Genomic DNA, 144179 nt, shown 5'->3' with positions numbered 1-144179 from the left:
AACAAATTGAAGAGAAAGAAATATTAAAAACTTATTTCATGAAGCCAGCATTACTCCAATATCAAAAGCATACAAGGATGCAGGAAAATATAAATGAAAATTATAAGTCAATATCCTTGATGAATACAAATACAAAAATCCTCAACAAAATGTTAGCAAATAGAAGAGCACACTAAAAAAATTAGTCAACACACTCAAGTGTGATTCAGCTCAAGGATGCAAAGATGGTTCAACATATGCAAACCAATAAACATGATGCATTAGCAGAATAAAGGACAAAACCTATATACATATATATATATATATATGATCACTTCAGTAAATGCAGAAAAATCATTTAATAAAATTCAACATGGCTTCATGATTTAAAAAAATCAACAACTTAGGTACCGTGTACCTGAACACAATAAAGGAAATCCACAGCTAATATAATGGATATAGAAAAGCTGAAAGATTTTTAAGATGTAAAAAAAGACAATGATGCTTCTTTTGCTACTTCTGATTTACCTGATACCAGAAGTCCTAGCAAGAGCAATTGGGCAAGATAAAGAAACAAAAGTCATACAAATTGAAAAGAAAAACATTAAATTTCCCTATTTGCAGATAATATGCTCTTACATATATAGGAAACCTAAAAGACTATACCATAAGCCTGTTGTTAGATTCAATTAATAAATTCAGTGAAATTGCAAAATAGATAACCAACATACAAAAATCAGTAAATGTTTCCATATATTAATAATGAACAACCTGAAAAAGAAATTTAAAAGTGCTATTTATAATAGTTATAGAAACATTTAGGGATAAACGTAACAAGGAAGTGAAAGATCTCAACACTGAAAACTATAAAATATTTATGAAATAAATTGGAGAAGGCACAAATAAAATATAAGATACCCATGATCATAAAGAAAAAAAATTGATATTGTTTAAATGTTTACATGTTTATAACACACAAACTGACCTATGGATTCAGTACAATCCTGACCAAAATAGCAATTGCATTCTTCCCAGAAACTGTAAAAAAGCGGTAAATTTCATGTAAAATAACAAAATAAACAAAGCAATATTGGACATAAAAGAACAAATCAAAAGGTAGCACAGCACCTGATTAAAAATACTTCACTAAGATAGAGTAAGAAAAGCATAACAGTACTTGCACAAAACAGATACTCATACAAATTGAACAGAATAAAGTGGTCAGAAAGAAATCCACCATTTATAGTCATTTGGCCTTTGGCAAAAAGGCTGAGAATATATAATGAGGAAAGAACAGTCTTTTTAATTAATTATGGTAGGAAAACTGAATTTTCACACACAGAATAATGAAATCAGGCTTTTATCTCTCACCATATGAAAGTGTAAACTCAAAAATGGGTTAGAGATGACTGTAAGATGAGGGACTTGGAACCCACTGAAGGAATACATTGTAAAAGCTCCATGATATGGATCTGAGCAATGATTTTGAATATGATCTCAAAAGCACAAGCAACAAAAACCACAAATGGACAAATGGGATTATATCAAACTATAAAGTTCTGCACAGCATTGCAAATAATCCAATAATCCAATAATCAAAGACAACCTACAGAAAGGGAGAAAATATTTGCATACTATATATCTGATAAAAATAAACACCTACAATATGGGAGCAATTCAAATAACTCAACAGCAAGAAAACAAATCACATGATTAGAAATGATTCAAAAAGTTTTAATAGACATTTCTCCAAAGAAAACATACAAGTGACTGGCTGATAAAATATACTCAAGATTACTAATCATGAGGAAATGCAAATGAAAACAACAATCAGATATTATTTCATTCTTCTTAGAATGGAGGGAAAACTCGAAAAAAAAAAGATAAGTGTTTGTGAAGGTGTGGTAACCAGGGAACCTTACACACTTGTTGGTGTGAATGCAAATCTTGAAAAGCATTGTGGAGAATGATACAGAGGTTCCTCAAAAGTTCTCAAAATTAGGACTATGATATGACCCAGAAATCCCAATACTGAGTAAATATTTGAAGGAATAAAATCAATCAATAAGTAAGTCAATAAGTCAATAACTTCCATGTTTATTGCAGGAATATTTACAATAACCTAGAAATGGAATGAACCTGACTCTCTATCTGCAGAGTAATGGATGAAGAAAATGGTCTGAGGTGTTACCCTACTTGTGAGCTCACATTTAGCCTACTACAGTTCCATGAATTCTGGCAGGAGACATGAGACCACAGGATCAGATAGAAGCTACTTTCATACTGCAATACCAATAGACAGATTATCACTCTCTACACCACTTCCTCGACTCTCATTTAAAACAGAAAGGAATAGGGTCACATGATGCCCCTTCCACACAGTGAACCGGGTAATGGGACAAGAACCATGAACTTAGAGAAATCAAACCTTTTATAATCAGTAGTAAGACCTTTGCCCTGGAATTTAATAGTCTTTATTCTACTGGTCAACAAACAAACCTTCCATATACTCAAGAAGGAGACACTCTCTCTAACTTCCAAGATTGTTTACCACTTAAAATATTGGAAAGGGAGGAAGACAAAGATTCTAGTCATTGTCTCTGCATTCAAACCCATAAACTTGAGACACCCTCAAAGAATGATCTCCCTCGTATCATTTCACCAAACTTCTCCAACCTTGAAAGTATGTTCTTTCTCTCTCCTTTCTATTCATATAGCATCCTATACATATCATAGTCAATGAAATGTAACACATTTTGTTAGAATTTTTTGTTTATATGGTTATAAACAATTATCATTATAACTATCACTCATATCTGTATTTTTGCAAAAATCTGGACATAAAGTAGCTCATAAATATTTTTGAGTAGTTAATAAAAGAATAATAATAGCTTAATATTTGACAGAAAAACAAAACAATTCCACATAGACTTGCATTACGCACAGGGAAATTAGAATACTTTTTATAAAGAAATCCATATTACATGAGAAATTTAAGCTGTAAATTGTGCATACCCTCAATAAATGTACTTTTCAATAGATAGTCTTCAGTGATGAAAGACAACCAACACTTTCAACCTCTTTTGATTACAAATATATTAGCAAGGGCTGTGTTCAAAGTTGCAATACTCTTCAAAGGAAATATTCACTTCAAAGAAGCATACAATACATGCATAGAGGGCGCTTTCTTCAAGGGTCTTCAAGAGTTGGAAGTTTTTGTAGTATAAATCAGTCTTTTAAAGTTAGTGAATAAAAAAGAAAAGGTCCCAGAAAAGAATATAAGCTTTGAACTACCCCACAGGCAGATCATAATGCAATAGTAGCATAAAATAAGACATTCTTGCAAGACTTATTCAATAAAAAATAATATCAAAAATTTGATGAAGGTCAGGAACATATTTTTTCTTCCCTTTATTGCCTTAAATATCTCTGCAGAAATAACAAGGCTACTTAAAACATAAAGTTTCTACACTACACTGTAAGATTTTTCTGAGTAGCAATGAATGTACTGGAAAATAATCCTATAAGGATTGTCAATATCTGCTACATTTTTCAAGCTTTAGAAAAATCTCACTCTGAGTGTTGGCAGCGGGCACATGCTATAGGCTTGCTTTCTGTTAAGGTACAAATGCGTGTATGCATGTGTTATTTTTTTCACAGTTCAGCTATCTTTTGAGGTGACCAGCAACTCAATGATGAAGAATAAAATATAAATATGTGAAAAGAGTTCATGAATGTGTTTCCGATATTTGAGTTCATGGATTAAAGTCTTGGCCTTGTCAATTTCTTTCTGTAAAGCCTGTTATGCAGTTGAAAGCTTGTATCCCACCTAGATTCATTATAATTATCATTATTCTCATATAGGCAGGGCCAAAAGACACATGGCTCCCCAAGGCAACTGACTCAGTAGGTACTTTATCAAAATTAACTTGACAGTTTTTAATTTTGCTGCCAACACTTTCCAGAGATTACCAACTTATCATTTCCAGTTAGTGAACACTGTGTTTAAGTACAAAGGTGAAACCAAATCAATCCCAGAATCTCATATTTTAGGATTGAGTATTTCTGGAGAATTCCAAATACTTAGCACTCAGTCAAGAAAGCAAAAGCTGAATCAGTTATTTAAGTGTGTGTGGGGTGTATGTTGGGGGCACTTAATATGTGTATATGGAATCACTTGAACACAAATTGGGACACTTGAAAAAGAATAGTAAAAATAAAAATAACAGTAATTATGGGAAACAGTATGGGAATCAGGCTAAGGTAAGACTACTATCATCCAGAAGCTCTGAGCATAAAGCAACTCAACGTGTTAGGGCTCAGATCTCTAAGGAGGAGATGTTAGCCCACTTGCTTCTGGAATCTCAGAATTCAGAGGAGACACTAGGTGAATTTGACAAGCAAACCCAGAAAAAGAGGGAGCTACCCATTTGTTGTTAGTGTCATAGAGAGGAAAATACGTGGAAAATTCTGGGTCTGCAAGTGAAATCTAGAAACAAGAACCACTTGTGCTTGTAATCAACCAGGGTTCCGTGAAAGGGGTTAAGAGAAGGTGCTACTAGAAGAAATCTGCTGAGAACATTAAGCAAACCAGAAAGGAACAGGCCCATCTCCAACACTGTGCCCTCCTGTCTCTCTCTAGCATCCCTCAATGGAAGATTCCAACAGGACATCTCCCTGGTCATGTGGGGTCCCAACATTAACACCATAATATAAACTTATAGGATCTAGATAAGTGGGTATATTAAAGGTAGGCATCATTTAAAACTAAAATGATCTATGGTCTTGATGGAAGAAGAAACATTTAATCATATAGCCAGTAAACACGTTTTTTTCTCATCTTAATTTTCTACAATTTTATGTTTCATGGTTAGCTTTGAGTATTGTCATGAGCAAAGCACACAAAAGAAATTTGCTAAAATGAGACTTGTGAATGCGGAAACAACACTTTGAATAACCTACTGTTTCTAAAGAGGATGGGATGTCTTCATGGAAAGGTGATTCCGTATGACTTAAAAGCCAAAAGGATGTGAGACACAGAAATGATTGGGATTTCCTTAATGGGATTTCCAATAAGTATGCAGAATATGTATTCTCAGTGCTTCATAATTTTAAAATGTTGTTATTCAAAAATGGTGTCGTTGTTTTATTGAACAGAGAACTTTGATGCTTGAAAACAAAGAAATCTGAGTTTGATAACACAGAATAAAAATGCTAAGAAACTTTATCATATCACAAACCTGTTTTATAAACCTCATGTGCTTACCCCAGTGAAAAACTTGGGTATGATAAAAACCGGTTGTAACTGGCTTCATCTTCATCACTCTGATTTTCCTTTCTGACTGCTTATATTTTGGAATACTATGTGATTTTCATGTGTATTTTTCATTTTAATATATCAATATGCATAAGTTATTATGTAAATTAGCTACTTTTGTATGCACAGGTCAGGATATTTTAAATATTTCGATTAATTTGAGACTCTCAGTGAGACTGGTTTAAATGTACTAAATAGAAAAGACAGCCAAAAAAATTGAACAAGTTTTAACTAGTGAACTCTGTTCCTCCAACTCTCTCCAAGAGATTCCGGATACTAAGGAGGAAAAGAGCACAAGGAAAGTGGAGAGAATTGAGAGAAGATTGGAGTTGTTTCAAGCAGCAATAACAAGCAGTACATTATATGCTCCTTAGACCTGAATTGTAACTATGTTAATTCCTTTCTGAGTTAATCTCATCTGCTTATTTGAGAGAAGTATTTCATTTCTAATGAGTATAACAAACTAAAATTCTGAAGAACAGGATTATTTCCCTATTTCTTCTACTAATGTTCCTATCTGCAGACATTAACCAAATATCTCAGGCTGAGAAAGCTGGGAAGGGTGAGAGGTAGCAATAAATGTGAATGTGACTTCGAATCGCATATGATAGGAGCTGATAACATAGGTCAATTCATATAATATAAAAAGCACTATCCTAGGAGTTTAAAGGGATACAAATGTATATAGGAAGTCCTTTATCAATTGGAAAAAATGAAACAGACCTATTAAAAAGAAGACAACAATGACACAGACCTTGATTTGTTAAACATTTGCCCCTTCCTGTGCTGCTCAAATTTGGTATCTCATTCAGTTGTAATAAGCATGACTCGATCTAGGCTTCCAAACATACTATTTAATGTAAAATTAAACACAGACTAGCAACATCTTTCAGGAGTCTGTGTGAGCTGTTATCTGTACATTAAATTCTAAGTTCAAAGAAAGTCAAAGAGACAGAGAGCAACAGTATCATCTGCCACTTCATGTCAAGTCGTGAACTTTGAATGAGGACCTCACACATGCATAAATTCAAATCCAAAACTACATCTCAGAACCTGGAATACACACCTGTGGCAGACAACGCTCTTCTTTAGAGAGACATGGTAAGTGCCAAACAGCTACAACAGTTAACAAAAATCACCAGGAAACTACAGTGTTACTATCTTTTAAGCCAGGGAAGAAATTATAACCTAGCAAAGTTCCAATAGTTTAGCAAATCATCTTCCTCTGGGCCAAATCTCCTCATCTGAAAAATCATATATATGGCATTCAATGGATTATGGGATTAAAGTATAAAATTTACACTGAGCCTAAGCACCTAGGATATACTCAAGATGTTATTTATAAAATTACTATGAAACGATTAGTAATTTTGTGAAATGCTTCAGACATTCAATGTCAAAAAATGTTCCTGGCATTAAGTGCTGTTGTTGTGTATCCATAAAAAAATACACATCATGTTCATGATGAGAAAAATACAGGCCAACACCAAAGAAGACATGGCTATGTATCATTCAAGAACTTCTCATGAAAAAAACTAAACAAACAAAAAATCTCACTGATTTACATAGTATGTATGTCATGCCCAGGAAAAGCCAGGATTTTACATGAATTGCTTTCTGTACACTTTCTAAAGATTGCATAGATATCCCAATTCCTAATTAGCCGTGCCTCACTTGGTTAATCTTCTGCTTGCGGCACTGGCATCCCATATGGGCACCATGTTGTAGTCCCGGTTGCTTTTCTTAGAAGTGGAGGATGGCCCAAGTGCTTGGGCCCCTGCACCCGCATGAGGGACCAGGAAAAGACTGGCTCTTGGCTTCGGATCGGCACAGCCACGGCTGTCACGGCCATTTGGAGAGTGAACCAACGGAAGGCAGACATTTCCCTCTGTCTCTCTCTCTCTTACTGTCTATAAACTCTACCTGTCAAATAAATACAAAAAAAAAAAAAAAAGAAATCAGTTGATTTACATCATTTTATTAATCAAAATATTTTTTGTATGTTTTCCAGAAATACACAGAGGTTTCAACTTTTTTTTTTTTTTTTTTTTTTTTTTTTTTTTTTTTTTTTTTTTTTTTTTTTATGGAGAACCTGGAAAGCAATTGAAATAAGAGGTACATGGGGAAAGTTTTCTTTTGTCTTCAGAACATGTCTGCTGTAGTGGAAGCAAAAGTACATTCACAGACACTGCATCACCAGAAGGCTCTTGGAATCAATGTCAGAAACCAAGCTTAATGCTCTCTCAGAGCTGTGAATAACCTGTGATTACCAGATCACATATCTTCCAGTTGATTGGGATAGTATTTTTTCTTTTATCTGAGGATTTCTGGCTGCTCCAGAATGAAAATTCTGTGATATAAACTGAGGAGCTATGATAAATCAAGCTAGATCACAAGTATTCATTACGTGTTGCAGTCGAGTGATTATTGGCTTCACATAGGGACTCAGATGGTAGTGAAGAATCTGGTGGTAGTTATAAATGCTTTTATTGGAAATACTGTCTTATGTAACAATAAAAACAATGCTTTATTTCCTTTTGTTTCTTTCCATCCCTGTACATTTAAACTATAGAATGTATAATTCTAACATCCTTTTTTTATGGAGAATTTTGTTGGAAGACAGCTTTGATAAAAATTACATTGTGCTTGATTTTAACAAAAAGTATAATGAGATTATTCCAGAAGAAAGAATACACTTACATTTTTAGGAGCAATAACTAAAAACTAGAAACTAGTAAACAATTAATGTCATTGTGTAGAACTGTAAATTTCTCTTGAAATTGGATTTCAATATAATTAAATCAAACACAGTAAATGTTTTAATAAAAGACACCTCTGCCAGCTAATTTGTGAATATATTGTATTAAATAAGTGATTTTTTTTTCATTTACAGAAAAGCATGTTTTTCCAGAAGAGAACAGAAAAACAAATAAGTACAAAAACAAACACTCAAAGATAAATTCACTCTCACAAACAAGCAAACTAGAACCAAAAGCCATGTTATTCTCCCTCCCCATCTGACTTTCACAACATTATTTTAAAATAGTATGTAAGTATACATACAAATTCATCTATATGTAAATAAATTTTATGTTCAAATAAATACATAGAAAAATGTATTTGCATACACAGAGAAGAGTTAAGTCATGAAAAAGAAATAAATTGACTTTAATTCTTACTGTCCTATAAAAATTTATCATTCTAAATCATTAGTGTAAGTTAAGTAGGCCAGAATCAGAAGAAAAATATCACATTTTCTCTTATTTGTGAAAGCTAATATATAAAGAGTAAAAAAATTTCTGTGGATGTCATATCATTTGGTATTTACTTATAAATATTTATTCACTGAGTCATACCATACAAATGACAATTCACTGTTCTTTCCCCACATTAAAACAAAAAAGAAATAGAGAGGGGAATAGTGAGGAATCTTGGGGTGCTGGTAACGTTTTGTTCTTAATTTGAGTGTTGGTTATGAGAGTGTTCAGAATATAAAACTCATTTATCCGTACAATTGTGCATTTCTTGCTATGTACATTTTATTTCAACTAAATGTTTTTAAAAAATTATCATGCTAACATACACACACACATACACACACACCAGAGGAACAGATACACAAGGCATATTAGCAGCATAGGACTAGAGTCATAATTGGGACACATTTGTGAAAATGGAGTAGCACAATGACAGAAGCCAGGTTTCAAACAACATTTTATTACTGATTGGCTACAATGAGCCAGACTCAGTGATACAACTTGTAGAACAGAGGGCAGTCTGATATCCTGAAGTCGACTACTGCCATTTGAACTCCTTCCAAAGTTGTCACCTCAAAGTATGCATGAGTCTTAAGACCGAGGCACTCGGCCCTCTGCCTCTCTGCTGAGCCGCCCGCCTGGTCTGGCCAGGCGTAATCTCTCCACTCAACCATGTAACCTCCACCACCCGCCCCCCCAGTCTCTCAGGCTCCATCTGGAGAGGTGCCCATCTGTCCTTACAGATGTCCCTTCCCTAATAAACCTTGATATTTTACCTCCCACTACTCTCTGTCTCACGCCTGAATTCTTTCTTGCGCGAAGACAAGAACCCTGCAATTTCTCCAGTAACATTTTTGGTGACCACGAAGGGACTTTGAGAAGACATCGGAGACTAAAAGCTGTCGAACTCCAAATGGTCGTCAGACAAGGCTTCCAGCCCATTCCATTGGATGACCTGAGCAGCCCTCTGGACAGAGCAGCACAGTCTTTCCAAGGCCACTGTTGCACACCATAAGACAGATATCAAGAGGAAATACCCAAATCCCCCTCGACGCCCATATGCCAGCTTTGAAGAAGTTACAGAAAACGGAACTCCATCCATAATCCCAAAGAAGAATTTTGGGTATTATCTCTTGAGGGGGGAATGTTAGGTAGGAAGTCAGTTATAAGCTTATGTGTGTGCAACATAAAGGCCTAAAGAGAAGACATCTATGTCCAGCATATGCTGCATCTCAAAGTCATCCTGATGGTGTTTCAGGGGCAGCCCGGTATTCACATCCTGCCCTGCCCTGACCCCTTCTACCTGATATCTCCCAGGTGCAGCCCAGTATCTGCATCTCAAACACCCTGCTCCCTTTCTCCTGTTTGATAACATTTGCATCCATAAAGTCCTTTGTTTCAGACCTTCAAGAGAAAACTCAGGGAGAAGTTTCTTAACATTTGCAGAGGTGGGGAAGCAAGACCCATCTCCTTAACCCCCCACCCCAGCCTCAACCGGACTACGCGCTCAGCTCTTTGCCTCTCTGCTGATCCGCCCACCTGGTCTGGCAAGGCGTAATCTCTGCACTCAACCATGTAACCTCACTCCTTCCCTCCCCACCCCAGTCTCTCAGGTCCTGTCTGGAGAGGTGCCCATCCATCCTTACGGATGTCCTTTCCCTAATAAACCTTGCTATTTTACATCACCCCCCCTCAAAAAAAAAAAAAAGACTGAGACAAAAGAACTGCTTTGCTAAATAGTGTGATGCTACATAGCTCAGTGCCTTTGGAGTGGGACTCATTCAACAGAGAGATGCAGAAGAAAGAGAATCATTCTCCTCTTCCATTTACAGCAGCCCTACACAGTCTGTGGCACTGCAAGGGCAGGGAGTCTTGGGAGGCACAATGACCAGCAGGAGTCTGAAGCTCTACTTGATAGCTTTTGCTCAGAATTGTGGAAACAAACAAGGCTAATATGGGGAATTAAACAGTGACACGCAGCAGCAGGTAATCACCTGCTCTGATTCTAAAGCTCATGTGGGATTCTCAGAGCAGGCAGAGCCTTGAAAATTGCAATGATCCAGACTTAATGATTTCCTCCTAGAGAATAATTATTTAAAAAAAAATGTGAAACTAAAGGACATAATAACAGTACAAACTATGAAATCCTCAAGGTTTTATGGCCTTTGGTGTGTCTATTTATGATAGTCTATTATTTTTAAAAGATGGAGTTAGGAATTTATGTGGGAACCTGCCAATCAAAGGATCATTTATGAAGTGTTCTATTACTGAAGAATGGTTGTGAGGGGTCTCATGGTCTAATAATCCTTTACATATTGAAGAAAAGTACTTCTTTAATTTTTATTTATTTATTTTGACAGGCAGAGTTAGACAGTGAGAGAGAGAGACAGAGAGAAAGGTCTTCTTCCATTGGTTCACCACCCAAATGGCCACTACGGCTGTCCCACTGTGCCCATCCCAAGCCAGGAGCCAAGTGCTTCCTCCTGGTCTCCCACGCGGGTGCAGGGCCCAAGGACTTGGGCCATCCTCCACTGCACTCCCAGGCCACAGCAGAGAGCAGGACTGGAAGAGGAGCAGTCGGGAAAGAATTTGGCGCCCCAACCAGGACTAGAACCTGGTGTGCCGGTGCCGCAGGTGGAGTATTAGTCTACTGAGCCACAGTGCTGGCCGAGGAAAAGCACTTCTTACATCCTAGAACTTTGAGATGAAGAAATCATTAAAGCTTATCATAATAAAGTAATAAAAATATCAATAATATCATTACCTAAATGAATATTAAAAATTCTTAAGAAGTAAATCATTTTCAAAGGATATTTTGCCCTCTTCTTTTCTTTTCAAAGATGTATTTGTTCATTTGAAAGTCAGAGATCTGAGAGGAAGGGAGAGACAGAGAGAGAGCTCTTCCATTCCATGGTTCACACTCAGATGGCCTCTTCCATTCCATGGTTCACACTCAGATGGCCTCAATGGCCAGGGCTGAGCCATACTGAAGTCAGGTGCTTCATCCCGGTCTCCAACATGGGTGGCAGCGACACAAACATTTGGTCCAACTTCCTCTGCTTTTTGCAGGTCATGTGTAGGGAGCTGGATTGTCAGTGAAACAGCCAGGACACGAACTGGTGCTCATAAGGATGCCACTGTCCTAGGCGGCAGCTTCATTCACTATCCCACCATGGTTCTTCTGTCTTCTAAGTTCTCAAATTAAATGCTCCAGAAACTCCATAAAAATATTTATATCTAAAAGTACTTGAATAACTGGTGTGAATAAAAATGCAAAGAAAATACAAAAACTCTCAAATGCATGTCTGCATGGGTTCTTGCACACACATACACATATCAACCCAGTAAATGAGTTGCTTTAAAAAAACATTAAAAATCAACATGGTTGTATTGGAGCTGTAAAAAACCCAATTGTGTAAATTTTAAAGTTATTTTTTGCCTTGCAAGGAAAAAGATCACTACATAATACAATTTTAGATGTTTGTCATTTTAAGAAAGACTAAAGACTCAAAAATGCAAGCTAAATGAAAGAAAGAAATGGATTTTAAATAGACTGAAACTTCATGTAGATTCAATAGTTTAAATAAATGACACTAGATTCAATAGTTTAAGTAAATGACACCAAGTACTTTCTTTTCATAAATAGATTCAAGTCTGGATCAGAAATCTGGTCAAAAATATAAGCCAAAACTTGAAGTTTACAAGCTTATAATCAAATTTCAACAATCTTTATGAAGAAGTAAAGGACTTTCAAGTCCAGAGAAAGCAACATAGGAACAAACAAAGCAGGAGAGAAAGAAAGAAGGGGAAAAAGGAAGAAAGGGAGGTAGGGAGGGAAGGAGAGAGGAAGCGAGGGCACCTACCTGTGAACTTATTGCAAGCAAAAACATCAGAAGATCCAGTTTATCACATTTATAGGAAACATAGGAATAACTACCAAAAAGTCTTCTATTACATCACAGTGAGGGAGAAAATATTACCAAATGGTCATTTTCCTTAACTCCTAGATGATACTGCCTACAAAATGAGATATTTGGGGGCCAGCGCCGTGGCTCACTTGGTTAATCCTATACCTGCGGCATGGTCGCTCCTCTTCCAGTCCAGCTATCTGTTGTGGCCCAGTAGGGCAGTGGAGGATGGCCCAAGTGATTGGGCCCTGCACCCACATGGGAGACCAAGAGGAAGCAATTGGCTCCTGGCTTCGGATCGGTGCAGCACTGGCCGTAGCGGCCATTTGGGGAGTGAACCAATGGAAGGAAGACCTTTCTCTCTGTCTCTCTCACTGTCTATAACTCTACCTGTCAAATAAATAAAAAAGAAAAAAATAAAAAAAGAAATATTTGATGATGTGCTCTTATAAACATGGGTCTGTTTTATCCACCTTCATAGAACATTCTGGGCCAGCGCCATGGCTCAATAGGCTAATCCTCCGCCTGTGGCACCGGTACCCCAGGTTTTAGTTCCGGTCGGGGCACCAGATTCTGTTCCGGTTGCTCCTCTTCCAGTCCAGCTTTCTGCTGTGGCCCAGGAAGCCAGTGGAGGACAGCCCAAGTGCTTGAGCCCTGCACCCACATGGGAGACCAGGAGAAGCACCTTGCTCCTGGTTTTGGATCAGCGCAGTGCACTGGCCGCAGCGTGCTGGCTACAGCGGCCATTGGGGGGTGAACCGCAGCGGCCATTGGGGCGTGAACCAATGGAAAAGGAAGAAGACCTTTCTCTCTGTCTCTTTCTCTCACTGTCCAGTCTGCCTGCTAAAAAAAAAAAAAAAAAAAACAACAACAACAACAAAAAAAACACATTCTGTTATCTCTTTTTTTTTAATTTTTTTTTTATTTGGTAGAGCAACAGAAACAGAGGGAGCAACAATGAGAGAGAGAGAGAAAGTGAAGAGAGGGAGACCAACTTTCCAACTGCTGGTTCAGTCCCCTAGTGCCTGCAGCTTTCAGTGCTGGCCCAAGTCATAGCCAGGAGCCTTGTACTCTATCTTGGCCTCCCAGAGGGTGAACATTAGCAGGAAACTGGATAGGAAGCAGAGAGCCTGTGGCACAGCAGGTTAAAGCCCTGGCCTGAAGCGCTCGTTCTATCCTGGTTGCTCCTCTTCCAATCCAGCTCTCTGCTATGGCCTGAGATAGCAGTAGGGGATGGCCCAGGTCCTTGGGCCCCTGCATGGGAGACTCGTAAGAAGCTCCTGGCTCCTGGCTTCAGATCAGCACAGCTCCAGCCGTTGCGGCCATCTGGGAAGTGAACCAGCAGATAGAAGACCACTCTCTATAATTCTGTCTTTCAAATCAATAAAATAAATCTTAAAAAAAAAAAAAACTCACCTCCAAACAGTGCATTATTTTAAGAAAATAGTTGAAAAAAAATGAAGAGTGTGGGCAAATTATACTAAAAATAAGGAAGACAGAGTAATTTTAGGTTAAAAAACAAACTTCTGTATATAGTTGTTTGTAGGAAACTTAAGAGGAAAGTAAATTTATTTTCTCTGAACTATTCAAATAATAGAAATCTCTAATAATCACAAATACATTTCAATTTCTAGCAAGGACCTTCAATTCAGGGACTGTTATCAAAAAATATTCTTTTCTTCTTTGTGACACAGTGTGTAAAATTTTAATAAGCATGGTCTACTCTGCAAATAGAACTGCCAGATAAAATATATAAGAAATTCTTCTCATTTATCTGCACATAATCAGATTATGGCTGATCCAGAAATTAGAATACTTACATTATTATTGAGATAAGAAATTAACAAAGGAAAAGACAAATGGAGATGATCAGATAATTGAAGAAAGAAAAATCTATAAGAATTCAGACAGATTATTCTTAGATTTCTTTTTGTATGAATATTACTTATAGATTTGGCTGTGAGGGTGTTAATTCAGGGCCCACATCAAAGACTCATTGTCGATGGTGTTTGATCCCCGATCAGTAGCCACAGCTCCTGCTTCAGAGCAATTAGAGTTCTTACATAAAATAGTGACAGTATCTACACCACTTATACTAAGATCATTTCTAAATTCAATGCTTTTATACCTAGTGAGCCCATCTGGGTAATGAAAGACATTCTTTTTCTTATTATATAATAAATTATAAATCAATATTAGTTTTATCTTCCTACATTGTCATACACTTTTGTAATACTCATAATAAAGTAATTCTATAAAGCCTGATGCAATGAAGAATCTCAAGATTGCATTTTCTGTAGAGAATTATCTGTACCTAACAAAGATTTTTCTTCTTTCCCATACTACAAGAAAACATAATTTTCTTCACAGCAATTATCTTTAAAAAAATAAATGCCAGGCTGGGCCCTATGCATACTTAATGTCTTATAGAGTTCCAGTTCTTATTAAAAGCAAAATGGTAACATGCTGGCACTTTATAGGGAATCTCATATTGTCAGAAATAAAATTACACTGAAAGTAAACATATTTGGAGTGATAAGTATGTAATGCCTTTTATCATTAATGAGAAGGTCAATAATAAAAATGATATAGAATCTATAGAAAATGTTTTAATTATTGTATTAAACAAGTGGCTCTAGCTCAATTCTATGCAAAGGGAATTTGAAAAGTGAACACTGGGTTGTGAAAGCCATGGTGATAAGAACTGAAAAAATCTTGATGGCCTCTTGGTCACCACAGACAAAACCTTCAACAACCACTCCAGAACGTCTGCCTTGAAACAGCACAGCAGAGTGATTTGTATGCCACGCTCAGTAAATATTGTAAGAAAAAGTTTCCAAGACAGTAGAGTATGAGGAATTCGTGACTTTCTGAGACCCCCATAATTTAAGAAAAAGTAAAGGAGTGATCGAATGGTAGCCATGAATAAAAATGTCCTTTCAATCTCCCCTAATAGATTTTACATAATTTATTTTCTTAATGGTTATGGGGATCTCCTAACAATAGACTGTTTTTTATTATGTATTGGTTTGACCATTTTCCTGTAAGAAAAATATGCCCATCACAGTGGGCAAAACAAAACTAGGTTTTGTATTTTCTAGCTCAGACATTCAACTTTATCTATACAGCTACAGAGAAACACATTTTATTAGTGCCATTGTTTATGAATTATGCAAACACTTCTCAATTACACAAAATGGCATTGTCTTTTTCAACTTTGATACTAAAAAAGAGGAAAAATTGTCATCATATTAAAATTGGCTAAACTGTCAGTTGGATTCCCATGGGTTAAATTATTACTCCTGGCTCAAATGACCCTTTGGCCTTGCCTCTCAGATGTTTATAGGTTATCTCTTTATAAGTCTATCATAAGCAGATCCCTACAGCTAGAATTACTGCCAGAGGGTATCCTGAGCCATTGATATTATTTCAAGAAATATGTAACACAACGTCAATGTAACCCAGGTGAGGTGAAATAATTTTTGTCTAAAAGAAGAAACAACCTGGGAAGTCCTTTTGACTTGTTTTCTCAGTCACATGTGGGACGTACTGAATCGTATGCAGTGTCTTTCTTTTGATAGCAATCTTAGTTGAACTTACTACCTCAGAGTCTTTTAATGTATGTTGTCTTAAATTTGAGATGTACTATGCATTGATTTTATTAATAGGATTCAACAGATTATTCTAATAGAAAACAAACAGGGTGAAGTGTTTACTACTGCTCAAAATAACATATTTCTGCAAACACAACCATGCCTTCATAAAAATCATATGAGGAAGCTATGAACTATTTTTGATGATGTTTTTGCGATGCAGGCTAAGCCAGGACTAAAAGAATGACACAGGAATTTTTGAAGCTCATACTCTAGGATAATTTTGATTATACTACAGTCAACAGAAATGGTTTTAAACTGAACTACCAGTGGAAAACGAGACAAACACAAACTTGCCTTGGTGAACATTTTTGTAAATTCACCCATCTGACCTGTCCTTAGATACAAAGCCAGCCAAGGGGCACACATTGGAGTGCTTGCGATTCAGTCCTGGTTTCACTTCCAATCCAGTTTCCTGTTATTGTGCACCCTAGGAGACATCAGATGATGTCTAAAGTACTTGGGTGATCCCTGTTAACCATATGGGAGACCTGGACTGGGTTCCCCTCTCTTGGTTTTGGCCAGGCCAAGCCTGGCTGTTGTGGGAATTTAGGGAGTCACTAGCATATGGAAGATCGATCTACCTATCTATCATTTTATCTATCTATTTATTATCTATGATTTCCTTCTATCATTATCTTCGTCTGTATCTATCTCAATTTCTTTCACTCACTCTGCCTTCCAAATAAGGAAATAAATATAATTAATCCGTTAATTTTTAAAAGAAAAAAAGAAGGGAAGTAAAATCAGCCAGGCAAGAAAGCACTTCTACTAGAGAACTCATCTCAAAATGACAATCATCAAAGCTGGAGTGCTTTCTCAAGTCCCAGATACTCTGTTCCTGACCCAAAGTCCTGCGAATGTGCCCAGGAAGACAGCAGATGATGCCCCAAGTATATGGCTCCTAGCCACCCTGGTGGGAGACCAGAATGGAGTTCATGGCTCTAGTTTTTAGCCTGGCCAACATCTGGTTATTGCAGCCATTTGAGGAGTGAACCAACAGATGTGAATGATCTCACTCTTTCTCCTTTTCCCTCCTTTTTCCCTGTCATTCTGACTTTCGAATAAATAAATAAATAAATAAATAAATAAATAAATATTTTAAAAAGAACAATCTCTAAAAGGTCTCCCATGAGAAATCATGCCTTCACAAATTTGAAAATACAGTCAGTTTCCACCCCACAATGTTTCAGTCACTGGAATAGCATATGCAATGGTGGTCCCTGAAGATTAAAATACAACTGAAAAATTCCTATTGCTGGGTGATGTTTTAACAGCTGTGACATTGTAGCACAATGTATTTATTCATGGTCATGTGGGGATGCTGATGTAAATGATAATATTGTGCTAAGTATATATAAAAATATAACACACAATTTGTACAGTACCTATTAGCTGAAAATGACACTAAAATTATCAGCTTGTAATATACTATACTACTTATTATGTTAGATTATACTCATTCTACTTATAAAAAAGTTACTGTAAAACAGTACACATGCTAGATTGGCAGCAGCTTCACGCATCTTGCATTTAAAGAGTCCACATTTTAGGGCAGATTTTGTGGTAAGGTGGGCAGAGCTGCAGCCTGTAATACTGGCATCCTATAGGGTGCCAGTTCATGTCCTGGCTGCTCCACTTCTGATAGGGCTCAATGCTAATGTCCTGTGAAAAGCAGCAGAAGATGGTCCAAGTGTTTGGGTCCCTACCACACATGTGAGAGACCTGCAGGAAGTTCCTGCCTCCTGGTTTCAGTGTAGCAGAGCACTGGACATTGTGGCCAACTGGGAAGGGAACCAGCAGATGGAAGATCTGACTGTCTCTCCTCTTTTTTTGTAACTTTGACTTTCAAAACAAATAAATAAAAATCATTTCTTAAAAAATAAAGACTCCACGTTGAATGACTGACTTACACTATCTGGGTATGTATAAGTATACTCTGTAATGTTTGCCCTATGACAAAGTCACCTAACTGCATTTTTCACAACAAATCCTCATCACTGAGTGATGTATGACTGTTCACCAATCTCAATCTTCACATTTCCTAAAACCCCACATAAGACCAGCAGTCGCAGATACTGAGTGAGATGGTGCCTGACTAGAATAAATATCATTAATACAAAGTAGAAAATTAGATTTTCTATTTTCTTATTTGATATTGAGTGATGGTTGCATCATCTATTGGTACAAGTAAGACTCTGAGGTTTTTGGTTTAGGCAAGCACATAAAAAATAGTTAGAATGGCATGTTCTCCCAGTTTCTCAGGAGAGTCTCAACTCATGTGTAGTCAGCACATCAAACTAACTCCTCTTTTTTCACTTCAAATCTTCCAGTTTAGTTAAATATTCATCCCAGAGTTAATGAAATAATTACTTTATATTGGTCATATTGTGTAAAAGTTCCTTGTGGAATAATCAAGTAGAAATTTCCAGTAAGTCAGCCCAACTTTACAACCATTAAGATCCATAATCGAAATGGTTCATAATTGAAATCTTTCAAGTGATGAAATCACATAAAAGGAAGAAAGTACAAAGTGAAACAGGAAAAAATAATAATATGAAACAAAAGAAAAACTGATAGTATGAGTAGGGGTTATCATCACTGAAGAAAAAAAAAGCAAGAGGAGCACCCAAAGATGCAATTGAAAAGTCAGACAACAATATTATCAAAATCATGAGAAGATAGTTTCTAAAGAGGCTGTATATGATCATCACACATCATAGAAATATCAGGTAAAACTCTCAGAACTGTCTACACTGATGCTTTCAGAAAGAAACAATTCAGCAAAGTTATTAATGAGGAAATAACACAAATCAATATGCAGTGATATATCAAAGGAACTATGAAAAATCAGACATTGTGAATATAAATGGTATTTTCAGAAGATTGGCTTTAGAAAGGATAAAGAAGAGGTTAGGCACCAGCTGAACTTAGATTGGTGTTCGATTTAAAAACATAAGTGGATGAACCTGGAAGATAAATTAAGTGAAATAAGCCACTCATAGAAAAGTCAACATTGCATGATCTCATTTGCATGTGGGATCTAAACAATTTGATATTATAGAAATCGAGAGTAGAATAGTGGTTACCAGGGTTCAGGGAGGGCAGAAGATGAGTTGGGAAGCTGTTGGTCAAAGGACAGAAAATTTCTTTTTAATAGGAGAAATCGATTACATAGCTGTTATATATCATGGTGACCATAATTAATGATTATGTTGTAGTCTTGAAAATAGCGAAAAGAGTAGATTTCAAGAGTTTTCACCACATGCAAACTAAAGAAAAGGTGAAGTACAACATAAGTTAATTTGTCCAATTTAACTTAAAATATTTAAATTTAAAATATTTAACTTAACTATATTTTATGTTAATATATCTATTTTATTTTAAAATATTTAACTTAAAATTTTTTAAAAAATTTGTACACAGTAAACATATACAATTTTTTGTGGCTTAAAAAATAAATTTGGGCCAGCACTGTGGCATAGTGAGTAAAGCCACTGCCTACAGTGCTGGCATCCCATCTGGACACCAGTTCGTGTCCCGGCTGCTCCACTTTTTTTTTTTTTTTTTTTTTTTGACAGGCAGAGTGGACAGTGAGAGAGAGAGAGACAGAGAGAAAGGTCTTCCTTTTTGGTTGGTTCATCCCCCAATGGCCGCTGTGGCCGGCGTGCTGCGGCCAGGGCACCGCGCTGATCCGAAGCCAGGAGTCAGGTGCTTCTCCTGGTCTCCCATGCAGGTGCAGAGCCCAAGGACTTGGGTCATCCTCCACTGCCCTCCCGGGCCACAGCAGAGAGCTGGACTGGAAGAGGAGCAACTGGGACAGAATCCGGCGCCCTGACCAGGACTGGAACCCAGTGTGTTGGCGCCATAGGCCTATTGAGCCACGGCGACTGCCAAGCTGCTCCACTTTTGATCCAGCATTTTGCTATGGCCTGGGAAAGCAGTAGAAGATGGCCCAAGCCCTTGGGCCCCTGCATCCACCTGGGCGACCTGGAAGAAGCTCCTAGATCCTGGCTTCAGGGCTCAGCTCTGGCCTTTGAGGCCATCTGGGAAGTGAACCAGCAGATGGAAAACCTGTCTCTCTGCTTCTCCTTCTCTCTGTGTGGGTAACTCTGAGTTTAAAGATTTAATTTAAAGTTTTAAAGATTTAATTAAACTTTAATTTAATAATTAATCTTTAAAACTAAATAAATAAATAAATAAGTTAAAATTAAGGGTAGGTGTTGAGGCACAGGGGTTTAAACTACCGCTTCGGAGGCCTACATCCTATGTCAGAGTCTCTGCTACTCTGCTTCCAATCCAGCTTCCTAGTAGGAATCTTGGGATAAAATCTGACCATAATATGGAGACAGGAATTAACTGAATAAATTTCAAGAGATGGCAGTATAAATGGAATCCAGGCCACAACAGAAGGATTAATCTAAATCAGAGTAAATATAAGTTCTCCACTATAAAATATTGATTGTCAGTAAGGAGGCTCTTAAATGTTATGAATTTCAGCTTTTAAAAATCCTTCTTGGATCTCTGTGAATGAGACCCTAGTGGAAAGAACGGGCCATCGAAGAAGGAGGTACCTTTCTCTGAAGGGAGGAAAGAACCTCACTTATGGCCTTGTCTAAGTATTGATGGAGTTTGTGGTCACAAAAAGCTTCCATTGCCTTGGCAGCTCATGGCAAGAACCTCGGATGATCACTGATGCCATAAATAAGAGTGCCAATTGTTAAATCAACAACAGGAGTCACTGTGCACTTACTCCATGTAGGACCTCTGTCGTTAATGAGTTGTACTATGAGAATTAACTGCAAAACTTGTTCTCAAACAGTACATTTTATGTTGTGTGTGTTTCTGTGTGTTGCGAACTGTTGAAATCTTGACTTAGCATAAAGTTGGTCTTCTGTATATAAAGTTATTTAAAAATGAATCTTAAGAACGGGATGGGAGAGGGAGTAAATGGTGGAATGGAAGTGGAGGTGGGAGGGTGGATATGGGGGGGAAAACCACTGTATTCCTGAAGTTGTACCTATGAAAATTCATTAAATAAAAACTTTAAAAGAAAAAAAAACTGATAAAAAATCCTTCTTTTCTTTATCTGAGTTCTGAAGCAATTAAGAGACACACAGAAAGAAAACAGAGGGGCTGGTGCTGTGGTGTAGTGGGTAAAGCTGCCGCCTGCAGTGTTGGCATCGCATATTGGCACCAGTTCTAGTCCTGGCTGTTCCACTTCTGATCCAGCTCTCTGCTATGGCCTGGGAAAGCAGTGGAAGATGGCCTAGGTCTTTAGGCCCCTGCAACTGCATGGGAGACCCAGAAGAAGCTCCTGGTTCCTGGCTTCAAATCAGCACAGCTCCGGCTGCTGAGGTCAACTGGGGAGTGAACCAGCAGATGGAAGACCTCTCTCTCTCTCTCTCTCTCTCTCTCTCTCTCTCTCTCTGCCTCTCCTCTCTCTGTGTAACTCTGTTTCAAATAAATAAATAAGTCTTTAAAACAGAATAAGAAAGAAAGATAAGAGAGATTTAAAGATCCACTTAATTATGAAAAAATAGCTAGTTAGAAGCAGATTGTTTAGGGATGCAGAAAAGTGGCTAACTTACAATAAATGTTAAAATTTACTCCTCAATTCTGAACTCTCCCTTAGGAATCTGCTTCTCATAACTAACAGCAGAGGAATGTGTTTGGTTCCTGTGGTGAAACTGGGACACTTAAAACGAAACAGCAAGGAATGGAGTTGAGTATGCTCTTTCTTTTAAATCAGGAGAAAGCCAAAGCAAACTATATTTACCAGGGCTGGCGCCGTGGCTCACTTGGTTAATCCTCTGCTTGGGGTGCTGGCATCCCATATGGGCACCAGTTCTGTCCCGGTTGCTCCTCTTCCAGTCCAGCTCTCTGTTGTGGCCCAGGAGTGCAGTGAAGGATGGCCAGGTCCTTGGGCCCTGCACCCGCATGGGAGACCAGGAGAAACACCTGGCTCCTGGCTTCGGATCGGCGCAGCTCCAGCCATAGCGGCCATTTGGGGAGTGAACCAATGGAAGGAAGACCTTTCTCTCTGTCTCTCTCTCTCTCTCACTGTCTAACTCTATCTGTCAAATAAATTAAAAAAAAAGAGAGACTATATTTACCTTTAGAAAGCGCTTCTTATGGAGAAAAGTGTTGGAGACAGAAGAATAGATAGAGAGATAGACAGATAGATGATAGATAGATAGATGCAATAATGTTTGCAGATGTGTTGAGTAGAAATTGCTTAATACGGGTAGGCTTTTGGCCTAGTGGTTAAGAGACTGGTTAAGATGCCCATGTTGCATATACAAGAGCCTTGGGATCATTTCCAGCTCTGGCTCCCAGTCCCAGGTTCCTGCCAATGCAAATCATGGGAGCCAATGGTGTTGGCTCAAGTAACTGAGTTCCTGCCACTCATGCAGGAGACCTGGATTGCTTTCTTGGCCCCATTCTTTAGGCCCTTGGCCCAGCACTTGACAATGCAAACATTTGGAGAGTGAACCAGAGGATGGGAGCTCAAATAAAAATGTTTTAAAAATTAACTAATTCTTTTCTGATGGTTTCTTTGAGGTAAGAATTAAAGATATGTTACCAGCTCAGAAGATTTCAGCTTGAGTGGTACAGAAAGAATTCCAAATTGCTGCTGTTGACAGTGAATGTCAGCCCACCATAGAGGCACATTCAGATTGAAAAAGTGTTTTTATATTGCATTTTTAAAAACAGCTAAGAGAATAGATGTAAAAGAAATATGAAATAATGCTTTTGTTAATTTGTTCAATTCAACCATTCCACAATGCATAAATATTTGAAACTATCATGTTGCACAGAATAAAATGAATATAGACAATTTTTATTTATCAGTTAAAAATGTATAAATATGGATAGGAGAATTTACATTGTAGAGCCAGTAAGTTACTGCCTTTATAAAGCCTTGGAAAGCTCCTGATAAATGATAAAACATGATCTAAAAAACAAAAATAGGTTCTTAGAGAACCACTCGTACTTCCAAAGTTTTAATTTATAATGGCACTAAACTACCTAGTTAGATGATTATTTTTATACCAAAGCAAAAAAAGGAAAACATTACATTGATCTATGGATGTAGTTTTTTCAAGAACATGTAGCAGGGATACAAAAGGATGTAGATGTTCTATCAAGAGAGTATGGAAATTTTGAGCCTCAAGAATAAGGGATGGCTTAGAACTGTATATATGGGGGTAGACAATGTGGTATAGAGGGTGGAGCCGCCACCTGTGGTTCCAGCATCCGATTTTTGCACAGGTTGGAGTCCCAGATGCTCTGCTTCCAATCCAGCTCTCTTCTGTGGCTTGGGAAAGTGGTAGAGAGAGGCCCAGGTCCTTAGGCCCTTGCACCTGCGTGGGAGACCTGGAGGAGGCTCCTGCCTCCTGGCTTTGGATAGTGCATCTCTGGCCATTTCAGCCACCTGGGGAGTGAATCATCGGATGGAAGACCCCTCTATCTGTCTCTCTGTAATTCTACCTTTCAAATAAATGGATAAAAAGAAAGAACGAACGAAAGAAAGGAGGAAGGAAAGAAGGAAGGGAGAAACTGTATATATGAAATAAAAGGTGGGTCATGAGAAACCTACAGGAAGAGAAGAAAGGCAGAAAACTAAAGTGGTAGGGAAAAGTGAAAGACATCAGGGCTTTGGAGTTCTTGTGTGAATAAAAATAATTGCACTTAGGGGCCAGTGTTGTGGCATCGGGGGTAAAGTCACAGCCTGCAACACTGGCATCACATATGGGTTCTGGTTCATGTCCCGGCTACTCGACTTCTGATCCAGCTCTCTGCTAACGGCCTGTGAAAAGCAGCAGAAGACAGCCCAGGTATTTGGATCCCTGCCACCCAAATGGGAGACCGGGATAAAGCTCCTGACTCCTAGCTTGGGCCTGGCCCAGCAATGGCCATTGCATACATCTAGGGAGTGAACCAGCTTATAGAAGATAACTTTCCTTGTCATTCCCTCTCTCTCTGTAACTCAACTTTTAATCAAATGATAAAATCTATAAAAATAAATAAATAAGATGAAAGGTGTGGGAGGTCAAGCCGTTGTGCTCAGACTGTTATTGGAAGCATGGACAGGTTCTGGGGGTTTAAAATCTCACCTTTCAAAATTCCAATACCTGTACAGTATTTTTAAAAGCCAGGTTAATACTAACAAGGTATCTTTGTTTTGTTTTGTTTTTGTTCAGCTGATTTAGCTTCTGCCACTTTGAAAAAATCAATTACATCCAGTTTATATCTGCTTTCAGGAAAGCTATTTGCAAGAATTCAAATTTAGGAAAATAAAATCCTACCATTTTGTTATGTAAAATTGTAACCGAATATTGTAAAAAAATAAATTACGATAAAGTATCATTAGAGCATTTAGAATTAGCATTGTCTTTTTTTAAATCTGATCTAGCAAATTTTAATGGGCAAGTAATTTTATGTTAAGTGTTTGAAATTTGTTCAGACTTGAATTGATTTAGAATAGTCAAGACAATTAGGCAGAAAACTCCTGCTTATTTCACATGCACTTGATATTCCAAAAATATTTTTGCTCCTGGGGCCTGCGCTGTGGCGTAGCAGGTAAAGCCGCCGCCCACAGTGCTGGCATCCCATATGGGGGCCTGTTCCTGCCTGGCTGCTCCATTCTCAATCCAGCTCTCTGCTATGGCCTGGGAAAGCAGTAGAAGATGGCCTAGGTCCTTGTGCCCCTGCACCCTCATGGGAGACTCGGAAGAAACTCCTGGCTCCTGGCTTTGGATTGCACAGTTCCGACCGTTGTGGTCATCTGGGGAGTGAACCAGAGGATAGAAGACCTCTCTCTCTCTCTCTCTCTCTCTCTCTCTCTCTCTGTAACTCTGAGTTTCAAATAAGTAAATAAATAAATCTTTTAAAAATATACTTTTGCTCCTTCTTTCCGGTCTATGGCACAAGGCATAAATAAGGGTACGCATTTGTAACCTAAGTCAGTAGTTACCACTGGAGGGCGATAGAGTAAGCATCAGAACGCTGTAAACATCTGAAACATTTATTTGAATGTTCCATCCCGTGCTCCACTCACTTCTGTCTCATACAACTCCGTCCCCAACAGAAGACCTCAGAACCCATGTAAAAGGGTATAGATAATTTGGTCTATTTTTTTTTTTTTTTTTTTTGACAGGCAGAGTTAGACAGTGAGAGAGAGAGAGAGACAGAGAGAAAGGTCTTCCTTCCGTTCCTTCCATTGGTTCACCCCACAAATGGCTGCTACGGCCAGCACGTTATGCCCATCCGAATCCAGGAGCCAGGTGCTTCCTCCTGGTCTCCCATGCGGGTGCAGGGCCCAAGCACTTGGGCCATCCTCCACTGCACTCCCGGGGCACAGCAGAGAGCTGGACTGGAAGAGGAGCAAACGGGACTAGAACCCAGGGTACCGGCACCGCGGGTGGAGGATTAGCCTAGTGAGCCACAGCGCCAGTCAGGGTGTAGATAATTTGATTATTTTATTTCTGTATTTTATGAAAACATCTCCAGGTGATTTGATATGGCACCTCAGATTAAGAATAAAAATGTCTTCAGATCCCAACAGCAGAAGATATTATCAATTGAAAGATTTCTTCCACTATAACAGTCCTGATGTTAGCCACACTGCCCGGAAAGCTGCCTCATGACAAAATCTCCACCTGAGCCATATTCTATCCTGCATTCTGTGCCCAAGCAGAACACTAAGACAAAGGAGATGATTCATTTGTCTTTTAAATTAAACATTTTGATATTCTTATTTAACTAAAGTATAAATTTGATAAGTCTGAGCACTGTTTAATCCAAACGCACCCTTTCAGGGGAGTTGATCAAAATGTGATTCCAGATAATATTTGAGTCTCCTTATTATATAAAACGTATCTAGCCACATCCCGATGGTCATGGATAATTAGAATAGCATCTAAATTTCAAAATTCTATTACTGAGTTTCATCAAAGGACAAGATAAATTGTAAATCATATCAAAGTTTTTTTTTTTAATCTAGAAACCTTTTATTTAAGGTATACAAACTTCATGCATCTCATATATATATATATATAAATTTAGGAAGATAGCAATTTTTAAAAGCATTTTCTGTAAAATAAAAATGGAAAATTTCTGTAACATTCTTTACCCTCTAGCTGATAGGCAATCATGATGTAGTCAGAGCTTTTTAAACGCATATATTGAAGCTGCTTTTATATCCATGAAATCCTATGGTCAATGTCACCACTCAACTTCTAAAACTCATTGATAGTCATAAATGTGTAACTTATACCACCAAAATATAAATCATTCTCTTCTTCCAAATCTCTTTTCTGTTATAAAACGTATAGAAGGATATTAGTTTAGTTTATTAGCAACAACTTCCACTTAGCTTAGCACTGCCTAGAGGAGACTTTGCATTAAACTAGCACCAATGATATCCTTCCAGAAGGGTAACTAAATTCCCTTTAATTATAATTCCTCTTTTCTACACATAAAAAATAATGATCAGCAAGCTATACCAGGAGGAAACTTTTGCATGCTTTCCCACAGCATTTGCTATTTAGTATTTAAACTATCAAATTTAATAGGAAGTAATTAACACCATTTTTCTTTACACTGTGACATTCTGACATCACATAAAAGTGAACTCTTACTTGCAACCAACTTTATCTTATTTTCACAAAAACAAATTTTAAAAGCCTAGGCCTGAGGCAAGATTTCACTCGGTAAGTAAGGAGCAACTTGGATAGCTCCTTATATGGGAAATAATAAGAAATTATATTTTGGGGATTAATTTCTTCGAAGCATCTTTGTCAATGTAATATGCTATAAGACACAGTCATTTGCTCTGATGGGCAAAAAAATTGGGAAGTAATTAGGTGTCAAGGGGATACTCATTTACAAGACACAATCTCTGATTAGTGATGCAGGATTTCTACAACATGAGGTCTGAGAGTCAGATCACTAGGAGCGCTAATGCACTAATCACTAATATACCAAAAAAAAATTCTTCCTCTCAACTTCTAAGGTGGTTCTAGAAAACAAAAGAGGATCTGTTTCCTATTCATTCCCATATCCTTTTTTCTTTTAAATTCTTGAGATTAGGCTGTGCCAAAACACTTCTGATTACTGTAGTGTGTTACAACCAGTGGATCCCATGGCCATGTGCATCTCCTTTGCTATGCATGTCCTGTGGGTCTGAGAGAGTATTGTACAGGATCCCAAGCATGGGAATAAGTGATGCTGTGAGCACTCAGATAGTGGAGCAGAATAAGCTCTCACACAGGAAGCTAAGGCAAGCTATGCCTAAAATGTGCATCTGACTCACTATCCCTTCCAAGATAGGAAGGGTCCAGGAAAAGCAATCTGCCATGGAGTTGCTGTTGGGTTCCCAGACATGCTGTGCTGTACTGAGAATGCAGTAGGCCCTTGTGTAAGCTCAACCTGTAACCCCACCCGTACCATTGCATTCATGCTTACTGTGAGAGTACTGGAGTGGCCAGTGTTAGGGAATGACTGTCATTTTAGTCTATTTGGTTGTCTAGTGCTTCCTCCATGCCAGATTGTGTGTGTGTGTGTGTGATTAGATATGAAGGTCTCATACTTCAGAGTCATTCTCATGTGTCTAAACATGACTCGACCTCAGATCTCTGAGACTCCAATCTGAGTGTTTTAGATAGTAGTTGAATATTTGTTTATCCTGTAAGTCCAGTTCATACTTGTTTCTGTCTTAAAAAAAAGAATTGTTGGGACTGGCCTTGTGACATGGCAGGTTAAGCCATCACTTGCAATGCCAGCATCCCATGTGGGCGCTGGTTAGTATCCTGGTTGCTGCACTTTCTATCCAGCTCCCTGCTAATGGAACGGGAAAGGCAGGGGGGATGGTCCACATGCTTGGGCCTCTGCTACCCATGTGGGAGATCTGGAGGAAGCTCCTGGCTCCTGGCTTTGGCCTGGTCCAGACCCCACTATTGAGTATGGAAGATCTCTCACTCTGACTCTCCTTTCTCTCTAGCTTGGCTTTCAAATAAATAAATATTTAAAAAAAAAGAATTGTTGCCAGGCCCATGAAATCTGTGACTTAGTGGATCTGAGAAAACTCAGTGTATGATTGGTGTTTCCGACTGCATGGTCACTTGATATCCCATGTTCAAAAATCCCTATCTCTTTAAGGACCCGATAGACATGCCAAGAGCCACTTTTCAAAGGTGTGTAATTCTTTATTGTAGAAGGCATATTCTGAATAAAAAATTCACATGGTTACGCTGAAATTGTTCAGTTAAGTCTTGTCATTACAATATTTAGCATCCCTTCCCATCACTGATAACTTTGATGACAGCCACATGGCCCAAACAACTGTCTAGACCTTTTGTCTCTCTGACTTTCAAATAAAAAAGTAAAATCATAAATATGTATTAAGTGTACATATATATACATTTATAAATATATATAAACTTATGCAAACTTATAATGGTTCCTCCATAAAATTGTAGGGATATGTTCCTGCCTTCAGTTAAATTCTTTTCTTTTTCTGAGATTTATTTATTTGAGAAGCAGAGTTACAAAGAGAAAGAGAGGTCTTCTACCACTGGTTCACTTCCCAAATGGCTGTGATGGCTGCAGCTGGGCTGATCCAAAGTCGGGAGCCAGGTGCTTCTTCCAGGTCTCTCTCATGGGTGCAGGGGCCCAAGCTCTTGGGCCATCTTCCACTGCTTTCTGAGGCCATTAGCAGGGAGCTTCTAGGAAATGGCGTAGGCAGGACAGGAGCTGGCACCCATATGGACGCTGGTGTCATAAGCAGAGGCTCAACCTACAATACCACAGTGCTGGCTCCCAGTTAAATCTGTAAGAGCAACAACTTGCATTGTCTTTATGTCAGTGTAAAACTGTTAGGTTTGATGTGTATTGGGTCTTCTCTGTGACATGATAAAAGAGAAGTGCTGATCAAAAATATTTACAATGAAAACCAAAATCTTGAGAGATATTAAAATATTTCTATTGTAACATTAAACAATGAAAAATAGAGTCTACAATCGAAAAGCCTTCTTAAATCTCTTGCTAAATGACCTGAAACAGCATGGGAGATATTTTTCCAACTTGTGCCTTCTTTACTTTAAGGTGAACTTGATTGTTTAATATAGCTTTTGAAAATGATCACCAAGATATAAAATATTTGAATAATATGGAATAAATGTATTTATAAGTGAAATTCGTTCATGGTTAATGTAAATGCAAGCATTTTGAGTTAAAAAAAAAAAAAGGAAAACAACTAAGACTTATTCAGTCCAGTCCAGCCCACTGGACTCATGCCACAATTAAGCAGAAATGGCTTCCTGAAATCAGAGTTGTTTTCTGACACTGGGAAAAATATGAATCATTTCTTTGACAGAATGATTTGTTCCATACTGCAGTTAAGAAAGAGTGATTAAAGCCCTTTGATTCAGTTGACAAAGAGATTTTGAAAGCTTTCCAAATTTATTCAACTGCTTTCTGATGTCCCATAGCTACTTCCTATCATTGTGCCCTGGATTTGCATACCGACATGAGACAACAACTCGTGAGTTAAATCATCTGAGTTTCCTTAGGTCTACCCTTGCTGAATGTCCCACTGAACTTCAAAATTTTTATTGATCAGCCAATATCAGTAATAACATTGCTACCTTCTTTTTTGAAAACTAAAATTGTTGTTGTATTTCAAAAGATCTTTCTCCTCCTTCTTCTAAATTCCCCCTAAATTAGTGATAATACTGATTGCATGCACAATGTCAATCCTCCTCCTTATCTCCTTTCCTTCCCTCTTTCCTTCACCTAAGTTCTATCATGGACTTTTCAGCCAGCAGGCACTAGGACATAAATACTAACTTACCTCTGGTTTCTTCCCTTTTATACTTTCCATTTTTAAGCAATCATTAGAGAAGAGGTAAATATAAAACACTAAAAAAATGTATCCAGAGGTAGGCATTTGCATTCTCATAACATGGGACACTTGTATTCTCATAACACAGTGCCTGGTTTTCAGTCCCAGCTCTGCTCGCAGGTCCAGCTTCCTGTTAATGTGTATTCTGGGAGGCGGCAAGTAGTGACTCAAGTAGTTGGGACCCTGTCACCCACGTGGGAAACCCAGATTGAGTTCCAGAGTCCTGGCATGAGCCTGGTCTAGCCTAGGCTGCAGCATGCATTGGGGAAGTGAACCACTGCAGGGAAGATATCTCTCCCTCTCATAATCAAAAGTTTTAGAAAGAAAATCAGAAGAGAGGAGAGCATTGACAAAGCAAAGGATAAGGATGAGGTGGGGAGTAAAGAGGAAGAAATGACGTAGAATCAAAATATAAAAAAACTGATGGACAGAAGAAATGCAATAAGGCAGATAAAAGCATGTCTCTTTTCCCAACACTCAATAGTTCACTCTCAGGAAGAATTCATTAGAGAATGTGAGGATGAGAAGTCTTATCTGACAAGCCACTTAAGCCCCATGACAAGATCTGGTCATTTTTAAGATGTCCTCCAGCAGTGATAACATGACACTTATTTTTTCTAAATTTTTACACCTCATGGCAGGCATTATTTGGCTTTGTGTCACCAGCTGATATGAATATATTAACAAAAGAAAACAGCATAAAGCAAATTCCCTTGAATGTCAATTTTATATTTACTTTGTTAACTCAGCAATGGTGATTTTTTTTAAAGTTGTTCCTAACTTCAACTTTTTGGTGCAAAATTCATTCATAAAGTAACACCTTGTAGTACACAACTCATTTAGAGATAATTTAAGTTTAAAATAATTTCTTCTTTATCCATCAATATTGAACAAAGTGGAAAATTTGGGGGTGCCTTGTTTTCTTAATTATTCCTTAATAGCAATTGTAATGTGTGTGTGTGAAACCCATTAATTGGCACTATCATTGAATGACACTGGTACTGTATGGTATTGACATTCTTTTTATGAGCTCAAGGCAAATTGCATACCTTCATTTTGGAATAATCTTAGCCTGTTCTTTGTAGTTTTCTAACATGCAATGGAATTTGCTTAGTTCACTGCTTATTTACCACTCACATGGAATGAAGACAGGAATAATGTTTGATTATTGATAAATGCCTAGCACCTTTAACTTTGTTTCACATATACTTGCTGCTCCCTGTTTCTGTAGAATAAGTGAACACACTGCATTTAGAAATTATACATTTTTACTTGAAACCTAATAATATTTTAATAAAATAATTTCTTTTATGTTCATCATGTAAGGAATACTTTTCTAAGCTTTGTTTGAGCCAGTAAATTGTTCCAATGTTTCATTACTCACCATTAATTAATCAATTTTGTATGAAACTTTTTATCAACATAATCCTCAATATAAAAATGTGATTACATAAATACCACTGAAGAGCTTTATCAGCCAGTGCACTTCTCAGCTTTAGTAAAGGAATCAATGAAAAATTTAAAACCATATACTAAATAAAAATATGTAGGGAAAGTCTTATGCAGCCAACAATAAATTTCTATATAATCCATTATATACATATATACATACACAGAATTCCTATTAAAAGAAGTCAATTAAGCAATCTGAATATCTAAACAAATAATATGTCAGATGGTAACTTACAAAATTAAATATAAAATGTTTCTCTAAATACTTAAAAATTAAAGTGTTTTATGCCTACTACAGTGCTTACACTATTTTCTGGTCTTCTAAACTATGCTTGGATATCAAATTTTCATAACCAAATTTGCCTTGTAATGTAATGTTTGATGATTAATTACTTTCTACTTTGCATAACAAAATCCTTAGAGGGAGGCAGGAGGAAGGGTAGCAGGAGAAGTAGGAAGGGGTGGGAAGACATCAGTGGACAAAAGAGAGTCCTATTAGTAGAATCAGCATTATGAATCTTGTGAAAAATAGAAGCTCACGACCTTTGTGCAAAACCCTTGGAGCCAGATTTATTTCAGATGTGAAAATATTCTACACTGTTGGAAAGTAACCTAGTATATATATTGTATATTTTGTTTCAGCTCTGGGGAAATCAAGGGTAACTCACTATAATCAAGCACATCAATATAGGAAGGATCTTCAAAAAGCTTACAGAAAATAGACATTATTAAAAAAAGCTATGCATTGCAAAATTTTTGCAATAAAACAATTTACCTTTAAAGTCCGTATTTCCATAAACTTTTTGTATTCCTCTAATACCTGCAACAAATTGTGTGTCACCCATTGATTGGGGTGAATGCTTTCTTATATGTAGTAAATACATATTAATGTGTTATATATGCTAATCACAGAAGGCTCTATGCTTAGGATACATAACAAAGATTATTATTTGTTTTCTTGCCTTGGACATTGTTTCATAATATATTGTCTGTGATAAATCGCTCTTCAATTTATTCAGTTAATTGAGACTAAGAATACAAAAAAAGTTGGAGGGTGATCATTTGGTCTCATAGTTAGGAAGCCAAGGATGTCAGTTTCTCATATGAGAGTCCCTTGGGTTTGATTCTAGGTTCCAGCTCCTGATTCCAGCTTCCTGCTAATGTAGACCCAAGAGGTAGCAGTGATGGCTCAAGTAGCTGGCTTCTTGCTGTCCACATGGGGAACCTGGACTGAATTTCTGGCTGCTGGCTTTGGCCTGGACCAAGTTGGCCCTTGCAGGTATTTGGGGAATGAAAAAGCAGATGGGAGCTCTCTTTCTCTCCCTCTTTCCCCTCACACCCCACAAACCCCTACTTCTCAAATAACTTCATTGAAAGAAAATAATTTGCTTTTTTTTACATCTCCTCATATCACAAAAGGGATACACTTTCAGTGTTCATTTTTGATGTTTTACCTTGCTTAATGGTAGCTTTTCACGAAGCAGCAACATTTTAAGCCAGTCACAGGTCAGTAGTTTTTTACAACAGTAAAGACATAAAGTAAATAGATAAAACATACCCAGATTGAGGTGTAATTGCAACTAGGAAAGAAGGTAATTTAAACCAGTCTTTGGGGTGGACAATTAGCTTAGCCACTTCCCACATCAGAGTTCCTGGGTTCAACACCAAGTTCCAACTCCTGACTTCAGCTTTCTGCTAACGCAGACCTTCTGAGGCAGCAATGACAGCTCAGTGGAGTCAGGTTCCCACCACCCATGTTAACAACACTAGAGTGCGTTCCAGCTTCTTGCTTTGCCACCCACCCCTCCCCAATTCACAACCACTATGGATATTAGGGGAGTGAACCAGCCGTGGGTTCTCTCTCTGACTCTCTCTGGCTCACTTTAATAGTTAGAAGCTAGAATTTCCTGAGCCATGCAGACCTACGGAAAAGTGACCCCAGAGATCTTAAAATCTATTTGCAACACACAATATACACATATTAAAAATAAAAGATGGGGCTGGCACTGTGGCGTAGCGGGTAAAGCCGCTGCCTGCAGTGATGGCATCCCATATGGGTGCCTATTCCAGTCCTGGCTGCTCCACTTCCAATCCAGCTCTCTACTATGGCCTGGGATAGCAGTAGAAGATGGACCAAGTCATTGGGCCCCTGCATCCGCATGGAAAACCCGGAAGAACCTGCAGGCTCCTGCCTTTGGATCTGCTCAGCTCCAGCCATTGCAGCCTTCTGAGAACTCAATCAGTGGTTGGAAGGCCTCTTTCTCTCTCTGCCTCTCCTCTCTGTCTCCACCTCTCTGTAACTCTGTTTTTCAAATAAGTAACTAAATCTTAATATAAATAAATAAAAGATATTACAAGATAAATACAAATATTATGGTGCAGGTTAAAAATCATAACATTTTAATACAGGTTGACGGGAGTGCTTATGGTAGGAATAATAAAGAAAATGAACAAACTGAATTGTATATTTTGGAAAATAAATGGAAAAGATTTTAAGACCTGGGCAACAGGATCATCTCTACTAAGTTCAACTGGGTTGACATGTTTCACAGAGAGAACCAGGGAATTTTATCCCAGACAAGTTTATGTGACTATCTGGACTCCGCTAAGCCAAAAACCCTTGCTGCAGTTAAATCATCTGGGATTTTTTTTTTTCATACCATACTGCATGAAAATGACTTTTTGGATTCTTATCCACACTATTTCCTCCTACTACAGCTGAACTCATTTTGAATGTTTTGGTTTTTTGGAGATGTCACTTTTATAATGAAGTTCCATTAAATTATACTACTAATCAAATGTACTATTATTTAATAAATTGTTAGCATAAGGGATTGCAAGATAAAACAATACAGAAAATATCTGTTATTCAAAAAATTCATATTCTCAAAGAATCAGCAGTGACATACTTTCTTCTTTTAGAAAACAGGAAAATCATGATTACATGGGTTTTACCTGACATATTGCCATATCCCAAAACACTTGCAACCCCAATCTCCCTACACATATCTGATAACATGGGTAATACTCAATATACAATTGCTATAGGTTTATAAATTAACATATATCACTTGTAAGTACATATATCAGATATATTTTTAAAATTCATAGTATCTCTATGATTTACCACTTTCAAAGTCAGAAAGTTGCATTAGAATATGTCATTTAGGGGCCAGTGCTATGACATAATGGATTAAACTGCTTCTTGGCAGTCCCATATGGGTGCCAGTCCTGATTGCTCCACTTCTGATCCAACTCCCTGCTAATGCTTGGGAAAGGAGTGGAAGATGGTCCAAGTACTTGGGCCTCTTGCACCCACCTAGGAGACCCAGAAGAAGCTCCTAGCTTGAGATCAGCCCAGCTCCACCGTTGCAGCCATTTGGGAGTGGACCATTAAATGGAAGAGCTCTCTGTCTCTGTCGCTTCCTTTCTCTCTCTCTAACTCTGCCTTTCAAATAAATAAATAAAACTTCTTAAAAAGTTAGTTTTCTTAATTGTAATATTTTAGTTTGCATTTATCTATAGAATTTTAGAAACATTTTGTTTGTTATAGATATGTTTTATGATAAATATGATAAGACATAAATATTTATTATAATTTACATGCTAGGGAAAGTACTTTTACATAATATTCCACAGTCTAATAAGCTTTTTAGACTTTTTTTGCTATTTTTCAAACATAACATTTATTCAACTTCATATCTTCCAACTTGCTTTATGGTTTTCTCTAATTAGCTGCATACATAAATAGTCAGCTACTTGTTAAGTCAAATTGATTTGGTATAATTAAAACATTACTTTTTGTTAAGCAAAATAGATAACCAGCTCTATATTTGAATAACAATTGTTAAAGCTTAATTTCATAGCTAGCTAGCTAGATACATATTCCCCGAAGTTTACTAGTTCGAGTTCACATTTTATTTATAATATAAGGTCAATCAATTTTCAAACTGCTTTTTAATCTCATTACTTTATTCATTTTAAGATACACATAATCTGAAAATTTCATTATTTCAGTTCTCAGCTCTTCAGATTTATTATTTAATACTCTGGTATTTACTGATGTATTATGCAAAACTATATAATTTATCAAGACAAGACTTTATGCAATTTGCTTAATTTATGTTTTTAAGTGACCCATAGCTGAGTATGGTATAAAAGGTAGTAAGAACTAAAAGATGCATTTGTTTTTACTAAAATGTTAGCTAAAAATATTCTCCTGTCATTGCATCAGTCCCATCTATACAAAATCTAATAAGATTTTTGTATTAACACTTATTATTCAAACATCTACTTAAGCACCAACAATACAGTTCTGTACTATTTTCATAGTTTTCTATTTTGGCCATAGAAGTTTTAAAAAATGTGAGATTTTTTCTTTCTGTAAATTCAAAAGTTTTATTTTGATGATACTTTAATGCAATGCTAATCATCTTATACAAACTTCATTGCCTTTTTTCACTGAGAGTTTTTAATATTCTATTAGAGGTCTTGAATTTATAAATATCACAAGAATGCATAAACAGTGCTTATGAATGAATTACCACTGCAGCAGAATGAATAAATTCCAGCCAGTTAGAAGTGGCAGCAACTGGTTTGTAAGTAATAAATCAGTCATGATTCTCTGTAAGCAGTTTCAGTAGATGAAACATCAAAAGTGTCCCTCACAATATGAACATCAGACACTTCTGTGATGTGTCTCTCCTACCTCAGACAAAAATGTTCCTACAAGAAATTACATTGATTTTTCTTTTGTCTAGTTTATTACTACTATTTTTAAGTGTAGGGGTGGATTTATTTCAGCATTTGCACACTTGAAAGCACTGTTCAATGGGATCTGACTGCCCATAAATTATTTCTTCATAAGAGAGTTCAGGAAAGTTTGACAATGGAGTGACAATATCTCTTTTGTTCATTAACAGATAACTAAAAAGGAAAGAAAGGAAGGTAAACATGGCATTTAATGAATCTGGTAAAACCAAATTGACCCCTTATTATAATAGCAATGTCACCATAAACATGCCAAAAGTATGCAGCTTTAAAATAATGGTGTCAAAATATCACATACCCAAAGGAAGTATTAACAGTTAAGATCCAACTGCTAGGTCATACTCAAATAGTGTATGTCCTTAGAGTACAAGAGTCCTGCAATTAGTTCTACAGGATAAAAGTAATTACTTGGATTTTGTTAGGGGAGTGCCATTGTAGAAATGGTGTTTGGGGAAGATTAATCTAATGCATACCAGAATCATTAAGAGTTTGGAGAGTATAAAGCAAAAAGGTCAATTGAAAACCTCTGATCATTATCCTGGATTAAAATAAAATGTCATATATGGCAGAGACAGTGGAAATTAGGAGTTTTTTGAAAGACTGAAAATACAGGAAAGAATAATCATACAATGGAAATGGAGACCAGCAATGTGTATTAAATATTGAATTCAGACTTTCCTTTCTCGTATAATAATAATAAATTCAAACGTGAACAACATTTACTTGATTTTACTGTCAGAGACCTTTGTTCAACTGTCAGAGACAGGACAAGAGAAAGTGGAAGGAGCCGGAACAAGCAGCATGTGTGCCATTTGTCAAGAAATGAAAACAATCACACAACTTTTTTTTTCAGACCACCCCCTTATTTCAACTTATATCATCTGATCACTGATTGCTGGCCCCAGTGGGTGTGTCAGCAAGTGTCCTAGTCTCCTGGTGTCTGTCGAGTGGGGCCAATGACGAGCACCAGAAGAGGAGAAGGAGACACATCAGGATTCTTACTTCCCTGACTCTCCCAGCTGGGCCACAGTCAGGTACTGACAAATTCTCCCTGCAAATGCAGAAAGCTCAGGTTAGGTAGCTTCTGGCCTACAGTTTGAGCTCTCGGGGGGATCTGTGCTCACCAGTGTCTCCTCTTGTTCATTTTGGCTTCCCTATCGGTTCCCCTGAACCCAATCCACACCTCTGTATGAAGGATCCCCTCATTGCTTCAACTTCTCTGTGTGCGCTATTGTTTTCTGCTGAAACCCAGAAAAGAACAGGGAGGAAAAGACAATAATTCTGATTATAAAATCGTCTTAGTATAAAATTGTGGTGAAAGAAAAGAATGCGTACTGAGTAGTAAGTTAAAAAATTTATTTGGTTAATACTAAAACGGAACACATTCTCACATTTGAATTAAAAATCTAACATAAGAAAAAATTTTAAGAGTCAATAAATTATTCTGATGGGATGACGAATGGCCAGTTTTGGAGTTTCAAGGATTTAGATGTAAAACAGATCAGGAAATATGCCATCAATGTGTTCATTCTTTTTAAAGAGTACTTAAATACATAATGTTAGTTTGTAAGCTTTGAAACCAATTAAAAACAGTGTAATTAAGCATAACTTTAAGAAAATGTGATTTCTAAACTGAATAAAATTCAAGATTACTCTGCAAAAAATACTGTTATTCAAATAATATTGCAATAATCAGAGTTTTAAATCTAAAATTACAATAAGCGGGAGAAATGAAATGAGGATTACTTTTGAAGAATGTTTCAGAAGTCATTTCTCCACTTCTGATCCAGCCTCCTGCTAGTTCCTACCCTGGGAAGCAGCAGGCAATGACTTTATGTACTGTCCAAAACACTAGAGAGTAGGGGCAGGGACAGGTTAAGAAAACAAAATATGCACTTGAAAGGATATAAACAGAAAAAAAAAAAAAGAAAGGATATAAACAAAAAAATTAACAAAAATAAATCATAGATGACACAGTGATGAAATATTCAAGTTATAACAAGTTATTAATAGGCTGAAACCTCTTAACCAGACAATAAACAAATAAGCAAACAAGAAGTCTGACTGATGAGGTCAAACAGAAAATCTGAGATCATGCAACCTCCAAGAGACAGGTCCCAAACAAAGCAACATGAATTTGTAGAAATGTTGTTAGATGCAAAGTATATTGCAAATGTAAAGAAAATCCAAGGCAAAAATCAGTAAGTAGTACAAAAATTAATCATCTTACATTAGTAGAAATAATACTATCAAATACTAAAATTCTTTATGGTAAATGAAATGGAAATAGTTAAAAATGAGAGGCAACATTGGTATAAATTTAAAAGTCATAGAAATGAAACTGAATTCTCTCAATGTCTACCAACATGAAAAATATAGAACTCTGAACATCAATTGTATATAACATGGATTATATCTGTAACATATAAATTATTTGTTATTATGGTGTGTGTTAATAAAATGCCTTTTTGAACTTTTCTGAGATTAAAAGGAAGTATTTTCACTAAGTAACCTCTAGTTCCCTTAGAGATAAAGATTGAATCAATTTTTTTTTCCAGCTGAATTCCAACATTGAAGCATCGTACGGTAAGTGACTCCCTGGATACACATGGGTATTTTTCTTTTTTCTCCTTTTTCAAACCTGCATCATGTCTTTCAGGCCACTAGAGTAATATCTAGAAAATTATCGCTTCAGTGACTCTTCACAGAATGCACGTTCAGACTTGCTTCTTATGTTATATTCTGGGCAACTGCCAGAAAATTACAAGATATTTTCCTTGTAGTACTTTATCATCTTAGGCATTCAGTCTTGGCTGAAACTCCAAAGAGGAGATGAGGAAAAGGTCAAATCCTTTAACGCTGCTGAATTTATAAAACTCCAAGGAGAAGTTAGTTCCCAAAACTCACACATGAGAGCAACACAAGACTTAGGTCTGGATACACAGGTTGTTGCCTAAACACATTTGTCTATATTCAGATGAGAGTAATTTCTAATCAGCACACCAAACCTTTTTTACCTAAACTGATCATGAAATAAGAGGGACTGGGAAAATTATTGGAAATCTTAAAAAACAAATGTTTTATATATATAGCATGTTGTCGTTATCACAACACTTTCAGTGCAACTACTTTCTGGGCAGGATTTCCTATTTCTTAGCACTGCAATAGTATGAGAAAAATGCCGCAGACCAGTGTATGTGAATGTGGCAGCTACTGGGATCCACTGCAATAGCATGGATGGTCTTTCTTTCTTTTTTTTTTTAAGATTTATTTTATTTAATTGAAAGGTAGAGTTACAGAGAAAGGTAGCGACAGAAAGAGAGAGAGGTCTTCCATCCACTGGCTCACTCCCCAAGTTGCCACAATGGTTGGAGCTAAGCCAATCTGAAGCCAGGAGCCAGGACCTTCTTTTGGGTCACCCAAGTGGTGCAGGGGCCCAAAGACTTGGACCATCCTCCGCTGCTTTCCCAGGAGCATTAGCAGGGAGCTGGACCGGAACTGGAGCAGCCAGGACTTGAACCAGAACCCATATGGGATGCCGGCGCTGCAGACTGGGGCTTTAGCCCACTGCGCCAAAGCGCTGGCCCCTAGCATACTCTCTTATAAAAATAAAAAAACAATTAAAAGTTTAACCCATTTAGTTATGGCCATTCAAAATATGTTAAATTATATAATTATTTTTATCTTCTCATTCTCTTATCTGTTTACATCTAATTCTAAAATCAAAATACATTTTAATGTACTTTTACCAAATTATAGTATAATGTATAACTAGTGAATGAGGTATATTCCCAAAGTATATCTTCTGTACTGTTATAAATTTACATAGACAGGTTTCAAGTAAGCATAAAGAAGTATACATTATTAGGAATGTGGATGACAGACAATCTAATGCAAGGGCCTGTGTTGTGGTGCAGCTGATAAAGCCCCGTCTTGAGATGCCAGCACCTCATCTTAGAGTGCTGCTTCAAGTCCCTATCTACTCTGCTTCTGTTGCAGCTTCCTGCTAAACCACCTGGGAAGGTTGTGGACGATGGCCCAAGCACATGAGCCCTTGCTATCCATGTGGGAGACCCAGATTGCAGTTCCTGCTCCTGGCTTCAGTGTAGCCCAGCGCTGCCTTTCGTATCCATTTGGTGAGTAAACCAGCAGATGGAAGATCTCTCTCTCCGTCTCTCCCTCTCTCTGTCAGTTTGCCTTTCAAAGAAATAAATAATTAAATAAATCTTTACTAAGCTTAAAAAAAGAAAATCCAGTGTACTTTATAAGGATTTTTTTTCTTTCCTGGAAAGATATGTATAAGTACCAATAATAGGAAAAAGTCAGGTAAAATTAATTGATTCACTATTTTATTTGACACTTCTCATGACATCAAGCTTCACAGGCACTCCAATTCGGACTCCCGAGGAGAGCCTCCAGGCAAATTTTCATGGTGTGTTTTTTTGTTTCTGTACAAGAGTAGGCCTTGGGTGGTGGAATAAGCAGCACAACAATGGTGGACAACCTAATAAAAAATAGGAGAAAATTGGAAAGGAAATAGAAATCCAATATGTTAACAATTTGGAAGACTTAAAATCCCAGGAAGGCAAGACAGAAATAAACAGTAATAGTCACAGTTAAGAAATCCTAAGTACTTACATTATTTATTTGAGAGGAATAGAGACAGGGAAACACACACATACACACACACACACACACACAGAATCACACACACAGACAAAGCAAACTCCCATCCTATAAGTCACTTTCCCAAATGCCCACTATAGCTGGGACTGGTTGTGGCTGAAGCTGAGAGCCAGGAATCCAATCTGAATCTCCCATGCAGGCAGACGCTACCTGATCACTGAACTGAGTCAGCACCCGCTGTCTCCCAGAGTGCACATCAATGGGAATCACGAATAGGGAACAAACTCAGGCACTCCGACATGGAATGCAGACTTTCCAATCAGAGTCTTAACTGCTAGGCTAATGCCTGCCCTGAGTACTTACACTGAACCAAGCATTTCTCTAGGGAGTTTGAATTATGAACTCATCCCATCCTCAGTTCAACCCTACAAGATAAGATGTGTATAATACCACACACAAAAGTCTATCAGAGGAGCTGGTGCTGTGGTGCAGCGGGTAAAGCCACTGCCTACAGTGTCGGCATCCCATCTGGACACGGTTCAAGTCCTGGCTGCTCCACTTCTGATCCAGCTCTCTGCTATGGCCTGGGAAAGCAGTAGAAGATGGCCCAAGTCCTTGGGCCCCAGCACCATCATATGGGAGACCCGGTAGAAGCTCCTGTCTCCTGGCTTCGGAACAGCACATCTCCTGCCATCGCAGCCAATTGGAGAGTAAATTGGCGGATTAAAGACCTCTCCCTCTCTCTCTGCCTCTCCTTCTCTCCGTGTGTAACTCTGACTTTCAAATAAATAAATAAATCTTTTTTAAAAAAAAGTCTATCAGTGATGAAGTACTAAACATTAAAATAAAATTCTGTAAATTTTCAAAACTATATTGGAAAATAGATTATTATTTTCACAGAAAACTCCAAAAGTGCAACACAAATGATAAATCCAGCTCCACTAAAATTAAGAATTTAATATTCATGAACTGTGTCGCTCCCCCTCTTCGTGGAGGAACGACACTAAACCCTGCGCTGTTCTTTTGTCTGCTCGGCCCTCCCTGGGTTTGCTGCTGGTCCTTCCTGGGTTGGCTGCCGTCCTTCCACCTCCGTGGAGGGCGAGCCCCCCTGCCACTTTCCCCACTTCCGTGGGGGAGCGGCACACCACTGGCCGGCTCTCTCGGGGGCTGCTCAGATGTTCCTTCAGATAGATGTTCCTGGTGCATGCTGTCTCTCTCCTCCTTTATAGTCCTCTTCCACCAATCCCAACTCTGCTACCCACACGCCGAGTATGCTGCCCTCCTCTAATCAGGAGCAGGATCAGCTCCTGCAGGTTACTGGTCGAACTGGAGGCAGCTGCGCAGAAGCTGTTTACTCCTCTCCCAGCGCCATATTGTGAGAGAGCAGATGCATAGAATAAGTCTTAATTCCAGTAACTTAGTCTAGTCCGAGTTGCTCCCCACAGTTCCCTCTTTCTTTTTATTTTTTGGCGTTGATACGCACCTGTCTTTGGTGCCCCATGGCACACACTCTGCTCTGCTTGCTAGAGTTGCCCACAGGTGCTTACAAGCCCTACCAATCAGGCAAACTGAATCCGGGTCCTCTCTTCACCATGTTGTGAGGAGGTTTTTAGGCGCTGATGCGTGCCTGTGTTCAGTGCCCTGCAGCGCATGCTCTGCTCTGCTAGAACTGCCTGCAAGTGCTTATCGCCTTAATCAGGCACACCGAATCCAAGCCCTCTCATTGCCGTCTTGTGGGGAGACTCATTGGTGTTGATAACGTGCCTGTCTTCGGTGACCTGCAGCGGATAAGCTGCTAGCCACCCGCAGGTGCTCATCGCCTTACTAATCAGGCAGACCGAATCCAAGCCCTCTCATTGCCATGTTGTGGGGAGGCCTTATTTTTCTCTATTTCTCTATCTCTGGGCATTCCTATCTCTCCTATTTTACTTCTATCTGCCAGCATTCCTATTTCTCTCATTTTACTTCTATACTTCTGTTTCTCTTATCCCTGCGGCTTCCCGGCGCCCGCCCCGAGGCAGCTTCTCAGCGCCTTGCCCCACGGCGGCTTCCCAGCTCTGTGCGGCTTCAGCCCGCGCTTCTCTCATCTGCGCGGCTTCCCGGCTTCGTGCGCGCTCCACGGTCTCCGTGCCTTTCGCGCCCTGCGCGCCTGCACCAGGGCCTCAGCGCCAGCCCTGCATTTCCTATCTACTCGCACCCCATGCGCTCTCTCCGCTCCTGCCCTGCGCGCTCTCTCTGTGCGCGGCGGCTTCCGCGAACCGCAGCCTAGCTCACGTTTCCTCTTCTCGGTTTTCAGTCTAAGTTCCCCGGGCTAACCTGATGAATTCCAACCTAGCTTATGTCTCCGCTCCTGGTTTGGCTTCCCGTCTTTTGCTCCCCAGGCTAATCGGACAGATTCCAACCTAGCTTACGTCTCTGCTTCTGGTTTTAGATTTTCGCCTTTTGTTCCCCGGGCTGACTTGACGAATCCCAACCTAGCTTACATCTCCACTTCGGCCTGCCCCCGCAGCTTCATTTTCCCTAACATATTTTTCTCTACCCGGTATGTTTCCTAACTTTTCTTCCAACAATATTCCCCTCTCAATTCTCCTGCCTTCTCCCCACAGTCCGTATCTAAGTTTCTTCTAGCTTTCACTTTCGCTTTCAATCCTAACTTCTTCCGGCACTTTTTCTGTCCGGCTTTTCCCTAGGCTCTTCCCTAGTCTCTCTCTCTGGTATCTTCCCACTTCTTCCCGTTTCTTCCCTCCTAGGTTTCCTATCCGAGTCATGACACCATTATCCCTCCTAGGCTTCATATCCGAGTCATGGCACCATTATGTTGCTCCCCCTCTTCATGGAGGAACGACACTAAACCCTGCGCTGTTCTTTTGTCTGCTCAGCCCTCCCCGGGTTTGCTGCTGGTCCTTCCCAGGTTGGCTGCCGTCCTTCCACCTCCGTGGAGGGCGGGCCCCCCTGCCACTTTCCCCACTTCCGCAGGGGAGTGGCACACCGCCGGCCGGCTTTCTCGGGGGCTGCTCAGATGTTCCTCAGGTGTTCCTGGTGCATGTTGTCTCTCTCCTCCTTTATAGTCCTCTTCCACCAATCCCAACTCTGCTACCCACACGCCGAGTACGCTGCTCTCCTCCAATCAGGAGCAGGATCAGCTCCTGCAGGTTATTGGTCGAACTGGAGGCAGCTGCGCAGAAGCTGTTTACTCCTCTCCCAGCGCCATATTGTGAGAAACTGTTATCATAGATTATTAAAGAAACTACCCAAAAACTCAGATAAGTTATTTACAGTTCAAACTGACACAATTTATATAAAAATATATAAAGAAAATTCATGCTTCAAAATAACAGGGCAATCAAATTGAAAACTTAGACAAAGTCTCAAAGATGATCTTGGCAATGAACAAACAATAAACATATGGAGAGATATTTAAATATCATCATCAGGAAAGTCTAAATTGCAGACATAATGAAGTACCTTTCAGTTTAAAAAATGTGAAAGAAGCTGGGCAATATCAAGCATTGTGAGGAAATAGAACATGTTATTGTCTCATTTATTGCTGGTGGGAATATAAGTTGCTGCATGTGTCTTGGATAAAAGTTTGGCAATAGTTGGATAGCTGAATATGTTGTCATGCTCTGTTAGTCAGCATTCATTAATGCAATGAAATACCTGAGGCAAGTTACTTATGAAATAAAGGGAGGTTTATTTTGTTTATAGTTTGGGAAGCTAAAAGTCAAATAGTATGATACAGGCTATTGCAAGGACTCCATGGTGAGTTGTAGAGAGCCTGTGGAAGAAGAACCACATGGTGAGGCAGGAAACAGAGAGACAGCCTGGGTGGGGCCACACTCAGGCCATATAATAATCTTTCCTCTGGCAAGAGTGGCTTTAAGAGGCAATGCATCCAGTGGCACAAAGACTTTCGCAAGGCCCCTCCTACTAAAGATTCTGCAACCCAATAGCACCACCCTGGAGACCAAGTCTTTACACATGGGACCTTGGAAAAATTTGAATAACAGCTACTAGATCAGAGTTAGATCAAAGGAGTAAGTTCCTAATGCCACACAGAATAGTGAGGTGACTACAGTTCCCAATAACTATTGTACATTTATGAGCAAACAGAATAAAGGAGCTCCAAATGCAAACCATAAAATGATTTTACAAAAGGGGAAACGTTATATACGCCAGTTTGATCAGAACACGTTGCATATATGCATTGAAAGGCTGGACTGTACTCCACTAATACGTACAACTATTTTTAATTTTAAAAAAGCATAGGAGCCGGCGCCGCAGCTCACTAGGCTAATCCTCCGCCTTGCGGCGCCAGCACACCGGGTTCTAGTCTCGGTCAGGGCACCGGATTCTGTTCCGGTTGCCCCTCTTCCAGGCCAGCTCTCTGCTGTGGCCAGGGAGGGCAGTGGAGGATGGCCCAAGTGCTTGGGCCCTGCACTCCATGGGAGATCAGGATAAGTACCTGGCTCCTGCCATCGGATCAGCGCGGTGAGCTGGCCACAGCGCACCGGCCGTGGCAGCCATTGGAGAGTGAACCAACGGCAAAGGAAGACCCTTCTCTCTGTCTCTCTCTCTCACTGTCCACTCTGCCTGTCAAAAAATAAAAAAATAAAAAAAAAGCATAGGAAAATGCAATATCCAAACCATAGCATAAACCCCATAATCCTGATATTGCATACCTACATACATGCACAAAGACACTCTACACAAGAATTCTTTCAGGTGTTTTAAATAATAGTAATAATAACAGTATCAACAACAAAGTCACAAATAATCCTCGTACAGGGCTTGTATACATAGAGTCTAATTTTCTAAAAGTCATTTTGTTTTCAAACTAATCTTACAAAATAGGAAATGATATATTCCCCATTACTAATAAGTATACATGCATTGGTGGCAATATGCAAAAATAAAATAAATGGAAAATAAACACAAAGCGAGCAAAGGTTCATGTTTTAACTGGCTGACCTAATGAGTTCTGGAGGAGTGCCATAATAAGGCTTCTGATTTGCTGCACAACCCCACTCAATTTCTTATTCTGAAAATTCCCTATTTTATGTTTAAAAGTTTCACACACACACGCTCTTTTCAAACATTTTTGAATATAAACTATATATCAAATTAAAAGCATATAATCTACCTATCAAATTATAGTAGTAATTGCCTCTAAAAATTGTAATTCTTAAAAGTTTATTTTTAAAATTTTATATCTTAAAATAATAAGGAAAAGGTAAAATAAAAACTCTAATTTTTGAGCTTCACCCAGGGAGAATATGATTGTTGGTTTAATGCTTTTATAATTTCCTAAGTTTGACTGTTTTCAAGAAAAATGTTTCTTTTTTTTGAATCTTTACGGAAAAATATGTTTCTTTTCTAAGAAAATGTATACTTGACTCATGGAAAAGTGTCAGTAAAGATAGGTATGTAGGTATAGCAGACAGACAGACAGAATTGTTTTTGTTTCAACTTTGTTTCCTTTAATGTAATCCTGTGTCAGTGTGGACAGACGATCCATACTCTACTTTGGGCCACAAATGAATAGAGCAAAAATAAATTTATCTTTCTGTACTCAAGTTTCCAGTGATACATGGAGACATCGTCTGGATGATAGGCAGGCATAGATCATGTAAGTATTAAGAACTGAAAGGGTGTTTGTAATTTTTTTTAAGAGCATAAAGGAAAGGACAAGTCTACTCAAAGAAAATTAGAAATCAGAAATGCTTTGTGCAGATTTCAGTGGCTCTGAACTTGGAGAATACTTAGGACATCTCCAGTTGGTAAGGAGGGGACAAATACTCTTCCTTTTATCAAAACATTCAAGAAGAAAAAAAGTACAAGCCAGCAACCTGGAAACTCCAACCAAGGATGATTTAAAGGTAATAATCAACATGCCAGAGTTAATTCTGAAATTAGGAATATGACTGTTTGTATATAAATCTTATTTTAATAATATGTAGCCTACAGTGGAAATTCAGCTTTTTTCCCTCTCTCCTACAAACAGACCACACACACACACACACACACACACAGCTTTAACAGTGGGGGGAATGGACTAAGGACATTAGTGGCTCCAGAATTCATACAGATAGACACTGAACACATAAGTAGTATGGAAACAGGTACTAGAGGTTTTGTATTCATTATGTTAATTTAACAAGTGTATTTTTATAAAAAAGATTTTTCTGTCTTTTGGTGGAGGTGGGTAGTAGAGCAAACTTTTTGGTTTGCCAGTCTAATATTTTTTCCTAATTCTTTTCCCCTTGCCTATCTCCCTAAAAGTGTTGGGGCTGGCGCTGTAGTGTAGCGAGTAGAGATGCCTGCCACCTGCAGTGCCAGTATCCCTTATAGGCGTCAACTTGAGACCCAGCTGTTCCACTTCCAGTCCAGCTCTCTGCTATGGCCTGGGAAAGTAGTAACAGAAGATGGCCCAAGTCTTGGGCCCTTGCACGCACGTGGGAGACCCGGAAGAAGCTCCTGGCTCCTGCCTTCAGATTGGCCCAGCTCCAGCTATTGTGGCCCTTGGAGAGTTAACCAGCATATGGAAGACCTCTCTCTCTCTCTCTCTCTCTCTCTCTCTTTGCAACTCTGTCTTTCAAATAAATAAGTAAATCTTAACAAGAAAAAAGAAATAAAGTGTTAAATTCTTATATTTCCACATTTTCTCATATCTAATGGTGTTCACATGATACAATTTTATCCAATGAGATAAAATGATAATACAAGAATTTTCTAGGGAATATTGATGCATATGTTGTCATCAATTCCACTCTTCCTTCTGTCTGGAATGTGGATATAATGTCTTTATACTGTTAGTTGTTTCATTACAATGGCAGTCAGAACTGCCGCCCCTGGCATCATGGGATCACTGAACCAATTCTAGCAACTTTGCTCCTCAAGACATTTTTATTATCTTAGAAAAACTGAACCCATATTTGTTACAGTCACTGCTTGGAATTTCTTTTTCTTGAACTTAGAAGCATTCCTCACCAGAAAGTGCTGGAAAGTTCAGTCCTAGATAAAAGAGCAGAACTCAAGCACTCCATACTGTGTCTTTGGTTCTGCCACTATCTGTGGGAAAAGAGATGACACAAACTTTAGGGTTTTTTGGTTCTTATTAGGCTAACTTCTCTTTTTTTAATTTTTATTACTATAAAGAGAACAGATTTCATGTACTTCACCAATGAACTTGAGGTTTGATCCTGAGAATTTAGGAGAGAATTGGCATGGGATTAAGGACAAAATATTAAACAAAATGAAAAGAAATGGCCTTTTGATTTTCCATTTTCCTCAAAACCAACTGTCAGGATCTGAGCTGTTTTACTATTCTGAAGAATCCTTGGGTGTCCCACAAAGGGAGAGTTGAGAGAAAGACACTTTCCACTGAATCCTAAACTTTTACCTTCCTCCAGGTCTGGGAGATTCTCTCCCCATTAGTCCTATCACCTCTGTGTTTTGTTCTCATCAGTTCATCACTCCATGGGCCAGACCCTTGGGCCAAAACTATTCTGCTGAGTTCAACCCTGTTGTGTTACCTGGTTCCCCTTCAATTTTTAATTCTGTGGTGAATTTGCTTGTTTCACCTCCATTGTCTCTAACCAACATTAATGTTTTTCTCAAACCTTCCAGCCTCCAGACTCCAGGCATTTGATTTCCTTTCCTGTTAACAGGAAACAACTCTCCTTTCTCATATTAAATTTTAAGAAAGAAAAACCAATAAGAAAAAGGAAGAAGCAGTTAATAGCCTCTCTTTTCTTCTCTAAAAAATAAATTTCACTTCAGGCTAAATTATACCCATAACCATCCTTAATTCCTTCTTATGGTGTCTGACATACCAAGACCACATTCATTCCTCATAAGTAGCCCTATTGTCTTTTCTCATAATCCCATCCACAACTTTCTCTTCCCTACTCCAGCCTATGCTCTGGCCTTCAAACATATCTTGTAATTTTGCTACCAGAGTTGGGAAGAGTGTTTAATGCGCTCCTAGAGACCTACTTGAGGTCTATTCCTTATTTAGATTAGATATCAGATTAAATACCACTAAACTGCCTAGAGGTATTTCCGATTCTTAGATCTCACCTATTATGAAGACTCAGTAACTGATTTACCTTTTCACAATTGCAAAAGTGAAAAGATTATTATGTCTGTAGGATAATGAAATTGAAATACATACATGTCAGGTGACTAAGTCAACACTAGATAACCAAATGAGTAGAAAGTTCCATATTGATCCCATTGGCTTGAATCTGTGCTTCATGTTCATTCTCTCTTTTCTCTCCTTCTCTCTCTTCCTCCTCCCTCTCTCACACTCTTCCTACTCCTCTTTTCTCTCCTCCTCCTCCTCTACCCACCTGTCTTTATCTCTGTCCCCTGCTTTCCCTATCCATATAAATTAACTAGCCAAATTGTTACCAATTAGTTCTCAAAATCTCTAGAACATAGGCTGATGAAAGGCTAGGCATCCTTTTAATTCTTACAAATCAATTATCTTAGCTGGCGCCGCGGCTCACTAGGCTAATCCTCCACCTTGCGGCGCTGGCACACCGGGTTCTAGTCCCGTTCGGGGCGCCGGATTCTGTCCCAGTTGCCCCTCTTCCAGGCCAGCTCTCTGCTGTAGCCAAGGAGGGCAGTGGAGAATGGCCTAAATACTTGGGCCCTGCACCCCATGGGAGACCAGGATAAGTACCTGGCTCCTGCCATGGGATCAGTGCGGTGCACCGGCTGCAATGCGCTGGCAACGGCAGCCATTGGAGGGTGAACCAACGGCAAAGGAAGACCTTTCTCTCTGTCTCTCTCTCTCACTGTCCACTCTGCCTGTCAAAAAATAATCAATTATCTTATATTCTCAATAATAAACCTTAATTAAAACTCTAATTCTTTGTCTTTAATAAGTTGCTACTCTTATATTTGATATTATTTATTTTATTCACCCAAAAACATGCAAAAGTGAAAAATTAACCAGACAAAAAATAGTTGAAATTTCAAAAACACAATGATCATTTCAGAAATTATTTGATTTAAGCTAAATAAAGATAATTGCAAAATATTTATTTCATTGTTACAAAAAATACTACATTTAGTTATGGTTACCTACTAGAAAATTGAATATGTATAAAACTACCCGTGCCAATGAGTGTTCTTAATGATAAACAAATCCATTAGCTGAGATACAATTTTTTCAGAATGTGATACAAATAATCCTTAACAAGTAAAAACTTAACCTATTGCTAACAGTAAATGAGAGGCATTTGTTAAGCTATAAAAATATAAACTATATATTTTAATAACTCAGAAATTCAACATCTAAAACAGAATTTTTAACATAAGCAAATACTGATAATACTGTTGATTTGAAATCCTCATTACAGACCTCTTCATCAAACATCAAAATTGCTTAACTTAGTTAAAACTATTACTACATTTCCAAGTTTCCCATTCACAATGTCATTTCAAACATCAGAAGGAAGAAGGTATGCATATGTGGGGGGATAAGGAGAGGGTGGTCTTGCCTGTTTCTGTACACTGGATCTCACTGTTGTGCAACACCAGAGGTCCGCACCTGTTGATAACAGGGCTTTGGGAGGACCAAAGGATACTCCCGACTGATGTGTACAGAATCCTCTACAGCAATTTGCATAAGGACAACCAGCCAGCATGAGAGAAGTTGTTTTCTGTGTCAGTCAAAACCATCCTGCTACACTGCCATCATTGTCCTCCAGGAACATTACCACACCTATAAATATCTGCTTTTAAGAAAAAAAGTTTTAAAAAGAATGCTTTGAAATATAAATATTTTACATGCAACTGATCGAGAATTAGAATATTGGCTATCTCATACAATTTATGGAAGTTCAGAAAATGGCAGGATCATTTTATGTGGACATGGCTTGCTCATAGAATAAATACTAAATATTGAAAATTGAAAGAATTTTGTATGAAAGTGTGAAAATGTTAAATTTAATTTAATATATTTTATATTTTAACTTTCTAAGTAATTTAAACTGGTTTTGTGCCATATTTTCTCAAAATATGGTACAGAAATCTTACCAGTTTTTAAGAAGATTAGTATTGGCAATTTTACTTTTTCACGTGGATGCAACAGCAATTGCTTTATAAACTGCAGAGAAAAAAGAATGTATTGAAATATAAATAATTTACTAAAGAACTTCATTAAAATAAATTGCAAAATCACACTTTTTCAAACACATGGAAATCCACTAATGTGGCCTTTGTATAAGTCAACCTTACAGTAAAACTGAATATTAGGTATCAGTATTTTCATCCATTCCAGTTCCATGAAAGTACCCACAAGAATATTTGTATACCGAAAACTTCAAAAGTAATATATTAATACACAAGGATATTATAGTAAAGTTACTAGAGAACCAACTTGACTACAATGTGTGTGTGTACATTTGCATGTGATGGGAGAAGGAGGAGTACAGAGATTCTCTCAATCATACAGAAAATATAACTTGAAACTGTAAGACATTTAATGGCAGAAATATTTGTGGAAATTTTATAGTATTTTACACCATAAAGTAAAAAGTTTTGTTCACATTTATTTACTAGACAGTTCATTTTGGCTATCTACAACACAAGTCAAATTAATTGTCTGCAGATTCAACATTTTACTCTCAAGTTTCTGACAGATGACTATCTTAAATTTTCTGGAGAAGATGAAACTAATTTCTGTACATGTCTTTTAACTCTGGAAAGATTTAGAATTAAACATAAAGGTACTAAAAAGCTAAGTAACAGATTTAGTTGTTCGATGGTAATATGAGGGATTCAGTTTTAGTCTTTAGAATAACCCATATATTTTTTACATTGAAATGCTTACAGTATTTAATAAAATTTACATACTCTAGAGATTCTGAAAAACTTACCTGGTGATTTCAATTTAAACATGTCTAGTTAAGTGATCCAAAGTTGTGATAGTAAATTGAATGTATCACAGAAATGTGACAGTGTTTCAAAGAATAGTGAATTCACTATATGTAATTTTTTCCTTATTAGATATATATTTTTCTAAATTTTGGAAAAGTTGTTTTTCTATCAGCACTTTATATATTTATATAGTGTATTTGAAAATATATTTTAAAGTCTTTGAAGAAATATAATGCATTGGTTATAAATGAAATGACTAGACTAAATCAGATATGGGGTTGAATTTAAGGTTAAGATGAAGTTTTTTTTTTATGATGTATCATTTTAACAAAACAATAGCAATCTAACTCTCAACTACAGATAATCTTTTTTTTTACACAGAAATTTCACCAAGGGCCAGTGCTGTGGCTTAGAGAGTTAAGCCCCGCCTACAGTTCCAGCAACCCTTATGGGCACCAATTGAGCCCCGACTGCTCCACTTCCAATCCAGATCCCTGTTAATGTACCTGGAAAGCAGTGGAAGATAGCTCAAATGCTTGGGTCCCTGCACTCACGTAGGAGACCTGGAGGAAGCTCCTGCTCCTGGCTTCAGGCTAGCCCAGCAGGCTATTGTGACCATTTGGGGAGTGAATTGGAAGATGGATAATCTCTGTCTGTTTCTCTGTAACTTCTGAATAAATAAAAATATTAGTTTTCTTCCCCATGTCTTCACCATATCACACTATCAAGATTTGACTGTCTCATATGAAAATTGCTTCATGCTATTTTGTAACCAGCCAGATAAATGGAAAACAACTACAAAAATCTATGAAAAGTTAAAGAAAAAAGAAATAGATTGTAAAATTAGTTTTCAATAAAGTAAAGGGTAAGAGGGTTTCTGGAATGAGCTGATGTTTCTTGTATTTGGCAGGCAAAAGAGACTGTGATGCTGAGCTTTCTGGCACACTAGGGAGAGAGGAAAGGGGAAGAAGTTTCCAAAAGGAGACAGCAACTATGGTCAGCACAAGACCCTCATATTCAATTCTAAATTGTTGCACCACACTGAAATTCCTCTTATATATATTCAAAAGGTTAAGAAATATTAGATCACAAGAGGATCTTTTATTGGTGATTCAGCAAAGAATTGAGAGATTTTATGCAATTGTGGGACACATCGTACAGTGAAAAATACCAGGCTGTACAGTACAGATAAGATTAGCACTGCTAGTAAAGAGAAGGCAGGAAAGGAAGATAAATCACAGCCCAAAAACAGGTGGGAATCCCAAAAAAATCCTATGAGAAGCCTGAGAATATCACCAGAAATGTTGAGGTCACAGGTGTTACATGACATCAGAAACCAACTTATATATTTATACTTTAAAAATTAATAACCTCAGAAAACTGGATATGAAAACAACATTTCATTATAGGAACAATTTCACAAGGGTCATGGAATCTAGACTTAAATGTCAAACATTTATATCTTTTAACCAAATATTTAACTGAGAATATATTTTAAAATAGATATACTACATATACATCTTTATATATCTACATCTCTCTCTCATACAGACACAAGAGTCAGAATGAAGACTCAGCATACTCAATTCCTTGAATTTTCAGATTTTTGTTAGCTATTCTGTGTTATAGAACCAGTCTCTGAGCCTCTATTTAATTATGAACACCCAGTAAAATAGCTTACAACATGCCAGCTGTCATTCTAAGAGTTTCATATACCCAACTGAATTGACTTTATGAGAGCCCTGTGGTTGGTTCTGTTATTATGGTCCTTTTGCAACTTGAAAAGATGGAGGCACAAATATATTAAATAACTGATCTGAAGTCATGTAATGCTAGTGAATCATAGAGGCAGGATTTGAAACTAAGAATTTTGGGCTCAACCTAATAGAAATTATTTCCTACCTTTCTTGTGAGAATTCATTTATTCTTTATCTCAACAAGACTTTTCTGAGTTCCTAAGGTGTGCAGGGTGATATATTTTACAATGGTTAGCACAGTCTCATCCCTGATATCAGACTACTCATTTTCAGAAGAAAAAGTCATCTAATACACACGTTATCCATACATATCATGTTTTACTGAAAACAAACTTAGTAATTTAAAATCCTGATGTAAAGGAAAATTAATATTAGTTAACTTATGTATAAATTTGTGATTATGTTTTATTTGCCCCCAACCACATTTTTTTAGTTTTAATCAAAAATCTATTTATTTATTCAAAAACATGTGAAGTACTTGTACCAAAACAAATGGTTTGAACTAAAATTTGAACAAGTGATGTGTGGGGCAGATTATTGGACAAGTGTTTACACTTACAGTTCAATTTACTGGTATACACTTCAGCTAAATAATGTTAGCAAGCTTTATAACTGACTTTAATAGACTTCTCATCATTTATGTTTAAAACCAGACATAATGGTTGGTCTGTCTTCATCCACTACTAGTTTTGGTACCTTAAATTGAATTGACAATTTTATATATTTTTTTATTTAGACATCAGCCTGTTAGGCAGCAGAGAGTATTTCCAACCAGGTCTGTGATTCCACGACAAGCAGATTCCACTGTTTGTCACTTCCTCTACTCTTCTCCCCATAGGGGTGAATTAACTACTGATGAATTTGAGAAGGGAACTTGTATATAATCTATACACTATTACTCTGTCTCTTGAGAATTAGACCACCCCTAAGAGTGATGTTCTAATCTATTCCTCTAGGCCAAGAATTCTGAAAGGGCAGGTTTCCATGTGAGGTGTCCAACATCAAGGAAACTGGGTGGGGAATTCCCTTTGCCTAGGTTGAGTCATAAGTGTTAGGAAGCCCATCTTCACTGCACTTCTCCAACCTGGACATTCTCACTGAACTTACATTTGAATCTCTGTTCCTCTGTTCTTTCTCTCAACGACAACAGAGTTTGGGCCAGGAAGTAGAAAGGCAATATTGCCCTCCCTTAACTTTAACATGGAGTGCGTGCTTGGTGCAATGGTTAACACACAACTCGGGATGCTGGCATTCCGTATTACAGTGCTTGGGTTGGAGTTCCAGCTACACTCCAAGTTCCAGCTTCCTGCTAATGTGCACCCTGGGAGGCAGAAGTGATGGCTCAAGTACCATCCATGCCACCCACATGGGGGACCTGGACTGAATTTCTGACCCCTTGCTTGAGCCTGGCCTACCATGGCTGTTGAGGGAATTTGGAGAATGTGTCAGTGGATTGGAGACCCTTCTCTCTAGCTCCCTGCCCCCCAATAAATAATATCAATAAATAGAAATTTTTGTAAAAATGTCAATACAGTCTAGTCAATAAAGTTGTGTCCACATTTAATAAACTTCAGAATTTTCACTAAACAAATGTATATGCTTATATATAAAGAGAAATGTATCACATACAAATTTATGCTTGTGCATAAAACATGAAATTGTGATGTGGAATGCCAGCAAACATTTTTAAATACTAACTACAAATCATTTCCATCTGTCAGCACAAATGCTGGTGTAAAAGAAATCTTTTTCATCAAGATCTAATCATGTATTAGCAATGACAATTATTTTGCAATAGTATATCATACAAGATGAAACATGCAGCAAAAGGAAGAACAATACCATCCTAAAATATTCACTTCCTATCCTCAGAACTTGTGAATATATAAGGTTACATGGCAACGAGGATTAAGTCTCAGCTAGAATATGATTGCTAAACAGCTGAACTTGAGATGGGAATTTATCTTGGATTATTAGAGTGATCCTAATGTAATTCCAGGGATCCACAGTAGTGTAAGAGAAGGACAAAAAAAGAATCACAGAAGTGGACATGTGAGGACCTGGTCCAGCAGTGATATTTTTGAAGACAGAGTGGGACTTGAGCTTAAAATGTGGGCACCCTCTAAAAGCCGAAAAATAGAGAGACAGATTCTTTCCCAGAGAGTCCAGAAAGAAACAAAACAACTCATTGTTGTGTGATGGGTAAATCCACTGCCTGTGAAACTGGTGTCCCATATGGGCACTGGTTTGAGTCCTGGCTGCTGTACTTGTAATCAAGCTCCTTGCTAATGCAAGTGGGAAAGCAGCAAAAAATGGTCCAAATGCTTGGGCCACTTCACCCGTGTGGGGAACCCAGAAGAAGCTCCTGGCTCTGGGCTTTAGTCGGGTCCCAGCCCTGGCCATTGTGGTCATTTGCAGAGTGAACCAGTGGATGGAAGACCTCTCTCCTCTCTTTGTTTCTCTCTTTCTCTGTGCAACTCTGTCTTTCAAATAAATAAAATAAATCTTAAAAAAAAAAAAAGCACCATTGCTTTAGCCCAGTGGGACTTACTTCTGACTTCAGATTTCATCATAAGGTAATAAATTTGTGTTGTTTTCAGGCACTAAGCTTATGGTGATTTGTTACAGCAGCAATAGTAAATGTATGCATGCTGATATGGTCAGCATTCCAGGGAAGCACAGAAAGAACAGTTCTGCTTTGAAGCTGAATGATCATTGGCCATCATTAAAAGTTCATGAGTAAGAGGCTTTTTAAAATCATTTTTACATTTAGCTTTATAAACATTTCCACAACTGTAAGCATCTTTGTATACCACATAGTAAAGAATTTGAACACAATTGGCAATCACTTATGTATTGGTCATTTGTGTAACTCATGACCTCTCTGATCTTCTGCATGATACGATTTTACAAATAAACTGTAAGAACATAAAAGCAATGTGGGCACATCTTTTAAAAATGTTCAAACAAACATTAGGATTTAGCAAACTCTGCCAAAAAACTGTCAACAGAAGCAAGAAATATGGCCACTTTTTAGTACCAGATGTGAAGCAGTTTCTCCAGCATAAAGTCAAAATGCTTTACTGTCTCTGCTCTGTGACAGCTAGCACCCCAGGGATTATCTCTTTAAAGTACAGCAAAGACTGAGGAAATCAATGGTATGTTTGTGTGAGGTTCTACTGAAATGTCTACATACAAACACTGGACTAATGCTTCTTAGGAGAAAGTCACATTATCAAATTTGGTAAGGTAATGGAGGGAGGAATATTAATTTTTCTTAGATTCCCCCATGCATTATTCCCATCCCGTCAAAGAACCATATATTATTTTTACATGTTATAATTTTGCCAAGAAGCTGGGAGGGAGCAGAAATTCAGTTTAGGGTCCACCTACTAAATTGAGGTCAAGCTCAGGACTGTTCCTGCCCCAGGAGGAGGATGAGGGTCATCTTATCAAGTCCTACAGGTCTTCATCCACCTTTTCCTAATTGGTATCAACTTTTCTGTTATGCTGACAAATCTGTACATAATAGAAGAGACTATTATTCAGAATATATTCAAATATATTTTTGGCCAAAGTGGTGGTTAAATAATAGGGTCACAATCATTCTTTTGTACAATTTGAAATGGTGGTACTAATGGTACATTTTAGATGTACATTGAAGGAGAAGTTTGCCTAAAATACATATGCATTTCTTATTTTTCTCATGTAAGTTCAAAGGTGTGACAACATTGGCAGATAGATACCCACCAGTAAGCAATATTTGCTATTTCTATCATAATATAATGTAGGAATGTTTAAAATGATTCTATGTTTCTTATAATTATTAAACATTATGATTTATTACAATTCTTTTCTGGTCAGCTATGAAATAGAAACTAGGAGGGTAGTGGTTGTTGAATATCAATGGCTTAAAGAATAAAAAGTACTTTTGCATATTTACATGTTGACAATAAAACTGTCGAAATGATTATAAGGTGTGAGCACTTGGTGCAGCAGTTAAGATGCCCCTTTGCATGCCTGCATGCCTTATTAGAGTGTCTGAGTTTGAGCACCAGCTGTGCTTCCAGATCCAGCTCCCTGTTAATGCACACTCTGCCAGGCTGCAGGTGCCAGATAAAGTGCTTAAATTACTATCACCTACTTGGAAAACCCAGATTGTCTTTCAGGCTCCTGTATATGGATTGGCCTTACCCCAACTGTTTCAAGCATTTGGGGTATGAACCAGTGGATGAAAGATCTCTTTTTGTCTCTGTTTATCTTTCTGCTTTTCAAGTAAATAAAAATAAATGAAAAATAACGATGGTTACAAGAATGACATTTCAATGCCATGGAAAGTTCTTTATACACTCAAGTATTTTCTAAATGATTATTTTTAAAGACAGAGTGACAGAGGGGCCAGACACATGGCACAGCAGGTTAATGCCCTCGCCTGAAGTGCCAGCATCCCATATGAGTGCTGGTTCAAGACCAGGTTGCTCTACTTCCTGTCCAGCTCTCTGCCTATGGCCTTGGAAGGCAGTGCAAGATGGCCAAGTCCTTGGGCCCCTGCACCCACATGGGAGACCAGGAGGAAGCTCCTGGCTCCTGGCTTCGGATTGGCGTAGCTCCAGCCGTTGCGGCCATCTGGGGAGTGAACCATTGGATGGAAGACCTCTCTGTCTCTCTCTGTCTCTGTCTCTCTCTGTCTCTCTCTCTCTCTCTTTCTGCCTCTCCTCTCTCTGTGTAACTCTGACTTTCAAATACAATAAATAAATCTTAAAAAAGAGATAGAGTGACAGAAAGAGAGGGAGAGGCAAAAACAGAGATAGATCTCCCATATATTATAAAAGAATATATTTTATTTATGTTAACATATTTATGAGTCAGGATTCAGAACCAACTGGGAGGGGGCACGAGATGAGAGGGAGGGAAAAAGGAAAGAGAAGGAATCTGCTCAAATGATAATGGGAGAGATGAGAATTCCATGATTGACTGGAGACCCAAGATAGCTGATGACGTAGTTGCAGACTGAATCTGAAGGCCTGAAAACAAGAGAGCCAGCAGTCTAAATGCAAGTCAAAAACTGCCAGGCTTGAGATAGGAGAAAAGTCAGCTTTCGGTTTATGTTCAACGGAATGAAAAGTCCAATGACCCAGTTCAAAGCTTTCAGGAAGGAGCCAGTCCCTCCTACTCAGCCTTTGATTTCTGTTTAGGCCTTCAATTGATTAGAAGAGAGCCACTCACTTTATGGAGGGGCATCTGCTTTACTTTATCTACCACTACAAGAAACAACCTCGCAGACATACCAAGAACATTGTTAACCAAATGTCTATGCACCTCATGGCCCTGTCAAATTGACTTATAAAATGAACCATCACAGTCTCCTTGCTTTATATAAGCTGCCATAAAACTTATTCGTTTGAATAATTCTTCACATGTATTTGCCATTCTTAAACACGTAAATAATTCTTATTTTACATAGAATAAAATACAAACACCATAATAGGACAGAAGTAGGGCAGTTTGGTCCTAATATTCTGTACCCACTACAAGTCCTCCATACTGAAAGAATATCTTTCAGGGATATTTCTCAAAAGAATAAGCTTCTTCCTTTGCCTTTCTTTGTGCAACAAATATTGCTTTCTAGGTTTTAGAAAATACTGCTTACTTCGTCCACTGGGCAATAATTTGCTCATCTTTTAAATAAGTTTCTAATAAAGGACTTTTGTCATTTTTTTGGAGTTATTTATTTAAAAGGCATAGCATGTGGGCAAGGAGGAGAGAAAAGAGAGAGGTATCTTCGGTCTGTTGATTCATTCCCCAAATGGCCACAACATCCAGGGTTGGGCCAGGCTGAAACCAGGAAGCAAGAACTCCATCTGGGTCTCCAACATGGTTTGACAGGGTCCAAAGCACTTGGATCATCATCTGTGATCTTTCAAGTCACAGTAGGCAAAAGCTGCATCCAAAGCAGAGCCACTGGAATCCCAACAGGCACTCCAATATAGGATGCTAGTGTTTAAACAGTGGCTTAACTCACAGTTCCACAATACTGGTCCCAGTGATATTTTTCTTTTAATAAAACCCCAATTAGTTTTTTAATCCTAATCTCTAAACTGGGTTCCCACAGCTCTTGTTCATACTACTACTATGACATGCTATGCTATAACATACTATATTATCATATGCAACATATAATTTCATGTTAAATTGAATTGCCCTCAATAAAGAATTTAAAAAATTGGAATCATATAGCATTCACCTTTATTCAGCGCATCAAATTGTGTCTTGAAAATAGTATGGAGAAATTTTTCAAGAATTAAGGAAAAATAAAGACTTTGTGAGAAAAATAACACTTGAGAAGCCATTTCCAACCTACCTACAGTGCAGACATGATGAGAAAACAACATGCATAATACTTGGAATGAAAGAAATAATGTAATCTATTCAGAGATTACATAATTAACTATGTCGAAAATCCCAAAAAATCCATCAAAAAGCTATTTAACTGATATATGAATTTAGCAAGATCAAACATGAAAAAAGTACAAAAATCCCACCTCATTTTTACAAATGGAAAATAACATTCAAAATTCCTATTCAAAATGTCATTCAGAATATCAACAAAACTATTACATTCTTTGATATAAATATTTACGTTTCTGTATGTATGTAGGCATCTGAATGCTGAGAACTTCAAAACACTACTGAAGGATATTAAAGATTATACCTAGTGAAATAAGCCAGTCCCTAGAAGACAAACACCATATATCTTCCCTGATCTGTGATAACTAATAGAGTACCAAAAATATATTGTATAGGAGTGAAATTGACATTTTGAGATTTAATGATTGTTTACAACCCTTGTCTACTGTTGAGGAACAGTGTTTTTTTCTTCTTACTATTTGTTAACTCTTTACTTGGTATAGGGCTAATCTTATGAGTATAAAGTAAGCTGAAAATAGATCAATGTAAAAGTTAAGAGAGGGATAAGAGAGGAAGGAGGAGGAATTGAGACTCTGGGTGGGTAGGAGGGTAGGGTGGGAAGTAACACTATGATCCTAAATCTGTATATATGAAAGACATAAAATTTGTTTACCTCAAATAAAATAAATAAATAAGAATCCAAGATAAGTAAAGAGATGTGTCACGGTCACGTATTACATAAATATATATTTATGGTATGACTTTTCAATAAATCAATGTGAAAATGTAATGCAATCATACCCAAATCACAATAGCATTTTCTAGGAAGAAATAATTTCCATTTTCTATGAAGCAAATTTTAATATTATTTAGTGAGTCAAAAACACTACACAAAATCTGAAAGTTTATTCTACATGAGTTTAAAACTGTAAAACTACCATAATCAAAGCAGTGCTGTATCACTGAAAGTAGATACATAAGTCACAGTATAAAGTGTGTATATGGATACAGTTTTTGAAAAAAAAGTAGACAATTGAATGAAGAGAAACTGTTCCAGCACTTTGTATTGGAACAGCCAGACATTCACAATATTAAAACTGATACACTATTAACTTTTAAAATATGTAAAGTAATAGCCAGTCTCTGGTCAACAACGTTAACATGTGTATGCCTGGAAAGGAACATGTGCACATATACACACATACATGCTTCAGCTAACCTTAATGTTGTACAGCTGTGAAAAACTATCACCATGTAATTACAAATTTAATCGAAATTTTGAATTATTTTCCTGTCAAAGGTCCATGCCAAACATAGAATTCATTTCCTTTAAATCTAAGTAATTTAAAATTTTAATATTGGAAGTATTTTTTAATGACGAATTAAAGACAGACTTAAAAAATCCAAAATTATGGGCAGGTGCTGTCGTGTAGCTGGTAAGGGCACCATCTGCAATGCCAACACCCAATTTGGGCCCCGATTTGATTCCCATATTTGCTACTGCTCTTCCATTCCAGCTCTCTGTTAAGGCCTGAGAAAGCAGTAGAAGTCCCAAGTCCTTGGGCCCCTGAACCTGCATTGTAGACCTAGAAGAAGTTCCTGGCTCCTGGATTTGGATGGGCCAAGCTCCAGCTGTTGTGGCCATTTGGGGAGTGAACCAGCAGATGGAAGACTCTCTGTCTCTCTCTCTCTCGCTCTCGCTCTCCCTCTCTTTCTCTCTGCCTCTGCCTTTCTGTACAAATAAATAAACCTTTAAAAAAATCCAAAGTCACTTGCTCTTTTTTAGAATTTTATTCATGATCTTACTAAGATGACTTCAAATTTTATTCCAGTCTAATGAGAGTAAATCACAGACACTGGCTTGTCATATGATTAGCATTATGAAATCAACATGTTGACAGTTAAGATAGGCATTGCCCCCTGCTAGAATTGTCATTCATCCAACCTAGATTATTTAAGAAGTAGAATGTAAATTTATCAATCACATTATAATTTCATCAATATACAGAGGATTGATTCAAAATGCTCATACTGGAGCTTAGGTTGGGGACTGTTATCTTCTCATAACTGAAGAACCTTAAAAATCAAACCAAGATGGAGTTACCTAAGCCAATACCATTAAAAACAAGAAGTCACCTTCGCCCCAAATAAAAATTAAAGTTTAAAATTACAGCCCTAAACTTTTTCCCCAAAGCTAAAATTAGGAGCAACTATAAGATAAGGGACCCTATGCTTAGCTAGCTGCGACACTTGTGCCTGGCTGTGCTAAGACCTAACCCAGTTTGTATACCTCCTAATACTCAAATAACAGTGTGGAAAGCGGAACGCCGCTCTCCCACAAGGGGAACAAAGGGAGCGAAAAGTCGTCCCCCCTCAGGGTGAACAAGATGGTGCTGGCAGGGAAAGGAACTACTAAAGAAGTAAACAGCAAAATGGTGACGAGGTGCATGCCTCCCGTGTGATCTCATAGCTGATTGGATAGAAGACACATGCCCTTCACATGATCAGCTCGAGGATTGGACTGCTGTGTGCATGGACTCTATAGTGCTTTTGATTGGTCACTGCGGGTATATAAACCGTGTGGCTTGTACTGGGGGCGCTCTCCGGACTCCTGAGTTCAGGAGGCCCGTCTGCGCAGACGCCGAATAAATCCTCTTGCTTTTGCATCAGCTGGTCTGGAGTCTGAGTCTCTGGGGTGTGCCTCTCGACGTGTTAGCATCCTCACTCCGAGGGTCTAACAATAACCTTTGCTTGGTTACGGTTGCAGAACAACAAAAAGCAGCAGCTGTAACACTATTACTCATATTAATTAACTACATGCATAATTTTAATGAATAAAGTGCACAATTCTTTTTTCTTATTCTATGTTTTAACTGAATATTTAAATGTGATTTGCTAAATCAAATAATAAAAATGCCTTGCTCCAGCTCACTTTAAAATTCACTTTATGGTTATTTTATTCATCCATTTCATTGTCTGTTTCACAAAAGCATCTCTGACAACTGAAAATTGAAAAGCAATACTGTCTTTCACAACAGATGGTGTGAGAAATGCTGCTAAATATTCATCCCATATTAAAAATAAAATGATGCCATAAAAAGACTCATAGATTTTCACAGAAAAATCAAGTTATATTGCAGAAAGAAGCCCACAGAAGGCTAATAAATTCAAATGACCAAATTGCATAGTTTCTAGTAAGCCCTATAGAGTATTGGATCTTAGCCAGGTCTTGTTAAAGATTTAATTAATATCTAGGAGGAAGACATATAAAAGACATGATTTTAAGATTTATAGATGGTAGCAAGATGAGGGTGAAACAAATATAACAGAAACAAAATCAAGGGGAAAAATACATAGATTTGATCATCTGATATGCTGTGGTGAAACCTAGAAAAATATTTATGGAATGAAAACAGAAGTCTAGTACTTTCCAAAACTCAGTGGTATAATTTCAAATAGGAAACCTCTTTAGAGTAATTCTTTTTTGGAAAAAAATATCCTGAGATTTTAATTAGGTGTACAAATATGTTAGCAATAGTGAGATGAGGCTCCTAAAATTTCCAACACAGAGAGATACTAGTTTGCAAAACAGAATGTTAACATCAGTGTTACATTCCACAATTCTCCTGGATCACAGGGCTATTTCAAACTAGCTTTTATTTCTGCTTTTTGTTAGGTGTAAAGGGTCTTTCATCGGATTGTGCTGATTCTTGCATTGTCTATATCCTGAATCTGGTGGCCTGTTGGCTTAGTTGTGTCCTGGACTTTCAGTGAAGCCATCAAGAAGGATCAGAGGATTCGAAGTGGAAGTGTCAGAGCTGAGCAGAATGTGTCTGGCACAGGGGTGAGCGCATCTCTGCAAACATGAGCTCAGTGGGTAACAGGCTGGCTCTAGGAAGTTGGCTGCTCTCCAGGAGAAAAGTGAGAATGACAGCCCTGAGACAAAGGAGCTCCCAGTGTCCCCACCCCATACCCTGGTTGAAGTTTGTCTTTACCCACTGAGGAGCTAAGTCCCTCATTCTTTTCTATCCTTTTTTCTTTTTCTTTTGAAGGACTTTTCTTTTTTTTTTTTTAACTGATACACAAAACTTGTACAATTTATGAGGTGTTATTGATGTCTTGATACATGTAGGCATTGTATACTTTTCAAATCAAGATAAACATACTCAGCTCTATCTCTATCCTCAACCACTTAGCATCTCTTTATGGCAAAAATATTCAAATTATTTCTCATATCTTTTTATAAAACATATAGATTATTGTTAGCTATAATAGTAGCTACTGTGTAACAGAACATCAGAACTTATTTCCGTATTAATTAAAACTTAGAACCCTTAATCAACTTTTCCCCAGCTCTTCCTTTCCCCCATACTCCCCTCAACTTCTAGTAACCACCATTATACTGGCAACTTCTATGAGATCAACTTCTTTAGACTCTACATAGTGGAATCAGGAGGTACTCATCTTTCCATGCATGGTTTGACTTACGTAACATAAAGACCTGCAGTTCCACCCATCTTGTTGCAAATGACAAGATCTGATCCTTTTTAAAAATAGTCTTTGCAGGGACTGGCACTGTGGAACAGCAGGTTAAAACCCTGGACTGCAGCAGTGGCATCTCATATGGGCACCAATTCAAGTCCCAGCTGCCCAACTTCCAATCCAGCTCCCTGCTAATGCACCTGGGAAAGCAGTGGAAGATGACCCAAGTGCTTGGGCCCTTGCACCCATGTGGGAGTCCTGGAAGAGGCTCCTGACTCCTGGCTTTGGCTCATTGCAGGCATCTGGGGAGTGAACTAGCAAATGGAAGACTTCTCTCTCTCTTTCTCTACCTCTCTCTGTAACTCTTTCAAATAAATAAAAAATAAATCTTTTAAAAACAATGGCTTTTGCTTTCTCTGAAAACCAAACAAAGCTAAAGAAAAATAACACTGAATGCTTTCCACATGGGTATACAATCACTGAGTGTGTGTTTGGAAAGCAGGAGATAATACAGGCTCATGCAACAAGCATGCCACATCTCTTGGTTTCTCACTGAAAATTTTAAGAAGAAATTGTCTTGTGACTGTTAACATAATTTATATCTGGGGCAGATATTGTGATGGAACAGTTAAAACCACCTCTTGGAACACTCATTTCCTATATCAGAGTGCCAGGTAGTATCCCAGCTACTTTGTTTCCAAAATAACTTCCTGCTAATGCATCTGGGAGGCAACAGATGATGCCTCAAGTTCTAGAGTTCTTGCCACCAATGGGGGATATCCAAATGAAGTTCCTGGCTCCTGGCCCCAGAATGGTCCTGGTTGCTGCAGATATTTTAGGAATGAACTAGTGTCTGGAAACCTCTCTCTTCTCTGCTTCTCCCTCCATATCTGTTACTCTGCCTGTCAAATAAACAAATATTTTAAAATATTGTCTATCTCACTTCAATAGGTTTCCTTTTTGGTGCTTGGTTAGTTGTCACCGATCAGGGAGAACATATGATATTTGTCCCTTTGGGACTGGCTTATTTCACTCAGCATGATGTGTTCCAGATTCCTCCATTTTGTTGCTGCCGGATTTTATTGTTTTTTACTACCGTATAGTATTCTATAGGGTAAATATCCCATAATTTCTCTATCCAGTCTACTGTTTTTTTTTTTTTTTTTTTTTTTTTTTTTTTTTTTTTTTTTTTTTTGACAGGCAGAGTGGACAGTGAGAGAGAGAGACAGAGAGAAAGGTCTTCCTTTTGCCGTTGGTTCACCCTCCAATGGCCGCCGCGGCCGGCGCGCTGCGGCCGGCGCACCGCACCGATCCGATGGCAGGAGCCAGGAGCCAGGTGCTTTTCCTGGTCTCCCATGGGGTGCAGGGCCCAAGCACCTGGGCCATCCTCCACTGCACTCCCGGGCCACAGCAGAGGGCTGGCCTGGAAGAGGGGCAACCGGGACAGAATCCAGCGCCCCGACCGGGACTAGAACCCGGTGTGCCGGCGCCGCTAGGCGGAGGATTAGCCTAGTGAGCCGCGGCGCCGGCCCTCCAGTCTACTGTTGATGGGCATTTAGGTTGATTCCAGGTCTTAGCTATTGTGAATTGAGCTGAAATTAAAGAGTTAAAATTGTATATGTGCGGGTGTAAAAAGTTAAGCTTAAGCTTACAGGTTTAAACCTTCCTGGTACAGCTGTAAAAATAAGACAGAGTGAAGTAGCACCTTGACAGTAGGGACTCCATTTTGGAGCACTTGAGACTCCATTCTGAGAAAGCACCCCCCCACCGTGAGACTCTGGTCTGAAACTATGATCTCAAATAGTCGGACAATAGCAGTGCACTACATCACCCTTGGCAATGCACAAAAACCCCCTAGCATGATTGCTCAAGCTTAAAAGTAAAAAGGTTGCACCTGGGTTACCTGGGCTAATAATAAAGATGTAATTTGTCTGTGTCTTACATTAATGTCAAGTCCTAATTGCTAATTGTAATATTGTAACTGGTATTGTCAAGATTATGATAAATATTAATTTCACTTAGGTTTTAGGTTATGTTGACCCCAGTAACCATATACTCTCTTTTGATTTTATGTACTCTTTTGATCTTAGCAACTGTGTATAGCAACCGTGCATAGCAACCATGTATTCCCCCCTTCCCGGTTTTGCGGTTTTTGCCTTTATAAACCCTAACCTTTGGTTATTCGGGGCTGCTCTGTTCATGTATGATCAGACAGCCCCAGCATGCTGAATAATCAATAAATCTTTCACCCTTTGCTGGTTGCATGAGAGAAAGGTCTCTTGGAGTCATTCCTTTGGCGGTGGGCTTTTTCAGACTCTAACAAAATAAACATTAAGGTGTGGAAAGCCCTTTTGTTTGCCAATTTAATTTCCTTTGGGTAAATTCCAAGGAGTGGGATGGCTGGGTTGTATGGAAATGGACACTATAAGAAACGGTGACTTGATCAGCCCTTGCCTTGACTGTTGATGAACAACTTAATACTTTACTCCTTTTAGTATTTTTTATGTTCTACTTAATATTATTGGTTTAATTCTGCAATTAATACACAGTTATTCTTAAGTGTTGAAACTTAACTGAAAAGTGATTCCTGTTAAACATAAGAGTGGGAATAAGAGAGGGAAGAGATGTACAATTTGGGAAATGCTCAAATGGACTTGCCCCAAATGGTAGAGTTAGAAACGTGCCAGGGGATTCCAATTTAATCCCATCAAGGTGGCATGTACCAATGCCATCTCACTAGTCCAAGTGATCAATTTCTGTTCACAATTGATCATAATGATAGGACTAAGAGTCAAAGGGATCACATAAACAAGACTAGTGTCTGCAAATACTAACTGATAGAATAAAAAAGGGAGAGAATGATCCAACATGGGGAGCGAGATACACAGCAGACTCAGAATCACAGATGTCCTAAACAGAACTCTGGCCTCAGAATCAGCCCTTAAGGCATTCAGATCTGGCTGAAAGCCCATGAGAGTATTTCAGGCATGGAAAGCCAAGACACTGTGGAAAAAAAAAAAAAAAAAAAAAAAAAAAAAAAAAAAAAAAAAAAAAAAAAAACAGAACCTAAATAAAAGAGCTCTGCGAGTGAGATCCCAATGGAAAGAACAGGTCATCAAAGAAGGAGGTACCTTTCGCTGAAGGGAGGAGAGAACTTCCACTTTGACTTCCACCTTGTCTAAATATGAACAGAGTCGGTGAACTCAAAAGGCCTCCATAGCCTTGGAAACTCATGACAAGAGCCTAGGGTGATTACTGACGCCATAAACAAGAGCGTCAATTTGTTAAGTCAACAACAGGAGTCACTGTGCACTTATTCGTCATGTAGGATCTCTGTCCTTAATGTGCTGTGCATCATGATTTAATGCTATAACTAGTACTCAAACAGTATTTTACACTTTGTTTCTGTGTGGGTGCAAACTGTTGAAAGCTTTACTTAATATATGCTAAATTGATCTTCTGTATATAAAGATAATTGAAAATGAATCTTGATGTGAATGGAAGGGGAGAGGGAGCGGGAGAGAAGAGGGTTGCGGGTGGGAAGGAAGTTATGGAGGGGGGAAGCCATTGTAATCCATAGGCTGTACTTTGGAAATTTATCTTCATTTAATAAAAATTAAAAAATATTGTCTGTCTTATGAAATAGTATACATTAGTATACATTTACTTTCCTTTCTTTAGTGCAGTTTTAAAGTATTTGAAATGTGCAGTAAGCAATCTCAAGTAATATCCTCTTCCATGCCATTTCCACATTTCTAAAAATGATAATAATAATAATAGTGCCACTACCACCCTGTTATGTCCATATTATTGGTTTTATTTGGATAGGGTGGCCTAAGTGCCCTACAGAAATCTCTTTAAAATGATTCCCAGCAAATTCCCAGGGTTCCTCATATGGTGTCAGTATGTGTGCCCAATATGCATCCCTTCATGTACCTCTGCCTCAGAGCTGCACCCTCTACTGCCACTGTAATAATCTCACCACTGAGACCAGCACTGAGGCACAGGGGGTTAAGCCACCCTCTTCAGAGCTGGCATCCTGGGCCAGCTCTAGTCCTGGCTGCTCCACTTCCAAGCTAGTTCCTTGCTACTGTGTCGGGGAAAGCAGTGGAATATGGCCCAAGTCCTCGGGCCCCTGCACCCATGTGGGATAACGGGAAGAAGCTCCTGATTCCTGGCTTTTGTGGCCATGGCCATCTGGATAGTGAATCAGTAGATGGAATATCTCTCTCTCTCTCTCTCTCTCTCTCTGTGCCTTCTCTCTCTCTCTCTCTGTACCTCTGACTTTCAAATAAAAAAAAAAAAACCTCACTGTGCTTGGAATATTGTTGCAGTGTTTAACTACTGTGATGCTATTTCCTACAGCTGAGGGCCACACCACCAGGAATATTTCAGGCCCTACTTAGTTCTTCAAATAAGAACCCTGGAGAGAAATTTTATAGACTGTGCTGAGGATACACACTGGCAATGGTTTGGAGATGGTTTCAATCCATCCTCCAATGTTTAATGTGTTGACACTTAACCCCCATGGTGAGCAGAGAAAAGCAGCAAAACTTGATCTGATTATGGTGTTTAGAAGTGGCACCTTTGGGAGGAAATGAGATTAAACAAGACCATTGGGGGTGAGCCTTGGATTGAACCCTGGTGGCTTTATGAGAAGATAGAGACCAGAGTGACACGTATCAGCTCCTGCTACTCCTGCCATTGTGATGCACCTGCCAAGGGCCTTCACCAGAGTCAAATTGATGTTGCTGCCCAATCATGGATTTTTGGCCTCCAAAATCTTTTCTAGATAACATTAGTCTGTCTCAGGTATTTAATTATATTAAAAAAAACTTGAGTAATACAATGGGGAAAACAAGAGGAATCAGCCTGAGAATCTAAGATCTGAGAACTTCTTTAGAGCCAGCTGTCTCTAGGTGATGTGTTCTTGTTTCTCCTGGGGGAATGTGTAGACACTTATGGCCAGATGAAATTAGGAAGTATTTCTACAGCCCATTGAGATGTAGGATTAATCTCGTTTTACAATTATTAGAATGAAAACAATCCTTCCCTCAAGAAGAGAGCTTCATCATGACACTCTGAATAATGGAGAAAGTTTGTGTTTCTATATAGTTTTGATAGCACAATGTATTATCAGCATCTTAATTTTTGCTGTTATGACAATATAATGCTTTTTATGTGTAGTTTTTTATTATGAGGGATGTTGAACACCTTCACAGATGCTAAAATTAGTTTAAATGATTTTAGTAAATTGTGTTTTGTTGCCCATTGTTATGAACTTTTTAAAAAAGAGTAATCTATTTATTTATTTGAAGTGTAGTTAGAGGGGGAGAGACAGAGAGAGATATCTTACCTGCTGGTTCATTCCCCAGATGGCCAGAATGGCCAAGGCTAGGCCAGCGTGAATCCAGGAGCCTGCAACTCCATTCTGATCTCCCACGTGGGAGGCAGGGACCAGATATTTGGGCCATCTTCCACTGCTTTTCCAAGCACATTAGCAAGGGGCTGGATTGGAAGTGCAGAAGTTAGATAACTGGCAACCTTATGGCATGATGGCGTCACAAACAGCAACTTCAGTCACTATACCACAAGGCTGGCCCCCTGTTAGGAAAATTTTTTGATGGTTTCTCATATGAGTTCCCTATTATTAACTCTATTAGTTTTTTATCATTGATACAGTGGTATACGCTCTTCCATTTTCTATTTACTTGTTTTTTATGTTCTTATTAAAATGACTTTTTTTTTAGTTCTATGCAGTCAGATTTCAAATTTGTCTTTTTTTTAATTGAATTTTTCTCAAATTGCAAATGTTGTCTTTTGAGTGGCAGGCCAAACTGTAGTTCACTTATGTTATCAATATGTAGGCTGCCGAGTCTTAGCATTTGCCATTAGCATTTGGCCAACCAGCCAGCATAAACAGAGATAATGTAAAGAATCTGTGTCCCCATCTCTGGCACCTGTGTTTGTCTTGTTTCCTCTTACACTTTCCAGTGAAGTTTCCTGTTACTGTTTCAGTAGCCATGAGTGTAACTGAAAGCAGCGGAATCATAAAACCACTGGTGCCATTCCTTTTGCCTACAGTGAACTTCATTCCAGTTTCTGCTATCTTTTGGCCACTCAACAGTGTCTGTCATTGTTAGTGTTGTATTTTCTCTAGAATTTATAACAGTAAGGTGCTCATTTAATCAGCCTGGCCTAACTCAAGCATGCAAATTTTGAGCCATGATTAGAAATCTTTATGTTACACCTAGGTTGAAATCAAGTAATCACATAAATTTATCTAGAAGAGGTTCACCCTTTTGCTTACTCAAATATTTATTTTCTCCAAAATCTTAATGAAATTTTAATGCAAAATAAATTTTATTTCATTTATATAAAATGCATTTGTGCCATTAGTTTTAAAAGGTCAATCTGGTCTCAATAATAGCCTCTTATGTCACCATAGAAATAGTAAATTGCATAAAGACCATGTCTTATAAAGATGTTATAATTGAAAAGGGGGAACTTTACTCAAAATTTTGAGGGTTCTTGCCATATATTTCGATAAGAATTCTAAATATTGGCTGCTTGTAAATAGAACAGGCAACATGGGAGAGTTTTTAGCATTTATTCAGTGAGAGAAATACACAGGAAAGTGAGAGCTTTATTTAGGGGAGAAAGAAGTCTAGAAACTAAGTTGGATACATATCAGGCAGAGGGCAGGCCAGGAGCTACATGCAACAAGTGTGAAGTTAGGAGCAGCCACAGGTACTGCAGTGCAGGCAGAAAAGCAGAGAGCAGAGCAGGACAACAAGGGCAGGCCCACCATGCCCCAGGCCTTTTATTCTCTTCCGAAGGGGAGTGGTTACATAGTCTGATTGGCAAGTGGGTGTACAGGTGAGGTCAGGTAGGGGCATCAGATAACGAAAGGGGGCAGGGTGTGCTCTCCAACTCACAAATCTAATTGATTTAATCCTAACTGCCTGTCTAAATCATAATGACTCTAAGGAATATCATAATCACAAATAATGAGTAACCAAGGCTTATCTTTATTGAGAATTTGGACAGAATGCTTTTTGATCACCAATAACTTAGGCACAGAAGGAAATACGTTCATTATGAAGCTCTTAAGTTATTCAGTTTGGAGGGGTGCTTTTATATCTCTATGAGAGATGAAAAAGGACCCTGAAACAAAAGTGACAAACTTAATAAAGAGACCTGGAATCCATCCTTTTCTTTTGCAACAAGTGTCCCAGTTCTTTACTGAAAGTAAAAGTACCTTCAAGGATGCTTGTTTAACTGGAGCCTATTTGAATGGATATAAGTCTCCAAGCTGAAGGCCTCTAAAAGCTGTGAATAGTTATCATTAGCATATCAAAAACCCTCCCAAGTGTCTTTGGGAGTATTTCTTTTTTCCTTTTATCTGCAGGTTCTCTCTGTTTGGAAAAGGCTGGTAAGGAGTGTATCCTGGGATCTGAGTTTTATTTCAAGGTTATTGAAGTATCTCATGAGTGCAGTCAAATGGAAAACTGATGAATAATATCCAGAGGGCACTGCTAGCAAGATAACTTGCAGTTTCAAAAAACTAGAGAAATATTGATAAAGAAACATTTTAAAATCTCAATTGTTGCTAGTGAAAATACCAACTCTTTTATCCAAACTTAACATGAAACTGTAGATGTCTAAGTCTTACAATTAATAGTGATACTATCCTTTTGCAGAACTAATCTCTCATATTTAATAAATATTTAGACTTTATAACAGCATCATTTATAGGGGGAGGCAGGTGTTATGGCACAGCAGCTTAAGCTACTGCCTGCAATGCCAGTATCCCATATGCACAAGCCCTTTCCACTCCCTGCCATGCCACTTCAATTCTGCTCCCTGCTAATGCTCCTAGGAAAGCAGCAGACGAAGACACTAGTGCTTTGACCCCTGTCACCCATGTGGGAGATGCAGATGGAGTTCTGGTCTCCTACATTCATTCAGTTAGCCCCATCTCGGCATGTGTGACCATTTGGGGAATAAATCAGTAGATGGAAGATTCTCTCTCTCTCTCCTTCACTCTGTAAGTCTGCATTTCAAAATAACAAAAACATTTTTAAAACATCATCACTTTTGTTGAGCTAGATTTACAACAAATACCACTATGAGAAAGAATGTCCCTGTTGCAGTTAACTATTCAAGGACTGGACATGTGGGCTTTGCCTCAGTTCCTGAAGGGGAGACAGAAAATCAGAGCCTAAGAGCACATAATCCTGGGTATGTGGAAGTCAGCTGTGGTGCCTCTCAAAAGCAATGACACAAGCACCCACAAGTAAGATGTACTTGAGGAGAACTCGTTATCATCACAGTCATCGGCATTGACATCCACCTTAATTGGGAAGCCCAGACAGATAGCAAAATAGAAATTAGCCTATGTAGGGGCCAGTGCTTTGGCATAGTGGGTTAAACTGCCACCAGCAATGCCAGTATCCCACATTTGTCCCAATTTGAGTCCCAGATGCTCCACATCCAATGCTGGGAAACCAGTGCAGAATGGGGGCCCTGCACTCATGTGGGAGACCCAGAATGAGCTCTTTGTTCCTAGCTTTGGCCTGCCCCAGCCTTGGCTGTTGCGGCCATTTGGGCAGTAAACCAGTGGTTGGAAGATCTGTCTCTCCATTTTTCTCTTTGTAACTCTGCTTTTCAAATAAATAAAATAAATTAAAAAAAAAAAAAAAAAAGGAAAGAAATTAGCCTATGTGAGCAAGAGGGACCTGAGGAAAATAAAGCAGCCATGGAAAGGAATGAATCAGTCTCTAGCAGCCAGGGATGCACACCTTAGAGGAAGCCCAGTATTTTACACTAGAGAGTCCTGTCCATACCTCAGAAACTATATAAAGATGTTCCCAGTCTTTCCCCGAATCCCTGCCCAGTACCAAGTGGGCCACACAGTTTGATAACAATGGGTAATAAAATGTTGGGATGAATTTCATGTACTTCACACCCAGGAAAAACCTTTGTCCAGGAGAAGAGGGTGAAGGGAAGAAGAATCATGGGAAGAACTGGACCCCATTCCCTTATAAGCCGCAGTCTGAATACAGACTACCCACTCAGTCTCTCCTGAGATGCCTGCTTGGTCTCTCAGGTGTAATTCTCTCAGCTCCTCTTAGTTCTCTGCCGAGATGCCCACCTGGTGTGTTAGGTGTGTTCTCCCCATTAAACTATGTAACCTTGTTTTACCAGAGTCTGAACAGTTAGGCACTCTATCAAATTCGATCTGGAGAGCTGCCCATCTGCTGCACTCTCTCAAATTCCATCTGGAGAGCTGCCCATCCATTTTGCTGAATGCCTTACTCCATTAAACCTTGATATCTTGCTTACCACTACTCTATTTCATGTCTGAATTCTTTCTTGTGCAGATAAGAACCTCCATTCCATCCATTTCTGGTAATGACAACATTCTTTCTTTAGAAAATATTAAATAGAAAACAAAGGGACAATAGTGGACAACTACATTTTTGATACTTTACTTTTTTCCATTCACAGTATCTTTAAAAATCAATATTTTTTTTAAGTTTGACAGTTAAAAAAAAAAAGAGTCCTTACTTTTGTCTTTTGGTTTAAGTAGGGACTGGGTGAAGTTCTTCTCTGGCCATTTTACTTCTCGAGCTATTTTTTGATATAATCTGAATTAATTTCCTTTTGAATATAGCCATAAATTCTAATTTTTTAAATGTTCATGGAAGAAAGAGAAAAAATAAAATAAAGGGAGAAAAAGAAGGAAAGAAAAAGCTAAATGTTGTTCTTTCCATAATTTATAAAAATAACACTTAATAAAGTATAATTAAGCCCTAAATAACTTCATCTGAAATGCTATTAAAATAAATAAATGTAAACTTAAATATTTCTACTTTTAATATTATTATTTATGATTCAAGCTGAATAGGCCTTCTTTGATGGCCTGTTCTTTCTACTGGGATCTCACTCACAGAGATCTTTCATTTAGGTCATTTTTTTTGGCCAGTGTCTTGGCTTTCCATGCCTGAGAAACTCTCATGGGCTTTTTAGACAGATCCGAATGCCATAAGGGCTGATTCTGAGGCCAGAGTGCTGTTTAGGGTATTTGCCATTCCATGAGTTTGCTGTGTATCCCACTTCCCATGTTGGATCGTTCTCTCCTTTTTAATCCATTATTCTTTTAACAATTATTCTAATAATGGAAAACACAGATAATCATAAGGTGGAAAACAAGCATCTGAAATTTCATTTTCAAAAATAACCACTATTCACATCTGACATATAATATTCCAGAACTATGTGTATGCGTATGAGTATGTTTATATACAATATAAATCTATAAATATTTCATGTATAAATTGATATAAACTTTAGGTGGAACCACTTGAAATTACTTACATTTAGCCATTGTTGACTTTTGACAATACTATCTGACATCATTCAAAATGACATTCTGATTTTACTCAAATAAAAATAAATTTGTATTACTTTATAATTAATTAGCAAAAAATAAACCAAACTGTTACAGATTTTTTCTAATAAATATGATACCTCTCCATTTTTTTTGCACTTTTAGAAGCTTTACATGTTTTGTTGTATAATGTTGCCATGATGGATATCCACTTTTTTTTAGGATTTATTTATTTTGAAAGAGTTACACAGAGAGGAGAGGCAGAGAGAGAGAGAGAGTCAGTCTTCCATCTGCTGGTTCACTCCCCAGTTGGCCACAACAGCCAGAGCTGCACCGATCCAAAGCCAGGAGCCAGGTGCTTCTTCCTGGTCTCCCATGCAGGTGCAGGGGCCCAAGAACTTGGACCACCTTCTACTGCTTTCCCAGGCCATAACAGAGAGCTGGATTGGAGGAGGGGCAGGTGGGACTAGAACCGGCATCCATATGGGATGCCAATGCCACAAGTGGAGGATTAGCCTACTGTGCCATGGCACCAGCCCCTGAATATCCATTTCTATATTGATACATATCCATATGACTCTATATAGATATGTGTATCTTTTTACATGTCTTTTCTTATAGGTTACAATCCTATTGATGGAAATTCTGGGCCAAAGGCAAACTCGGGTCTGGGGTGGAGGAAGAGTAACTTCAACATCTGGCAAATAGACAACTAGTTTTTTAAAATTTTTTTTAAAGATTTATTTATTCAAAAGTCAGAGTTACACACAGAGAGGAGAGGCAGAGAGAGTGCGAGAGAGAAAGGTCTTTCATCGACTTGTTCACTCCCCAGTTGGCCAAAATGGCCTGAGCTGTGCTGATCTGAAGCCAGGAGCCAGGATCTTCTTCCAGGTATCCCATGCATGTGCAGGGGCCCTAGGACTTGGGCCATCCTCCACTGCTTTCCCAGGCCACAGCAGAGCTGGATTGGAAGTGGAGCAGCCAGGACTCGAAGCGTCACCCACATGGGATGCTGGCACTGTAGGCGGAGGCTTTATCTGCTCCACCACAGTGCTGGCCAAATAGCTTTTAATGAAGGACATACACACTTAGATTTACCAAAGCAGTAACTAACGTTTGACCTTTTTCTATATCCACCAAAATGTTTTCAGTTTGTAAACGAAGATGAAATAACACATCTTAATTTGAATTTACATAATTAACATTGACAGTGTTTATATTTATTCATCAGTTGTATATATTAATTTTCCGAATTACTCTCTATCCAGTCAGAAACTCTATTCTTCTCAGCTCTATCCATAGTAGAGGAAAAACCAAAGAACTGCTTTTTAAATAACTTTAGCTTTAAGTTGAGTTTATGCCTGTTGGCTTGAAAGAAAGAATCTTTTGTGGTTGAGAAAAATGAGTCCCTCACCAATGCCTTGGAATACCAAGCTGATCACAGTAATGACCTGTGATCTCTTCACTGAAGGGGCCCAGGGTATTTTTGAGAGTGAACTGAACCTGTCACCAATCCCTCTTTTTCAAAATCTGAAAGTAGAGAAGCCTGGAAAGTTGGTTTAACCTGACCTCAAAACAATTATGTGGGGAGAAAAGCACAAGAAACCCCTGAAAGAAAACAACCTTGAGATGGGATTTTAGGTTGTCAAATCCAGTACGACAGAAGTGCCAAGTGTTTAGAGTGAGGTTGAAGGTAGAAAGAATCGGCTAATTCATGCATAACATCTACTAAATGTAGGCAGTTATTCAATACATAACAATGGCACAGTGAGTTATGATGTTGAGAAAACAAACAAAAAAGGTGACTTAAAATGAACTGGCCTTTATGGATAGGTAACCAATGTGAACTGCACGTAAGTTGTATAAACATGAGATTCTGGACCCCTCAAACAAGTGTCACTTGTGTAGTTGAGCAGGCTTAGTTCTCTATAATGACACTTTATACCAGTGAGAAGCAGTGAAAGTTCCGATCACATGAAATCATAGCTCTTTCTTCATTTTATGTTCAGAAGCATCCTGAAAACTTTGATTAGATTCCAAGGAATTTTAGACTTTTTGTTTTTTCTCATATTCCTTTTTTCTTCTATTTATTTAGGAATAAAAGGAGAGACTTTAATGGAAAATAATTTGGAATTTACATTACCAATTGTAAAGCACAAGAAAAGTAACAGTATTTTTATTTGAATTGGCAGAAAGATTATTTTGTACATGTGTGATCAGTTTGATTTCTTTTTAAAATATTTATTCATTTATTTTCATTTTATTTAAAATGTAAAGAGACAGAGACAGACAGAAAAATCTATCCAACAGTTCACTCTCCAAACACCTGCAATGGCTGTGGCTGAGCCAGGTTAAAGTCAGGAGCCAGAAGCTCAATCCCAGCTTGTCTGGGTGGCAGGAACCCAAGTACTTGAGCTATCATCTCCTGCCTCCCTGGGAATGCTTTACCTCTAGCTGGAATTGGAAGTGGAGCCAGGACTGGAACCCAGAAACACCAATATGGAATGTGGGTGTTCGAACCACTGATATTTGCCCCAAGGATAAACATTTTAAAAACACAAATACCAGGGATAACTCAAGATCCAGGAACTATGAATCTGTGTAAGTTAGGTGTTTTCCTCTGGTTTTATCTCAAGTAACTCTAGAAATGTTTCTTTTATGCTGAAATTACACTTCCTAAAACTAGAAGATAATAGATGGAAGGCTCTTTTCAGATGAGGACATCAGCTGGTGGTTCTGTCCTCCTCCCAGATTCCTGGTAAGTAGGGACAGTGCACTGAGCTCTTGCAGTTTCTTAGCCAATGAGGCCATCTAAGAAATGACAGGAGCTAAACAGCTTATTTATCTGATCAGTACTTCTATGTCAAAAAATTTTGATGCCACTGCAGATAGGCCTGATGTTCTCTTATTGAAGGTAAATAATTTCACAGAACTAAGGCAGTCTATCTTCATGATATATCAAGACAAAAATAAGACTATTCCATTATCATATCCGGATATAGGAAAAATAAAAATTTTCTAAACCATTTCTCCTGGTCAATATAACTAACAATTGCTTCTTTACTAATTATAGCTCTAGCTTTTCCATTCTTCTTTCATTCTAGACAAGATTTATTTAGATCCCATGACAACATTACTCTAAAGCAAAGACATATTTTTTAAATCCTTCTTCTTGCATGAGCAATAAATCCAGCATGTACCTAATGGGTTTGGGATGAACAAAAAATAGTGAATTACAGAAGCAAAAACTGAAAGCTAAAAACAAATCATCTTTTAAAAGACAACCATTAAAAGGCAAACTCTACTAGAATAATAAAATAAGACATATGTATGCTCATAACAGAGATGGAAAATTATGTGTGTGTGTATGTGCATGTGTGTGGGTATGTATTTAGGCAACAGAATGCACTTTGAGCAAAAGAAAAGGAAACATTCTTAAAACTACAATTTACCAAAGCAGACTAAAAAATAAATGAATTAGCTAAATAAAATAAGCCTATGAAAAAAATCTTCCCACAAAGAAAACATAATGCTCAGATGGTTTTACAGATGAGTTCTGCCAAATATTGTAGTATTAGGTTATTTCAATCTTATGCAGACTCTTATAGAGAACATAAAAATATAACATGCCCAAATTATTTTGTCATAATTATAATAATGACTTCAGAATTTGGCATGTACAATATGAAAAAAAGATGTTACAGGCTATCCATAGTTATAAATGTTGATGTACACATTTTCTTAATTAACAAAAACAATCCAGCAACATATACAAATATTACTTAAATGAACCATGCCCAAAGCTACTTTTATCATAGCAAACTAAGTTGAATGTGATCTCATAAGAAAAAGTAATCATATAATGGTGCATCCTGAACAGATAAAGACAAAATATACAAGTATCTCAAGGAGTAAAGCAAAAATATTCAATAAATATCATCATGCATTCATGATAAAAGTCACTTAACAAATTAGGATTAGAAGAGAATACTCATCCTGATAAGGTAAACCTATGAAATACACAAAGCATCCATTTTAATCAATGGTAAAATGTTAGAATAATTTCATTCCTATCAGGAATATACAAGAACATCCACTGTAACTATATCCACATAGTGTTTCACAGGAGAACCTAACAAATGCAGAAGATTATAAAGTAGTTATAAAATTAGAAAGAAGGAAATATATTCCTCATTACACAATACAAAACTGTATGTATAAATATCTCAGAAGAATTTCCAGGTAAATTATTTAATTAGTAATAGGATTTAATAAGGCTTTTGAAACAATATAAATGCACAAAAGTCAGTGCATTTTCTATATACCAATAAAAAACACACAGTTAAAACAAATATCATCCACTGTAATAACAATATATAGTGTTCTGACTCAATTCTATCACAGGATTAAAAAGTATTAAACAGGTGGACTATAAAATGACACACAATATTCCCATTGCTTTGTATTCTTGCTTCACCTGGTTATAGGTGCGACCTATACTTGCTTTGAACCAAAGAACACAAGAAATGTGAAGGTGAGTCACTTTCATGATTATACTACATTGTTAGGTTTCTCTATTGACTCTCTCTTCCTGGCTTTTATGAAGCAGACATAAGAAGAGGCCCACGTGGTAAGACAATTGAGGTTGATCTCCAGCCAACATCCAGGAAGAAACTGAGGCTTTGGACCCAATGACCCATAAAGAATTGAATCTTGCCAACGAGCATGTGAGCTTAGAAGCAGATGTTTCCCCAGTTGAATCTCAGATGAGAATTCAGCCCTAGCCCACAAATTGATCACAACCTTGTCAAAGATATTAAACACAGAACTCAATTAAACCATGGCCGACTCCTGATCCACAGAAACCATGAGAAAATAAACATATGTTGCTTTAAGCCACAAAGTTTGTTGTGGAACAACAACTAATAAAAAATAAAATAGTTAGAAAATATGAGAATCATTTTAGGGCCAAATCTTGGGAAAGCTTACTAGTTAAGACACCAAAAAACATAAATAATAAAGGAAAATAAAATATAAAGGAAAAATTTTATTACATTCAAATTAAAGACACCTGCATATCTAAAGACACTATAAATGTCATACTACCAATATTAAATAAACCAGAAAGTCATCTATAACACATATAAAAGACAGGCTCAGCATACCTAATACATGGTAAACTTCAAAGAACCAGTAAGAAAATAATAGAACTCAATAAATAAAAGGATGAAAGACATAACAATAAATTTCATTTCATAATACAAACACAAATGGTAAAAATAAGGATCACTGTGGGGGAAGGGGGATTCTTGTATATACATATTTGTGCTTATGGACTATATAAGAATGCAAAGGAAAATCAAAATGAGATATCCCTGTTTTCCACCAATCAGGAAATTTTAAAAAGTAGGAAACACTTCTATATTAGCTGTTAACCTGTACAATATGGAAAACAGTTTTGGCATCATCTAGAATAGTTGAGAATGCACAAATCATGTTAACTCAGAACTTTTCAGCCTTAGATATATGTGCTATGAAGGAAGGTCAGCTGGGTCTGGATGGGAAGGTTGTGGGTACAAACAAGAAAACAGCAAAATTCTTGCATCCATCACTAAAGAAACTATTTAATAACTTTTTTAGAATATTAGTTGAATTTGCAGGAACTAGAAATATCCCTAATCATTTACAAGCTAAAAAATAAATAAGGTATTGTGTGTTCATATAAAGGCATATTCATATAATGAAACACTACCATAGTAAAAATGTGATCTTCACAAACATCATGTACATTAGACAATAAAAATTGAATAAGGAAAAGCAAGTTGCATAAAAATATATATTAGTGTTACTATCTGACATGAAGTTTGAAGATATGTAAATTCATACACACACACACACACACACACACACACATATATGAGTGGGAGAGAGGAAGGGGAAGAGAGAGAGAAAAAGGGAGAAGGAGGAGAGAGAGTGAGTTATCAAGAAAAGCAAACAAATGGCCAATATAAAAAGCAGGATAGACGTTACTTCTGGGATGGTTGGTGGCAGCAGAGTATTTGATAATAGAAGGTCAGATACAGGACGGCCTTATAACTGGCATTCATTGTGTACTTCTTACAGTGGATGGGGGGCACACACATGTTCATTTTATTTCTATCTTTTATCATATATGTTCTGTCTCTCATTATAGAAAACGTGAGTCTGACTTTAACTCAATGGCCAAAGCAATTTACCTCAGAGGAGGGCTTCCAAGTTCCCATCCAGGATAAACATATTTTTCCTATTGTCATCATATCAGTGTAGCATATTTTCATATCCCAAAACCTACAGTTTAATATGGAGGAGCCAGAGAACTAACATACGCACATATCAACACTAGAATGGTTTCCAATTCTTTAGAGTTAACCAACACAAAGGTGTGAACACTAACACCCAAAAAAATCAGAGAAAAGGTATTCCTCCCTACTGAGGATAGGAGGGAATGAGTTCCACTATCATATCATTATGATACTTGGGCCATTGCAGAAGTACACACTCTAATACACTCCTAACTGATAAGTTGACAGTCTGAAAGAGATTCTTAATAGAGGCTATGGAATTTGGGGCCCAACTGGAAGACAAAACACACTCAAACTTCAAATGCAATCAGAGCCGGCACTACGGCTCAGTAGGCTAATCCTCTGCCTTGTGGCGCCAGCACACCAGGTTCTAGTCCCGGTCGGGGCACTGGATTCTGTCCCGGTTGCCCCTCTTCCAGGCCAGCTCTCTGCTGTGGCCCAGGAGTGCAGTGGAGGATGGACCAAGTGCTTGGGCCCTGCACCCCATGGGAGACCAGGAGAAGCACCTGGCTCCTGCCTTCAGATCAGCGCGGTGCGCCGGCCGCAGCGCACCAGCCGCGGCGGCCATTGGAGGGTGAACTAACGGCAAAAGACCTTTCTGTCTGTCACTCTCTCTCACTGTCCACTCTGCCTGTCCAAAAAAAAAAAAAAAAAAATGCAATCAAAAGATAAAGTAATATAGAATTTGATCCCAACCCAAAAGATATATGTGAATGGCATGTAAATTAAAAGAAAATGTAATTCTCAATTAGATAATTTTTGTTATAAGTGGTATTAAGGTGAATAATACTATATACATACACATGCATATGCACTTTGAAAACATTACCTCCATTTCTATTTATACCATAATTGCCTGTGGACTAAGTGTGATGTTCATTTACAGTATTAGACAATATTAACTTTATGCATACCTAGTGGAAAAATTAAAATAGAACAAATATAAGAATTTACAAGGTAGATCATACATATGTACATACCAAATAAAGATTTAAAAAATTGTTATGCCTAATATTATTAAAATTGTGATATGGAATAAAAGTAGTATCATCACACTTGAATTCAGAAAGCTCTATATCTCAGTAAGTTTAAGAAATGAACATGAGATACTCTGGAAAAACTCAAAACATGGCATTATCAGAACAGAATTGTCTCTCCAGATCAATGCAGATGTTTAAACCTCAAAGTCTCATGTTAATGGTTAATAAATTAACACTGATGGTTTATGATGATTTAGTTTTGTTATTTGAAGGTAGGTCTTTGGGGAAGTGATTGGATTGTCTTCAGTTGCTAGAATGTAATCCCGTGATCAAATTATGATGGAAACAAGAGACCGCAGAGAGAGGCTGGGTTATATAAGCTCTGTTCAGCTCAATCATTCTCTCTGCTTCTTGGCTTGCCATACGATCATCCTTCTGTCATCCTCATCTCATTGGACAGCTGAATCAATAGATCCTCCTGATTTTGGACTGTGAACTTCCAAACTGTAAAATGAAAAATAAGCCTGCTTTCTTCTTAAGTAGCTTCTCTCAGGTATTTTAGTTAAAGTAATGAAAAGATTACTAATATACACACATCTAGAAATGATAAAAAATTGACATTGTACTGAAAGTTTAACTAAAATTTGTTGAAATGTGAACATAAGAAGCAGTACTTCTCAATTAATATATTAATCATGTAATGGTGACTTTACATATTTATGCCACTCAAAAACATTACATACTAAAATAGATTTATAATTGGCCTGTATCTTAAAAATATGTGTTGAAATTATCAGAAATAATCTTAACTATTTTCTGAGAAAATAGTACATTGCATTATGGGACTGCCTTCTCTTTGGAAACCTACAGTAGCAGAACCAAAGTAAACATATGTCTGCTGCTCTTTCTTTTCCTATAATCAATGGGACTAGAGGATTGAAGGTGGCTATAAAGAGAAAATAAGGACAGCTATATTAACTTTCATACTTAATTTTAAAGAAAATCATTCGATTTACTCTTATTTAAAATTAAGATTTAAAATTAAGAAATTTGCTTAAGACCTCAGAGCTAGTCGATACTGACCCAGGGATTTATATTCATTTTTAACCTCAAAGCTCACATAATACAGAAATGTTCCTCTTCAAATTAAAGCAAGGAAATGGTGAAAAGGCAAATGTCAAGCCTATGAGAAAGTTACTAAGCATGCTCTGTTCTAGTCAGCATTGAAACAGTCAAGTGCTCAGCTAATGTTTTAAAATGAACAATAAAGTCCATTTGTTTTATCTGTGTGGGGTTTTCATTTACTGTATTCCTTATATTCATTAATCTTAAAAGGTATCTCATAAAAACAATGTCATTGCTTCACTGAACTATGTATTTTTATACAAAAAAATCCCCTTTCAAAACTGTGTGAAATATTGCATTAAGACATCAAATAAAAATGTCTCAATGAAGATAAAATAGCTATATTTTGAAGTTCCACATAATTTAAATATACAAAATTAATCTTCTATAACAAGGTGGAGGAATAAATAAGTTAGCATATAATTTAAACAATAAATAAACAGCAATAAAATTAGGCAGTAATCTTTCAGCACAGTATAACACAGGTTTGGAGCACTATTTGCACTATGGAATAATTAGGAAAAAATTGTTTGTAAAAGAGTGCCAGATTTTAATTCAGGGGTAAGAGTTCATATTGTTCATTTGGAACATGAGGAAACTGACAGTAATGGAAGCGAACTGACCCCCAAAAGAAGAACGAAAAGCATCAAGGATGCCATATGTGCACGAATGTTTCTCTCCTTACTCCATTAAGATCAATACATATGGGAGAACATTGCATAGCTAAGGCATTTAAAAACCTCAGACATGCAGTCGAAATTCCACATTAGTGCTAATATACTTGCAAGCAAAATGACATTCATCTCAAGACAGCAATATAAACATAGTTTAAAGAAATAATTAGGGGTCAGAGTTGCAGTACAGTGTGTTAAGCTGCCACCTACAACTCCAGCATCCCATATCGGTGCAGGTTCATGTCCCAGCTGCTTGACTTTGGATCCAGCTCCCTGGTAATGACTTGGGGAAAGCAGCAAAAGATGGCCCAAGTACTAGGGTCCCTGTCACCCACGTGGGAGACCTGGAAGAAATTCCTGGCTTTGGACTGGTCCAGCCCTGGCCATTGCAGCCATCTAGGGAGTAAACCAACAGATGGAAGATCTCTCTCCATCTCTCTCTCTTCCTGTCTCTCCATTTTTCTGTGTTATTCTTTCAAATAAATAAACAAATCTTCAAAAATAATTAAAAAGAAAAAATTGCAATGTGCTATGAAACAGAATCTGTGTATTATAATTTAGCTTTCTTTTTTAAATCAAGCTTATGTACAGTAACATTTCAAAGAACTTTCAAATAGTTGATACCATAATTAACAAAACTGTTATAGGAATAATTCTTCTTGAGCAGCTTACTTTGTATTCAGATTTAGGTTCAGAGTGCCCTCTCTCCCTTCCTTCTTCACTTGCTTCCAATACCCCTTTCTCCATTCACTTCTTTTCCTCATTCCTACCTCCTCCTTCCTTCCGGAACTATTTGCAAGGTAGGAAAAGGAACAAAGGATTAGTTTTTTTCTTTTCCCCCATTGAACAAATTATATGTGATTACACTTGATTGTCACAGAATTGACAGTAGTATTCAGTTCTACTTGCTGTTGGCTCCTTTACGCTAGAAGCTATGAAAAGTAGAAAAAGAACACGTTTCTTTAAAGTTTCACTAGACTAAAAAAAAAAAGTTACACTAGACCATCAACTCCATGGAAGTAGGGTCATGTATCTGATCACTAGTGAATTCTCAAGACCTAGTGTTGTGTCTGGTACTATATATCTGGAGATACTTAGGAGGAAGAAGAGGAAAATAAAAGAATACTGCAGCCTGGATCAAATACACCGAATTATCAATCTTACTATCAATACTAATAATGTTACAAACACCAGTCAAGACCACACAAAGAGGGCCGGCACTGTGGCGCAGCGGGTTAAAGCCCTGGCCTGAAGCATCGGCATCCCATATGGGTGTCAGGTTCTAGCCATGGCTGCTCCTCTTCTGATCCAGATTTCTGCTATGGTCTGGGAAAGCAGTGCACAATGGACCAAGTCCTTGGGCCCCTGCACCCATGTGGGAGACACGGAAGAAACTCCTGGCTTCAGATTGGAGCAGCTCCGGCCATGCGGCCATCTGGGGAGTGAACCAGCGGATGGAAGATCTCTCTCTCTCTGTCTCTACCTCTCTCTGTAATTTGGATGGAACACCTCTCTCTTTCTGTCTCTACCTCTCTCTGTAATTCTTTCAAATTAATAAAATAAGTCTTCAAGAAAAAAAGATTATGTAAAGACATTCTTTACTTCTTAAGGCATCTCTTGATATTCAATTATAGGCCAGATTTCTTTGCTATGAAATATTGAGATAATTGAGTGAATCGGAATGGTGAGATGCTCAGTGGTTTATCTCTATTTCACTTACAGATAACACTGAATTTCTTCTGGGAGAGCTACTCATTGATGGAATATACTATGACAACCATGGAGTCAAAACCTAATTAAGAAAAAAAAAAAAGAGATGATATCCATACAGACTTTCTGATGATAACTCCTCCTAACTTGATTAACTACACTTTCCTCATAATTGCATGCTTCAAAAATAAACAAACAGATGCTAAAAAGCACATAAACTATGTCTACTGCAGATCAGATAGCATTTTTTGGTGTTTCTCCTTGGTTGTAATCACTCACTATCTCAAATGTCCCTTCTCTCCTCTTTCTGATAGATTCCTAATAGTTTTAAAGTCTCTAGAAACTGTCATTTCCTCCTATGACAGGTTCATATTCAGTCAATTTCTGTACTCTTCCTTCATGCTAATGAATGCCTTGACAGTAGACACCCAGAACAGTATGGTGAATAAGTGAATCAATGAATAAATCATAAATTTACTCAAAATTCCCTCAAAATTTTTGAAGTTAGAAAAATTGTGCCTAAATATTGATCACACCCTAGACAAGAATCTTCACATAATTTGAAAATTTATAAGTAAAATCATTTATATGTAATTGTAAAGATTATAATGAGGAAACCTTGACTCAGTAAATAATTCATGACAGATCCTTATTCTTTCTACCCCATCCCCCAAACAAGTCCACTGTGCTAACCCTACACAAAATGTAGCTAGTATTTATCAAGTTACCTCGGAGGAGGTTATTTCTTTTAGCAGTATTATTCCCAAATGAAGATGCTATTGGGGCAGATTTAGAGCACAAATACTTAGTGGTTAGTGCAGGCACATCCTTGCCATGTAGAAAGTTTCAGTCAAGATGCAGTATTAAGTAATGCAAAGCTTAAGTAACATTAAGTATTGTAAAGCTTAATGTTGGCAAGACTTGCTCATCACTGGGGCTGGTATGGGTTCAAGTTTTAGTGGCTCATATCATGAGATGAGTAAGGATTCAACTTACTCTGTAATTTACCACTTACTGCTTCCTTAACTCCATACAAAATCCTAACACCATTACCCAAAGACCTAAAGGGTATGTCAAATGATCATAATCATAACTTAGTTGCTTTTAGCATTCTATTTTTATGTTACTAGAGGACTTTTGCTATTTAAATAGATCCAATGAACTGTTTTTGGTCTTTAGTCTCTGATTTATTTGCTGCTAAATTAGATAATGTGCAAACAAAAAGACAAAAGCAAAAAAAAAACATGATTTATTAAATTTGGGTTGAACTTATATTTAGAAACAGAATCAATTAAATAAGTTACATTATAATATGTTATAACATAAAATATAAATAGGATACTTTGACTACATATAACATAAACCCATATAAGTTACAGTTCAAGCATGTACAATATTGTTGGAACCTGTCATCCGTAAATTTTTCTCCTGTGTAAATTCCAAAATCATCTGGGTCTTACAATCATTCCAAGATGGCAGAATAGGGAGGAAGCTTACTGCTGTAGTCTAGGGGAACATAGTTTAAAAAAAAAAAAAAAAAAAAAGGAGTGTTAAAAGGAAAGTTTATAGCAATTGGTGCCTAAATCAAGAAATTGGAAAGTTACCAAATAAATGAGCTATCATTGTATCTCAAGGACCAAGAAAAGCAATAACAAACCAAAACCAAAATTAGTAATAGAAAAAGAAATAATTCAAATTAGAGAAGAAATAAACAAGGGCCAGTGCTCTGGCAGAGTGGGTAAAGCCTCCATTTGTGGTGCCAGCATCCCATAAGGGCACCAGCTTAAGTCCTGGCTGTTCCACTTCCAATCCAGCACTCTGAAATAGTCTGGGAAAGCAGTGGAAGATGGGCCAACTGCTTGGGCCCCTGCACCCACATAGGAGACCCAGAGAAAGCTCCTGGAGCCTGGCTTCAGATAGGCCCAGCTTTGGATTTTGCAGCTGCTTGGGGAATGAACCAGTGGATGGAAGACCTTTCTCTCTCTCTCTCTGCTTCTACCTGATTATAGTTCTGCCTTTCATATAAATAAATAAATCTTTAAAAAAAAACAAATACACAAAGAGCAAATAAAAAATAATACAAAAGATCAGCAAAACAAAGAGCTGGTTTTTTTGAAAAAATAAAGAAAATTTACACACCATGGGCCCAACTAACCAAAAAATGAGGGAAAGACCCAAATAAATAAAATCAGAAAGGAAAATAAAAATATAACATATACCACAAAAATAAAAATAATAATCAGAAATTACTACAAAGAGCTGTATGCCAACAAACTGGGAAATCTAGAAGAAATGGATAGATTCCTGGACACATACAACCTACCTAAATTGAGCCATGAAGACATAGGAAACCTAAACAGACCAATAACCAAGAAGGAAATTGAATCAATAAGACCCTCCAACAAAGAAAAGTCCAGGACCAGATGGCTTCATTGCTGAATTCTGCCAGACATTAAAGAAAAAATAACTCCAATTCTTCTCGAGCTATTCAAAACCATCAAAAAGGAGGAAATCCTCTCAAACTCTTTCTATAAAGCCTGTATCACCTTAATTCCCAAACCTGAAAAATAAACAGAGAAAGAGAACTATATCCCAATTTCTCTAATGAACATAGTCACAAAAATCCTCAACAAAATAGCCAACTGAATTCAACAACACATGATCAAGGTAACTCGTCTGGTCCAAATTGGATTTTCCCTGGTAGGCAGGAATGGTTCAACATTCACAAATCAATCAATGTGATACATCACATTAACAAACTGAAGAACAAAACCATGTGATCTCAATCTCTCATCTCTCATCTCAATAGATTATCTCTCATCTCAATAGATGCAGAGAAAACATTTGATAAAATACAAAATCCTTTCATGATGAAAACTTTAAGCAAATTGGGTATAGAAGGAACATTCCTCAACAGAATCAAAGCAATTCATGGCAAACCCATAGCCATCATCCTACTGAATGGGGAAAAGGTGAAAACATTCCTCTAAGATCCAGAAATAGACAAGGATGCCAACTCATGTCATTGCTATTCAATATAGTCTTAGAAGTTTTAGCCAGAGATATTAGGCAAGAAAAAGAAATCAGAGGGATACAATTTGGAAAGAAGGAAGGCAAATTATCCCTAACACATGACTCCATATATAGTGGAATCAAAAGACTCCACTAAAAGACAACTGGAACTCATAAAAGACTTTGGTAAAGTGGCAGGATAAAAAATCAACACACAAAAATTAATAGTTTTTGTATACACAGACAATACCACAGCTGAGGCAGAAATTCTAAGATCAATCCCATTCACAATAACTACAAAAAATTAAATACCTTGGAATAAATGTAACAAAGAACAACAAAGATCTCTATGATGAGAATTACAAAATATTAAAGAAAGAAATAGAAGATATGAAAAATTGGAAAAATCTTCCATGTTCATGGGTTGGAAAAAAAAATATCATCAAAATGTCCATGCTACCAAAAGCAATTTACAGATTCAATGAGATACCAATCAAAATACCAGTTATTCTTCTCAGATATAGAAAAAGTGGTGCTGAAATTCATATGGAAACACAGGAGACTCCGAATAGCTAAAGCAATTTCCATAACAAAAATAAACGTGGGGGGCTGACATTGCGGTGCAGTGGGTTAAAGCCCTGGCTTGCAGTGCTAGCATCCCACATAGGCACCAGTTCGAGTCCTGGCTGGTCTACTTCTGATCCAGCTCTCTGCTATGGCCTGGGAAAGCAGTAAAAGATGGCCCAAGTGCTTGGGCCCCTGTATCCATGTGGGAAACCTGGAGTAAACTCCTGGCTTCTGCTTCAGATCAACACAGCTCTGGCCATTGCAGCAATCTGGGAAGTGAACCAGCAGATGGAAGACTCTCTCTCTCTCTCTCTCTCTCTTGGGCTCTACCTCTCTCTGTAACTCAGTCTTTCAAATAAATAAATCTTTAAAAAATAAAAAACAAAGCTGGAGGCATCACAATACCATATTTCAAGACATACTATAGTGCAGTTAGAATCAAAACATCCTGGTACAAAAACTGATGGACAGACCAATGGAATACAATAGAAACTCCAGGAATCAATCCGAGCATCTACAACCAACTTATATTTGACAAAAGAGGTAAAATCAATCCCTGGAGTGAGGACAGTCTCTTCAACAAATGGTGCTGGGAAAACTGGATGAAACAAGACCACCTATGCTTTACACAAAAATCCACTCAAAATGGATCAAAGACCTAAATCTACCATCTGATACCATCAAATTATTAGAAAACATTGGGGAAACCCTGCAAGACATTAACACAGGCAAAGAGTTCTTGGAAAAGACCCCAGAGGCACAGGTAACCAAAGCCCAAATTGACAAATGGGATTACATCAAATTGAGAAGCTTCTGCACTGCCAAAGAAACTCAACAAAATCAAGAGACAACTGACAGAATGGAAGACATTTGCAAACTATGCAATTGATAAAGGATTAATAATCAGAATATATAAAGAGCTTAAGAAGCCCAACAACAATGAAACCAACAATCCAGTTAAGAAATGGGCAAAGGACTTAAATAGACATTTTTCAAAAGAGGAAATCCAAATGGCCAACAGACACATGAAGGATCACGTCATCAGGGAAATCAAATCAAAAGCACAATGAGGTTTCTCCTCACCCCTGTTAGAATGACTTTCAAAACAAACAACAAATCCTGAGGATGTGGGGAAAAAGGTACCCTAATCCATTGTTGGTGGAAATGTAAACTGGTACAATCACTGTGGAAGACAGTAGGGAGATACCTCAGAAATCTGAATATAGACATACCATATGATCCAGCCATCACCCTTTCGGATAATTTATCCTAGGGAAATGAAATCAGCATATGAAAGAGTTATCTGTACCCCCATGTTTATTGCAGCTCAGTTCACAATAGCTAAGATATGGAATCAACCCAAGTGTCTGTCAACTGAAGACTGGATATGAAATAATGGGATATATACACTATGGAATACTATGGTAGTGGAAAAAAAATGAAATCCTGTCATTTCCAACAAAATTAATGCAAATGGAAAACATTATACTTAGTCAAATAACCCAGTCCCAAAAGGATGAATGCCATATGCGATCCCTCACCCCCAACCTGTGGTAACTAATAGAGTACCTAAAATGTAACCTATAGAAGTGATAGAGACTTTGAAATGCAATGACTTTGAACAGCCCTTGCCTCTACTGTTGAGGAAGGGTTATATATATATATATATATATATATATATATACACATATACACACACACATATACATACATACACTGTTTGTTGACCTCTTTAGTATACGGTTAATCTTATGTGTATAAAGTTAATCGAAAATAGATCTTAGTAGAAAATAAGAATGGGAATAGGAAAGGGAGAAGGAAGGGTGGGAGGGCAGGTAAGATGGGAAGAAACACTACATTCCTAAATTTGTATTTCCAAAATGCATGAAGTTTGTATATCCAAGCAGTAGACCTGAATGTGTGCCTGGCTCCTGTCTTGATTCTGGCCTAGTCCTGTTGAGAGTCATTTGGGGAATGAACTATCAGATAGGAGATATCTATATCTTTTTCTGTCACATGGTTTTCAAATAATCTTATTAAAAGAGTAAGTAGGGGTGGATATTTTGCTTGTGTTTAAGATGCCTATATCCCATATCAGAGTGCTCATGTTTGATATGGGCCTCCCATACTAATATGGCATGTCCACATCCCATTTCACAGTCCAGCCCCTGGTTTGAGGGACTGTGCTCTCCTACTTTCTGATCCAGCTTCCTGCTAGTGCAGTCCCTGGGAAGCAGCACTGATGGCTCAATTAACTGATGTGAGGGAGATCTTGACTGCATTTCCAGCTCCTGACTCTGGCCCTAACCCAGCCCCGGTGGTTGAGGGCATTTAGAGAGTGAACTGGCATATGGGGAATGCTTTCTCTCTTTCCTTCTCAATTAAAAATAAATAAACTTAAAAATAAATAGAGAACAGAAAAGGTAAACCTTTTCACAACTGGCGATTCTTAAGACATGCTTAGTATGTTTCTATGTGGAAGATGGATTCTTCTCCAAGTATATTTACAGACAAACAACACATTGTCATGGTATTGCTTGGAATTTGACATAATAAGTATCATCCATTCTTGCCAGAAATTTATTAATTCTTATTTTCCTAAAGAGAAAATGAAATGTCTAAAATTGTGGGGCAGAGATCTAATATGTACATATGTGTAAAATGCTTGCTAAAATTTTAATTCTTCAAATTACATTTTAACACATTCATGTGGCTTCCTTCTCTGGAATAAGTTCTCCTATTTTGTACCTCTCTGTATGTTGCATTCCAATGACATCAACTTTGAATATGGCCTTTCAATTTCAGCCCGAGTAAATTTGTATTGCTTGCAACATTTGAAACCCAGGTTATTTTTCATACATTTATTTGCTGTGTTTGTCAGCAAAACCAACACACCTATTTACAATCTCAAGATTTCAATGCTATTATTTTTAATAAGCTTTCATCTGATTGGGCCAGGTCCAACACACCTATTAACAATCTCAAGATTTCAATGCTATTATTTTTTAATAAGCTTTCATCTGATTGGGCCAGGTTAAGTAAGACTTAGTGGGTTAAGCTGCCAACTGTGACCCCAGCACTCATATGGGTGTCAGTTCAAGTCCCAGCTGCTTCATTTCAGAACCAGCTGCCTGCTAATGGCCTGGGAAAGCAGTGAAAGATGACCCAAGTATTTGGATTCCTACCACCCATGCTGGAGAACAGGAAAAAGCTCCCGGATCCTGACTTCAGCCCCCTTCAGACTCAGTCATTCCAGCCATTTGGGGAGTGAACCAGCGGATGGAAGATCTCCATCTGGTCTGTTTTCCTCTCTCTCTTTAAATCTTCCTTTCAAATAAATAAGTAAATCTTTTAAAAAATTTTTTTAAATTTTCTATCCCAATTAGAATTAAGTTTGGAGATGTTAATGGAGAAATTTCTTTTACAAAGAAGACATTTTACATGTTTCTTTTAGACATGTCAGATGGTGATGATCCCTCATTTTCAATATAGTAGGAATAAAAATAATTGTAGAGGCTGTTCAGATTTTTATTAGATCACCCTGAGAGTGCAGGACCTGGGGATATGATGGAAGAACCTTAGGTATTCAGATTTTAAGGTAAAGGTAGGACATGTCAGACATGATAACATACAAGCATGTGCAATGGATATATCTTCCACTCACCTACATATAAAACCCTCCTCCCAAGAGAATATGCAAATAGTAGTTTTCAGTGATCTTTCTTTTTAAGAATTAACCAAGTAGTAGGGTTCTTGTCTTAATAAATATTCTCTTGGAGTAGGAACGGGTAACCACCAAGACAGGTAACTTCAACTCAGCATTGCTATATGGGATGAAGGTTAGGACACAATTTGACATTTTTCTTAAACAAGTACATTTCTTTCACTGTCAGTACATTCCTATATCTGTTCTCAGAATCACCTTCATTTTCCACACCTCTTTTCCTATTCCTTGATACACTCCACCTGGCTCTATTTTGCCCATAGGTGCTTGTCTGTACAATGTTAAAAAGCAGTGGTAGTTTCTGCTTCAATTGTCAGCTGCATTTTTAATTCTTACCTTCATCATATCTAATACTACTGTCAGAACTTTTTTATTTCATCTGATTCAAGATCAGACATGTTGTGAATTTAAAGAAAATACTAAGATTATGACAAATAATGGAAACAGTGTTATCACCCATGAAGCAATTTTCCATGCTTACTGACAACTCAAGATAGAAAGAATAATCTGAAAGTAACAGTTTAGATTTAGGTCTTCAGTGGCTCCTCAACCTACATTAATATGATTTTTATTCATTCTGACATAATGTAGCAAAAATCACAAGAGCCATGAGAAAGAAATAGATATTAAGAAGCAGGAACAGTCTCCATTCACATTATAATGGAAGAAAACTAACAGCCAACTTGGGTTTTGCTAGAATGTAACATACCCACAGCCTTATCACTCTGGAGGCACATTTTGACATAATAATAAACCACTGAGAAAGAAACACTTTTATCTAGGTCAGAATGACAGTCTCTCAAGTGTTAGAGAGCTTGAGGGGACTATAGTTTGAAACATCAGGAAGACGACTACAATCTGTACAAAAATTCTCATCAAGTCTCAACATCGCTTAATAGTTTTCATCCAATACATTGTAATTACTCCACTGGCTTATTCGGGGATAGCATTTTTATTTCATCCTACCAAAATGGAATGAACCACATTTTATGACGACTACATTTATAATAAGATGCAGATGGTAAAGGAAACAGATGCCTCTGACATCATCTCCCACTTGCCTTCAACTTTTGCAGACACTGGCAGTCTGTAAACTCATTCAAAGGGACACAAGATAAGTTAGGCAGTTTTCCAATTCTGTTTCCAGTCTTAAAAATCACTGGCAGCAGCCACACTGCTTTCTTTGAGTCACATAATGACAATTCTACAAAAATAAATTTGATTCTGAGTCTATGTCAACCTTTAATGCAAAATTAATCATCATCAGAAAAAAAAAATCTCCACAAATACTGAGCATTTAGCAATTAGTAACTACTGATAGTTTTGTTTGACAGTGACAAAAAAGAACAGGGTGGGAGTGGTGTGATGGAGAACAGCTGTAGCTTCAGAGAGGCAAAAAAGATAGTTTTCAACACAAAAGCCTGTCTAAAATAATCTACCAGTCTTTGGCACCCAGATTGTTCAAACATTTATTCCTTATGATTTCTAACAAAAAAACATTACGGAAGCTTTTCAGGTCACAGTTTCTGACCTAACAGGTAAGAAAACAAAACATACTCATTAGGTATTTCCATCTGTATTTTCCAAAAGGAATCCTACAGTTATGATAGGACCATTCACTACTATTTCAGTGATATCACTGTATACTACACAGAGTAAAAATCAATCTTTTATTTTTCTTTTTCTTTTGCTTTCTGCAAGTTAGGTATATTAGAAGACCTTTCCACAAAGATAAGAAACTTTTGAAATCCATCTTGAAAGAGATGCTTGGGTAAAGCAGCAATTCAAGGCCTTTAGCAGTGTTTTAGGTCTCAGACTACAGTTACATATGATGGTGAGTTAGGACAAAAAAGTCTTTTACAATCTTTTACATCACCCCGACCCCACGATGTGACTTTATCTACAATTCTGTAGCAGAAACATTTAAGCAGAAAACATTTCAAAAACAAAGGTAAAGAAAGTGGTGACATAAATCCTACCAGGTCATATCAGATATGGTGTCTATTTTTAAAATAATCTCTCTGTGCAAGAAAACAATCTGAAAACACACACACACACACGCATACACACACACACACAGACTACAAGAATAAACAAACTCTCCTAATTCATATCCACAAAGTGGGCTGGAAAACATTAGTGCAAATTTCTGCTGACCTGCAGCATTTAGTCCATAAACTTTGGATATCCTAGACGATCCATCAGTGTCCAGCAGATGTTTTCAATTAATTTAATTTCATCTCTCGGCAAATTCTGTTTCCAAACATTAGTATTAGTTGGTGATATTTCTCCTTCATAGGGGAGGTAAAAAAGGTTCGTGGAGGTGGCAAACAATATTTGGTTTAAACTAGCAGGAGACAAAGGAATTCCAAGAAAGGCAAAAATCCTTTCAGTGGTTTTCTGAGGAAAATGCACAATATCTTCAAACTTGACTAGCTGGTAGCTGGTAGGCAGCAAATCTGTATTTATTCTCAAGGCTGCCGCTGTGTTTGCAAGCCACAAATGAGACAATAGGGAAACTGCATTTGACTTGGATTTTGATAATTCTTTCTTCAAAGGTTCATATTCGAAAGCATAGCCTGAGTTTAAGCTACATTTGCCTTTACCTCCGTCTACTTTAAACAATTTTGCTAAGTGCTCTGGTACATTCTTCAAAGAGTAAAAACTTGGTTTACTACTGTACAACATTGAATAAATCCATGCCCGAGGGTCTCTTACCACATACAATGCCCTCATCGAAGTACCTAAAACTTCCTGAAAAAAATGAAGCTTTAAAGTCCAGCTCCCACTGTTTAAACTGAGCACAGGACGTGCACTTGGGTAATATACCAGGTGCCTCCTCAAAGCCCTAATATATTCAGCATCTCTGTCAAAGGCGCCTTTCATTCTACTTCTTTGTTCTAGCAAAGACTCTTTCCTTTTCAATTTTCTTTTCTTTTCTTTATTCGCTGTAAAATATTGTGCCAGTTTACCCTTACTGGGTTCATGGAGATGAATATTTTGCAAATGTAGTTTTGTGTCCCGGACCAAAGACTGCAACCAACCTCGCAGTAATCGAAAATGCCCACTGCGGATATCTGACACTTTCCATTCACAGGCATCTACAAATGAGTCAATTTCAAATTCAGTTTCAGGGATATCAATGTAGGCTGTAGGAACCCTGATGTAGAGAAAATCACTACTGTTGAAAAAAAGTTGTTTGAGAATTTCAGCTCCTGAACCAGGAAGTGAGGTAATGACAACATCAGGAAGATCCACGTGGTACCCTTCAGGAGATAAAGCCTTCTTGCTTGCCTCAGCCTCTGCCCTTGTCCATTTTGCACAGATTGGTTGAGTGCAAGTGCTCCACACATCAAGAAGCTCAATAAACCACAAGGCAATAACAAGTATTAATATCCATCGCATTAGCTTTCTAAAAGAAAGGTAAAACCGCCATTGAAAAGTTAAAATCACCAAACTAATACACAAAATAAATCCAACTGCTATATTGAATTTAAATCCAAAAGGGAAAATAACTCGATCATGTCTCACAGGTTTCACTATTGCTTGAGTGCCCAAACCAAATCGGGTTATTTGGCTTTCATCAGCCACATTGGCAAAACCACCAAATCCCAGGTAATTGAATCTGGTCTTCAGGTTATGGTAGTCAGTCACAATGGAAACAACATGTTCACTATTATTGACACTGAGGGAAATCTGAAGTCCAGAATTGGAGTTATCAATGAATCTGCAACCTGAAACATTGACATAAGGCCCATAAAAGATATAAGCGATTCTTGTGATTGTGGATTCCATTTGAAATGTAACATTTACAAATTGAGTCCACCGTTTCTTAAATTCAGCAGCTTGTTCTGCTTCCTGTATACTGGCTGTGGGGCTATTGCCATGATGATCGAACCAAAACATTTTGTAGTGTGCATCCCACACATCCATCATGGCACCATTGTAACTATTCCTAAATTTATATGGGATGTATTTAAAATCAATATCCAAATTATGAAAGAAGGCACTGACAGAATTTATTGGGGAATCTTCTTGCCTCTCAATGTGATCAACAACTAGCAGAGTTTGAGAATTTAGGAGAAGTAAAGCACGATAAACACTTTTCAGTCTCATTGCTGAAGAATAAGCAGACACTGCTTCCCCACTCACAAATATCATTTCTCCATGCTGAGAGGCAGTGATGATTTCCCCAGCTGCATCACCAACCTCCTCACCAGTCCACTTGAGCCACTGTGCACACTCTCCCAGTTGGCCTTCCCAGGGCTTGTTACACTGGCTTGAAGGTGATGGTGCAAATACCAATACATTGTTAAGGTGGCTCAATTTGGGGCCATAGAGAGCCTCAGAAACAAATACCTGCCCATTGGGAGCAAAAGTAAATGAGTTCTGATCTGGATGCTCATGTCCTGGGTTAAAGCTTCTCCACCCATCAATCCAGGAATAAGGCTGAAAGTGAACTATGTCATACACAGCTCGTCCCCCCAGCTTCCCAGATTTAAAAGACACAAAGGTATTGGTCTGGGTGTTTGGCAACCCAGCTCCATAGGTGACAACACCCCAATTAGGGAATGTATGCATTTTTGCAGTACCATATTCAGCAGGAGGCTGTGGGGTGAGCTGGGGATCATACCAGATGTATTCAGTATGAAGAGTACTCCATCTTTGGGCAGTGGAAGGAACCATTGGTCCATCTTTAGGTCGGTGCTTCCTAATTTGCTGAGCTAACCAATTTCCAGCTCCATTCTTTAAGATGAACTTATCCAAGAAAACAAGCTGGCTCTCTGGACCATAAAACCAATTATAATTGGAATCTGCTATACCTACAGTTCTTTGGAAACCTGGTAAAAGAGTGGCATAATAAAACCAAAAGTGCATTTTTAACCAGTTATTATCTAAGTTATTGATATTAAAATGGCGCTGAGCCAGAAAAACATACTGTGTGACTGATTTAGCTGTGTAGCTCCCATATGCCACACCTTCATCCAAAGAACCATCAACAACATGATTCAATAGAAACATCGTCTTTTCCATCACGTCCACTACAACTTGTTTCCATATATTTGCTTTAGAACCTTTTTCTACCCCCGTGACCAAGGCCCCTGTGAGTAATGCTATCATATTTGTAGCTTGATGGTTATGGAGAAGCTGCTTGCCCCACGAGCGGACCTTGGAATACTCATACATTTCCTCAGTAATAATCCATATTTTTTCCAGATATATTTGTCTTCGATGATTATCTAGTAAGTTATACAAAAAGTCAAAGGCAGTGGCAAAACCTGTTAAGGAATGCCCAATTGGAACCTCATCCCCTGGCGCATTCTCAACTAGCCAGTCTTTGTAGCCAACCATCCTGTCCATATATTCCAAGACAAATTCAAAGGCAACTTTGTCTTCTGGGCTTAACAAACAGTACAATGCTAAAGGAGGCAGATTATTACCATAAATTTCATTCCACTTGGCAGCAAAATCAGCATGCTTTGGTGGAGGTAGGTAGTATGTCGGGTTGGATAGCATAACCGTCACTGCACTTCTGATAGCTCTGAAAAGATGCAAATGGCTTGTGTGAGACTTTTGTCTCATTGATTGGATTTCTCCAGCATCAAAATATAAACTTGGATGGAGCATACTTTTCTTCAGCTTTTGGTTGGCCTTGAAATCTTGTACTTTCTGTGTCTTAAACTGATTTATATCATCTGTGAAAACTGCCCATTCAGAGTAATTGCTCACAGATTCCTCAAGAGTAGAGAAACCAAACATCACTAATGCTAAAAATAGGAAATGTCCTATAAACATTAACGCCATGATCCATCGGGGAGTTCCCTTCCTTAGGCAAACATGTCAAACACGGTGCTCAGTGTGCTTCCCATCTGGTTAGTATAAAACATACATTAAAGGCCTTGATAAAACAAAGATTGTAAATCTTATATACTGTGAAATCCAGCTGATAGTCAGCTCATTCAAAGCAAGTATAGTTGCCAAAGAGAAAAAAAAAATAAAAAACTTACACTGCCTATCTGTGTCCCTGGCACAGTCTTCCTTCCAATAAAACTTCAAGAAATGTTAAAACCTCTAATTTTCTGTAACACACAGTGGTATAGTAAAAAAAATAAAAAGTACTCTGAATTCAGAATTTACTTCCTTTATATAAATCTATTAAACACGAAAAGTCAAAACACACATTGTAAAAAAGAGAAAAAAAAAACACTCCAAAATTCAAATTAAAAGTCATCCTTAGCATAGGAAACGATCATTGGTGATAAACTCACATGTATGGTACATTTATATGTGTCTTCCCAAAGAAGACAGAAGTACTGAAGTACTGACATTCTTTGAGTGAGTGGACTCAGCTGCTTTTTCTCTCAACTTCTTATAATTCATGCTTTGTAAACGTTTTCTTCTTCCATTTTTAGGAGAAAACATCCTCAACAAGTGTTCGAAGTCCCACTTGGTTTAAAAAAAAATCAAAGTATCTGACGTCATTTCAAATCTGGCTTTTTTCAGGCTTTCTTACTCAGCAGCCTATTATGACAGAAACAGTATTTTCACATCTTCTTTGATCAGCTTCACTAGAACAAATATAAAAATGTATTATCTTCAGCCACCTAGGTACTTCTCTTCCAATCATGAAGTAACCACCAATTGGGAAAGAAAACTCCCCTTTCACCAATAGAGAAGGCTCTTTTCTGTTCCTTTTTCATGATAGTCCTTTCTGGTGCAAAAAAAGAAAAAACAAATTCTTTGAGGGCACAAGTATGCTAGGAGTGAAAGTAGACTGATCATTTAAATATTCTATATTCATTTAAATGAAATTTTAGAAATCACAATAAAATATTGTACACAATCTAAGCAAGCTCAAGTGAATTGTTCTTACACTTTCACACAGAAATTTGGATCCCAGTGAATGTTAGACAAGTAACCACGAGATGTTTTTGTATTTTAACTGTGGTTTGCTTTACTCAAACAGATTTTTACCCAGATGCAATGAGCACAGATGAGTCCTGCCATCACCCTTGTTGGGTCGGTTACAAAGGACCCAGGATCAAACATGAAACAGCAATTTGGGCTTTTTTCCCCACTCTGGCTGAAGGCTGGAGAGAGAAGGAGCGACGGCGCGCCCGCCTCTCACCTGTGGCCTGGGCGTCGTCCCAGAGGCGGCCGCCAGAGGGCGCGCTCGCCCAGCCGGAGACGGCGTCCTCGCCTCCCGGTCCTGGCTGCCAGACGCTAACCAAGTTTCAGTCTTGGACAAGTCTCCTCTCCGCAGCAAACACCAACGCCAGGAGTTTCTGACCCGCCCTGCCTGTTGCATTTTCCTGCTCGGGTCCCCCGAACGGGCCGGCCCCGGGCTCCGCTCCCCGCTCCCCGCCACGGAGGCAGCGGCTCGGGCCGAGAGACCCCCGAACGCCAGGTGCGCTTACCTCAGGCAGATCCCGACGGGGTCCGGGCCGCGCGGCGCCCCCGCCGAGGCGGACGTGGACACTTGGCGGACCCTGCTCGGCCCTGGCGGCCGGGCCCGGCGCTGCCCGCGCGGCTCTCCGCGGCCCCGGCGGCGCCCCCCGCGCTCCCCCGGCGGCGGCCCCGCGCTCGCACGCCTCCGTCGGCTCGGTCCCCGCGCCCCGCGGACACGCCCGCCCTCGGGGAACGCCGGGCGCCCGCGGGCAGGCGGGCCGGGCCGCGAGCGGCTGAACCGCCGAGGCGGGCGCTCCCCGGAGCGCCGGGTCCAGTGCGGCGTCCGCGTCTCCAGGCCCTGAGCCCGCCGCGGCAGCCGCTCCTCAGAGCCAGCTCCGGCCGCGCGGCCCGGGGAGGGCGAGAGACCGCGACGCGGGCCGGCGGGCGGGGGCGGGGCCGGGGGCGGGGCCTCGGAGCGGCCTGGCGGCGGTGACGCGCGGGCCGGCGGGCGGGGGCGGGGCCGGGGCGGGGCCTCGGAGCGGCCTGGCGACGGTGACGCGCGGGCCGGCGGCCGGGGGCGGGGCCGGGGCGGGGCCTCGGGAGAGGCCCGGCGACGCTGATGCGCGGGCCGGCCGGCAGGGGCGTGGGCGGGGATGGGGCCGGGCCGGGGGCGGGGCCAGCACCTCCGCTCCAGAATCCTAGGGAGGCTCCCGGCGCGGGTTCGAGGCTGCTGAAGCGGCCGCGCGCTCCGGGGCGGGCAGCTGGAGGCGTGGTGGTTGGGAGTGAGAAATCCTGGCGTCTGGCTGGGCTGGCGCTCAGACCTCTGGGGATGGAGCGAGGACAACGTTCCCAGGGCCGGGAGTGGCGCCGTTGGGTGACAGGAGTCACTCCTGAGGGAACCGCTGTGGCGAGAGGCCGCCTGGCTGAGGAGCCTGTCGCTTGGAAAAGCAAAAGCAAAGCACCCGGATCCATGTCTGAGAAGTAGCCCAGTTGTTAAGGCGAAAGGGAAAAGAAGACATCTGTCAGCTTTGTGGAGGAAAGTATGGGACCCGCAGGTCTGAGGAGTCTGGCTTTAGGGAAGACCTACGTCAGAAGGCAGTGGGCCCTGCTGTGTTCTACACGCGGGACTTCTCACCCCTGTCTGGAATTACTCTTGGCACCAGCCAACCCAAGTATGACCTCAGCTCCCACAAATAATAACTTGGCACAGACGAGAGTCCAGTGAAACGAAGCGACCCACATGCACAGTCCCAGCCGCAGCTGAGGACTGTTAGCGCCTCTGTCTCCTCTGGTTCTAGTCTGCATTGTTATTGTGGACAGATGAATCCATTTAAAAGTCAGGGCCGAGCTTAGAGCTTGGATCAACTCCCGGTAAAAATCAAGTAGTAGACTGTTGTTTGTAGAATAAAGTTCAGGTCATTTAACTTGAAGATGAAAATGTAACCCCCACTTCCTTGTCACTCCTCTGGGTTGTAAGGTTGAGAATCTTACCCCAGTTCAGATGATCAAGCTTTCTTTTGCTTCAGTAACTTACTGCCTTGCTTCTTCCACGGAGTGCTGTAACCACCACTACTACTTACCAGTTAAATGCTTTCTTACTATTGAATTTCTCTTATCATCACATCTCAGCTCAGATGTGTAAATGCCTCAGTAAATACCTACTGAGCTTCCCCAGCCAGGATGTATTACTCCAGCACTGTATTATGTGTACCTATATTCAGTCCTTACGTTGTTTGTGTTATGTGTACTATTTCATATGCTTGACTCCAGTACTCTGTTTAAAGCTCCTTCAAGTGATGGGAGTTTGGGTCACTGCTCTATCTGGAATGGATACGAGTTGAAACATTTACAATCCGCTTGTCATAGAGCCTTGCCTCCTTCTTTGAAATTTATTGTAAGACAAAGTTGCTCCTCTGATCTCCAGAAACGTGTCTTCCAGTAAACATCTGTATTGTCCCTCTATGTGGTCCATGATGGAGAAAGGTGACCCAAATATGGGATAGTAGAGTTGGAGGAAAAGGGAGCCCAACTTCAGATATTCCTACATTCTCTGCCGAGAGGAGCCTAGGAAAGAGTGTTAGTAAATATGCAGACTGTCTCAGAACAAAATGTGTGTGGATAAGGTCACTTCTTCTGAGGCTCCAAAGTGAGGCAGATTGAGGGGCAAGATCAATCAGGGAGATTTAGTGCAAGGGTACATCTGTGAAGCTAGTATTTTAACTTTCATCCAATAATCATTTGTTCAAATTTCTTAACATCCATATGATCATTTTCAGTTTACAGATGAGCGAATTCGGGTACAGACATACTGTTCTTTCAGTTCTGCCCCAGGTGTTTGCATGGAAGCTATGGGGCTGCAGCTAACCCCTCAGCATTCTCTGAGGCACTCTCAGGCTAATTCATGTTGAACGGGCATCTTCGCACAGTTGTGAAATATGAGAGTGTGAAAATAAAGCAGGAGCCACAGCTGAACAATCCAAATCACTGGCAGAAAGGATGGTAGGTAAATGGCACTAATAAAATGAAGAGAGCCTTGTTTCCTATGAACTAAAAATGGATCGCTCCAATTATTGCTTTTCCACATGTGAAGATGGCACAAAGTTAGTTAATTATAAATAATGCATCTGACCATAGAAGGAAAGAGCCACACACTATATTATTGTACATTAAAAACCTTTATGAGTGTGGCAGGAGACATTTATACCAACAGCTGCTCAATTCAGAATCCTGGAGCAGTTTCTTATTTTAATGCAAGTGAAGAATAGTACAGCCAATTGCTCTAGGGATTTCCCTCAATATAAGAAGATTTTAAATCTACATGAGATTTTGCTCATTGATTTCAAAAAACTTATGAAAATCTGTTTTCTTTATTTGCATATTTTTCAAGCTACTCCCAGCCACCTACTTATAACAGAGACAGTGGTTTCGGGAATAAATTCTCCAGGAAAGAAGAATTACTCCCTCTTTCCCTCCATCCATATTCATAATATCTCTCTCTCTCTCTTTCCCCTCCCATTATTCCTCCTCCTTTTAAGATTCCTCAGTATCAGTCCTAGAGCCTAGCACTTTGTGTTGAATGTTAAACATGAAATATCAACCCAATCTATAGCATAAGAGAAAAGTCATAAAGGTATAAAGTGTGTTGCCAAATTCTGAGCAAAGTCACACTGTGATTTTCCCCTAACAGCTGCAGAGAAGCTTGTTACCATACAAACTGTAGTTAGAGCTGTGTCTTGGGGTGACTTAATTCAAGTGACACGTAGGACTGGGAATATGGCCAATATTTTAAACAGAATTTCTGCCGGAATTTTGTCTTAAGATAAGCAAATTCAAGTTTTGAGCCTTAGAACATAAAGAAAATACTACATTGTCTTCCAGAACAATAAACTGCAAGCAGTAAAACAAGATAGTACATAAAGTGTCTGGACTGAAGTCTCGTTTTTCCATGACCTGTTATTCTGGTTGACTCTGGATAATTGGGGCAAAGATACCCAGGAGCCTTAAATTCACATTTTAGCAGTTGGCCATGCACAGCTCTCCAATGCATGGGCTTGTACCCAGCACAGGTATTTGAATCTGATGGCTTTGTTTTTCTTCTCTTAGCATAACCCTTCTTTGATATGGCTTTAACTGTGAGAACTCAGATGCAGATATCTTGAGTCACCGGGATCAGATGTATAGGACATAGGTCCTCTGGCAATATCAGATCTAGTGTTTGCCCCCTAGAGTAGGAATATAGCAGCCATGACTGTTTAGAAACAGACATGAAACTTAAGCTGCATCTTTTATAGCACAATTGGCCAGCAATAATAGGCCACATCAATAATAAGGACAAAACCACAAATTTAGAGGAGGCAGTAGAATCTCAAATTGCCCTTTTTGAAACTGCTTTGAATACAGAACATCTCAAATTTATGGGGATTTTGCCTGTAGAGTTACTAATGAAGAGGTGGCTGAGTGTTTCTTTGTTTATTCAGCTATATAAGAGTCAGTGTAACCATAACTGGATTTTAAGAAAACTCAAAGACACCAAAGCCAAATTCAGAGGAAAGGAATTTCCCCACAGGTCTACTAAATCCCAGTGTTTATAAAGGAGAAACTTTACTGCTACTAGATCTACTTGAATACAGTTTTGCTTTTGCAGTGGAAGAAAAATTTAAACAATATGAACCTAAGAGAGGGATCATGAGATGGATGCTCCAGAGCTCTTCCTCCTTATTCCAGTGGTTCTCAGCTCAGGGTAGTTGTACCCTGCAGGGCACACTTGACAATTCTGGAGGACTTTTGATTTTCACCACTGGTCTACAGTAGGGAAGACTGCTTATATCTAGTTGTCTACAGGCCATGAATGCTGCCAAATATCCTACAGTGCAAAGAACAACACCCAGAATTCCCCTAACCAAGCAATTATCCTACCCAGAAAGTCAAAAGTACTGATAGTGAAAACCGCTGAGCTAGCCTACTGACTCTTGTAGTTGATTCTGTGCAGATTTTTGGTAGTTCAAGTAAAGTCTTGAATTATACCCAATTATCTATTTGCAGTTTAATCCAGAGCCAGGTGCAATGGTTTAAATGCATAGATCCCTCAGTAATCCATATGTTTAAACGCAATACCCAATGTGATAGCATTAAATGATGGGGACTGTAGGAATTGGTTGTCATGAGTGTCATAAGTCATAAAACAAGAGGATGAAGTGAGGGCCTTGTTCCCTTGTCCTCCTGTTTCAGACAGTTCTGTGCTTTTATAACAGAGTACAGTGGGTAATTTATTAGGATTGGAAATTTATGTTCTCACAGTTCTGAAGGCTGGGAAGTCCAAGGTCCAGTCTCTGTTTCCAAGATGATGCCTGAAGGCTGCCTCCTGTAGAAAGGAGGAAAGATATGCCCTCATGGGACAGAAGAGTAGCAGAGTGAAGGAAAGTGGAGAGGGAGAGGAATAGAGAGACCACTGGAGCATGCACGTGTGTGTTTGCATGTGTGTGGGGGGGGGGTGTAATTTACTCCCAAACCCATATTTATAGCAGCATTAATCAATTCATTAACATAAAGCCCTCATGACTTAAACACCTCACGTTAGTCCCCATCTCCCAACATTGTTACATTGGGGATTAACTTTCCAACATATGAACTGTGGCAGGATGGAGGAGACACCTTCTTCTGCCATGTGAAGACACAGCATTCACCTGTTTTTTTTTTTTTACCCCTTCCACCATTTGGAGTTGAAGCAAGTTCTTATCAGGCACCAAATCTGTTGGCATGTTGATCTTGGACTTCCATTATTCAAGAACTGTGAGAATGTATGAATTGTCCAGTCTGTGGAAAGAACATAGAACATAAGAACATTGCTAGCTACTTGGAATAGAACATAAATTACTCTCATATCCATAGAGCAGAATTTGATCAAGAGAAAGGGAAAAATGTGCTCGAATGAAGCCAGTAAGGCTGTGCTGTCCATGAAAGTGGCCACTGGCCTTGTAAATTAAAATATGATCTAATTAAATAAAATTTAAAATAGATTTCTTAGTTGTACCATCCACATTTCCAATATCCAATATTCAGTTGTGGTTAGTGGTTGTCATATCAAATAGCATAGCCATAGAGTATTCCCTTTGTTGCAGAAGGTTCTGTTAGGTATTACCACTATAGAGAAAACAGTCAAGGAGGGAGAAAGACAGTATAACATTTTCTTCAGAGGTCTCTAGTCACAGGACTATGTGGTTTTGGTAGGCAGTTATCGTAATGATGATGATGTTGATGCTCTACTTCTAATGAAAATAGGTGAAACTTGTTAAGCATGTGTTATGTGCAGAAGACTGTTCTGAGGGCTCCCTCTGCAACCTTCCAAACTATGTAAACACTTCCCATGGTACTACCCTGTCCCACTAGATAATGTGTGAGTGAAGGCAGACAAATAATTTTTTTTTTGACAGGCAGAGTGGACAGTGAGAGAGAGAGACAGAAAGAAAGGTCTTCCTTTTGCCATTGGTTCACCCTCCAATGGCCACCGTGGCCGGCGCGCTGCGGCCAGCGCACCGCGCTGATCTGAAGGCAGGAGCCAGGTGCTTCTCCTGGTCTCCCATGGGGTGCAGGGCCCAAGCACTCCACTGCACTCCCTGGCCACAGCAGAGAGCTGGCCTGGAAGAGGGGCAACCGGGACAGAATCCGGCGCCCCGACCGGGACTAGAAACCGGTGTGCAGGCGCCGCTAGGCACAGAGGATTAGCCTATTGAGCCGCAGCGCCGGCGACAAATAATTATTGACATGTGGAATGTAAGGGCCTAGATAGCCTTATAGTCTGATGTTAGATCAAAATATCAGCTTCTACAAGACATTATCTAATTTTACATATGACTTCAATGTTTTTGGAAAAAATTTTGAAGGGTAAATAAAATATATCCATAAAATTCAGGATTTTGATTATAAAAATAAATTTCATAACTTTGCCTACTTTAACCCTTATTTTAATACTGGGTAGAAAAGCACCTTCCCTTCTTTCAAGTCATCTATTACTGTAACCCTTCTCAGACTGTATGAAGACTGATGATACATTCAAATAATCAGATTAGTATCTGTAGAAGTGTATTAAATTTAATTTTCACAATTTATTCAGTAAATATTCACTGAATAGTCAGTAATGCACAGTGCTAGACACTAGGACTTCTTAAGCAAAAAAAAAAAAAAAAAAGTCCTAGCTAAATGCAGCTTATAATCTTGTGGATAGAAGCGACATAAAAGGCATGAATTATTACTTCTTTTTTTCTGTAGTTTAATCACTACTTCATTTAAATGGCTTTGAAGGATCAGCTGTATCTTGATGCCCATTATTTTCAAAAGCACATTTAAATCGATGAAGCCTGGAGAATTGTAATGACTCAAGAGCTAGGAAAATAGATAGAATGTTTGCATTCTTTTTTTTTCCTGGAGATGTACCCCTTCTGTTACAATCCTGCAGCTCAGCCAGGTGCAAAGCAAGCTGGCTGACTACTACAGAAAGGAATCCTAGAACCTCTTTTGCTGACCTGCTTCCCGAGTTTCCAGCACAGCTAGCCAAACTTCCTATAGAAAGTGAGAGAACTCGGAAACAACTGATAGTTCAGCTGTTCGTCTCTGAGCAATCGGGAATGGGACTGAGCTGTTTCCCCACAGCTGGCCACAAAGCAGGCCATTGAGAAGGTTCAGTATGAAAGAATAGGGTCTTACCGGTGCCATCTGCCTCATCACAGGTCAGAGCTTTGTGTCTTGAGATTCAATCAAATCCAAATGCAAGATGAAAATCATCTCCATTGGTAAGTAGAAAGATATGGACAGAATCATGTTTCCCAAAAGCCCTTAATGATACAAATGACAACAGCTCTTAATAACCCCCTGAGCTGGAAATGCGGATTTAAGGAGTCTAGAACGAAACCTATAATTTCATATTCTTAGCAGATCCTTAAAATGATTCTTATCACCAGAGAAGTTTCAGAAACAGCAGAGTAGAGCATAAAGAGTGTTTTCCTTCCTGTAATAGTTTTAGGTCCAGTGAACCATTCAAGTGTCATCCTAGGCCCTTTTCTGCTTCCGATATCACAGGTTTATGCATTTACCTGGATTAGAAGTGAGACAATTCTGAGTTGGTATCCAAGCTCTGAAACTCTGTGTAAATTGCTATGAGACACTGAGACAGAGGATGCTTAACTTATCTGAACAAAGATGTCCTCATCTGTCAAATGAGGATATAATATTACTAACTACATAGAGTAGTTGGGAAGCTTAAATGACAACAAGCAGGTAAATTTCCTAGCACAGAGCTTTGGGAATTGCTGAAAGAGAGCTCTTTATATTAAGAAAAAAAAAGGATTTTACATGTTTGTGTCATTTAATCATTTTAACAATCATGTGAATGACATGATTATACTAATTTTGTATATTAAAAAACTAAAAAAATTTCAGGATAGAAAATGTCATGTCTTAAGTAGTGTGATAAAAATAGTTCATGGATACTCGTATCTAACAAGTTGATTTTTTAATCTGTCTACTTTTCAAGAAGAATATTTTAAGGAATTATCTAGTACAATTACTTCTTTTACTGGTGAAGAATCAGAGGTCCAGGGAAGTACACTGATAAGGACAGGGTGAAAGAAGTAGAAAAGCAATAGGAACCACAACCCAAATTTTTTTCTGCCCACTCACAGCCTTGTCTATGTTGTTGATGACACTAGGTGTCTATAAGTATATCGGATGACAGATGTTTCAGATTTGCTTCTCCTAATATTAAGAAAAACTCTAGTAGAGTAACTATTCTATGTTCTTTTAAGTTGGAAGAATTTTCCAAAGATTTTTCTAGGATCCATTTGCACCAAATTTGTTTCAGCAGCTTACAAAAACTAAGTATTTATCTACATCAGGGATTCTGTTTGAAGCAGTAACTTGATCTGGCATGAAATTTGCATTTTTATCCAGTTTACCAATAAAAGTTTGGGAATGAGCTAATTAAACCATTCTGCCCTTGAAATTGGACCGAATTTGTGCATTGTCCTTCTTTTGTCTTTCCATCAGTCGCAGCCAGAATTTTACGCACATACTTTCCACTTGGTTAACTCATTGACTTAAACCATAGTGGAATCAAATCAAGGTCAAATGTTTTGGATCGAAAAAAAATCTGTGAAGCATATGTGTGGATGAATGATTTCAAAAGATATAATTTATATAATTTTCTCTGATTTATAAATAAAATTCTCCTTCTAGATATGTATTTCTTTCTAGAATATACACATACACACATATCATATAAATGTGATATATATGAGATACGATATGTATTTCACATATGCATGTTACATTTGAAATTCAAAGACAGGGAGAAAAACAGCTGCCAGGCCAATTTCAAAGCATATGAGCTTTATATTAGTTATCTATTGCCACAAAACAAATTATCCCCACACTTGGTGCTGAAAACAAATGAACATTTACTCTCTCATGAGATTTCAGAGGTTAACAATTGGAGCAGCTGAGCAGCATAGTCCTGGCCTAGGTCTCTCAGGAGGTTGTTACTGGTGAAGAGTATGATGAGGCCATATGCACATCTAGAGAGAGAAACTGGGGGGCATTTCACAGTTTTGTTCTGTTCCTAGCTTTCTCAAGAGAACACAGCAGACCACATGGCACTATCAAGAGAAACAACAGGTCAAGGTCACAAGGCAGAGGGAGAAAGGAGAGCTGTAGGCCAGGAGAAGAGGAGAGGCAGGGTCAGCAGGCCTGAGCCTTGAATAAGTCCAATGGGCTCTGACCATTTGGGCTGTCCCTTATCTGCTGGTATGTGGCCCTGGACTTCTGGAGTGGTTGGAGAGTGGCCCAGAGTGGGAGAGCCCAGAAAGGGAGAGGGTTCAGATGTGGACTTTGTCAGCTGCTGGAGAAATAGGACTGTCTGGCCTCTAGCTGGTGTTTCAGATTGGTCAAGATGGTATTTTCAAAAAAAAAAAAAGAAAGAAAGAAAAAGAAAAAATTGGTTTTCTAGGACTGCAGGTTTTTGAGGGCTTGAATGGGCCTGAAAGATCTTCCATCAAGAAGATTCACTCCATAATTGTTCACAAAGCCTCGTTTCTCACTGGCTATTGGCAGGCATTTCTATGGCCTTTATTGTGAAGCTCTCCATAACGAGGCTTGGTCATCCTCAAAACATGGCAGCTGGAGTCTCTAGAATTACAACTCAAGAGAGAGGGACAAGGAAGAAGCCATATGCTCTTAGAAGTCACATGCCATCATCTTAGATCTATGTATGGGTGAAATTATGCCATATTTGTCTTTCATTGCCTGGCTTAATTTGCTTAATATAATGTCCTCCAGGTAAAGTTGATCTCACAGATTAGAGAATAAAAAGTGGTTGCCAGGGGCTGGGTGGTTGGAGGTAGGAGTGTTGAGAAGATATGGGCTAAAACATACAAAATTTCATATAGAATAAACTCAAGAGATCTGTTCTACTATATGATTCCTACAGTTAATAATATGTTATATTTTTGGGCTGGCACCGTGGCCACTTGGTTAATCCTCCACCTGCAGCATTGGCAATCCCATATGGGCGCTGGGTTCTAGTCCTGGTTGCTCTTCTTCCAGTCCAGCTCTCTGCTGTGGCCCGGGAGGGCAGTGGAGGATGGCCCAAGTCCTTGGGGCCCTGTACCCACATGGGAGACCAGGAGGAAGCACCTGGCTCCTGGCTTCAAATCGGTGTGGGGCACTGGCCGTAGCGGCCATTTGGGGGGTGAACCAACAGAAAAGGAAGACCTTTCTCTCTGTCTCTCTCTCTCTCTCTCTCTCTCTAACTCTATCTGTCAAGTAAAAAAAAGTTATATTCTTGACAAATGCTCAGAGTACTTGTAAATGTTTTCACCATAAAAATGATACTGTGTTAAGTATGCATATATAAATCAATTAGGCTTAGTCATTCCATAATATGAATATATATATGTCAAACCATTATATTGTACACACTAAATAAATAAAATGTTATACATTGATTTAAAAAATAAAGTTTGAAAGCAAAAAATAAAATATAATGATTGCAAATGCAAAAGAATTTAGAATTTATGCACATGTATACAAATCTAATAAAGTACTAATAAGTCTGTAAATAAGTCACAAAAAAAGTCACACCCAATCAATTCTACCTTATTCTATTTCATAGAAGCAAGACATTTTATCTAGTACACACATTTTAAGCCACCATGGTATGATTGGAAGTATACTTTCAAATAAAAGATAGAACATATGTTTTATTTTAGATTCCGGTTAAGGTAGTGTTGTTAGGAGAAATAATAAATGTTCAATTTATTTTATGTTTATTTTGGTAGTTACTATAATTTCATTATTTTTGTTATAAAAATGTTGTTTACAAAAAACAAAGATCATTTCCCTTCACGATGTTCATATATGATCATGAAATAAAGTATAGAATAATATGGCATTGGCATTATATCAAAACAGACATTAAAATATGAGTGATTAGCCTGGCATATTGCTATATATATTCACTTACTTATTCCACAAATAGTAAGTTGACATTATGTGCAAAACTCCATGGTAGTGATTGGGTATACAATAGTAAAGAGAGGAATAGGGTCCCAATTCTTACTGATTTTATGTTCTATGTCAGAAAAAATTTCATTGGAATATTTACAACAGCATTTTTTAAATAAAAATGAACTACAGTAAAAATGTGCATATTACTGTGAAAATGGACAGTGAATGTGGAGGAACAGTTAGAAAGAAGGCTTCTTGGAGCAGGTGGCAGTCACTTTTGAATTAAAATTTGACCAAACTGTGAAGGAGATGAGAAACCCACATGTTCCATAATTAATTGAACTTCTTACGTATATGAAAAAAGTTAAACAGTCTTGCTTCACAATGCATTACTATCTCAGACAAATAATGTTATCCTTTAAAAGATCTGGACTTTACTCCCCATCTCAGTAATAGATATTTTATAAACCTGAATATTTTACTGGACAAATGCCATGGCCTCTCTCAAAGCATGTTATCAGAATTTCTGTGACCATTTTGTTGCTTACTAGCTTACAACCTCATAGTCCTTCTTCTCTATCATCACTCAACTTTGCTCTACCTCACATTGCTTCTTGGGCAACAAAGAAATATGGGAGAGTCTTGGTTATATGTCCACGTTGATCAAAATCTGTCTTTCTATGAGTTAAGATACATATGAGTGGTAGTCCAAGCCTTGACTGTTGATCACTCACCTACATTTTCCTGCAGTGCAACTATTCACCAAGATAAATTTATGTTTTTAAAAACTTAACCTGTAGTGCGTCTCTGCAGCAAGTGGTGGGGGGGTATGAAGGACAAGATTTGTGTGGCTGGAATAACAAGTGCAAACGCCTAGAGGGAGAGGGAAGACTGCATGGAACAAAACTGAAAGGATTACTTATCTGGATAGGAAGAAGATGAGAATAATGTGATGTAAAAGAAGACTGAAAATGTTAAATCAAATAAGATCTATTAGGGTTATACTCAATTCTGTTTTGCCCACTGCAATATTGGTTTACATTTAGCTTTACCAGTACAATTATCAATAGTTATTCCAATCTCAAAACTTTCTTGGTTTAGATGATACATTATATGATCATGCTATCTGTATTAAGACTTTGTTCTTTATCTTAAAGACAATAGGAAATGGCTAAGGCTTTCAAACGCAGGGTAACAAGGATATCAGATTTAGGTTTTGCATATATCTCCTGGCTATACTGAATAAAACTAGATAGCAAGGACTGTACAGAAAGACCCATTAGTCACTGTCATACTGGCAAGATGTGGTCACTTAGACTAGGTGGGTGGCCATAAAGATGGACAGACATGGACTGTCAGCTCTGCATTGCAGCCCTTCTGTGAAACCCTTGCCAACTGGCCTTTCACCATATAAGTGGGAAAAGCCTTTTCATTCTCTTCTAAACTAGCATCCCACGCCCACTTCCAGGCATCTTTCCCCTTGCTCTCCAGAGGACAAACTGTTCTCTTTTTCCTTGAAAATTAGAGTTAATAGAGAGGAACTTACCCGTTGTGCAGCAGTCAGACCTGCAAATCTACCTTCATCTGGAAAAGCCTCTCCTCACATTAACATTAGAGGGGTCACTCCTTTTATGTAAAGTCAAAAATTCCAGTGTTGATTTAGAGCCTGAAAATTACCTTTTCTGCGGTGCATGGTACTTGATGCATCTTTTTGCTGACCCCTGACCCAATTTTTAATACAATCTATTCTGGTGTCTTCCTGCACCATTTCTTGAAAGGGCTTTCTCTGAGGGCACCAATGACATCTGTATCACTGAATCCAATGGACCCTTTGCAAGTGTCATCTAAACTGACCACTTATCAGTATGTGATGTTTGTATTTTCTCTTCTTGAAGCTATCATTTCACACTGGCTTCTGAACAGTAACTTTTCTCGTGTTCCTCTTCCATGTCTCTACATATTGGAACCTCAAGGAACATCAAGGATTTGCCCTTCTAACTCCTCCTGGTCTATACAATCTTATATTTGTTCATATCTGTAATAGACATCATAGATTGTTAATTCCCCACATTTATAAATGTCATCCTAATAATGCCAGTTGAATGTCTAGAAGTCAAACCAAAAATTCACATGACCAGCTCAAATTGGTGAGTTCCTCTTCCACTACTCCTGATCCTTTTCCTTTCCTTTGTATTCTAGAGAGTGACACACACATGGTCGCATCAGTGAGGGTGCCAAGTCATTTTCTCTGTGAGTGTCACCCTAGATTTTACCTTTCATCCAGTTTTGTCAATTCCGCTACCTAAATATTTAGAATAATAAAATTTGCTTTGTTTTCTTTGTCTTTAAAACAGCAATGATTGGTATGGATACAATTGTGGAGAATGTAGCTTATAAAATAAAACCAAGATTAATATTTTAAAAAGATTTTATTGATTTATTTGAGAAGTAGAGTTACAGAGAGGGAGAGACAGAGAGAAAAGTCTTCATTCATTGGTTCACTCCCAAAATGGCCTCAGCGGCCCAAGCTGAAATGCTCTAAAGACAGGAACCAGGAGTTTCTTCCAGGTCTCCCATGTGAGTGTAGGGGCCCAAGTACTTGGGCCATCTTCCACTGCTTTCCAGGCCATAAGCAAAGATGTTGGTTTGGAAGAGGAGCAGCCAAGACACAAACTGGCACCCAAATGGGATGCCAACTCTGCAGTCGGAGGCTTAGCTTACTAGCCACAGCACAGACTCCCAAGATTAGGTTTCAGCTTGTACATAGTATAGGGGGACTCTGGTATCTGCAGCAATGCATTGAAATGTTATGCCATGAATCTAGCTACATATATTGGCCCTATGAATTTGGCAAACACATGCACTGAATTTCTGGCATGGAAGACAAAGGGCTTTGGAGAGAAAGCTGTACAGGTAAACTAAAAGAGCTATTTTCAAGAGACAGGATTCTTTCCCTTTTTTGTATTCACATTTTTTTTTTTCTTGGTCCAGGCAGGCTTACTGCTAATGATAGACTGGTGTGAATCACAGAAATAGAGAAAGCCCTTTCACCCATGAGGATTTTTCTTCAAGTGGAAGCAGCGTGCAGTAAACTTGTAAGCATATATACTTGTATATATATAAATATGTATGTACATAAAAAGTTATACGGTAATAAATGATAAAAAGATAATAAAGCAAACTAAGGAGCAGCAGAAGCAATAGGAAGCTAACTGGAGACTTTTCTGAGGGAACATATTTGAACAATGACCAAAAGAAGTGATAGAACAAGGCCAGGGAAACTTCAGGCTGATGGAACAGCTGTACACAGGCTGGAGACAGGGGAGCACAACCAGAGACGGAGGAGGGCACAGAAGCCAGGGCTTCTGGAGGGCATTTTGTGCACGTGGTTTCAGGATTTGGAAAAGTTCCAAAAAAATTCTCTAATAACCATGTAGAGAAGAAGCTATGATGAAACAAGAGTGGCATCAGGAAATCCAGCAGGATGCAGAAATTAGTAATTTTGTATGATGGAAAGGCCCAGGGCATGAGCATAGCATAGTGGAGGGTAAGTTCCTTGGAACAGGGTATTCAAAAAGCTGAGAATCCAATCCATGAAAGGGTTACCCATATGAATGGTTACAGGAAGTCGGCTGGAGTATCACACAGATAAGGAGGAATCATGGTGAGAACCCTAAGGACAGTATGTAGAGGCAGAGTGGGATTGTAGTTGAACTGCATGAATTCCAAGGGAAAGTTGCTGGTTAGGAACAGGATTTGTAATTCTAGAGGCTATAATATACTTAGTTAATAATATTTCATGGCCTAACACAAAGGATATGGCTAAATGATCAATAAGGCTAAAAGATGATGAGTTCTGTGTTTCTAGAACGCATGACTCCTTGCTAGAAAGACAAAGATAGTGGAGTTGGAACCATTTGGATATTAGAAGCTGATCCACAGGTTAGAAATAATTTTGGTTATATTACAGTTCTTAAGTACAGTAACCAAGCTTTACATCAAGCAGAACCTTTAAATTAAATTAAAATTTAGGTTTTAACCTTTAAAAATAAAATAATATAATACCATTGATAAAGGATATTGTAAATATTAAACTATTCAATTCAGCATGTTAAAATAATACAACTCTCTTTTTTCTAACGAAGTGAAAGATATTTAGGTTTAATAACGGGTTTTATTCAGTAATGAAGATTAGTTTTATAAAATGTAATTTTATGTATGTAAACTTTTATATTATCCTTGAAATTGAATTTAATATAATCCTTAGTGTCTTTTAAAATAAGTTTTTATATTATTTGCACACACATTTTCCCTTAAAAAGGATAGGAATAGAAATTTAACAGAAAAAAAAAAAAAGAAGACCACCAACATTTTCGTGCATAGAGGAAATTATCTTACCCTGCAGTAAATTATCATTAAAGACATTGCTAGGATGTGGTGTCTTGTGATATGCCAAGACTGTTGATTTGAGGTCAACATGATTTAACAAAAGGTTGTGTGTGAATTCTAAATTTTGAAATTATTTTTCACACACACTTCGTTTATATTCTTTTTTTGACAACTTATAAAACCCCTCTTATTTTATGCAGAAGAGTAAGGAAACACTTAACCATGGAAAAACTTTACGCCAAGGGGCTACTTCTTATAAACTCTGCCACTAAGAATTGCAACACTTCATGTAAAATAATGCACTTCTTAAAGTAAAAATAATTCATTATCCTTATGCCTTCAAACTGTTCTTTTGTGTTAAAAAGTAATTTAAAATTATGAATAAAAAACTTCTTAAATATATAATTAAAATTAAACCTTTACAAATAAATTCTTAGGGTAAATTTAAAAAGGTTTGAAATGGTCACTCTTTCCCATTCATTTAGTTCACTCCAGATACCCTTATCTTTGCATTTCATACTTGTGTTATGAATGGAATTATTCAATATGCATTTAATTTGGATTCATTTTTGCTTCTTAAGTAGATATTATTTTTAAAGCATGAAACTCAGTATAGTTCAGTAGCTTCAAATATTTCATTTGTTTCCTTAATTGCTGTTTAAAATTTTAAAGCCTTTAGTATTATATAATCACCAAAAGACTGCAATTGAGAAAAAAAAGTTATTTCTCTTTTCCTCAATATATTATCTTTTTAATATGTAGTTTAACTGAAGCACATGGCCTTTACATTATTGTATTGTTGATTTAATTGCATTACTTTCTCTTATGAAGGCTCTGGGAGAAATTAGAATAGATTAGAGGGCCAGTGCTGTGGCCAAGCAGGTAAAGCCCCCACTGCAGTGCTGGCATCCCATATGGGCACCAGTTCAAGTCCCAGCTGCTCCACTTTTGATCCAGCTCTCTGGAATGGCCTGGGACAGCAGAAGATGGCCCAAGTCCTTGGGCCCCTGCACCCATGTGGAAGACTCAGAAGCAGCCCTTGGCTCCTGGCTTCAAATCAGCCCAGCTCTTCATAAACCCTTGAAAGAACTATATTGTGCATATTTTCTTGTTAAGGTTCAATAAAACTCATTACTTTTAAGATTATCAGCTTTCTCTGCAACTGCAAAAATTATTTTTTTTTTAATTTTTTTTTTTTTTTTGACAGGCAGAGTGGACAGAGAGAGAGAGAGAGAGAGAGAGAGAAAGGTCTTCCTTTGCCGTTGGTTCACCCTCCAATGGCCGCCGCGGCCAGCGCGCTGCGGCCAGCGCACCGCGCTGATCCGATGGCAGGAGCCAGGAGCCAGGTGCTTTTCCTGGTCTCCCATGGGGTGCAGGGCCCAAGCACCTGGGCCATCCTCCACTGCACTCCCTGGCCACAGCAGAGAGCTGGCCTGGAAGAGGGGCAAGCGGGACAGAATCCGGCGCCCCGACCGGGACTAGAACCCGGTGTGCCGGCGCCTCTAGGCGGAGGATTAGCCTAGTGAGCCGCAGCGCCGGCCTTGCACAGATTATTTGAAAGCCAAAAGAAAGAGCATTGTGTTGGACTTAATTTTTACAAAGCATTTTTTACTTGATTGGTATTACATGAATATTGCTTTCAAAATTCCACACAGATAATGAACTTCAATAAAAAATAGTATAAAATTAAATATACTAAACAAGTATCATGCAATTATATCATGTAATTATATTTTATCTAATCAAAAATAAAAATTATCGATATTTTATATCCTACTGTTATAAAATACAAAGATTTTTTTAATGATTTATTTGTTTATTTGAAAGGCAGAGTTAGAGAGAGGCAGAGGCAGAGAGAGAGAGAAGTCTTCCATCTTCTAGTTCACTCCCCAAATGACCGGAATGGCTGGAGGTGCGAAGATCCGAAGCCAGGAGCAAGGAACTTCTTCCTGGTCTCCCACATGGGTGCAGGGGCCCAAGGACTTGGGCCATGAATTACTGCTTTCCCAGGCCAGAGCAGCTCTCTGCTATGGCCTGGGAAAGCATGGATCGGATGTGGAGCAGCTGGGACTCTAACTGGCCCCCATATGGGATGTTGGCACTGCAGGCGGCGGCTTTATCCACTATGCCACGGTGCCAGCCCCAATACAAAGATTTTTAAGATAAATAATTTTATAACTATTTAGAATCCTTGCTTCATGCACAAAAAAGTTGATATATTCAAAGTATGTCAAATGTAAACATTAGTTCTGTAAAGTATATAAAAACAAAGAATTTTAGAAAGAATTTTATGAACTTGATAGGAAACTGCAGTTTTGTTTAAGATACCCTGAAGACTTAGAACTTAAGAAATTTGACAATTCTGAATTCCGTTCACTGGTGTTTTGCCATTTTTCTCTGCTTCTCCTTCCTTGACACTAGCAGCTAACTCGGTTCCTCTGTGATGGCACATACCAATTAAATTCTCCGACCATAGCGTTTGACTGAGTCATTCTGCTCCCATGTAGCCAGCACTCATAGTAGCCCTAGACTCGCTATGCTGGCCAATCAGCCAAGGAAGATGAACAGAGTTCTGTGTCAAAAGCCTTTAGCTTATTTAGAAGAAGCCTGTGTGGGCACACCTTTTTTAGGATTTGTGTCGTGCAGTAGCACTAGCACTTATTCTGATTCTTGATTCTACAGTTTTAGAAAGGAAAAGACTTTAGTGGTAATATAAATGAATTCCTTATTTTTTCTAAGGGAATGAAATGCTTATTCTAACTTGTTTATAAAATCCAAAAATTTTGAACTATTATTATTTCACATTTGATCTTTGCCAAAAGGCTGAGAAGCGATAAACTATTATTATTTCAATGGATACCTTGATATATAAAGGTTGATAATGTCATGGAAAATGGATAACTTCAGGAATAATAGTAGCAACAGAAGTTTAGCTAAACAATTAGATGGGACAATCAGTTCGCACACAAATATGTAAATTGAAAACACTTAAATTATTGGGATACAATAATAAGAGAGGGAGGAATAGACTCCTTCCTACAGAAGTGATCTTATTCCAGACCCTCTGTACCTCGTCTATTCAGTTCAAATCAAGTGCGTGTATGGACAAAGCAATGAACTCAATTACAGCGCCATCTATAGCCTTGCCTATTAATGTTATTAGTGATAATAGAGGTGAATCTAACATAGGATATTGTTCCTTCATTGTTAATTGAATTATGAAGTGAGGTGATGCTAATTATTACTATTTATGAGATTCTACAATCATTGTGAAGCTGGTAATACTTTTTATAGAAGATCCATTTCTGAGCAAGGTGAATCAATTTGCTAAATGAAATTAAAGAAGGAATGGGAAAGGGGACTAACTGTAATCTGACTTACACAGCAGTTTTTATTTCTATTTATATAATGCCAAGACATGGCATTCTTTGGAAAGGAGAGGAAAAAATGAACAAGCTGGTAATTTTGCATCCACAGTGTCAACTTGTGTTTTTCCTCCTCAACAATTTGACTAGATTTTTTTTAATTTTGGAGAAACTATATCTATAATACTATATATTCTAGTCAGATTCATTCAGAAAAAGCTACAGACCATACAGATATCTGATGTGGCAAAGGAGAAATTGGCTGAATTTATTTAACATGTATTTGTTGCATATTCAAAATAGTGTGGTAGATTTATTATTAATACAGTTATAGGTATCCAAAAATTTGAAAATTGTAGTTTCTGTTATTGAAAAAGTCACACTTCATTGAGGAAAGAGAGAAATACAGATAAATAATGACACTATGTGGTAATTGTGTTATATTAAGGAGCTAGTCCCTGACTGGTAATGAGGCAGAGTGGGTGAAGCCTGCAGTGCCGGTATCCCATATGGATGCCAGTTCAAGTCCTAGATGTTCCACTTCCAATCCAGCTCTCTACTATAGCCTGGGAAAGCAGTAATTGATGGCCCAAGACCTTGGACCACTGCAGCTATGTGGGAGACCTGGAGGAAGCTCCTGGCTCCTGGCTTCAGATGGGTGCAACTCTGGCCATTTCAGCCATCCGGGGAGTGAGCCAGTGGATGAAAGACCTCTCTCTCTCTCTCTCTCTGCCTCTGCCTCTCTGTAACCCTGCCTTTCAAATAAATAAATAAATCTTTCAAAAAAAAAAAAAAAAAAGAGAAGAAGATAGACCCAGAATGTTGAGTTAACCACAGTTTCCAATTTAATTTAGGTATTGTATTTGAGTAAGAAGGATCTGAAGATAGCAAATAGCAACACTGAAATTAGTTGTAGCTTTCTTTCATTTTCAAGATGGAAACAAATAGTACATACAATTGCTGTAAGATAAATTTAAATAACACAAATCCAACCAGAAATCATTCTTAAGGATAGATTGTACATCAAATAAATGTATGTATATATGAAAGGGAAAAAGATAAAAATATTATTTAGGGGAGGAAAGAAGTTGAGTAACCATCACTTATCCACTCATTTATTTTCTATTAATTTCATTCTGATAACCTAATTTAGAGAATTTATTTCCAGGAGTCAGGTAACTGAATGCAAGTGAAAATAGTACATGCTCCTTAATATTGTTTTTTTTCCTGTACTCTATAGGCCAAACTTCTTGGCCCATGAACTGTCCATTTTTATTCTCTGATACAGAATCTAAAAATCTAAACATAAAAATTACAAAGCTAACATCCAACACAAGAAATAGGTGAAAAGTCTCTTAGTTTTATCAATGGGAATAAAGAAGGAGGAAGCATTGATATTGATAGCTGCAGTAAATTTCAGAAAAAGATGAAATCTAACATGTTCCTTTGATTATTAGAATGATATCAGATAGTATATTGAAAAAATATCATGGTGAATAACATTACAGGTATGACGTTAAATATAACCATCTAATTTCTTCCTTCCTCATACTTCATTGAATTTTAGAATGGAATTTTTAAAAAAATCAGGATAACTAAAGAAAATATTCTCAAATAAAATTTAGAATTTGGAAAATAAAGATGGAACTAACAGTACCTGAAAATCTGTCCATAACTAGCTGAGGAATAGTTTTGAACAGAGAAAGCTTGAATGAGGAGTCCTAAAAGAAGCAAGAAATCTGAGATTTCTTTCTACAGGTCTTCAAGAGAACTGGAATGAATGGTAAAGTAACCATTTAGAATGCTAATTAGCTGGCTAAGAAAAGGTTAGTTGAAACTTGTGTTGGGCAAAGTACCTTACACACACTTGATCTTCGCCAAAAGGATGAGAAGCGATGGGGCAAAGTACCTTAATCAATGGGAATTGGCGTTTTGTTCTGGGTAATAATAATAACATACAAAACCTAGTTAATTCATCTCTGCAGTAAATCAGAATACTTCTTAATTCCATTAAAGACAAAGCAATTAATAGGTTCCCATCAAACACCTCTCTAGAAGTATTATGTTACTTTTTTTTCTTGTCTTTCTTTTTTCTTTTTTTTTTGGGGGGGGGGGGCACAGGAAGAGTTAGACAGTGAGAGAGAGAAAGAGAGAAAGGTCTTCCTTCCATTGGTTCACTCCCCACATGGCCACTACGGCCGGCGCGCTGCGCCCATCCGAAGCCAGGAGCCAGGTGCTTCCTCCTGGTCTCCCATGTGGGTGCAGGACCCAAGTACTTGGGCCATCCTCCACTGCTTCCTGGGCCACAGCAGAGAGCTGGACTGGAAGAGGAGCGACCAAGACAGAACCCGGGGTGCCGGTGCCGCAGGCATAGGATTAGCTTAGTGAGCCACGGTGCCAGCCATATTATGCTACTTTTATCTGTAAAAAAATTGTTGCAGTTTCGCTGGTGCCGCGGCTCACTAGGCTAATCCGCCGCCTTGTGGCACCGGTACACCGGGTTCTAGTCCTGTTCAGGGCGCTGGATTCTGTCCTGGTTGCCCCTCTTCCAGGCCAGCTCTCTGCTGTGGCCAGGGAGTGCAGTGGAGGATGGCCCAGGTGCTTGGGCCCTGCACCCCATGGGAGACCAGGAGAAGTACCTGGCTCCTGCCATCGGATCAGCGCAGTGCGTCGGCCGTAGCGCGCAGGCCGTGGTGGCCATTGGAGGGTGAACCAACGGCAAAGGAAGACCTTTCTCTCTGTCTCTCTTTCTCACTGTCCACTCTGCCTGTCAAAAAATAAAAAAATAAAAAATAAAAAAAAATTGTTGCAGTTTCAAAATTTCACATATATTAGTAATTGGATAATGCATGACATTCCTTTGCAGGCATTCACAATTATATGTATAATCTGTTTAACATTGAAAGCAATTTCACTCACATTTATTCAATGTTTACTGTACAACACACTGAACTGGGTTCAGATTGTTGGAGACACTGAGTTATATAAAACATGGGCTAGGTTTTCAAACTGTTCTGTTTGACAAGGAGGGTAGATATCTCACAATCACTAGTATAACCTGTGGCGAAACACTCATTTTGGATTGCACATATATCTCAGGAACACTGAGGGAAGATCATTATACTTGGAAAGCATTTACTGGAGTTCATTGTTCATGCCCTCTAGTACACACTCACATCTACCCACACAAACTCCTTGCTGGGAACTACACCAGTGGTAGAGTAGCTTGCCTTTCTTTATTCTGTTTCTATGCTTGCAAAATACTTTCACTTATATCCTCATGGAGAGGTAACCCAGTTCTCTTTTTTTTTATTTTTATTTTTTTATCTTTTATTTAATGAATATAAATTTCCAAAGTACAAATTATGGATTACAATGGCTTCCCCCCCCATACCGTCCCTCCCACCCACAACCCTCCCCTTTCCCACTCCCTCTCCCCTTCCATTCACATCAAGATTCATTTACGATTATCTTAATATACAGAAGATCAGCTTAGTATACATTAAGTAAGGATTTCAACAGTTTGCTCCCACACAGAAACATAAAGTGAAAAATAATAGATGATTTTTTTTTAAATGATGATGAAATCAGATCAGACCTATTGTCATGTTTAATCCCAGTGAGAGTCAAGTTGGGAATTGATATTTTCTTTTTTTGTTTTTTGTTTGTTTGTTTGTTTGTTTGTTTTTTTACAGAAGATCAGTTTAGTATACATTAAGTAAAGATTTCAACAGTTTGCACCCCCATAGAAACACAAAGTGAAATGTACTGTTTGAGTACTCGTTATAGCATTAAGCCTCAATGTACAGCACATTAAGGACAGAGATCCTACATGAGGAGTAAGTGCACCGTGACTCCTGTTGTTGACTTTACAAATTGACACTCCTGTTTATGGCATCAGTAATCTCCCTATGCACCAGTCATGAGTTTCCAAGGCTATGGAAGCCCCTTGAGTTCTCCGACTCTTATCTTGTTTAGACAAGGTCATAGTCAAAGTGGAAGTTCTCTCCTCCCTTCAGAGAAAGGTACCTCCTTCTTTGAAGACCTGTTCTTTCCACTGGGATCTCACTCACAGAGATCTTTTTGCCAGAGTGTCTTGGCTTTCCATGCCTGAAATACTCTCATGGGCTTTTCAGCCAGATCCGAGTGCCTTTAGGGCTGATTCTGAGGCCAGAGTGCTATTTAGGACGTCCACCATTCTATGAGTCTGCTGAGTATCTCACTTCCCATGTTGGATCACTCTCCCCTTTATTTATTCTATCGGTTAGTGTTAGCAGGTACTAGACTTGTTTATGTGCTCTCTTTGACTCTTAGTCCTTTCATTATGATCAATTGTGAACTGAAATTGATCACTTGGAATAGTGAGATGGCATTGGTACATGCCACCTTGATGGGATTGAATTGGAATACCCTGGTATGTTTCTAACTCTACCAATTGGGGCAAGTCAACTTGAGCATGTCCCAAATTATACATCTCTTCCCTCTCTTATTCCCACTCTTATGTTTAACAGGGATCACATTTAGGTTAATTTTCAATACTTAAGAATAACTGTGTGATAATTACAGAATTAAACCTGTCATATTAAGTAGAACAGACAAAAAAATACTAAGAGGGATAATGTATTAAGTTGTTCATTAACAGTCAGGGCTATGCTGATCAAGTCACCATTTCTCATAGTGTCCATTTCACTTCAGGAGGTTTCCTTTTTGGTGTTAAGTCAGTTGTCACCAATCAGGGAGAACATATGGTATTTGTCCCTTTGGGACTGGCTTATTTTACTCAGCATGATGTGTTCCAGATTCCTCCATTTTGTTGCAAATGACTGGATTTCGTTGTTTCTTACCGCGGTATAGTATTCTAAAGAATACATATCCCATAATTTCTTTATCCAGTCTACCGTTGATGGGCATTTAGGTTGGTTCCAGGTCTTGGCTATTGTGAATTGTGCTGCAATAAACATTAGGGTGCAGACCGCTTTTTTGTTTGTCAATTTAAACTCCTTTGGGTAAATTCCAAGGAGTGGGATGGCTGGGTCAAACGGTAGGGTTATATTCAGGTTTCTGAGGAATCTCCAGACTGATTCCATAGTGGCTTCACCAGTTTGCATTCCCACCAACAGTGGGTTAGTGTCCCTTTTTCCCCACATCCTCGCCAGCATCTGTTGTTGGTAGATTTCTGAATGTGAGTCATTCTAACTGGGGTGAGGTGGAACCTCATTGTGGTTTTGATTTGCATTTCCCTGATTGCTAGCGACCTTGAACATTTTTTCATGTGCCTGTTGGCCATTTGGATTTCCTCTTTTGAAAACTGTCTATTGAGGTCCTTGGCCCATCTCTTAAGTGGGTTGTTGGTTTTGTTTTTGTGGAGTTTTTTGATCTCTTTGTAGATTCTGGTTATTAACCCTTTATCTGTTGCATAGTTTGCAAATATTTTTTCCCATTCTGTTGGTTGTCTCTTCACTCTCCTGACTGTTTCTTTTGCAGTACAGAAACTTCTCAATTTGATGCAATCCCAATAGTTGATTTTGGCTTTGACTGCCTGTGCCTCCCGGGTCTTTTCCAGAAATTCTTTGCCTGTGCCAATTTCTTGAAGGATTTCTCCAATGTTCTCTAATAACTTAATGGTGTCAGGACGTAGATTTAGGTCTTTAATCCACGTTGAGTGGATTTTTGTGTGAGGTGTAAGGTAGGGGTCTTGCTTCATGCTTCTGCATGTGGAAATCCAGTTTTCCCAGCACCATTTATTGAATAGACTGTCCTTGCTCCAGGAATTGGTTTTAGATCCTTGGTCAAATATAAGTTGGCTGTAGATGTTTGGGTTGATTTCTGGTGTTTCAATTCTGTTCCATTGGTCTATCCATCTGTTTCTGTACCAGTACCATGCTGTTTTGATTACAACTGCCCTGTAGTATGTCCTGAAATCTGGTATTGTGATGCCTCCGGCTTTGTTTTTGTTGTACAAGATTGCTTTAGCTATTAGAGGTCTCTTGTGCCTCCATATGAATTTCAGCATCATTTTTTCTAGATCTGAGAAGAATGTCTTTGGTATCTTCATTGGGATTGCATTGAATCTATAAATTGCTTTTGGGAGAATGGTCATTTTGATGATGTTGATTCTTCCAATCCATGAGCATGGAAGATTTTTCCATTTTTTGGTATCCTCTTCTATTTCTTTCTTTAAGATTTTGTAATTCTCATCGTAGAGATCTTTAACGTCCTTGGTTAAGTTTATTCCAAGGTATTTGATTGTTTTTGTAGCTATTGTGAATGGGATTGATCTTAGCAGTTCTTTCTCAGTCATGGCGTTGCTTGTGTATACAAAGGCTGTTGATTTTTGTGCATTGATTTTATATCCTGCCACTTTGCCAAACTCCTCTATGAGTTCCAATAGTCTCTTAGTAGAGTTCTTTGGATCCTCTAAGTACAGAATCATATCGTCTGCAAAGAGGGATAGTTTGACTTCTTCCTTCTCGATTTGTATTCCTTTGATTTCTTTTTCTTGTCTGATGGCTCTGGCTAAAACTTCCAGAACTATGTTAAATAGCAGTGGTGAGAGTGGGCATCCCTGCCTGGTGCCAGATTTCAGTGGAAATGCTTCCAACTTTTCCCCATTCAATAGGATGCTGGCTGTGGGTTTTTTATAAATTGCTTTGATTATATTGAGGAATGTTCCTTCTATACCCAATTTGCTTAGAGTTTTCATCATGAAAGGGTGTTGAATTTTATCAAATGCTTTCTCTGCATCTATTGAGATAATCATATGGTTTTTCTTTTGCAGTCTGTTAATGTGGTGAATCACATTGATTGATTTGCGAATGCTGAACTATCCCTGCATACCAGGGATGAATCCCACTTGGTCTGGGTGGATGATTTTCCTGATGTGTTGTTGTACTCTATTGGCCAGAATTTTATTGAGGATTTTTGCGTCTATGTTCATCAGGGATATTGGTCTGTAATTTTCTTTCAGTGCTGCATCTTTCTCTGGCTTAGGGATTAAGGTGATGCTGGCTTCATAGAAAGAATTTGGGAGGATTCCCTCTTTTTCGATTGTTCTGAATGGTTTGAGAAGAAATGGGATTAGTTCTTGTTTAAATGTCTGGTAGAATTCAGCAGTGAATCCATCTGGTCCTGGGCTTTTCTTTGTTGGAAGGGCTTTAATTACTGTTTCAATTTCTGTTTCGTTATGGGTCTATTTAGGTTTTCTATGTCTTCATGGTTCAATTTTGGTAGATTGCATGTGTCCAGGAATCTATCCATTTCTGATAGGTTTTCCTGTTTGCTGGCATACAGGTCCTTGTAGTAATTTCTGATGATTCTTTTTATTTCTGTGGTGTCTGTTATTACGTTTCCTTTTTCATCTCTGATTTTATTGATTTGGGTCTTTTCTCTTCTTTTTTTAGTTAGTTGGGCCAATGGGGTGTCAATTTTGTTTATTTTTTCAAAAAACCAGCTTCTCGCTTGGCTGATTTTTTGTAGTGTTTTTTGAATTCAATCCTGTTAATTTCTTCTCTGGTTTTAATTATTTCTCTTCTCCTACTAGATTTGGGTTTGTTTTGCTGCAGTTTTTCTAGGTCCTTGAGATGCGCTGAAAGCTCATTTATTTGGTACCTTTCCAATTTCTTGATATAGGCACCTATTGCTATAAATTTGCCTCTCAATACTGCTTTTGCTGTATCCCATAAGTTTTGATATGTTGTGTTGTTGTCTTCATTTACTTCCAGAAAGTTTTTGATTTCTCTTTTGATTTCTTGAATGACCCAATGTTCATTCAGGAGCATGTTGTTCAGTCTCCATGTGTTTGCATACTTTCTGGGGTTTCCTGAGTTGCTAATTTCCAGCTTCATTCTGCTGTGGTCTGAGAAGCTGCATGGTATGATTCTAATTCTTTTAAATTTGCTGAGACTTGCTTTATGGCCTAGTATGTGATCAATCCTAGAGAAGGTTCCATGCACTGCTGAGAAGATTGTGAAGTCTGTAGATGTAGGGTTGAAAGTTCTGTAGATATCTGTTAGATCCATTTGGGCAATAGTGTCAATTAAATCTGCTGTTTCCTTGTTGATCTTCTGTCCAGATGATCTGTCTATTTCTGAGAGTGGAGTATTGAAGTCCCCCAGTACTATTGTATTGGAATCTAAATCTCCCTTTAAGTCCCTTAACATATCTTTTAAATAGACCGGTGCCCTGTAATTAGGTACATATACATTTATAATAGTTACATCTTCCTGTTGAATTGAACCCTTAATCATTATATAGTGTCCCTCTTTGTCTCTCTTAACAGTTTTTGTATTAAAGTTTATTTTGTCTGATATTACTATGGCTACACCTGCTTTTTTTTGGTTTCTGTTGGCATGGAATATCTTTTTCCAACTTTTCACTTTCAGTCTGCATGCCTCTTTGTTAGAGAGATGTGTTTCTTGTAGGCAGCAAATAGTTGGGTTGTGTTCTGTGAGCCAGTCAGCCAAACGGTGTCTTTTAACTGAAGAATTCAGACCATTAATGTTCAATGTGACTATTGATACGTAGTGACTTTGCCCTGCCATTTTCCCGGAAATATTTTCTAGTATATGCTTTGAGCTTCCCATGCTCTTTTACTGGTAGGTGTTCTTCCTTTCCCTTCTTTCATATTGATGGCCGTGTTTCTGTGTTTCTGTGTGTAGCACATCTTTAAGTATCTTTTGCAGGGCCGGACGAGTGGCGGCAAAGTCTTTCAATTTCTGTTTGCTATGAAATGTCTTTATTTCACCTTCATTCACAAATGAGAGCTTGGCAGGATATAATATTCTGGGCTGGCAATTTTTCTCTCTTAGCACCTGTGCTATGTCTCGCCATTCCCTCCTAGCCTGTAGGGTTTCTGATGAGAAGTCTGCTGTGAGTCTGATTGGAGATCCTCTGAGAGTAATCTGACGTTTCTCTCTTGCCCATTTTAGGATCTTTTCTTTATGTTTCACTGTGGTAAGTTTAATTACCACGTGTCGTGGTGAGGATCTCTTTTGGTCATGTTTATTGGGGGTTCTATGAGCTTCCTGTACTAGGATGTCTCTGTCCTTCTCCAAACCTGGAAAGTTCTCTGCTAGTATCTCACTAAAAAGGCCTTCTAATCCTTTCTCTCTCTCCATGCCTTCAGGAACTCCTAGAACTCGAATGTTGGTTTTTTTAATAGTATCCTGTAGATTCCCAACAATATTTTTTAGATTTCTAATTTCCTCTTCTTTTCTTTGGTTTGACTGTATGTTTTCCTGTGCTCTATCTTCTAAGTCCGATATTCTCTCTTCTGCTTCACCCATTCTGTTTTTAAGGCTCTCTAATGTGTTTGTCATTTGATCTATTGAGCTCTTCATTTCATTTTGATTTCTCTTCACTATCACACTTTCCTGTTCTACTAGTTTCTGAGTTTCATTTTGATTCTTCCTTAAAATTTCATTTTCACGAGATTTTCAATCTTGTCAAATAAGGATTTCTGTAGTTCAAGGATTTGCTTTTGAAAACTTCTAAATGTTCTTATCATAAATTTTTTGAGATTCGTATCTTGCATTTCTTCTATCTCATCATCTTCATAATCTTGGTTTGGGGTGTTTTGTTTATTTGGAGGCATCATAGTGTCATTGTTGATCTTGTTCCCTCTATTTCTGTGTTTGTTACTTGGCATAGTTAATTCTTCTTGCGTCACTGTGCGTGTTTTTTTTTTATTATTATTATTTTATACTATGTCCGTGTTAAGTGGACTGCCTGCTGTTGGAGGAGCCTTGGAGGCCTGAGATGGGTGCGGGCTGAGAGCTCTGCTTGGTTCTTCCTGGTTAAGGGTGTGCAAAGGTGACACCCTCAGGTTATGCGTGGTAAATATCTCTTTTTATTTATTTATTTATTTTATTTATTCAGGGGGTAAGTAACACCGCACGGCATGGCTGTGCAGAATTGCTGGTATGTAGCATCCAGTCTCTGGCTTCTACCCCCAGAGTCCGTTTAGGCTCCTCTGGACTCCCACTGGGTTGCCTAGGCTACTGAATTGTAGTGACTCAGTTCCTTAGCTCTCTGCTTTTGATATGTAAATCCAGAGAGGGGGCCTGCTCTTTGTCTCTTGGGAATTCTTCAAGCCTTGCAGCCTTGCGACCTTTGCAAGGTTAGGGGGAAGAGAAACCCCTAAGCTTTTTTTTTTCCTTCTTTCCGGTAGTGAGTTTGCTGCACTTTCCGGCCCCCCTCTAGATTCTGACCCCCGTTTCCCCACCAATGTCTCGGGATATTGAGCTCACCTCCCCTTCCAGCGCCGATGTGTGGACTCGGAGCCCTGGACGTCCCAAGTCTCCTCGCTGTTGTCTGTGTGGCACGCACTCCCCTTCGAGCACTGGCGCGCAGACCCTGCGGCTTCCGCGGCTCGGTCCCGCGGCTCGGCTTCCGCGCAGTGGGCGACCTTGTTCTCCCAGTAGGTCCTCTGATTCACGGCCACTCGATCCAGAAGAGTTTCCTCCGCAATATTTTCCTGGTTCTTTTTTCTGAGGCTACCATAACTCCCCTTTTGTTAAACTAAATTTTCCCGGACTATCGGTGTGCGCCCTCACTATTCCGCCATCTTGGCTCCGCCCCCCAGTTCTCTTTTAAGACTTTGATTAAATACATGTAGTGGAACAAAGCCAAATGAATTCAAGAACAGATCTGTAGCAGAAAACAATTACACTATTATCTTTTGCATATTTGAATGGTTTTATGATTTTATGATTATTGGTATTTTAGATATTTCTCTCTGGCTTTAGGGTAAAAGTCAGAGTTGAAGATGGATCTGTTGTACTGGATAGAAAACTTTAGGAGGCCCAAGACATGAATGGAGAGCTACAGTAATGTTATTAGTGGTAAAAGGAGGACTATCTTCAAGAAAAAAAGATAATACATGGGATTCTTCCCCTGGAAAAAGGATGATTCCAATCAGAATCCTAAAATTTGACAAGGTAGGGAGGCAAGTTATCACTAAACGTATATTATTTCACTAAATCAGAAGAATAATGTCAGATAAAGGGCCAATTTCAGCAAGAAAAAAGTTCAGTTTGGTGATAATATCTGAGAAGGTCAGTATATGAAATTGAAAATACAGTAACATGATTTCTAAAAAGTATACAAAATATCTTGATTTAATGTCTATATGATAAAGCAATCACTCATACTGTTATTTTTTGACTTTGGTAAAACATCAGTTGGCAATTTAAGTAATTGCTCTGTACAGTTAGATAAAATACACTACTGAGCATTGTTGAACTTGTAAACTGTGTTAAATCCTGATGTGGAAATGTGAAGGCAAAAACGCGTAGGGTAAGAGATGGATTTAGTACTATTGGCATGTGAGTGTAGTACATAAATGGTAACTTCCCAGTAATTCCTCAAAAGTAGGCCTAAAGGTGCTCTAAAGAGGAAAGATAGATGTTGCACAGAGCTTCTTTGGTCATTTTGTTTACTCAGTCAGTGGACTGCTCCTATTTTACTTGTTCCCTACAAAATACATCAGGCTGCAGCAACATCAGGGTATCCTCTGAAGACATGGTCAGAAAAAAATGAACAACAGTCAATCTCTCTCTCTCTCTCTCTCTCTCTCTCTTTTTCTCTTCTCTCTCTCCTTTCCTCCCATATTGTAGTAAAGAAATATGAGGTAATAGATTCTGAAGGATTTAAAAATAGGCAAAGTGCTACTAAACCGATCTTTAAATATTTAGCCTTTAAGTCAAATATTTATATCTAATACTAAATAGGTTGCTGGAGTGTCGCACACTACAAATACGTGCCTATTTGTGTGTGTATGTGCATGTGTGCATACACGTGTGTGTGGGTGTGTGTGTGGTTCGTTACCAAAAAGATTTCTCAGTGAATGTGATTCAGTTTCCATTAATCGTGGTACAAAACTTCAAAACTGAGAAGACTCAGAATCATAGTTCAGCCAGTTACTCTCCACAGATAGCGTTCCTATCTTGTCTGTAAATTATATATATTTGAAAAGCATGTTTTTCTGAATATCTCAGAGAGGAAACTGAGAAACATTAGGGATCAAGGAGAGACGAGCTTCAAATATCAGGAATTAAAGTCAAGAAAAGAGAATTATACTGTTATACACCAAAAAAATACATTGGCTTGAATTATCAGTTAAAAGAGTTCAGAGGGACACGGTATTACCAAGGAAGGAAGTGGAAAAAGCAGGAAAAACCAAAGCAAAGTTGCTTCAGAAGAGAAATGTACAGGGAGGATGGGACCCACTTTCAACTTGACATCTTGGAAATGATAGAGAGATATTAGCTTTCTCGTAAAGTATATTTCTCTCTTTATGATAGAATCACAACTGAGTCAGAATTATGGATTTTACTCTAACTGCCACTGTTAAGTCTATTTTAATAACACTGGCTCTTATTCACACTGGTCATGTAGGTCAGTGGTGTCTGAGCAAGCAGCAACGATGAGAAAGTGGTAATATCACAGCCAGAGAATTGGCAAGGATCTGAACTGCACATCACTTGTGAAGTAAAAATTGGAATTTGTCCATGGTGAAATAAACATGCATGAAAAATGCAAGAAAAATGTTAATATCTGTTGAGCCTAGGGGTGGGGAACCATTTTTCTGCCAAATGCCATTTGGATATTCATAACATCATTTGAAGGCCATACAAAATTATCCACTTAAAAATTAGCCTGCTATAAATTTATTGAATTTTGAGTCTCATCTGTGTTTGCCTTGGCAGGGCCAGACCAAATGATTTTGAGGACCTTATGTGGCCCACAGGCCAGATGTTCACCACCCCTGAGTTATTCTTAACATTAATATCTTATATTTTAAAACAATCTTACATTGAAGGTAGCAATTTACTATAAGTAATATTACAATGATGTCTTCAAAGATTGATAGTTATGTTGCAAAGAAGTACAGAATTTTTTTAGAAGACTAGATATATCTTCTCTTCCTATATATCTAAAGAATCATTCATATATCTGAAAAATTTTTGAGCAACTTGTATATCATTTATTTTTATGCTTAGAGAAAATGTGGCCTAATGCTATTGTCTGCTCTGTAAAATTAATTTTCTCTTTGTAGTATCAAATGAAAGAGGTACACACATTAACAATTTCAGTCAACATGTATTAAGAATCTCCCAGGTATATTTAGTCTTTCACTGGAGTATGAAAGAGCCCATGTTTGAAGATATAGGACTAAAGTGCTGAATCACTTGACCAAACACCCAGGGCATTTCACGGAAACTGATGGGCTTCACTAATCTTAACTAAAGTAGTTTATTAATTTAAACTACCCTTTGGAGTTATTTTTCTGGGTTATATGGAACAGATTTTGAATTAAATAGATCCAATCATTCAATAGGGCAAAAAAAGTAATATAATTTTAATAAAAAATACACTATCCAATCCACCAATACAATCTGACTATCCAATCTGACCATTGAATTATCTGTTGTTTTCTGATATTTCAATGATGCCAAATGGCCAACTTGTATATTGAGTTAGCAATATTTGAACAGGAATTAAATTAACAGAAGAAGAATACATAGCCATTTTTAAATTACATGACAAATTTAATTTGAAAACTGTCTTTGAAAGTCAGATTAGCCAGTTTTGAATTTGAAGTGCATACTCAAAACGTGTAGAGAAATTATTTATTCAATCAACTATGAAAGCAAATTTACCATTATAACCATGATTATGAATCATAAATGTCAAAAGTAAGAGGAAAATGTACTACTTAAACAGTTTAACCCTTTAAGGAATTTGAATAAAACCTAGAGATTACATTGTACTATTTTATATCTCATTAAGATTGAAGGCAGTGATCTAATAGAGAATGCTTTCTTATGGGGTTGGTATTGTGTAGTGGGTAAAGTTGCCACCTACAATGCTGGCATCCCATATGGGCACCGGTTTACGTCCTGGTTGCTCCACTTCCAATTCAGCTCCTTGATAATGTCCTGGGAGAAGCAGTGGAAGAAGATCCAAGCGTTTGGGACCCTGCCACCCAATGTGAGACACAGATGAAGCTCCTGGCTCCTGGATTCAGCCTGTCCCAGTGCCAGCTGTTGTGGCCATCTGAGGAATAAACCAGCAGATGGAAGATCAGTCTCTTCCCCCCCCCCCCATCTCTCTCTCTCTCTATCTCTTTTTCTCTCTGTGTGTAACTCTTTCAAATGAAATAAATAAACTTAAAAAAAAAAAAAAACAGGCTGCTTTCTCCACAGCTTTTGATTTGCATACTCTCATGTTGGAAAAATATCTGTTGTAAAAATTCAAAAAACATATAAGTAAAACTGATTATCAGGAGCAGGAGGTAAGCCAGGTGGGTAAGATACCAGTTGAGATGACTGCTTCCAGTATCAGAGTGCTTGAGTTTGATTACTAGTTCGTCTCCTGATTCTGGTTTCCTTCTGATGTGACCCTGAGAGGCAGAAGGTGGTAACTCAGAGTTGAGTCTCCGTCACTGTGTAAGAGAGCTGTATTGAATTTCCAGCTTCTGGTTGGCATGATCCAGCCCCAGTTGTTGTGTGCTTTTGGTGAGTGAATCAGTGGGTGTGAAATTGATCTGTTTGTTTCTGTCTCTCTGCCTTTCAAATAAAATAAATAAAAAAAAATTTAAAAACTGATTGTTACATTCAAGCTTGCATATTGATATACTAGATAAGGAAAAAAGTTCCTTATGTGAGTTGTGTTAATTTTGCTCTTACAGGAAATGAGTGTGTCTCAGAACTTTCTCCTTTTTGAGTCTGCGGGGACTTGTTTGCTCAGCATGCTTTAGACTTTTACACTGATATTCTATAGTATATTATCTCCACCTAAAGTGCTTGTACATGAAACCAGTATGCTATCAGAATCTGTCCTGCAAAGTTAAAGACAAGATGCACATCCTTAGAATCCTAACAGTGTATAATGACGTATAGCAATTAGTGCTTCATACCAAATCTTACACATGCATTGTATACCACTTTGGTTTACTATCCCAACCCATTTATCAGCAAAATAGTAAGGTGCATCTAAGAGTGGAGCTGAGAGATAAATTGCACAGTAAAATCATTAGAAAAATGGTAAAATTTGCTATTATTTACTCACACATTCATGTAGTTATCCATTCTGTGAGTGCTTTACATGTGGCCACCCAAAATTCACCCTGCTTTAGAACTGAGCGATGGCCTTGCTTTCTTCTTCATCAAGTAAGTGGAAGACAGCAGACATAACATGTTTTAAGTTCCTGCCTACCTTCTTTAAACCATCATCTACATTTGTTCCTATCCTGGTGTGATCTCCTCCTGTGCCACAGAATCTTCCTTTCAGAATAAGACAGGCTCTGTCCCGCTGCTCAATCACATCTCTGGGGCTTCATCAATGGCCTCCTCTTTCTCCAGTGGGAGATGGTAGTGGGTTGTCAAGAACATAGATTCAAAGTCTGCCTCCACCTCTGCTGACTGTGAACTGGGGAAAGCTTTAAAATCCTGAGCCTGTGTTCCCTTAGCTGTAGAACAGGATATGAGAGGGCTCCAGAAGATTTGTGAAAAAGTTGAATTAGAAGATAATGCACATTTTCTATGGATCTTTTGAAGCCCCCTCATTTAACCTCCCTGGTAAGGCATTTGGTGAGTTTGGTGAGTGTTAAACAAAATGCTTATGAAGCAATTAAAAGGAGGCTTCTAATTCTTTGACCTCCCCTTCTCTACCTGTAAATAACTGGTTGTATAAATAATTTTGAGCATTTATATATATATATATACACATACATATGTATGTATATATATTGTTTTTTTCCATCATAAACATTTTATCTCTTTGCTTTTACAAATTTAGATTAGTGCCTTAATTTTCTCCTTGCATTCTCATATGCACTCATTACAAGTTAGTTTACATTTATTGACTTAATCCAATTTATCACAAAATCCCACTAAGTCTCTCAAATACTTGTAAAACTCATCCCTTCTTCTCTATGTTATTGCCCTAACTCATACTTTATTATTATTATTGTTTTTAATTTGGGGCTGGTTGGAGATGCCTGCATTCTATACCAAAATCTTTTTTCAAGACCCAGCTAACCAACTTTTTTTTTTTAAGATTTATTTATTTTGAAAGTCAGAGTTACACAGAGAGAGAAGGAGAGGCAGAGAGAGAGAGAGAGAGAGAGAGAGAGAGAGAGAGAGAGAGATCAGCTAACCAACTTCTAATCCAGCTTTCCGCTGATGTGCATCATGGAAGGCAGCAGATAATGGTTCCAGCAAGTGAGTCCCAGTCACCCATGTGGGAGACCCTGATGGAGTCTGCGCTCTTAGCTTTTATCTGACCTGACAGAGCCTGGCCCTGGGTGTTGGGGGGCATTTAGGCAGTCAACCATTGGATGGAAGGTCTCTAACTCTGTTTCTGCCTCTGTCTCTCTGCTTTTCAGTTAAGATGAAGAAAAATTAAAATTAAAAATTTATTTTTAAGCAACAAAAGTGTGTGCATATTTCTGGATATAGTGTGATCTTTTGTTACATGTATATATTGTGCAATGTCCAGTAAGACAAAAACATGGTTCTGGATCTTAATGGAGGTGCTTCCAGCTTTTTTTCATTCAATACAATACTGACAAATCTTTGGAAATATCTCAGTGAGACAACAAAGAAGAAAATTTAGAAAAACTGAAAAAACAAACAAACAAGCAAAAAAATCTGTCTCCTAAAACATTTAACATTTCCAAAAACAAATCCATGCTTTTATTTTGTTTCATGTATCCTGTGGCAAGGGTCTCATGTCTGCTTTGGAATACTAAAAGTGTTATTTTATCCTAGGGAAATATATAGTTTATTAAAAGAAAAAGGAGTATGTGGGGAGGGAGGGTTGGGAACAGGCTGGCTAATAGGCACTAAGTTACAGATAGAAGTAAGAAGTCCTGGTGTTCTGTTGTATAATAGTTTTGACTATAGCTAATGATAGTGTATTGTATATATTTTTAACAGCTAGAATAAAGGAGTTTTAATGTACCCATCACAAACAAGTGATAAATTTTTGAGGAGATAGATAGTTAAATCATGATTTGAGTGTTACAATTACACAATGTACACAATACAATCACATGGTATCCCATTAATATGTATAATTACTACATATCAATTAAATATATGTGTGTGTAAAGAAGAAAAAGTCTCAACCAAATGAAGATACGGCAATAAGCACATATAAAGCATATAAAGTTAGTTTTTTGTTTTTTGTTTTTTTTTTTTTGTTTTGACAGGCAAAGTGGACAGTGGGAGAGAAAGAGAGAGAGAGAGAGAGAGAGAGAAAGGTCTTCCTTTTCCATTGCTTCACCCCGCAATGGCCGCTGCGGTCAGCGTGCTGTAGCCGGCGCACCTTGCTGATCCAAAGACAGGAGCCAGGTGCTTCTCCTGGTCTCCCATGCGGGTGCAGGGCCCAAGCACTTGAGCCATCCTCCACTGCACTCCTGGGCCACAGCAGAGAGCTGGACAGGAAGAGGAGCGACTGGGACAGAATCTGGCGCCCTGACCAAGACTAGAACCCGGTGTGCCGGCACCACAGGTGGAGGATTAGCCTATTGAGCCATGGTGCCAGCCTATAGTTATTATTTTTAAATGAATTACAAAGTTTTATTGCCTTCTATTACTAGAACATATTGTAAAAAGAAGAATGATGACAAATTCAAATGGAGAGAGCCATTCCATCTCTGTTTGTTGAGCCAAAGGCAAGTCTGGATATCCTGAGAGAGCTTGTCCTCTATGGGGAGAAAGCACTTTCAAAATGTTTAGTGCAGTTTGCCCTTGGAAGTACTGAAAAGTGTATTTTTGATGTTTGCTACATACTGTAATGTTTATTTATTTAGTAAACAGACAGACTGAGTATTTGGGAACAAAATAATTTCCACAACAGGTCGCTGTGAACAAGCTTCTTTTGTAGCTCCTCATGCAGGCACAGCATGTAGTTGGTAAAGAGAAAATGGCTGGCACCCACATGAAGATGATCAGATTCATAGGGGCCAGTGCTGTGGCACAGCGGGTTAACGCCCTGGCCTGAAGTGCTGGCATCCCACATGGAGACCCTGTTGCTCCATGTCTGATCCAGCTCTCTGCTGTGGCCTAGGAAAGTGGTGGAAGATGGCCCAAGTCCTTGGGCCCTTGCACCCATGTGGGAGACCCAGAGGAGGTTCCTGGCTCCCGGCTTCGGATCAGCGCAGCTCCAGCCATTGTGGCCAATTGGGGAGTGAACCATCGCATGGAAAACCTCTCTCTCTCTCTCTCTCTCTCTCTCTCTCTCTCTCTGCCTCTCCTTTCTCTATGTAACTCTTTCAAATAAATAAATAAATAATTTTTTAAAAAAAGATCAGATTCATAAATTGTGATCTTATTATTTCTGTTGTAAATTGTAGTTTTAATTTGTTTTTAAGAGAAAATCCTGCAGATGTTAATAGATTAACGGTCACTCCATTGTCAGATGTATATGAGTGTTAGTTTTTACAGATCTTGCTTGATATTTAAATGTCTTTTTGAGATTATTTCCACTTTTTGATTCACAAAAAAACTCCTTTAAATTAGTGTCCTATATCTGGTCTCTCTGTTTTTCTCCACCAGTGCATTAAGCCTTTGAAATATTATGTATCTTCTAACAGTTTTGTAAAAAAGCTCTGCTTATTAAAGTAATTTAAATTCTTCTGTCATTTATGGGTAACATGAGGCTAACATTCCCTGATCTTGTCCTATCTATCCTCCTATTAATTTTTGATTTCTTGATATTAATTTATTTAATTCCTCATGCTCTCAAAGCTAGGGTTAAAGAGGCAATTCACCAGTTATTTTCTAATATAAAATTCAATATTGCCACATCATTGCAATTTTTCAATCAAGAACAGCCAATGCTTGAATTACATAGTGCCACAAAATGGATATAAAATGATGAATTTATAAAATCCTAGTAGCAGCATGCAAGGGTGGAGGGAGAATGAGCGATTTTGAATTGTAGGAAATAATCAGGACTTGTGGTGGCTTCCACTCAGTACAGCATCAAGGTCACGCTCATTTTGGAAGCTGTTCTTGACAGAAAGCCAGTAACCATAAAATCAGCCAGCAACAAAGTAGCACTGAAGGACAATTCTGAAGGAACTGAACCGAAGACAGTAAACAATGCAAAGGAACAAATAGAGGTATTTAGGGAGATGACAGATTGTTGAAGAAGATGCAGAGCAGACATTTGAAGCACAGTTCAAGTACAAAGACACTGTTTCTTGGTGTTCAGTAATTGGCAGCAAGCGCTGTCTGTGGATATTCCACCCAGCATGCTTCTAAGGAGAGAAGCTGATGCCAATGGAGAAACTCATCTGCTCAGTGCTGGGGAAGATATGGAGAATTTTCAGAAATTAATAGCAAATGTGTAGTCTTTACATGTAGTATTTTCAGTTAGAAGCAACAGACTCTACTGTAGCAAGATTGAAAGGCAAATTTTTATTAAAGGTAGCTCTGCCATTCACAGAATTTTCAGGAGGAGTAAAGAACCAAGGTTTATATTCTCAGTGGGAACAATGTAGCTAGGAGCCATTCCCAAACACTAAACACAGGATGAAAAACACCAATGCCATCTCAGCTCACCCCTGAACATTAACAAGGCTGCAGTCTGAGAATGGTACCTTCTGTGCAGCCCAGAACCATCCACTTCCATTACTATGCTTGCCCACATTTATCCTGTTCTTGTTCAAGTGTGTTTAATAGGTATAAACCAGGCCACATGCCACTCTCCAGCATCAAGGCAGTGTGAGAAATTTAGTATTTGTAAGGGTGGGATACATAATGTATTACAATATACAGTAATATAATATATAATTAAAACATTGAGGATATATTTTAAAATGCCAGCCAGTTAAGAATAACAGATGACCATTCCTGTCATAAATATCCATAATGGCACAGCAATTTGGCCCAAAAGACAACCAAAAATTGAATGATGAGAGAAGTCATGATAAAGTGTACTTCTGGTCTTCAATCATTAGTACACGCTGGAATCACTTGGATTGCTTGGCAAATCACAGATGCTTTGGCATCAGTACATAGTTTCTGATTCAGAAGACCTGGAGTAAGGTGGGAGGTCCTACAGTTTCAATAAATTTGAAGGTGACCTTGTCAATCACAGTTCCAGGGACACAGTCTGGGAACTTCTTGATAGCTAGACATAAAGATTTCATTAACAGCTGATCAAATTTTCTCAAATTCAGTCTTGATATAGAATTAAAGTCGGTGGCAAAAGCATAAGACAAGGGCCGGCGCCGCGGCTCAATAGGCTAATCCTCCGCCTAGCGGCGCCGGCACACCGGGTTCTAGTCCCGGTCGGGGCGCCGGATTCTGTCCCGGTTGCCCCTTTTCCAGGCCAGCCCTCTGCTGTGGCCAGGGAGTGCAGTGGAGGATGGCCCAGGTGCTTGGGCCCTGCACCCCATGGGAGACCAGGAAAAGCACCTGGCTCCTGGCTCCTGCCATCGGATCAGCGCGGTGCGCCGGCCGCAGCGCGCCGGCCGCGGCGGCCATTGGAGGGTGAACCAACGGCAAAGGAAGACCTTTCTCTCTGTCTCTCTCTCTCACTGTCCACTCTGCCTGTCAAAAAAATAAAAAAAAAAATAAATAAAAAAAAAAAAAGCATAAGACAAGTGTGGGGAGCAACTGGGAGCAACTCGGACTAGACTGTTACTGGAATTAAGACTTATTCTATGCATCTGCTTTCCCACAATATGGCGCTGAGAAGGGAGAAACAGCTTCTACACAGCTGCCTCCAGTTCAACCAATAAACTGTAGGACCTACTCCTGATTGGAGGAGAGCAGCGTACTCGGCGTGTGGGTAGCAGAGTTGGGATTGGTGGAAGAGGACTATAAAGGAGGAGAGAGACAACATGCACCAGGAACATCTAGAAGGAACATCTATCTGAAGGAACACCTGTGCAGCCCCCAAGAGAGCCGGCCGGCGGTGTGCCGCTCCCCCGCGGAAGTGGGAAAAGTGGCTAGGGGGAACCGCTCTTCCACGGAGGTGGAAGGGTCGGTAGCCAACCCGGGAAGAACCAGCAGCAAACCCGGGGAGGGCCGAGCAGACGAAAGAACAACGCAGGGTCCTGTGTCGTTCCTCCACGAAGATGGGGAGCGACAGACAAGTCATCATTAATTTTATATTTCTGAATAGATAAATTAAATGTGCTGTATTTTAAAAATTAAACCTTTTATTACATATCTGAATTCTGGAGTTGTTGAATTCATTCAAGGAATGCTAAAGCTTTATAACTGAATCAGATGTGTCTAACCTAACAGCAACTCTCAGAATCCAGAAACAGAGCAAGAACAGACCAGGTAAGCACTCCCATTAGGTACATTATGTGTCGCAGTAGCTAAAACTTCAACATGATTTAGAAATTTTGTCTAAGTTCTCATAAAAGAAGAAATGGTAGCAGTATGCAAATATTCACTTTACAAATCTTGTAATTTTTGGAATTATGGAGGAGGAGGGACAATTACAAAGTCAGTACACCATGTAGAGATGAATATACTCTGTTTTCACTTTTGTATTTTGTAAATAATAGTGAATATATCTATATGATATTCCTTATTGAAAATGAAACATCTCCACTGGTGCATAATTTGCAAAATAGACAGAAAACTTGTGTCTAGAGACTAAAATGAAAATATTATATAACAGAAAACATCCTCAGTAGTTATCTTTACTATTTTTATTTGTCCTCCAATTTATGTGTTCATTCAGGACAAACAACATTAAAAGGAACATTACTACTTATGTTCAGGTTGACATTATCTCATGCTGTTATAATTATACTTATAGGTTCTTAAATAGTAAGAGGGCTTAAAGTCACATATGAATACATGCCAAAAATATATTTCTTCTTTATTCAAGCAATTTAATTTTCTGCCTGAATCTCTTCAGTCAGATTCAATTGTTTCCAAACCAAGATTAAAAAGATTTTTTTTTCTCAGTAGAATTTTTAGGTTTAAACTGATTTTGTTCACAAATTTTAAAAAATAAAATGCCATTTCTCAAAGCAAAGATTCTTGATCAAATGTAGTTCTAACTGGATGTATTTGGGTTTTCAATTAGGAACATAAGAATGATAAATTATGCATTCACATTACCTATAATGCTGAATTTCTGCACCTTGAGATAATGGTTAGCCCCTGGTGATAATTACACAACAGATGGTTCTTCCTGAAGCAGAACAACACATATCATGCAACTTAACCACGAAGGAAATGAAGAGAGAGCTTACAAACATAGATGGAGATAGGCATCTGATTGAGTGGCTTAGCAAAAAGCAGTTTGTTGACTGAGACACAAGCAAACACTGATTCCTCCCACTCTCATTAATTTGGCTGATATTCATTGCAGCTTCATAGGTGAGGATTCCAATAAGCTTATCCTGATTGTGCCCACCTCACAGATAACAGGTGTTTGTGAAAATCAAATATTTTGTTCTTATCAGTTTTTGCCACAGTTTTCATAATGCAGTCTTAGCACTTTTAAGCAACTGAATATAAACAAGAACTTATTGATAGATGAGGCTCAAAACGTCGCCTTTTTGTTAATCTGACAGAGTCAAATATCATCTTTTTAACTATTTGTGTACTTATTTCAAAGGCAGAATAGGAGAAAGGGAGAAAGGGAGGAAGGGAGGGAGGTAGGGAGAGAGGGAGATATCCTCCATCTGATGCCTGCAATAGCTGGGAATCGGTCAGGTTGGAAACAGGAACCTGCAATACATTGCAGTCTCGTAGGTTGACTGGCAGGGACCCAAGTATTCACACCCAAGTGTGTATGGCTCCAAACCAGAGGAACAGGAACTCAATTCCAGGCACTCTGATATGGGATATGGCTGCCCCAAGTTGGGGCTTAACCTGCTCCATCCAACATCCAAAGCATATTTTTAAAAACTTTAATAAGATATAATGTATATACCATAAAACCCGCCATTTGATGTTTGCAATTCAGTAGATTTTAGTGGTTTCATATTGAATGGTTTTATGTTCATAGTGTTGTATGACGATAATCTCTATCATTTTCAACACCCTAAAAAGCAGCCCTGAACCCTTTGGTAGTCACTCCTCCATTCAATTCCCTTCTTCCAACTTCAATTAATCATATGATTTTCATCTCTATAAATTTTCCTTGTCTTAACTCTACAACTTAATAGTATAATACAACTTTTTTTTTTACTTAGCATAATATTTTCACAATTTATCCATGCTACAGCATGTGTTGATGTTCACTTATTTCTATGATCAAATAATACTCCATTATATGCATATATAAAATTTTAATGATCTATTCCTCAGCTGTTGGAAATTCTTGTTAATTATGAATAGTATTTATAGGAAAATTGGTGTGCATACTTTTGTTTGGACTTAGATCTTCAATTCCGTTGAGTATACAGCTAAGAGTAGAATTGCTAAGTCATATAGTCACTCTATATTAAAATTTTGAGGAAATCCCAAATTATTTTTCAAAGCACTGTACTATTTGACCTTTTTGCAAGCAAGATGTGAAGGTTTCAGTGTCTCCATATCCTTGCTTACAGTTGTAATGGTCTGCCCTTGATTTCATCCATTCTAGGGGTTTAAAATGGTATCTCATTTGCATTTCCCTCATGATTAATTTTATATTGAACATATTTCCATGTGGTTACTGTATATTATGCTTATACATTACATATTGTATTTTGTGCATATTTGTATAACTTGGACAACACTCTTTTTAAACACTGTACCCACTTTTTAAAATTAATAAACCTTATGTTTTTGAGCAGTCTTAGATTTATAACAAAACAGAGCAGTAATTGCAGACAGATCCCCTATGCCCATGTGTTCCCACATAAATACAATCTCCCTATTGTTAACATCCCACAGCAAAATGGTATTAATTTACAATTAATGAACATACATTGTCACATCATGGCAAAACATTCATACTTTACTTTAGGGTGCACTGTATAATGATGTGTATCTACCATTACCTCATCCTACAGAATAGTTTTACTTGTCTGAAAATCTTCTGTGATTTGTCCCCTCCCCAATTCCTGCAACCATTGATCTTTTTACTATCTTCATAGTATTGCAGTTTCCAGAATGCCACATCATTGTCATCATACCGTAGATAGTCTTTTCAGATTGGCTTCTTTCACTTGGTGTCGCTCCGCCTCTTCGTGGAGGAACGACACAGGACCCTGCGTTGTTCTTTTGTCTGCTCGGCCCTCCCCGGGTTTGCTGCTGGTTCTTCCCGGGTTGGCTACTGTCCCTTCCACCTCCGTGGAAGGGCGGTTCCCCCTGCCACATTCCCCACTTCCGCGGGGGAGCGGCACACCGCCGGCCGGCTCTCTCGGGGGCTGCACAGGTGTTCCTCAGGTGTTCCTGGTGCATGTTGTCTCTCTCCTCCTTTATAGTCCTCTTCCACCAATCCCAACTCTGCTACCCACACGCCAAGTACGCTGCTCTCCTCCAATCAGGAGCAGGATCAGCTCCTGCAGGTCATCACTCAAGTTGGCGAGAGGCAGCTGCGTAGAAGTTGTTACTCCCTTCTCAGCGCCATATTGTGGGAGAGCAGATGCATAGAATAAGTCTTAATTCCAGTAACAGTCTAGTCCGAGTTGCTCCCCACAATTTGGTGTTGTGGATTTCAGTTTCATCCATATATCTTCATAGCTTGATAACTCATTTCTGTTAAGTGCTGAGCAATATCCTACTGTCTTGATGTACAGTATTTTGTTTATTCACTCGAATACTGGGGGACATTTTGTAAGCTTCCAAGTTTTGGCAATTTTAAATAAAGCTGCTATGAACATCTGTGTGCAGATTTTTGCATGGATATTGTTTTCTTGTTCATTTGTACAAGAATCAAAGTTCACAAATGTTGGATCTTATGATAAAATTAGGTTTAGTTTTATAAAACATTACCAAACTATCTTTTAATGTGGCTAATCATTTCCCATTCCTGTCAGCAATGAATGAGAGTTCTTACTGGAGTACATCCTCACCAGTATTTGGTGTTGTCTGTGTCTTGGATTTTGGTCATTCTAATAGGTGTGTAGTGGTATCTCATCGTTGTTTTAATTTTCAATCTACTAATAGCATGTGCCAT

General features: G+C 38.4%; 1 protein-coding gene and 1 long non-coding RNA gene across 6 annotated transcripts; one reads left to right on the top strand and one right to left on the bottom strand.

The window, feature by feature from the left end:
- Nucleotides 1-40572: 40572 nt before the first annotated feature.
- On the bottom strand, nucleotides 40573-100774 carry DSEL (dermatan sulfate epimerase like). Of its 4 annotated transcripts, none has more exons than XM_017344226.4 (3): nucleotides 100359-100774; nucleotides 95098-99652; nucleotides 40573-40749 (listed from the first exon to the last, which is right to left on the bottom strand). In XM_017344226.4, the coding sequence occupies exon 2, from the start codon at nucleotides 98743-98745 to the stop codon at nucleotides 95107-95109; it is 3639 nt and encodes a 1212-aa protein (XP_017199715.1). In that variant the 5' UTR covers nucleotides 98746-99652; nucleotides 100359-100774; the 3' UTR covers nucleotides 40573-40749; nucleotides 95098-95106. The 4 variants fall into 4 exon arrangements, with proteins under 4 accessions (XP_017199715.1, XP_008259669.1, XP_089161119.1 ...); XM_008261447.5 differs by lacking the exon at nucleotides 40573-40749 and having other exon boundaries at nucleotides 75524-98482; nucleotides 99210-99652; XM_089304993.1 differs by lacking the exon at nucleotides 40573-40749 and having other exon boundaries at nucleotides 75524-99652.
- Nucleotides 99709-133266, top strand: LOC149123683 (uncharacterized). Of its 2 annotated transcripts, XR_016213888.1 has the most exons (4): nucleotides 99709-100348; nucleotides 107553-107615; nucleotides 114316-114419; nucleotides 133004-133266. It is a non-coding gene; the product is annotated as an uncharacterized LOC149123683 (long non-coding RNA). The 2 variants fall into 2 exon arrangements; XR_016213889.1 differs by lacking the exon at nucleotides 107553-107615 and having other exon boundaries at nucleotides 99711-100348.
- Nucleotides 133267-144179: the final 10913 nt, after the last annotated feature.

The sequence above is a fragment of the Oryctolagus cuniculus genome, chromosome 10 (genome assembly GCF_051225735.1).
Source record: "Oryctolagus cuniculus isolate XC-2025 breed Fujian yellow rabbit chromosome 10, ASM5122573v1, whole genome shotgun sequence".
NCBI classification, from domain to species: Eukaryota; Metazoa; Chordata; class Mammalia; order Lagomorpha; family Leporidae; genus Oryctolagus; species Oryctolagus cuniculus.
This window is presented reverse-complemented; position numbering and strand designations above follow the sequence as displayed.

Bases quoted from the DNA above. Each gene is read 5' to 3' on its own strand.
- DSEL (XM_017344226.4), bottom strand. From the start codon at position 98,745: ATGGCGTTAATGTTTATAGGACATTTCCTATTTTTAGCATTAGTGATG.